Source organism: Artibeus jamaicensis, unplaced genomic scaffold (assembly GCF_021234435.1).
Source record: "Artibeus jamaicensis isolate MK-2021 breed Jamaican fruit bat unplaced genomic scaffold, CSHL_Jam_final contig_233, whole genome shotgun sequence".
NCBI classification, from domain to species: domain Eukaryota; kingdom Metazoa; phylum Chordata; class Mammalia; order Chiroptera; family Phyllostomidae; genus Artibeus; species Artibeus jamaicensis.
In genome coordinates this window covers 39,840,553-39,984,731 of record NW_026521486.1, presented here as the reverse complement: position 1 = coordinate 39,984,731, position 144,179 = coordinate 39,840,553, and the positions used below count along the sequence as shown (strand labels likewise).

At 37.0% G+C, this 144,179-nt stretch overlaps 1 protein-coding gene across 1 annotated transcript; it reads left to right on the top strand.

Moving 5' to 3' along the window:
- Window positions 1-63,992: 63,992 nt before the first annotated feature.
- SYT10 (synaptotagmin 10) lies at window positions 63,993-132,235 on the top strand. Its single transcript, XM_037139715.2, has 7 exons — window positions 63,993-64,756; window positions 82,400-82,757; window positions 92,736-93,303; window positions 114,598-114,718; window positions 118,557-118,728; window positions 123,464-123,593; window positions 126,280-132,235. The coding sequence occupies exons 1-7, from the start codon at window positions 64,606-64,608 to the stop codon at window positions 126,349-126,351; spliced, it is 1,572 nt and encodes a 523-aa protein (XP_036995610.2). The 5' UTR covers window positions 63,993-64,605; the 3' UTR covers window positions 126,352-132,235.
- The last annotated feature ends 11,944 nt before the right edge of the window (window positions 132,236-144,179 follow it).

Genomic DNA, 144,179 nt, shown 5'->3' with positions numbered 1-144,179 from the left:
TTGAATGATAAATTGTCAGTTCATGAAAAAGTTCCATATGAATATTAAATAAGGGTTTCCCTGGCCAGCTGGTTCAGTGGATTGGAGTGTTGACCTGTACACCAAAAAGGACACAGGTTAAATCCCAGTCAGGGCACACACCTAGGTTTCAGGTTCAATCCCTGGTCAAGGCATGGACAAGGAGGCAACCCACAGATGTTTCTTTTTCTCCTCTTTCTCTCTCTCCAAATCAATAAACATATATCCTTGGTGGGGAAAATATTAAATAATGATTAATTACATTCACAAAGTATATTTATATATATTCCTCAAGTAGTTTTACAGGTAGGTTAGGACAAGCACCGTTACCCTCAATGTCTTTGAATAATAAAACATTAGATTGCTAAAAATAGTCACTCACCCAAGATAAATATTTATAATAGATGAATTACATAATTTTACTTAGTTTGCAAGTTGGGTTCCTCTTAGAAGAAAGTGGGTGTGAACTATAGCACCCCCCTTGAAAGAATGAGATCACTGTACTTGCTAAGATCCCCCAAAGAAACCAAGGAGATGATAACCAGGAGATGATTGCAGTTGAAAGACACCTGGGTCTCTTGGCTACATTCCATCTCATTCTTTACTGCAAAGCAGAAAAAGGAAAGCTTATGCACATGTCTAAGTGTCCTTCCTGCCCTTTTAAGTAAATCAAGAGGAATAAGTCCACTTGGTTACAAATTTGTGAGCTCTTGAGGTTTTTTTTTTAAATCTGTTTAGATTATTGTGCTTTTAGAAAAGAGATATGTTCTGCCCTTTCTCAGGTCCATGTAAGTGCCAAAGAGTTCTTGTTAATCATCATTACAAAGTTTGCCCTGTCTTGCAGGGGAAAAATATTGAATTGCAAAACCTCAAAAGTGTCCAAAATAAATTGAAATTGTGATCGTGGTTCTTTCAAAGTTTCTGAATATTTTCTTTTGTATAAAAGCACCCTAAGGCCATCAGATTAAATGAATCAAAACCTTTGCAAAGCGTACTGATTTAGGAGCACAAGCAGAAGCAGGCTCCAGTGTTAATTCACAGGTCTCTAGGGGTCTGATGGGAACGAATGGAGCCCAATATAGTTAGATCTGCCTCCTGATGTTATTCCATGGCAAAGAGAGAGCAGGTGTTCTCTGTGTGTATCCTTTGCAGGGAGGGCCCATTAGTGATGGCAAAAAAGGAACATGGCTAGTGTAAGGTGGCGCATGAAAAACAGGAACTACGAAAATATTCACAGATCCCAATGGGATCTACTTAAAAAAGACTCCCCTATTTGAACACCAAATGCTCATTTTATCATAATGAATCATTTTACCATTTAGTCAGTATTGTCATACACTTGGTTGGCTTCCTGCTTCACACATTGTTACTTATCCATTCTCTGTGCTGGTTCATCCCCTTCTCCCCAGCTTTATGATTTGGAGCAGGTCCAAGCTCCTTCTCTGATTTCTTTTCTCTTTTTTATCTGTGCTCCCTCTCTGGGTGACCTCACTCAGTACCATGGTTTTAAACACCATTTTGTATTTCAAGTCCAGACCACAACCCAACACTTAAGATTTGTTTACTGAACTGACTAGTAGAATCTCCACTTGGATGTTTAACTATATCTCAAACTCAGCAAGTTCAAAATTAAACTCGTAACAGGCTCCTCTGCCTCACCCTGGCCCCTCACGACCTCCTCTCTCACTACTGATGCCACTCCATCCTTCCATTTGGTCAGGACAAAATTTTGAGTTCTTTTTTTCTTATGGCCTATATCCATCTTCTAGAAAACCCTGTTTCTCTTCTCTTTAAAATATATTCAGAGTCTGATTATTTCCCATAATTTTTACTCTCACCACATTTCTCTAATCCACTGTTATTTCTTATTTGGAAGATTCAACAGGCCTCCTAACTGGAGACTTACATGCCCAACCCCGCTAAAGAGTCAGAGCATAGCTGACAAAGGGTCCTTTTTCTATGTAGGTCAGATAAAGAACTTAGATCATGTCTTTATTGCTCTCAAAATTCTCCAGTGGCTCCTCACCTAAGGCCTACTGAGATCTACATCATATGTTCCCACTTCCATCTCTGAGTCCATCTGTCCCTCACTTCACCCCTCTAGCCAATTTCCCTTTGTTTTTTCTACTCTAGCCACAGGGCCATCTCTGCTGTTTCCCAAATGTTCAAGTAAACATGAACCATACAGCCTTTGCACCATTTCCCCGGCCTCGAACAGTCTTCCCCCAGACACCCCCATAGCTAATTCTTCACATCTTTCTCAGAGGTCACTTTCCTGATGAGGTGTACAATTGTTCTGTGGAAGAGGGTAGCCCACCACCCCTGGCCCACCACTCCTTCTCATTCCCAATAATAATTCCCTCTCATGCTGCTTTAGTTTCTTCCCCACAGTATTTACCATTTACCAGTTCCTAGCACGCAGTGCACTTTATTTTTTATTGTCTATCCCATTCTCAGAATACAAGCTCCATGAAAGAAAAGTTCTTTTTATTTTGGTAGCTGATATATTCCAGACACAAAAATAAAGCTTGATGCAGAGCAGGTACTTAATAAATATTTGCTGAGTTATTGAATAGAAATATTACATATTTACACATATAAATTATTTAGATTCAATTATGCCACTTGATATTTAATTCTCCCCTAAACAGCATACTCAGTAGAGGCCAGTAGTATGCCAATCTTCTTCATCATTTACCACTAATACTAAGTATTCTATCTGGCATATGGTAGGCAGTCAGAGAATATTTGTTGTATGAGTGATCACAAAATAGAGCAATGACAGATCCTTTATAAATTATTTAAAAACTATACATAGATAAGACTTACATGTGTTTTAAGTATGACTGATTCTGGATTCTGAACCCTCTCCACAAATGGCTCCTTTTTCTATGGCATGTTATATCATTCCCCAATAGGTCATCCAAGCAGCCAGCTGTTACATCTGTCCCACAGATTACACATTAGTCAGTAGATCCATCAGCCAGCCTCACTGAGAACTTTCAGCAGACCTTGTTAACTTTCACAGTCCCAGGTACCGATTTATAGAAATATCCAAAGGCCTGGTCCTTGCATCTAATTCCTATATCATTCATTTACCAATTAACCTGGGACATTTTAAAAATAATTCTAATAATCTTTCTAAATGTCTGTTGTAATTCAATTTGTGATGTTTTTACTTATGTGTTCATGTATTTGTCACATTTATCTCTAATCAGTTTATTGGCTGCTTGAGATCAGGGCCTATATCATGTTTTTTTTATCCTTATGATATATTTTTGCTGCTTGGGTGAGGAGTGAATGATCATAGCTTCAGCAGGAACTGAGATGTCTAAAAATTCTATCCCTAGCTGATCTTAAATATCCTGAAAACATTATGCCACTACTCAAGTTACCAAATATTCCAATGATCTCAGAGTAACCCTACGAAGAAGTAGATAAAATTGGTCGACATCACTATTGCCAGAGTTATGAAAGAGCCGAAGAGTCGTGTTAAAAACCAAATTCAACCAAGTAAGTGATTCATGAATCAGGCAGCATCCCATCTAGCAATTAAAAGGGCACTCTGAGGGGTTGTACAAAAGGGAAGGTTTTTATGGAAAAAAAGGTGGGGCAAGGGAGCTATTCGCAAAAGTCTTGAAAGAATTATTTTTACACATCTTGGGGGAAAAGAAACCAAAAATGGTGAGGTACAAGGTTTTGTTAGTACACAGATCGACTCTTCTTTCTATGGGCTCATATGACAGATTACTTTTCGGGGGCTGATCAGAAATTTCCAACTGCTTGCTTAAGGGGTTTTAGCACAAGTGACATCTTCTGGGGCCTATGGTTTTCTTCTTTAACAGTAGGCACAGTTTCCAGAGACCTCAGAATGGAGGGATAGCCTTGGATAAGGTTTGAATTAAGCTAAGATACACATATTCAGGCCAAAGGAAGCCCAAGTCTGACAAAAAGACCTGTGGTTTCACAAAATACAGTGATTAGGCTAAAGCAAGGGGGTCAGAGCAAGCCTTAGCCACACTAGCTTAACTACCTTGAAAAAATGAGTTTAAATATTAGAACTCTGAGGATATTCTTCCAAAGAGTCTGTTTTAAATTCAAATCTCCAAGAATCCTGCCAGAAAGGCTCAAACTCATTGAGGAAAAAGTGGTATGAAGATGTTTGTAAAATTCAGTGATGAACATCATTCATTCTCTTTTTTTTCTTCCTGAAGGAACTAAAAAGAAACATTAACACTGACAACAAACTGGAGCCTTGAACATATATTGGATGGAAAACTCATTTTATAAAGACCTGAATTGCCTGCAGGTTACTGCTGATCCAAATTGAAGTAATTATTTGAGTGAAAAACTATCTCATTATCTGTAACTTTTCATCAAATTATTCCTAAAAATGCTATAATTATTTTCTATTATGTACTTTCTAAATTAATGTTTAAGGACCACCAATGAAAGGGTGGTATTTCAGAGTGAAATTATACAAAATTTGTTTATCTTCTATTATCAACCTATAATAGAAATAATAGAATGTTCTCTTCTTCCAACTCTGAAGTAGTAGTATTAATGAACCACTCTTGAGTCAGTTTTATTTCTTGTTGCAGCAAAGAACAACTGTTCCACAGCCTAGGTACAGAAAGAGGACCAGAAAACTCTTCAGAGTAGGCTTGCTATTTGATTCTAAAATGTTCTGTAACAGTTAAGAATGGCAATACCTCCTCCTCTATTCCTCCAGGTCATTATCTGGGCTGTAAAGGAATATAAGGTCAAACAGTCATACACTGAAAGGGCTGTTTAGCTGGAGAGATATCCACACTGTTTGTCAGAAGTGGAAGGGAGTGGTGGAAATGACATTGCTGTTTTAGAAAATAAGATTTATTCCAGCCAAGAAAAGGTTGTCCCACACAGGCACGGGCATTTTTACTATGTGAATCCTCTTACTTTCTATCTTATTTCTAGCTCAACTACAGACTTTGTCACATGTACCCCCTTATATTATGACCGTTTTATTGCTAATGCGAGAAAATCATAAACTAGAATTTGACTGATTGAATCATAAAAGGTGTCTGTTGTCATACCAAGAATTTCCCCATTCCTTTATTTTAAAAAAACTATACATGCAAGTTAGTTCCCAATTTTGAAGCAGTAGGTAAAACAGATGACAATTTACACACAGATTCAGCCATCTTCATAAGACAAGAAGTCCCCATTCATTCACCTGTGCCACACTTTCCCACAATTATATGATAGTCGTTATTATATTACCAGCTTATGTTGGTGGGGCTTCAATATCCACAAAAGACCCATGTTAAAATAAAGGCAATTCTGGAAAAGGGTAAGTCATGATACTATTACCAATACATGTGTATAAACTGTATCGAATCATCTAATTGACCATCTTACAGCGCCCTGTGAGAATGAAAAATGAACTGGTGAGTGAGTTTTTCATGAGAGAGTCAGGTAAAAACATGTCCAATGATAAGGCCACCATCTGAGGAGACGAGGTCAGTTGTGCCAACACCAGGGCAGGGCCTTGCTCAAGCAGGAAGCAATTTGAAGTCACTTGGATACATGGTGCTGAGAGAAGAAGACAACAAACAAGAGAATATCCCCAAACAGGTGCTAGAAATATATTTAAGATAGATTCCACTTAGTTTTATTTGGCACTTGTGTTTACCTGAGAGTTTATAATGTGCTCTTATAGATAGTATTATTATATTCACAGCCATATTGTCAGAAATATAGACAATATCATCACCACAAACTGGGGAGGCATTCATGCTAAACTATTAATGAAGAAATTAAAGTCCAAAGAGTTTTTTCTTATTTTTAACTTATTCATTTATTTAAAAATCTTTTTTTTGAGCATATGGTACTGTGATGGGCTTGAAAATGAAGTACTCAGCAACACAAATAAAAGTCCTTATCTAATGGAAATGACATTCTAGTGGAAGATTCAGATAATGAGTGGAAGATTCATTACATACATAAATGCAATTATTTTCAATTGCAATACATGCCACACAGAAAACAAACATGTAATGGCAAGTAACTTCAGATATGGTTGTGTGGAAAAAACCCTTTAAAGAGCTGATGTATCACTGAGACCTGAAGGATAACATGTGACTAACTAGTCAAACTATGGTCAAAGATTGTTACAGGAAGGTGGAGAAAATAGGAGAAGGTTCTGTGACAACAGAGGGGTTAGGATGTAAAGGAGATAGAAACTATTGGGCCATGGGGATAAAATCCAGGCCCTTTCCAACTGCTCCTCCCAGCTTTATTATATTTTAATGTTGCCTGTAGGCAACTCTGAAGCAAATGACATATAATCCAAACATCCCCAGTGGGGAGGACGAGAGGTTTTACTAGTACTTGGAGGGCCTCTGTGGTTACTGTGGGTTAGGGGAACGATCAGTTTCTGGCTCAGCCAGCCATTAAAGTGGCTGAACTAATTTTACTGAAAATCCCACAGTCAGATTTTATAGCCAAAAGGTTTCAGTTAATGGGATTTTTCTGAAGCCCAGAAAAATAAGATGGCATAGTAAAATCAAAAGCACAGTGCTTGGAGATAGACCGTGGCTTGGACACCAGTTCTGTTACTTACCGGCCATCTCATCTGAGGAAAGTTACGTAGTCTCACTGAGCCTTAGTTTAATTTTCCATAAAACAGATCTATATTACTATCATGCAATGTTGACACTAAAATTAAATGAGAGACAGCATGTAATGTACCTTAATATAGAACTTGGTCAAAGAGAAAAGTCTCTGTCCAGTCTAGCGTGAATTCTCTCTTTCATTGAATGTGTCTGACCCTTTCCTGAATTTCCTAGACCAAACCGTCCTAACATGGCTGCTTGTGAGAAATTTACTTGTAATAAGAATCTTATTCTCAGTCTTAGAATATGCATGTTTGGTTTAATTCTTTTACCTGTTGTGCGCAGAACCACATGGGGGATTGGGTTGGTTACAGAGGTCCCTGGAGAATCAGTTTCAATTACTCACTGCATATATCTTCATCAATTTTGTTATTCTATGAAAGTTCACATACTGATAGTATATTAAGTAGGATTTTCGAAGGGTGTCTTGTTGAGAATGTATCATCAGCAAAGTATAACATATCATTGTTATCACTCTTAAAGTTCAGTTGTAGCTATAATTACATTTTACATTATTAGAGACAATTGTAATAATTGTTGTAGAAAATAAGAAATTCTAAATTTGTTTTTAAAAAAAGAATGAGAATTTGGAAAAGACAACAACTAGTTCCTTCGGCAGATTGGGGAAGTTTTCCTTCATTATTTGTTTAAATGAGTTTTCAATTTCTTGCTCTTCCTCTTCTCCTTATGGCATTCAAACACTGGAACATTTTAACTTGTGCCAGAGCTTCCTCACATTCTCCTCTTTTTTTTAATTCTTGTTTCTTCATTCTGTTCTGAATGGATGTTTATTTCTTCCTTTTGTCCCAAATTGTTGACTTGAGTCCCAGTTTCCTTCCTTTAATATTGTTTCCCAGTGTATTTTGCTTTATTTCACTTTGTATAAACCTTCATTTCTTCCTTTATTTTGTGACCATATTCAATAATTTCTCTGAGCATCCTGATTACCAGTGTCTTAAACTCTGCATCTGAGAGGTTGGCTATCTCCTCATTGCTTAGTTCCTTTTCTGGAGTTTTGATCTGTTTTTTTCATTTGGACCATATTTATTTGTCTTGGTGCACATGTTACTTTGTAAGTGACAGAGCCTTGGGCATTCTCCAGGGCAGGGTTGTGGTGCTGTATATGGGGGAGGGGTCAGAGAGGGAACTATGCTGCTTGCTCAGCTCTTGCTCCACTTTCTGTCACTTCTCTTATTTCCCAAAAGCAGATTGTGCACTTTCAGGTGCTGATTCCCTAGCGTGTAGACTTGTGTTCATTCTACAATGTTATCGGCCCCTCCACATGACTCTCCTATGAGACTGGGAGCTTCTCCTGACTGCCTCAACCCCCACAGATATTTACAGCCAGAGGTTTTGAGGCTTTAGTTTTCCACTCTGGACTCCTGGTTTGCATGGACTGTCTCAATCCCTAGTTGTTCCTCTGGATTCATCCACACATGAACATGGGACTGCCCGATCTCCCAGCTGCTGCCATGCTGCAGGTCCTCTCCATCCCAGCTGCCTGTCTCTGCCCCTCCTACCAATCTGGATGAACGTTCCTTGTTTAACTTCTTGGTTGTCAGACTTCCATACAGTTTGATTTTCTGGAAGTTCTGGTTGTTTTTTGTTTTTAAATTAGTGGCCCTTCTTTTGGTTGTGTGAGGAAGCAAAGCAGGTCAACCTATGCCTCTATCTTGGCCGAAACTCTGCAAACCACTTTTGACACACACAATCACTCACAGCACCTTCTCCATATACTGCACAATTTTTTTGTGTGTTTCAGTTGCGTTTTTACCTTTCTTGAAATAAAAAGTATAATGCTGAAAATGCTGCATATTTTCTTTCATCTTCAATATTAAAATGGCTACAAAAAATTCACCAGTTTTGATGTTTTTTAAAAAATTCACACTGATAGGGCAACTGTCATAAAACTATTAAAATTGTTTCAAATGAAGTTAAAGATGACTAAGCATTACTAGAGCCACCTTACAAAAAAACATGAATGGAACATTTGGCCAACTCAATATGGCAGTGCTCATACCATGTTTAAAGTTATTTCTCATTTGGGCAGTGAGGAGCTTAGCACTATTCAAAGATCTGTGCAATGCAATTTTATTTAAGGAAATTTATACATTATGTTAACATTGAACTTTAGTTCTGTTTTGATGTAATAAGTCACCTATCATCTGCTTTGTTTTCTACTTTGGTGAAGCTAATTTAAAAATATAAAATTCTTTTGAGTTTGTAATGTGTAAAGACTTCCTGCGGAAGCACTTCCTGTGAAATGAAGCACTTAATAATACCTTTGATAAACAGTTACAGGTAGGGGAAGACTTTTTAAAGGTGTTATATAAGAAATGTTTTGGTATCCATATATCTGTTCAATAAGAAAAGAGTTTAGTGCTAAAAACAAGAACTATAAAATACATCTGCTATCACCACACAGGTGTAAAAATCAACACACAAATGTAAGATCCAAGGTAGTCAGATTAAAGTGAAGAGTTGGGCATAGTCATGCCAGAAGAATAAGTAAAGCAGATAATAAGCATTTTACGGAAAATTGCAGAAAGTTTTCTTAGCTAGAAGAAAACTTGTAATTGCCCTGCATTTCTAATCACTTTCTCCTCCTTTAAACCAGAACTATTTACATAAACATATTTCATTGATTAGGCAGGTGAGGAAAAATGTAAATTTCTATTAATAAAAAGTTTATGCTTAATATTCAAAATGAGAACTGACATAAACATTATATATTTTGCTCAAGATTTTAGTTATGATATATGTATAAATGAAGAGATTTCATCATTCAAAATCACCATCATCTTTAGACGTTTTCTTACTCTCTATTTCTATAGCCTTTGTACATTATTCATGGGTTGGACAAAAGCCACCTATGTACTGACATGGATAAACAGAATAGGTTGGACTGACTGCCTTCAGAAAGTTTGTCCCAATACTAGAAGTGCAGTCAATTATTCAAATTGAATTAGAAATCTTACAGTCTACCAGCTGGCCAGAGGGCCACTTTGGAGACACTGTCAAACCATGTGTCTACTGATATATTTCTCATTTGGGGCTCCCCAACAATTATAAACAAAACTAATTAGCAGATTTGATCCTAGCCTCTGCCACATTAATCATAGTCACCAACAGAATGGCATATTTGGAAAATTTCCCAGAAGCCAAGGTAGTGTAGAAAACAAGTATGCACATTATTTGGAAACACTTCTCTATTTTTCTCTCCCATTGCTACATATCTCACTAGTGATGTACTAGCCTCTCCTTCTTTTTCTGAACAATCTTTTCAAGAATGATTAGAGAGGAAAAAAGGGGGTAGGGGGGGGAGGGGGGGGGAGGAGAGGAAGGGGAAGCTGGGAACAAAAATTAAAGAATGATTGTATCGTGAACAGCCTTGGAAGATAGGGCCACCCTATACAGAAAAGGGCAGATTTGCTTATAGCCTTTGAGTAGGCTTTGCTTATAGGAAAGAGTAGGCATGGTTACTCTCTAATATAATGAACATAATTTTTTTCCTCTGAGGTAAAGTGACAGGCCTTTGTACTGTGCATTATAAAAATTTTGGTTTTCCCGAACTCGGAGTTCCTTTCCTGTAACATAACCCATGGTTTGTTCAGCACTCACCTGGGTTCATGAGTGTTGGTCCTGTGGAACTTGGGACCGTGAGGGACTGATCAAAAACATGCTAAGGCTCATGCTGCCTGTTGGGTCAGAGTAATTTACTCCTTTCCCTCTGACCCCGGAGTTTCCTGTCTTCCATCAATATCAGTGAAATTGCGTCAGGCCAGAGTGTCAGTGTGAATGCAGGTTAACGCATAAGACATCTCACAGTTCTACAAACACTAAAAAAAAGAGGGGCTGTTTATTATCCTATAGAACATAATCCAGTTTTGTATCTAATTCAGAAATCTTATTTCGGCATTTCTTTTTCCATTTAGTTTATAATCCCAGTTTGTAAAATCCATTTCAATTGTGTGCTATTCTGCTGGTTATTGCATTATTAGAATAAAAATGTGATATGTACTCACTGTATATGTGAGAATTATATTTTTAACAATTTGAGGATTTTGCTTTTACAACAGTGTAAGCTCACTAAGGACAAGCACCATGGCTGCTACTTCTTCATCTCCCTCAAACACTATGAAAAACCTATTAGTATTTCATAGTTAAATTTTAGATGAATAAATGACATTTTATAGTTGACCTGAAGTTTTTTAATGTCCCAAGTCTTTCCAAAGAAATCTTATAGGTTTGTAACCAAAGAATACATTCATATAGATATAAAACATCAAGACCATGGAGAATATAAGAAGAGACCCAGGCAGTTTATAGAGTTATTGTTATTATTTTGTAAATGGATAAATGAATGATTGACTAATATATAAATCAGTGATTTAGTCTGTGGCATATTTAGCTGGAATTAGAGATTTAACCATTAGTTATTAAAATTTCTCATATGATTCTGTCTTTAGGGGAGTTGAAATCATGACTTTGTTTTTATATATCCAGTGTCGCTTTATTACAGTAAAACCAATAAAATTTCAAAATATACAAACTGGATAATAAAATATTGTTTTAAATATAACTAATGTCTTCCAGGATATCATAGATCATAACTGTATGTATTGTATCAGAGCATACAAAGAAGAAACTGCTCTTCTAAACATAGGAAAACATGTATGTAAATTTCTAAATATAGGCATATATACAGACACACAAAATATGCAAAGTAAAAAGTGAATGACTTTGTTTTTCTTTTATCTAGTAAAAGTCCATAGTCTTCCCATTTGTGTATCACAGGATTTTTGTATTCCAGTATTATTTTCAATCCATTTGAGAGAAAGACATCACTAAAATTCAATATGCAAACAGGCAATCATGCTATGTTCTTCTGAAACTAATTACCCAAATCTTCATTATTACAAGTAGAGTAGCACAAAGGGAGCAGAAGTATTCAATTAAAATAATTATGAAACCTAAAGCTCACCCTGATAGAGCACAAACAATTACATGTACAGGTTTTCTGTCTCATTAAAACAAATGTCCCTGTAGTAAACCCAAAATACATAATACACACTGCAGAAAGCTAAAGAATTGCAGGCATAATACCCAATCAACTCTGATGCAAGTAATGTTGATGCTCTGACCATTTTGGAACCCTTCTTGGCAGTGGTGGCTTGGTGGCATCTATCTTTCAGAAGCAAAGCAAGGAGATTGTGTTTGCCTAGAAATCTAAGTAATGTTGAAAATAGACTGTTGAGAAAGTAGCACTCACTCTCTCACTGCAAGCAACATTTTTTTGCCCACTACTCTTTTTTTCTTTTCCTAAAACTACAGATGAAAAACCTAAAAGCAGTTGATGCAAAAATGAATTTCATTGACTTCAACAATGTTTTCAGAAAGATCTGTTTTCCAACCAAGTTTATGCCCTAATAAATAATACACCTGACTCCCCTCTCCATCAGTGTTCAGAAAGTAGAATAAAAGGCTTCTGGTAGGAATAGAAGTACAAATAAAAATATAAAACAGTCTTTTCCTCATCTATTACCACATGTGTACCAGCTTTTCCAAAAATTTTTAATAGACCTACTGCTGCCATTTCTTCTGTGGTTCTCCTTAGGCCACGACAGTCCTGGACTGCCATAATCATCCACTGTGTTTCATTTGCAAAGAATTCCTGTTCTTCCTACTTACAAAATTAGCTGAAATGTCTAAAACTGTAAAGTTAGTTAAGACGATTTTTAATGAAACTTCTAAATTCTGAGTGACAATCTGTTTTTTAAAACTAAGTTCATTTTAAAAAATAGATTGGGCAACCATATAATTAAAGGCTGTAAACAATTTGCACAACTGACTGATTTTCCTGTGTAAAGTTCCCAGATAATTACATGATCTCCTTTTCTAACTTCTACTCTCTAGAGGATACACAGAGTAAAGAGGATTCAACAAGAAATTTTGCCACCATTGGCTCTACAGAAATCAGTCTGTACCTATACAAGTAGAAGTAGTCTAGTATACAACAAGTGTAAGGCGTAGAATGATAGGATTCTAAAATATATTTCAAAACCAAAGTAAGGGGGAAAATGTGAGTAGTCATCACCACTCACATAGTTATGAATTATGTAGGTTAATCAAGAGTTAAGAATCTAGTTAGAGAGATCTGCATTGAATTCCCTGCATTACCTCTTCCAAGCTGAATTATTTTTGACGAGTTAGTTCTCTTCACAAGACCTGTTATTTAGTCTGTAAAATGGGAGTAATACTAGCACTATTTCATCGTGCAGTGACAAAAACCTGAGTTTTGCAGAAGTGTGGTGCCTGACAGTGTTGAGTAACTAAACAGAAGAACTGACACTAATAATAATTCACTGTATTTTCATATTCATAATAAAATAATTAATTATTAAATTAATAAAAATAATCACTGTATTTTAATGCCTATTGAGGTCATATAACCATACTGTCATGACTAAAGTATGTTAGGGTTCTGGAAATAAAACCTGCATAAGCAACTTTAATAAGTAGGACTTTCAAAAATAAATTAGTTTTAATATAATGTGTTTTGTGTTCACTAATCAAAAGCTATTGCCTAAAATATTAGAAAATAGCTGTGAAATCATATCTGTTATAAATGGGGAAAAGGCTACATAGAAAAGTAGACTTGCTCTACATAAGATTTTAATATTGTTTGGATCAAAATTCCCCCTGGAGACCTTTCTAAAAATTTTCCATGAATAGAAACATAACCTGAGAAGGGGAACTGATTTATTAATCAGTTCTGGGCATTTTACATTGATCATTTGATTTAGTATTCACATCACCTACAAGGGCTTGTGATCTTCTCACATTTCAGATGAGAAAGGCAGTAACTTGGGGAAAGTTCCATACCTCCATCGGAAGTGTCAGAGAGGGGCTTTTCATGTAGGTCAGTCTCACAAGTTCATGCTCTTTCCACCGTACCCAAGCTTTCAAAATAACCATGCCCTTTCAGATACTAATTGATGCAACCCTGAGAATAAACCAAGCACACTGACAATGAAAGCTTCTGTCTCCTGAGGAATTCTTTAAATAGAAGGACATCAAAAAGGAAAATTAAATATCATCAAAACAATGCATGCTGCCTGAATTTTCTTTTCCAATTTTCAACTTTTGGTCTCAAACACAAACATTTTTAACTACAAAACCAGGTAGTCTCCAACAGTTAAATGGCACGTGTATGTATTATATGCTGCCGACTCAACTCCAACTCCTGCCAAGCCCATGAATGAGTGTTTTCACAATGTCTGGCCCTCCATAACCTCACTCAGCCCCTACAGACTCATCATACCTGTGGCTTCTTTTATGCAGTCAGTCCATCTTATATTTGGTCTCCTCTTTTCCTGATTCCTTTCATTTGTCCCAGTATTGTCTTTTCCAAGAACCCTGCCTGCCTTCAAATGATCTGCCCCAAGTAGAACAGCTTCAGGTTTCTTCTTTTCACTTTTGCCTCTACCAGTATTTGATCTAGGGTCCACTTGTTCATCTTTCTGGTGGTCCAGAGTATCTGTAGAGCTCTCTTCCAATGCCTTGTTTCCAATGAATTGGTTTTTTTCCCTGTCAGCCTTCTGCACTGCCAACTTTGCATTCATACATAGTAATTAGAAATAGTAAATAGTAATAGTAATTCATACATAGTAATTAGGAACACAAGAGTGTGGATGATCTTTGCCTTAGTCTCTAAGGATACATCTTTGTTCTTGGTGATCTTTCCTAATTCTTCTATTGCTGCCCTTCTGAGTCTCAGTCTTCTTGTGATTTCTTGGCATAGAAAGATCTGATAAAGAATTGACATTTCATTCCACTACGAGGCTAGTATGTTTGTTATTTCTTTACAGAACACTGTTGAAATAGTTGGTGACCTTGTAGTTGATATATGCAAGTAAGCAAACAATTTACTGGCTCTAATTTTTCTAATCAAAAGCTAAACTTATTCTACTCTCCTACTCTATAACTTTTCCTTGTTCAACACTACAGATCAGAGAAAATAGGTCTTTCTTTACATTCTCTCTACTGATTAGTAAACTTCTTCACTATAGCTAAGTATTGATTCTTTACATGAACTATAGATTCTTATTATACTATAGTACTTCACAAAAAGGACATAAACTAACAACCCCTTTCCTAATTATTACTAACACTTTTGTTTAACTAAGTTACCTCCTTTGGCTAACTACATTTAGCATCTAACCTACCCTGGTAGGGCCCCCAGAAGTCTGTGCAGCGCAGAACCATTAGCACTCTACAGTGGCATTCCTGAGGTTTGGATTTTCTTGGCAATGGCAGGATACATGCAGCACCGTCCCTGTTTATTTTCTAAGGCATCGCAAAATCTGACATATTCTGATGGGCGTAATTTTGTGCTTTTAATCAGTCACTTATGTAGGTACTGAAGCAGGTCCAGAGCTTTTCTGTGAAAAGAATCTTGTTTTCACCTTGCCTACATTCCCAGGTCCTGCACTGCCACAAACAGGTGAAATCTACCAGAAAACATGATCTAGGCTGCTCAGTGGTCACACTGGAGAATCAACTCTGCCCACGGCCATGTGGCTCTCAGGATATAATGATGTTTTCTAGATCAGCAACGCAGGTTGTAAAAACCAGAAGATGATATCCCATGTCTGCTTTGTAATGCCTAACAGAAGGTTAGCTAAAATAATAATATTAATAACTGTTATTGTTATTATTATTATTATTCAGGAATAAAATTTAGGAAGGCTGTAGTTTCAAAATAAGTTGATTCTCAAACTATCTGGAAAGCTTTTAAAAAGGCAAATCCCCAGGCCTCACTCACCATCTAAATATGAGAATCTGGCAATCCTTTCTTTTTAATGTTCCCCTGTGATGCTGAGAATCCAACAGTCCTTCTGGACACCCTGGTGGGTATCCTTCTATAGGTACAATCAACTCTTGATTTCCTTAGTCTTTGTACTTGAAACACAAGGCCCGAACTCCTCACATTATCATTTTTCCTGTTGTGTTGTGTCTTCCGTGAAATTATCACACAAGAACCAAAGTGAAATCTATGTTTACCTTCATACTAAAGCCACCCGTTGTGCCACTCGATGTCCATAATGTAAAATAGTGAGAAATTTTTTAGAAAATGATATCAAAAATAATTATCTTTCTCCTAACAGACTATCACATATCCACCTTTTGTATAATGAGAATGATTATAATGCATCTTGGTTCCTTTTTGTCTGAGTTATCAGGAATCTCACAGTTAATTTTTATTCTGCATGCAGCAACTATATGTATTTTTCTTAGGACTCATTTTTTGCTTCTCCCTTTTTCTTCATTCCTGAATTCCTCATTTTATATCTTAATTTATTAACCTTATTATAAAAATGATCAGCATAATAGCTGATCTTTAGAATCCTTCCAATCTTTAGAATCCTTATTATGCCAATTATTATGCTAAATGCTTTATATAAAATATTCCACGTCTATAATGTGTTTAGTCTGTTCAGTCTGCTATAACAAAATTCCATAGCCGGGTGCCTTACAGACAACTCAGATGTGTTTTCTCACAGTTTTGGAGGCTGAAGACTCTAACACCAAGGCACCCACAGATTCAGTGCCTGGTGAGAGCCAGTCTCCTGGCCACAGATGATCTGCACTGTGCCCTCATATAGTAAAAAGGGGCAAGGAAATACTCTGGGTTTCTTTTATAAGTGCGTTAATCTTATTTATGAAGGTTCCATCCTGTGACCTAATCACCACCCAAGGCCTCACACCCACCAAAGGCCCTGCCTCCAAATACCACCACATTGGGGATAGGTTTCAGGATGTGAATGGCTGGGAGGGGCATCAAACATTGTCTATAGCATATAGCAAACCTGGAAGTTGGAGGAATATTAACATTAACCCATTTTCCAAATGAAAGTACTGGCTTAGATAAAGAAATTACAATGGTACTTTGGTACTCATCTTTGTAAATCCATTCCAGAAGTCAGAACTCATACACAACAAGTCCTGAAACAGACGAATATCAAATGATGAAGTATTTTCTCTTGCTAAGCTGCATTGTTTCTCATACAAGTACTAGCAAGTGCAGTGAGTCCCTAGCAAGCACTGAGTGCGAAAACATTTTGTTTCTCATCAAAATGCGATAAGTACAGGGTTTAACGAGTTCTGAAGCTGATGAGTACTGAGCTATCATTGTTCGCATCTTCCCCAGAATCTCAGTTAGTGTAATTTCAATACAGAATCAATTCTTTTGCCTACTGTGCTATCTGCCCTTTAATTATTTTTTGTGCATTTAAGATAATTTTTGGATGGAGATGTAAAGAAAAAGATAAGGTAGAAAAAAGAGTAATTTAATAAGTAATGCTTTATGAGATTGTTAATGATTTTATTGTTAGACTCTTACTTAATTTAATTGATACTCCACTGACTGAAATACAAAATTGTACAAAATAAAGCAGTTGTTAGGGAGCAAAAACATTTCCTCTACCCTTCTAGGTTTTTAATTTCTGGTTAAAGAATTAAATTGACATGAGACAGATTAAGAGGAGAAAATCAAATTTAATTACGTGCATATGCGGAATCTACATAAATGTGAGATCCAAAACACATGCAAAGTGAGGCTTATATGCCATTGTGAGCTAAGGAGAAGGAAGGAAGGGTCTGGTACTTCAAAAGAAAGGAAGGCTACTCACAGAAAGATGAAAAGAACTAATGTTTGATAAACAAATACCAAAACAATGGGTCACAAAGTAAATCAATAGACTTTTCCAGGTTCCTCCCTGCCTACCACACCCAGTGCATATTGTACTATGGTTTTCTAGGGTGATCACTCCCTTTCTGGAGCAGATCTACTATATAAATTCTTTCACACAGTTAGGTGGAAGATCAAAGTTTGTTTCTGAGTCTTGTTTCTTAAAACTAACCAACTTCAAATAGTAAATATCCCCAGAAAGGCATATTTTGGAGTGGCAAACTCTGCTCTCCCACACTAGCTTGCTATAATTTAAGGGAAAAAATGCTACTCAAGCTACCAAACAAACTCCATGCATCCACCACTATTATTTCTAAGTACCACATTTCTATTGAAGTAGAGAGAGACTAGATTTTCTATAATAAAGTAGAAAATGAATAAGAAATATATATTCAAATGTTTATTGAAAGCCCCAATGGTTTATAACCTAAGCATCACTAATTATAAATTTACATCTAATATATCATTATTTTTGATGAGCATTGTTTAAATTATTTCTCAACAAAATTAAAGATAATCTGAACTGCCTAAATCTTGTTTCAAATTTGGGATAATTATATAACGATATGACCAACATAATGGCTTCAAATTAATATGATAAGCCAGGGGAGAGTCATTTTAGTCTGTCCTTCAATATTTTTTGTTTTTGACACTGCGGATGCTCAAACATCTGTACTCAGTACTAAACACATAACTGCCAAAGGATATTGCATTCGGCATTGTGCAGAAAGTGGGCCAAAAGAGAAAAAAATTTCCAAAAATAAAACCTATTCAAAGGGGGAAATAGAACAACTGTAATGGCATAATCAATAAAATATATTTTTTAAAAAACGTATTCACATTTTTTAATTTTTAATTTTGTTCTGTGACAAAAAAAAAACAAAGAAAACTCCTTATAGTCTCTCATTTTATGTTTTATTCTCTATTTCCCAAACAAACTGACTTTGTATATTGGATTTCTGAAGGGAATTCCCTTGCGAAGCACACACCACCCCAGTGTCTCGTAGTGTTTTGTCTGATGAATTTCACTTCTCATCACTTTGGACTCTGGTTTGTGTTTCATGCAGTATTCCACATGGATGTGAAAGAATGGCAAAACTTAACTAAGGAAAATAAGGTACAGGAACTTAAATGATCATGGGCATTTAAAGCTGGACCATCTTATGTAACAATCTGTTTCCTTTACTAAAACAGTATTAGTTCTGACTATATAAACTTCCACTGCAAAAGGCCAGTAAATATAGGTCCAGTATGAACAAAATTCCATGCAAAATTATGCCTGTTAAAATGTCCTGAAAATTATGAAGCAAGAGAATAAAACCTTTTTTATCACTATGTAATTACAATCTTTGTCAATTGTATAAAGACACTAGAATTCCTGTTATACTAATGCAATGATTTAGCTGCTCTTTCTCTAATAATCCATGAAATCACAGGTTTCTGAAATATAAGGCATCATCTAGTCCAATTTGAGACTTGTAATCATATACATCTCTTAAACATTTAAATACGGGTATTATTTATATACTTAAATTGTTCCTGTCTTACTGTGAGATTTTACAACATTTATTGTAGCAATCCATAAAATAGAGATCAGACTTTACCTTTTATTTTTAATATTCACCATTACAGGTTACTTGTATTCAAAGTAATCTTTAAATTTTATTTTATTAGTCTTTTTAGATAGGGCATACTAAAAAAATATAGTCTCTCCACTCTTGAACATACAACTCATCGTACAGCAACAGATCTTAAAATGTATCTGAATTAATTAACAGATTAGACAAGCACTAGCTCAAAACCAAGGAGTCTGCTTAAAACACAGAAACCAACCAAGGAAAACTTGACTCCTACCTAGGTCTTCTACATTGTAACACAATTTTAAAAATTATGTATGTAGAAGCTGGGTAGGAAAGAGCAATTACAGTTTGAAAAAAGTCAATATTTTCTCATATTGACTTTTTTAATCAAAATATTTTTGAAATATTTTTCTAAATATTTTACTTTTTTAATCAAAGTATTTTAGAAAATAAAATTTAAATTATACTAAAAGGAAATATAACATACATAAGTAATTGTAGCATATTCCAGAAATGCAAGATTGGTTCAATACTTAAATTAATTTATGTAATTCAGCATGGGAAGAAACTAAAAATAAAATTTACATAAATAGATGAAGAACTCAAATTCCAAAGTATTCAAATCTCCAAATAGCCATAAGCACCAAAATGCCTATCAAGAGCAGAACAATGGATCAACAGATGTTGGTACAACTCATTGCCTCAGTCAGTTCAGGCTGCTATAACAAAGTACCATAGACTTAGTGGCTTACAAACAACAGAATTTATTTCTCACAGTTCTGGAGGCTAGAAGTCCAAAATCAGGGTGCCAGCATGAACATGTTATGATGAAGGGCCTCTTCTGGATTTTAGAATGCTGTCCTTTCATTGTGTGGTGGAAGGTAGAGAGAGGAAGCAAGTTCCCTCCAAACTCTTATCAGAACATTAATCCAATCCATGAGGACTCTACCTCCATGGTCTCATCTGATTCTAATAACATCCCAAATTCCTCACCTTCTAATACCATCGAATGAGAGAATGGGGTAGTGTTTCAATGTATGAATTTAGGGGTTGGGGGCACATAAACATTCAATCCTCCACATTCACATGATGGAATATTATCCAGCTATAAAAAGGAACACACTACTGATACACACAACATGGATAAATTTCTAAATATACGTAGTGAAAAAAGGCAGACAACCAGAATATAAACTGCATGAGTCCATGTAATAAAATTCTATAAAATGCAAACCAATCCACAGTGATGAAAAGCAGACTCATATTCACCCAGAGTTGGGGTGAATGAATTAATGGTGAGGGGAATCACAGCAATATGAAGGAATATGACTCAGTGATTCCACTGCTGGGAATATATCCAAAGAATCCCCAAACACCAATTCATAAGAATCTATGTACCATGTTTATAGCAGTGCTATTTATAATAGCCATGATTTGGAAATAACCTAAGTGCCCATCAGTAGATGAGTGGATTAAAAAACTGTGGTATATTTATACAATGGAATACTATGCAACAGAAATAAAGAAGGAATTCCTACCTTTTGCAAAAGCATCGGTGGAACTGGAGAGCATTATACTAAATGAAATGTGCCAGTCAGTGAAAAACAAATACCATGATCTCGCTTATAAGAGGAATCCAATGAACAACATAAATTAATGAGTAAAACAGAACCAGAGGCATAGAATCATGAAACAGGCTGACAGCTCTAAAAGGGCAAGGAGGGGTAGGAACTGAATGAAAGAATGTGAAGGTATTAGTCAAAGAACATATATGAAAGACCCATGGACAACAGTGTATAGATTGACTGTGGAAGTGGGGGTGGGCTGGGTGAGAAGGCAAAGAGACAAAAATTGGGGCTACAATATCATAAACAATAAAAGTTTTTATTTTTTATTTAATCTTTATTGTATCTTTTCATTACCATTTAGTCCCCTTATACCACCCTCCCATCAGCAATTACCATACCATTGTCCATGTCCATGACACCTTTTTCCATTTTGTTCAGTCCTTCTACCCACAACCCCCTGCTAGCTGTACTCCTGCTCTCCATCTATGAGTCTGTCTCTGTTCTGTTAGTTTAGTTTGTTCATAGGTTGCACATATGAGTGAAATCATATACTATTTGTCTTTTTTCTGACTGGCTTATTTCACTTAGCATAATGTTCTCCAAGTCTATTCATCCTGTTGCAAAGGGTAAAATTTTCTTCTTTTCTATGGCCAAGTAGTATTCCATTATATAAATGCACCATAGCTGTTTCATCCACTCATCTACTGATGGACACATGGGCTGCTTCCATATTTTGTCAACTATAAATAATGCTGCAATGAACATAAGGATGCTTGTGTTCTTTTGAATTAGTATTTTGGGTTTCATCAGATATATTCCCAGAAGTGGGATTGCTGCTTTTTATGGTGTCTGCACCAGTCTGCATTCCCTCCAACAGTACACTAGGGCTCCCCTTTCTCCACATCCTCATCAGCACTTTTCATTTGTTGTTTCATTGATGATAGCTATTCTGATAGGTGTGAGATGATATCTCATTATGGTTTTAATTTGCATCTCCCTGATTATTAGTGACAATGAGCATTTTTTTATATGTGTGTTGGCCACCAATATGTCCTCTTTGAAGAAATATCTATGCAGGCCCTTTGCCATTTTTTAATTGGGTTGTGTTTTGTTTTTTTTTTGGTGTTGAGTTTTGTAAGTACTTTATTATAAAGTTTGGATATTAACACCTTATCAGATGTATCTGTGAACTTATTATCCCATTCTGTAGGTTTTCTTTTTATTTTATTGATGGTTTCCTTCACTTTCAAAAACTTTTTAGTTTGATGTAGTCCCATTGGTTTTTTTTCTTTTGTTTCTCTTGCCTGAGGAGACGTATCCAATAAAATATGCTATGAGCAATGTCCAAACTTTTCCTATGTTTTCTTCTATGACTTTTATGGTTTTGGGTCTCATATTTAAGTCTTTGGTCCACTTTTTATTTATTCTTGTGTGTGGTGTAAGGAGGTGGTCTAGTTCCATTTTTCTGCATATATGTGTCCAATGTTCCCAACACCATTTATTGAATAATAAACTGTCTTTAGCACATTGTATGTGTTTGCTTCCTTTGTGGAATATTTATTGACTATAAAGGTGTGGGTTTATTTCTGGGCTCTCTATTCTGTTCCATTGATCTATGTATGTGTCTGTTTTTATGCTAGTACCATGCCATTCTGATTACTATGGCCTTATAGTATAGTTTCATATTAGGTAGCATGATTCCTCCAACTTTGTTCTTCTTTCTCAGGATCGCTGTATGTGAGACCTTTTGTGGTTCCATATAAATTTGTTCTACCTCTGTGAAATACATCATTGAAATCTTGATAGGAATTGCTTTGAAACTATACTTTGGATAGTATGGATATTTTAATGATGTTAATTCTTCCTATCCATGAATATGATATGTATTTCCATATATTTGTATCTTGTTCTATTTATTTCTTCAGTGTCATAATTTTCCAAGTACAGGTCTTCAACATCCTTGCTTAGGTTTATTCCTAGGTATTTTATTCTTTTTGTAGTAATCATGAATGGGATTGTTTTCCTAATTTCCCTCTCTGTTAGTTCACTATTGGTATATAAAAATGCAACTCATTTCTGGGTATCACTTTTGCATGTTGCTACTTACTGAACTCATTTATTAGTACTAGTAGTTTTTTGTGGAATCTTTGGGGTTCTCTATGTACAATATCATGCCATCTGCAAATAAAGACAGTTTTATGTCTTCCTTTCAAATTTTGAGGCCTTTTATTTCTTCTTGTGTGATTGCTGTGGCTAAGTACTATGTTGAATGAGATGAAAGCAGACATCCCAGTCTTGTTCCCAATCTTAGGGGGAATGCTTGTAGTTTTTGCCCATTGGGTATGATGATATGGCCTTTATTATGTTTAGGTATGTCCCCTCTATTCCCACTATGCAGAGATTTTTTTTTAATATCACAAATGAGTGCTGAATTTTATCAAAAGCTTTTACTGCACCTATTGATGTGATCATGTGGCTTTTATTCTTATTTTTGTGGCTATTCATCTTATTTGGTACTTATTTGCAAATGTACCAAGCTTACATTTCCAGAAAAAAAATCCCACTTGATCATGGTATATGATCTTGATACATTGCTGTATTCAGTTTGCTAATATTTTTTGAGGATTTTAGCATCTATGTTTATCAGGGATATTGGGTTATAAGTTCATTTCTTTGTAGCGTCTTTATCTGGTTTTGCAGTCAAGATAATGCTTGTCTCATAATATGAGTTTTGAAGCTTTCCTTTCTCTTGAATTTTAAGAAATATTTTGAAAAAGAGAGATGTTAGTTCTTCTAGAAATGTTTTGTAAAATTCAACTCTGAAGCCATCCAGTCCAGGCATTTTGTGTGTTGGGAGTTTTTTTTTATTACTGTTTCAATTTCACTGGGTGTAAACTGTCTATTCAGATTCTCTGTTTCTTCCTGATTTAGTTTCAGAAGAATGTATGTTTCTAGGAATTTATCCATTTTGCCCAGGTTGTTCAATTTGTTGGCATATAGTTGTTCATCATATTTTCTTATAATCCTTTGTATTTCTTTGGTGTCAGTTATTATTTCTCCTCTTTCATTTCTGATTTTATTTGGGTCCTTTATCTTTTTTTCTTGATGAGTCTGGTTAAAGGTTTGTCAACCTTGCTTATCTTTTCAAAGAACCAGCTCTTGGATTCATTAATATTTGTATCATTTTGTAGACTCCATTTATTTCTGCTCTGATATTTATTATTTCTTCCCTTCCACTCACCTTGGTCCTTGTTTGTTCTTTTCAAAGCTCCTTCAAGTGTAAAGCTAGATTGTTTATTTGAGATTTTTCTTATTTTTTGAGATAGACCTATAACGCTATGAATATCCCTCTTAGGATTGCTTTCCCAGTGTCCCACAGATTTTGGGTTGGTGTGTTCTCATTTTCATTTGTTTCAAGATCTTTTTACTTCTTCTTTCACCTCATTGTTGACTATTCATTGTTTAATAACATTTTAACTTCTATGTCTTTACGTGTTTTTCAGTTTTTTTATTGATTTCTAGTTTCATAGCATTGTGATCAGAAAAAACACTTGTTATGATTTCAATCCTCTTAAATTTTTGAAAGTTGTTTTATGTCCTAATGTGTGGCCTATCCTAGAAAATATTCAATATGTACTTTAAAAGTATGTATGTATATTCTGCTGTTTTGGGTGAAGTGCTCTGAAGATATCAATTAAATCCATTCGATGTAATGTGTGTTTAGGGCTACTATTATCTTGTTGATTTTCTGTCTGTAAGATCTATTCACTGAAGTCAATGGTTTTTAAAATCCCCAGCTATAACTGTATTTCTGCTGATCTCTTCCTTTATGTCTATCAAGATTTGCTTCACATATTTAAGCGCTCTTGTACTGGGTCTGTAAATGTTTACTAGGGTTATATCCTCTTATTGGATTGTTCCCTTTATCTTTATGTACTGTCCTTCTTTGACTTTGACTATATAGCCTTGGTTTTAAAGTCTATTTTGTCAGATATATGGTAAGTACTGCTACCCCAGCTTTTTTCCCCTTCTATTTGCATGAAATATATTTTTCCACCCCTTTACTTTTATTCTGTGTATATCTTTCAATCTGACATGGGTCTCTTGAAGACAGCATATATATATATATGGGTCTTGTTTTTTTTAATATATTTTATTGATTATGCCATTACAGTTGTTCTATTCCCCCCTTCATTCCCCTCCACACTGAACACCCCTCCCCCACCATTCCCCCCTTTTAGTTTATGTCCACATGTCTCAAGTACTTTAGATTCTATATTTCCCCTACTATTCTTGCCCTTCCCCCTATTTTCTGCCTACCATTCACATTACTTATTCTCTGTACCTTCTCCCCCTTCTCCTCCTTCCACTCCCCTGTTGCTAACCCTCCATGTGCTCTTCATTTCTGTGGTCTGCTCCTGATCTAGCTGTCCTCTTAGTTTGCTTTTGTTTTAGGAGTGGTTGTTAATAACTGTGAGTATGCTGTCTTTTCACTGTTCATCTTTATCTTCCTTTTCTTAGATAAGTCCCTTTAACATTTCATATAATAAGGGCTTGGTGATGATGAACTCCTTGAATTTGACCTTATCTGAGAAGCACTTTATCTGTCCTTCCATTCTAAATGAAAGCTTTGCTGGATAGAACAATCTTGGTTGTATACAATCTTTGGATTTCATGACTTGGAATACCTCTTTCCAGCCCCTTCTTGCCTGTAAGGTCTCTTTTGAGAAATCCGTTGACAGTCTGATGGGAACTTTTTTGTAGGTTACTGTCTCTTTATCTCTTGCTGCTTCTAGGATTCTCTCCTTCATTTTAATCTTGGCTAATGTAATTATGATGTGCCTTGGTGTGTTCCTTCTTGGGCCCAACTCTGAGCTTCCTGAATTTCCTGAAAGTCTATTGCCTTTGCCAGATTGGGGAAGTTCTTCTTTATTATTTGTTCAAATAAGTTTTCCACTTGCTCTTTCTCTTCCCCTTCTGGTACCCCTATAATTCAGATGTTGGAGCGTTTAAAGATGTCCTGGAGGTTCCTAAGCCTCTCCTTATTTTTTTGAATTCTTGTTTCTTCATCCTTTTCTGTTTGGTCAATTTTTTCTTCCTTCTGGTCCACTCCCTTGATTTGACCCCCAGTTTCCTTTCCATTACTATTGGTTTCCTGTGCATTTCCCTTCATTTCAATTAGTTTAGCCTTCATATAGTCTTCTAATTTGTGACTAAAATCGACCAGTTCCGTGAGCATCCTGATCACCAGTGTTTTGAACTGTGCATCTGAAAGTTTGGCTATTTCTTCATTGCTTAGATTTATTGGCTCTGGGGCTTTGAGTTCTTCTCGAGCCATGTTTTGGTCTGTTTGTGCCTGTTACATATGAGGAGTGGAGCCTTAGGTGTTCACCAGGGCAGGATGACTCAGTCGCTGGGTTCTGACGCTGTATGTGGGGGTGGGGTCAGAGTGGGGCAATAGTGGTCCCCTGTCTTGCTTCCCGCAGCTGGGGCCTGCACGTTTGTCTCACTACTTGCTCCTTCGCTGGTTTATCTGTACGCAAATGTGTGACCATGGTCAGCCTGTCACCTTGCGCCCTCACTGGGTCCACCTGTTGCTATCCCATGCCTGGAATTCACCAACCGCTGCCGGTGCCTGGGTCATCCCAGGGGATCTTTCCTGCCTGACCCTGCTCTGTTGCCGGCTCTGCCTTTCTTACCGGTCTGGGTGAAAGGTTCACTGTTGTCGGACTTCTGTATAGTTCAATTTTCTGTGTTTTGGCTGCATTTTTGTTACTAAAACTTTGTTGTCTTTAAACATGGTTTTGGGAGGAGGCATAATGTTTCCAACTATGCTTCAATCTTGGCGGAAGTCTAGTGATCTTGTTTTCTTATCCATTCAGCAACCCTATGCCTTTTGGTTGGAGCATTTAAACCATTACATTTAAGGTGATTATTGATAGATATGTATGTGGTGCCAGTTTATTGTTATACTGTTTTATTTTGTTTTTTTCTCTTTTCTTCTTCTTCTTCTTCTTCTTCTTCTTCTTCTTCTTCTTCTTCTTCTTCTTCTCTTCTTCTTCTTTTTCTTCCTTCTTTCTCCTCCTCCTCCTCCTTCAAACAAGCCTTTTAACTGTTGTTGCAGTGCTAGTTTGGTGTTAATAAACTCCTTTAACTTTTTCTTTTCTGGGAAGCTCCTTGTTTCTCTTTTGATTTTAAATGATAGCCTTGCTGGGTAAAGTAGCCTTGGTTGAAGGTCCTTGCTTTTCATCACCTTGAATATTTCATGCCACTCCCTTCTGGCGTAAAATATTTCTGCTCAGTAATTAAGTAACAATCTAATTGGTGTTCCCTTGTAGGTAACTACTTGCTTTTCTCTTGCAGCTTTTAGGATTCTGTCCTTATCTTTAAGCCTTGTCATTTTAATTATGATGTGTCTCCATGTAGACCTCCTTGAGTCCAACTTGTTTGGGACCCTCTGAGCTTCCTGGACTTGTATATTTTTCCTTCACCAGATTAGGGAAGATTTTGGTTATTATTTCCTCAAATACATTCTCGACCTCTTGCTCACTCTCTTCTCCTTCTGTATGCCCATGATGTAGATGTTGTTATGCTGCATATTGTCAAAAATATTTCTTAAGCTCTCCTCATTTTTATAAACTCTTTTTCTTTTTGCTGCTCTGCCTAGGTATTTTTTTCTATCTTGTTTTCCAAATCACTGATTCTATTCTCTGCTTCATCTAAGCTACTCTTTACTTCTCCCAGTGTATTATTTATTTCAGATATCACATTCTTTATTGCTGACTGGTCCTTTTTAATGTTTCTGTGCCTTATTTCATGTTTTGGAGTATCCTTATAATCATTAGTCTAAACTCTCTATCTGATAAATTGCTTGCCTCTAATTCTTCTGGAGAATTCCCTTGTTCTTTCATTTGGGGTCTGTTTCTTTGTCTTCCCATTTTTGCTGCTTTGTATTTTCCACCTTAGTTGTTATACTAGTCACTGATCTAGCCTTGAGCTATAATCAGCAGCCTAGCTTAATCACCACAGTGTAAGGCAAAGTAATTCCTGCAAGTGGGGCTATTGCTTCCCCTCAGGCTGATGCCATTTGGAGAGGAGTGCTCTGCCTGAGAAAGATAGCTTATGCAGTATAGAGAATGATTCAGCACAGGGATGCTGGCAGCTATTTCATTAGTTCTCTTCCCAAAGCCTCTAACCCCAGGGTTTCCTCAAGGGTCTCTAGTCCACTCTGACCTCCCTCTTCAGGAGCCTAGAGTAAGTGGCTGCAAATGAAATCTCTTTGTATTGGCCCTTTCAGAGGTTCTCTCTGTCTTCAGCTATCTCTCTGGCAGAGAGAAATGCTGCTTTTAACAGATGAATATTATCTGGGTTCCTTTCCAGCTCTTGAGCTATAGACTAGAAAGCCCAGCTTGAGGTTTAGATTGCATACTTCTCAGAGGCAGTTGACTGCTGAAATATGCCTCCAGAACTTCAACTGCCACCCATGGGTGCCCAGCCAGCCCTCTTGTGCCTCCTCTGCACTCCTTACCCGTCTCATTGTGGTGAAGTGGTTTCTTCTGTCTGTCCTTTGTTATAAGATTTCTCTCCAGATAATGCTCAGTTGATTATTCAGGATGCTTTCTCTATAATTTAGTTGTAATTCCAGATTGGTCCTGGGAGGATGTTAGTGTAGCTTCCTCTTACTCCTTCACCATCTTGGATCTCCACAACAATAAAATAGCTTTAAAAATCATAATACATTGTATGCCTAGCCTTTCATAAGCCAATGTAAAAATATAACTTGGTCATTACATTATTGTTGTTTTAGGAAAACAGACTAAGGAGATGAGATAAAAACAATATTTTTGGTCATTTGTTGGGATTGGGAATGAGAATGATAATTGGGGAAAAAGAGAGGTGGAGCAAATCAACTAAAGTAAACTGGGACATTAAAGACATTAAATTATGGTACACAGGCCCCTAAGACTGAAAATCCAGGGCAATAGTTGAAGTAATTAAAGGACCAGAAAAAATTGCATGTCAAGATGACAAGGTAGAAAAAGAGACTGTACATGAATGAATAGAAGAGAAGAAACTAATTTAACCAAGATACATCATTTGGTATTTCTTCTAGGGTTGTCCCAAGATGGACTGACTTAATAATATTACTATGTATTACTTCACATAAAACTAATTGAAGATTTATTTCCAAAAAAACCCTTGACAACTTAAAATAGATTGTGTGCACACACTCATGAGCACACATGTAAGTACATGTATGTAGCCTTCTCTTTATTTAACTACTTCTTCCTCCACACATCTACCACTTGACCCAGATACGATTTTGTGGAAACTTGGCATTTTAAATGATAAGCAGTTTCAGATATAGTATGAAGACTTATAAATTGTAACAACATCAGGATTATTTTGTACATCTTTAAAAGTCCTAAATTTTACCCTGATACATACTATGCATAGAAACTACCCAAATTTTAACACACTTATAATTTATACACTGCAGATTTCCAAAATGAGGCAGAGGTAATTCACTTTAAACAATATGGTTTTAATTCAATAAGCTAGAAAAAACAAAATGAAGAAAACATTAGTAGACTGAATTATTGAATGTAAGATTACCTCTGTTATCTGACACTCTAATCATAAATTAAGACAATTTCATGCTCATTACATAATGAAAGTAAACATCAAATTTAGGAGAGAAATATTTCATCAGTACAAATTACTAACTTATTTAATCATATGTGAGTTCTCCATAAGTGACATTGGTAGTGTGAATATCTATTTTTAGCAGTGGTTTATGGGATATAAGCTTATAAATTATGTCTCTTTTAAGACCCCCAAATCTGGTTGTATCATGAATTCTTCCAAAGGGATTTTCTTAAACTCCTGGTAAATACACCATGTCTTGCTTCTTACTGGTAAAAGGTTTCACAAAATGGCTAGGACAATCATATGCCCTGATTTCCCCAGGACAGTCCCAATTTCTGCCTGCTGCCCCAGCTTACTGATTAATAGCAACCTTTCACTTTCAAGAGCATGTCAGTTAGAATGATAAATTATATGGTTAACCTATAAATGGCTCACTTGTAAGATTCGGCGGCAAATGTCATCAGACACATAAAAGTGCAATACATTCACAGTCCTTGCAATTGTTAAACATTAGGCTTTTTAAAAAATTAAGTTTATTTTCTCTTAACTAGTAACAATCAAGCAGATGAAAAAATGTTAATATGAACTAAACAGGCATATAAAAATACTGAAAAAATCCAAATTATGTTATTTGTATACCTTTTAAAAAAGTTCTTGTTCTGTTACTTCCTTTTCTCTCTCGACGCCCTATTTTCTTTAAAACATCTGTCATTGTTATAAGCAAATTTTCTTGTATTTAAAATATAAATATAGTTCTGCCACAGTGCCTACTGATAAGAATGTTAGCTGAAGTTTTCCATGTTGAAAATTCATCCATAACAACATCGAGAATAAATATGCACTTTTTTACATATATCAAGGCTATCATTTCATTGACTCATTTGGAGTTTTATTTTTAGTGGTAAAAAAGACTGGAAATCAGAACCATGGTGAGAGAGAGGTAACTGATGTGTGGGCATAGGACAGGAAGTCCATGTAGCACAGTAGGAAGGCTGTTGCCAACAGAAGACAGAGGGAGCTGCAAAATTCTCGCATCTATCAAAACTTATGAGATAAGCAAACAGTGGAACTCTTTTTGTTGACTTGACCTTTTATTTGTGTATGTGTGAGTAAAAAGGCAAAAATACTGATTCCTTTTCTGGAACTTCCATTGTGTAATAAGCACAATTTTCAATTTTCCACAGATGCAGTCTATCTACATATGAGGGCACACTTTAAAAGAATTTTTTAATTTCCTGGTTTAATACATGTGGGTAAACAAATATTGAAGTGTTTCCCTGTGCATGGGCAATGTTCTGATGCAGTACAAGGGTTTAGGCCTTGGAGGTAAGATATTCATTTAGGGCCACTATTGGTGGAAAGACCAAAGAAGGCCAATAAGGAAAGCTGGTACTGAATGCCAAGGCCAAATATGATTTCAAGATTCCAAGAGAAAAGTGTACCCCAGACAGGGAAAAATAAGAACTAAAATCACCATGTAAAGTAAGTAGAATATGATTATAAGTAAAATAGAAGCAATTTATTGACTTGAGCTAGAATGGTAGCATAGGAGATGGTAAGGAGTTATCAAAGTCCAGATATATATTAAAGCATACCTGAATTTTCTGATGTGAATGAGTGTAAATGAAATAGAGGAGTCAAGATAAATCCATGGTTTCTGGCCTGAAAATTAGAATTTCTATTAAATAGAATTGGGAAAACTTATGGATATAGAAATTTTATTAATGTATAACTAAATAAGAGTTTTATTAAGTTCTTTGCCAAATTTAAGTTTTCAACTTTCCCTAAAATAAACAAAGAAAGTAAAGTAATATCTTCCACCTCAAAAACATGAGATGATTCATATTACTAGCCAATGGCAAAATGATACTGGGGTGGGTAATTGTGTTGTAGTGACCTACTAAAGTTTGAGAAATTACAGATTTTGAATTAATAAATAGGATAATGTTCAATTTGCTAAATTTTTACTTTCAGGGCAATTAATTGAACCAAAACTTTAAAAATATATATTTGTATATATTTTTCTTGGTTCTATGGTTTAGAACTGCTTCTAGAAAAAGTTGAAACACACACTGGACCATGTCATATCTGTGCCTAAATGACCTCAAAGATTCTCCATCATGTACAAGATGTCCAGGTTCCATAGAATAACACTTGAAGCTATGACCTGGTCTCTATCTGGTTTTCTTCAATCCCTGCCTTACTCCTTTGAGCAAACAGAGTATGTTTTCATGTCTTTATGCACCAATTCTCTTCCTTCTGCCACCTTTATTCAGTTAAGGCTCCCTCTTCCTAGATACTACCTATAAACTCTACTCTAGGGGGCACTTCTCCTCCCACACGTCAAGGCTGAATGCCTTCCTCCGGACTTACATATCTACACACAAAGAAAAGAGAAAAGAAGTCAAATGCCAAAACTCCCTTGTCCCAAGGCCTAAATTTTTCTCTCAATTTCAGCTGGAATCTTAGTTAAATCACTCAGTTAACCTTAAGTTTCAGAATCCTCATTTGTATTTTAGAAAAATATAGTACCTACTTCATGAAGTTAAAAAGAATGAGTAAGATGAAGCCTCAAAGTTGCTATTATTATCATTGTTATAATTAATATGTATCCAAGTTTCCACTGTACTGTAATGTCCCATTGATATGAACATTTTTTTAGGCTTTCAATAAAGAGTTGTGGACTGGAACTCCTCTCTTTTGTGTATCTAACATTATTTTAGTTAGAATGCAAGAAACTAGACATGAAATAGATGCTGTGAGAGTACAGTTATAATTATGTACATTCTTGTTAAGATTTAATTTTCTCCAGGTATCAATCTAGTTAGTTTAAATATATTTACATATTTTCATTTAAATTGCCTTGAATAATAAATTTTAGAGGCAGAATACTGAAATTTATTATTGGTAGAATATTACTCTTCTCTAGTATAATTAAGCTGTAAATCTGTTATGTCTACAGGAAAATCTATTTGTTGTAAATCTTTAAACATTATCATGTTTCCATTTTATGTGAGCAAGAAGAAAAATTAAGGGTGTCTAAATTCACTTTACTTGCAAACACACAAAAATACATCCAAAAACTGAGATGTAGTCAGCTATTCTCTGCTAACATCTATGAGCAACTTATCTGAATATTTCTCTCTAATCTTTTTACCCATTGCTAGCTTCCTTCCTATTCTGTCCTGGTCACTCTCACCTTCTGAATGCCACCAACTCCAGCCCTCTCATACCCTTTTCACTCTCAGAAGATGATTTTACCTGAAGCTTAACTAAGGAATTAAATACCCTAATACTCCTCTAACTTCCCACCCAATCTTGACATTGCCAAATGGTCTCACCACCTGCTAAAGTGAGACTCTTTCTAAGCTGACCCTATTCCTCACCTCCTGACTCTATTCCTCACTTCTACCTCAAAGATTTTTCATGAATTATCCTTTCTTTCTTCTGCATCTTTAATCCTTCTCATTACAATTCTTAAATTCCATCTACAAAAGTGTTCAAGTTCATGCAGTCCATAAATACCCTTCCTTTGATCTGTTTTTCTTCTCCAGATCCAGCCCCACTTTTTCTACAATATTTTTAAAAAGACAAACATTCTTTATGTGGATTTTTAAACTCTCACTCATTCCTTAATCTTATTGCACATGTGGTTTCTATTCTCATCATGCCACTGAAATCATTTGTCTTGTTACACGTGGCATTCTGATCTGAATCTTTTCTTTGTAATGGTTGCTCTTTAGCTGACTGGTGTGGCTCAGTTGGTCAGGCATTTCTTCAATCTTTGCATTACTCCTTTGAGGAAACAGAGCATGTTTTCTAGTCTTTATGCCTTTATGCACCAATTCTCTTCCTTCTGCCACCTTTATTCAGTTAAAGCTCCCTCTTCCTAGATACTACTCATAACTTGTCTACTCTCGGGGGCACTTTTTCACCCACATATTAGGCTAAATGCCATGTGGTACACCACAAAGCAAAAGGTCACCTGTTTGATTCCCAGTTGGGGCACATGCCTGGGTTATGACTTTAGTGCCTTATCGGGGAGCATATTAGATACAACCAATTAATGTTTTTGTCTCTCTCTTTCTCCCTCTCTACCCCTCTCTCTAAAACTAAATAAATAAAATCTTTAATTAAAAAAAATAATGGTTTCTCTTCATCAAATAGTCTATTTCACCTCTTTGTAATATGTTGTTTTGTTTTTGGTTTTTTTGGTCATATCTTCTTCCAAACTTTTATTTCCCTATGTTCCATGACACTATTTTCTTCTAATTTTCCACTTATACCCATCCATTCTTTTCAGTCTCTTCCACTCTCTGACTACTAATGTTCCAAGTATCTATTTTCAAGTTCTCTCCTGCCTAATATCTACCTAGGCTAATTCATAACTTTAAATTTTATCTATTCACCACTACTTTGAAATCTGTAGCTCCAGTTGACTTTCTTCCAGCTTAGAATTTTCTTTAGAGCTAAAGATTCACATTACCGAGTACCTAGTGGCCATCTATAAATAGACCTTTTGCATGCATTATAAACATAACATTCTTAAAATAAAATTTACCTTCTTGAAACTTGCCTGTTCTCCAGGGTTGCTTAGTTCTTTTAAGGGCAACACCATCCTACCAATAAACAAGAGCTAAAATCCTGAGAGCCATGTTAGGTCCTCTTACATTCTAGTATAGTTGTTCAACAATTTCTGTGCATTCTCTGTATATAATATATATATATATATATATAATTATATGTATGTATTCTACCTAATTAGGATTACTCATAACTTTTAATAAATTATCTGAACATAGAATCACTATAAAGAACTATATTTATTTTTAATACAGGGGTAAATATAGCTAGAAAAATAACTTTAAATATAATATGCCTACAAATATCACAAAAGATGTTTAAATCTTTATAGATTTAATTATAAATTTAAAAAATTAAATCCTAAATAAATGGACATTTGTACTAGGCTCATACACAGGAAATTAATGTCATAAGGATGTGAGCTCCTTTGAACAAAGTCTTCATTCATCTTGTATTATCTCTAATCTATAGTTGAGTACATTATACCTAGTAGCTACTCTATAAATATTTATTGAGTAAAGTGGTTAGATATTAGAATGTCTTAATAATTAGTTACCTAATGTGTATAAAATTTCATTTATGCAAGACTAATAAGTCCCAGAAACCTGCTGTAGAATGTGTCTATAGTTAATGATACTGTATTATAGTTAAGATAAGGTAAATAAATCATACAATATACAGTCACTTCTTTAGTATGTTCTCAGCAATTGTCCCTATAATTTAAGCCTTAATGAACTTTAATTTTTTTAACTTGAAGTTATGCTGAGATTTAGACAAAAAGGAACAAAGAGAAACAAAGCAAAGGAAGAATAAGTTAGGATAGAATGTTCACTTAAACAAGAAGATCATCTGCCAGGTACGTCTGCAGGAACAGAGCAACGAAAGGCTTGGAAGTCATTAGGAAGAGCCTGCAACAGTAATGGAATTTGATGATGGACCAGCTTCTTTATTCAGGTATCTGTGCCTTTTGTTGCCTCACCTGGTGGCAAGCTTACTTTGATCCTGCAAGCATTAAGAGGAACTATACAGAACTAAGAACACTTCTTAACACTGTAGTCTACGACCATTTTTCAAACATTTCTCAGAGAACCAGCACTGTGCCACCTACAGTTATTTTGTGCTCAGCCATTAAGACACACAAGTAATCACAGAATTAAAAATTTTTCTTCTTCCAGAGGCATTTGAAAATAGAAATATTCCTCCTTTAGGTAGAATAATGAATGAGGAATCCATCACCATTGGGTAAAGAATGGTGGTAAGCAAGGGCAGGAGGTTAAGATGATTCTTCTTTAAATTACTGAATATATTTACTCTTCTTTGACTTGATGATGACCATCCAATTGACTGGAAAGTACAGTTTAATAGGTGAAGAAAATGAATAACATTGATGATTTGTTTTATACTATCTACTGAAACCTACACTTTGGAAATAAATAAATTTTCCTGAAGAGTGAAATAAATCTACTAAATCACTTGCTGAAGAAACCTATAGTTTAATTACAATCTCTTTTTGATATTTCAAATAAAATAAAGTCAGAATAAAAGAATGCATAATAAAATAATTCCTAGAAATTCGAACTATTTCTGGACCTCTTTTCCATTTTCCTTCATGTATGAATGTTTTTAATCACCAAAACCTTTAAAAACTGGTTAGAAAGTTCTATTAGGAACACAACATTAGCTGTAAAAATAAGCATGGGCCCACTTGTGCAGGGCTCAAAAGAAAATTACAGTGGCCTTATTAAGAATCAGAGGATAGTCTTAGTGAGAATGAATCAGCTGACCTAAAAAGAAACTTTAAAATGCCCCTTGCTCTCTTTTCCATCTCATTTTGGCTTAATATTTTGTGTTGCTCTATATTTTAAAGATAATTCAGAGTTTATGAGCCCTAAGCAAATTTTTAGTTTTCTGTATATTGAGCTGGGGGAAAAGAAAAGAGGATAGAAATGAAAAGACATAAAAGTTTTTTGGTTCAGGCATATGTATCGTCTTTTAAAGATACTGACATGGCTATCTGTACAGGCAAAATTATAGAAATATAGAAGATTTATATTCTATTAGCCTGAGATATAAACTTACTACAGAAATAACTTTATTTATTTCTAATATAAATCAATCACTGGCCAGGCTTTAAAATTTTTTAAGCAACAATAGCATTATCTAAGTTGTACATTATTGCACTTAAAATATTTCTATAGATAGAAATAACTTTTGTTTTGATTTATGTTGGTTTTGGTGTCATCAAGTATGGAAACAATGGATCTAACTAGTTCTAAATTTATTACTGACTTATTACAAATTTTCCTTTTTTTATGATTTTCATGCCTTAGTTTCTACTTTTATAAAAGTGAAAAAGTGGATGTGATTTCATTGTGCAAGAATATTGTCAAACTATCTACAATGTTCTGAACTAAATAAAGAATCTGAGCAAATAGAAAAATGAACATAAATAATAATTCTAGCAATTATTCACACTCAATATCATTTGAAAACATGACTTATATGAGGAAGGAAAATTGTAACTGCACTTAGCTGACATTGGTCAAAATTGTCAGGTCAAAATTTTTGGGGGTCAAAAAATTGCCAGGGTCAAAATTTTGGACATATTTTGGGTCAAAATATATCCAAAGAAGGGTCAAAATTGCCAGGATATAATTATGATTGACCCCAACATTTCTGATGCAATTTTGAATTTTAAGAATATATTTCATGATCTGAGGCCAAAAATTACCCTAAGAACAAAACCAGACAAAGACATTGTAAGAATCGAAAACTAAATATCAGTATCTGTCATGAACATAAATGTAAAATTCCTCAACAAGATACCAGAAAATCGAATCCCACAATCTACAAAAAGATTTATAAATCATGACCAAGTGGAATTTGTCTCAGGTATGAAAGACTGGTTCAACTTGCAAATCAATTAATGTAATCCATCATATGAGCAGACTAAAAAAACAATCATATGATCATATCAACAAATGGCAGAAAAAGCCTTTGACAAAATCCAATACTCATTAATGGTAAAAACTCTCAGTGACCTAGGAATAGAAAGAAACTTCCTCAATTTGGTAAAGAATATCTACAAAAAACCTACAGCTGACATCATACTTAATGATAAGAAACTTGAAGCTTTTCCACCAAGGTCAGGTACAAGAAAATGATGTCCCCTTTAACCATTCTTTTTCAATATTCCTTTTCATAGTAGAAATTTTTGCTAATTCAATAAAGCAAGAGAAGGAAATAAAAGATGTATGAATGTGGAAGACAGACGTAATTTTTCCTTCAGAAGTGACATGATCATCTATGTAGAAAATGTGAAAGAGTAAACAACAAAAATCTCCTGCAACTAATAAGCAATTAGATCAAGGTTGTAGAATACAAGGTTAATACACAAAAGTCAATGTCTTTCCTATGTTCTAACAGTGAACTAGCAGAATTTGAAATTTAAAATGCAATACTATTCATATTAGCACCCCAAAATTTAAATACTTAGATATACATCTGACTCAGGTATAAATCTAAAATTATGTGTGAACATCTGTATGGAAAACTATATAAACCTGATGAATAAAATCAAAGAAGAACTAAGTAAATAGAGAAATATCCCATGTCCATGGATAGGAAGACTCAACATTTTTAACATGTTATTTCCTCCCAACTTAATTGTAGACTCAATGCAACCTCATAAAATCCTAGCAAGTTATTTCATCAATGTTAAAATCTGATTCTAAAGTTTATATGGAAAGGCAAGAGACCCAGAATAGCCAAAAACATATTATAGTAGAAAAATAAAGTAGAACTGCCACTATCTGACTTCAAAGATTACAGTAAATGTACAGTAATCAAGAGAGTGTGGTATTGGGGGAAAATAGACAAAGACCAATGGAACAAAATAGAGAGCCCATAAATATGCCCTCATACATACAGTGAATTGATCTTTAACAAAGGAGCAAAGACAATACAATGGAACAAAGGTCGTCTTTTCAATAAATGATGCTGGAAAAACTGGACATCCACATGGAAAAAAAGAAAATGAATATAAAAACAGTTCTTACACCCTTCACAAAACCTGACTCAACTGAATCAATAAAACACAAAACCATAAAATTCCTAGAAGATAACATAGGGGAAAACCTGGATGAACTTAGGTATGATGATTATTTTTAGATACAACACCAAAGACATGATTATCAAAGAAATAACTCATAAGCTGAAGTTTATTAAAATTTTTTTAAATCTCCTCTGTGAAAGACATTATCAAGAAAATTAGAAAACAAGCCACAGACTGGGATAAAATGTTTTCAAAAGATACATCTCATGAAAGATTGTTACCCAAAATATATAAAAACTCTTGAAACTCAACAATAAGAAACAAGCAACCCAATTATAAAATAGGCCAATGACTTTAACAGACACCTCACCAAAGAAGATACACTGATGGCAAATTAGCATATAAAAATGCTCCACACATACACCCGGTCATCAGGATAATGAAATGAGATACCATTCACTACACACCTATTAAAATGGCCCAAATCTGAAACGTTGACATTTAATGATGTTGAGAATGTGAAGCAACGGAAATTCTTATACAATACAGTGGAGCTGTAAAATAGTAAAGCACTCAAAACGGTGCATTTGGAAGACAGTACGGTGATGTCTTACATAACTATACATACTCTTACCGTAAATTCCAGCAATTGTGCTCCTGGATATTTACTCAAAGGAGTTCAAAGCTTATGTCCACACACACAGAGATGTTTATAATAGCCTTATTCATAATTTACTCAAAACTTGAAAGCAACTTAGATGCCCTTCAGTAGGTGAATAAATAAATAACTGGTAAATCCAAACAATGGAATATTATTCAGCACTAAGAAGAAAAGAGCTCTTGAGCCATGAAAAAAACACGGAGGAAGAACCTTAAACGCATTTCATTAAGTGAAAGAAGCCAGTCTGGAAAGCCTGCATACTGTATAATTCCAACTATGTAACATTCTGGACAAGGAAAAACCGTGGAGACGATAAAAAGATCAGTGGTTGCTGTGTGTTGGGGAGATGAATAGGCAGAGGTCAGATGATTTTTAGGGCAGTAAAAACACTCCGTATAATACTAGAATGATGGATCATTATAAATTTGTTCAAACTCATATAATGTACAACACCAAGAGTTAACCCTAAGGCACACACTATAGCTTTCAAGTAACTATGATGCGTCAGTGTAGGTTCACCCTTGGTTCAAAAGAGAATGTACCATTCTGGTGAGTGATGTTAATAATGGAGGAGGTTATGCATGTGTAGGGGAAAAGGATATATCAGAAATCTCTGTACCTCCCTTTCAATTTTGTGGTAAATATAAACTATTCTAAAAAAGTGAAGTCATTTAAAAAAGAATAGCTTTGATTCTTTAGTTCCAAATAACTTAAAGTGCCAGAAAACATCTTCAGTCTTATTAGATTATGATTATGAATTTTTATCTTCTGTAATCGTTGTTTATTATGAGTTGATGTTAGCTGGTAACTTTTTTTTTAGCTGTTCTGTTCTGGATCTTCTATTGCCCTCCAGACAGCAATTTGTTCCCATGGAATAAAGTAAAAAACATTTGGGCATCCCAGCTTGGTATTGGGTTTTGCTCTATTTTGATCATAGTATGTCCATTAGGCAAGGCAAAAATAACATTTAAAATTTGTTGCTGCACATTTTTTCCTGCTTTACATTTTTCATAAAATGAGTCATTCCTTCAATAAAGAAATTTTTCTATTTCAGTTTAAAATATATTTAAAAACTCTGATTTAATTAAATGTGACTCATAATTCTTTATTTGTAAGTACCACCTTTTTAAACACTGACAGCATCAAGAGTTACTTTCCCCTGTTGGAAACAGTATATTGTGAAATGTACACTGATACTACAACATAAGTAAAAATTAGAATTCAAGCATCAGCTCATCCATGGAATCCTGAAAAACGATAGGAAACTACACAAAAATTTCTACTGTAAATTATAATTTCCCCAAATCACTAATTCCTTCTTATATCTAGTACAAATTGATACAAAAAATAAGTAATTATTTAAGTTTGCATTCATTTAAAACATTTTCACTAGAAAGATAAGAAAGTTACAATAAATATTCAGTATTCTTACTTTCATTTTTTATATTTATGCCTCTTGTCTTAATTTGAAGTTGAAGTTGTCAAAAGAACTTTAGTTTCAATTTTATAATACTATGGAACAGCCGGGCTGAAATGAAAAGGTACCTCTGTATTAAATACTTGTAAGAATTTGTTAAAAGCCATTAGGCCCTGGCTGGTGTGGCGCAGTAGACTGAGTGCCAGCCTGTGAACCAAAGGGTCGCAGGTTTGATTCCCAATCAGGACACCTGCCTGGGTTGCAGGGTGTGCAAGAGGCAACTACACACTGATGTCTCTCTCCTTCTCTTTCTCCCTTCCTTACCCTCTATCTAAAAATAAATAAATAAAATCTTTTTTAAAAAGCCATTAAAAGTCTTGTTATCCATACTAAATGTGATGGTATAAATGAGCTTTACATTTATCATCTGGTTTATGTCACTAACAAAGCTAAAATGCTTCCATACCGGACATATTTTAATGAACTTACACAGAACAAAAAACATGGTCAATTTCTGAGGCCTGGCAAATCCATTTATTATGTGTAAGAGACAGAATGACTTAGTTTATTAAAGAGCTGTTAAATTTTTTATCATATCTAGATACCTAATCCATATAAATGAGCTACATTGTCACCGAATTATAATAGGTTGCTTGTATCATGCAGTGAAAGAACAAAGTAGGTATTTTTAGGATTGCAACAGAAATAAGAGTTTCCAGAAATTTCTTACAGTGCAAAATACTGAATTAAAAAACTCAATAAGTTTATCAGTTGTCCATTGATAACTGTCTTATTTAAAATGCAGGACATTTTAAAAACTGTTTTCCATTGTTGATTACTTCTTTCATTACATTTTGTTCCATCATGTGATCCAGTGCACTCTGACACAAACTAAGGTGAAGGTGCTACCTACTTAATATAAAATGGTAAAAAAGCATTCAAAATATAATGAATCGTAACTCCTCTAAGCAATGGTTATTCCAAGATCTAGTTGTACGGGTAATAACACAAGTAATGTTGGTGCCCTAACAACATACCAACATAAATAGTGCATAACAGAGACAGATTTGAATACCTGAAGATTATTTTTTAACCACTCTGTATGATCATAGTGTCTCTAGAAATCTTACTAATTAAGGTTTGTACATTTTCCAGACTCATCAATGAGGAAAGAAAGAGCAATCATACCACTGGTAAGAGCCAGCGTAAACAGCACACTAGGCTCAAAATTGGTGGTGGCAAAGATAATTAACAGATAATGTCAATGCAATGAAGTGTTGTCACAAGTTAATGGCTTCCTGCTGCTACATAAATATTGAAGTGAGGCCCATTTATCACAAACAAACATCAGAGCTGAGATAAAAATTCCTACCCCATAAAACAATAACATTTAAACATTCTATTGCAATAACTTACTTCTGATAGGTTATAACTTGCTATTAAAATACTAGAACAATTAATTATTTTATAACCAGGATGCTATAATGGTGTCTTAACAGTTATTTGTTATAATATTCAATGTTATGGTTATTCAAGTAGATCATGATTGGGCTTTAAAATTTTTTTAACAGTTTAGAAGTATTTATTTTACTGTACATTCCAGTACAGCTAATTATTATCTTACTTGTTATACAGCTACCTCATATAAGCTCTACTTGAAATAATGACAGGCATCTGAGTGTCTAAATGGCAGATCGTGCCCTTTAGTATCAAGGAGCATGTCTTAATTGATGATGTTTTTAAATTCATTGTTACCATTTTTGGCTAATACCTTCAATCAAACATTATAGTTTAATACATCTGTTTTTAAATACAAACTTATATTTTCCCTTCTAAGGAATATATCTTTTGAACTTCCAGATGATTAGAGGTAATATCACAAACCCAGAAGACAACTAAGTAATCAAGTAATGACTACTACATGCCTCATGAATCAATGTTGGAGACCATTGCCCAAGTTGCAGGCCTTTGTGTAACATTTTATCTAAATTTACTTTGTAAAAATAATTCTGTGCCAGTTATCGATTGTTTCTCAGCTAAAGACGTTCTTTTATTTCTTGCTGGGCAATAATGGAAATCATGATGTAACCTTGTAAACATTTCTCCTTAGCCCATTGGCACAATGTTGAGCTTTGTTAGTGCAGAGTGCTGGAGGAAGAGTTTTCCTGCTGGTTTCGGGGTGCTCCTCTCAGTAAACTCCTGTAGTGTACAGCAACACTTTACCTTGGCTAGTTCCCCCAAGAAGGCAGCTTCCCAGTGTATTGCCCTTGCAAGAGATTTTCAGTGATTTCACAGAGCAGCACCTTAGCAAACATTTCCACCCTCTTATGGGCCACGGGCACACCATCTCTAATAAGGTCTGGGTCTCAGCATCAGAAGGACGTTCTCCCATTTGTTCCACCCTTGGGTGTTTTGTTTCAGCCTAAAAGACATGGCCTATCCCTTATATCTGCTCTTGTATTCTCCAAGGCTCTCTTTCCCATAAGTACATAATCCATTATAATTAATAATTCTTCATATTAAACACTCACTTTGTTAAATTACTCTGTCATTTCTGTCTCTTGATTGGATCCTGGTTAGTAAACTTTCAGTTTCATTCCATCTGTTTTTTTAAGTTACTGGAATGTAGTGTATTCCTTATTTTCTTATTTGGGTGGAATTTACTTAATATAACATTAACTGCTTTAAAGTGTATAATTCAGTGCATTTATACATTTAAATGTTGTTCCACCAACACCTACCTCCAGGCAGTTCCAAGACATTTTCATCACCTCAAAAGAACACCCTGTTCTCATTACGTGGTCACTTCCCATTTCGCCTTTGCCTCAGTTCTTGGCAATCACCAATCTGCTTTTTGTTATTTACAGGTTTACCTATTCTGATCATTTCGTATAAATGGAACTTATCATTTTTTGTGTCTGCCTTCATTCATATAATGTTTTCAAGCTTCATCTATATTGTAGCATGTATCAGTTCTTCATTATTTTTCTCTTTTTTAATGTATTACCAACTGATGCATCGTATAAACCTGACTGTTTATTATCTGTCTCCCTACAATTAAAATGAGAGAGCCACATGGGGCAAGAATGTTATCTTGTTCACTGCTGCCACCCTGACATAACATGCAGTGTCTGATCGTAGCAGTCATCCAGTAGGTATTTGTCCATAGATTGAAAAAATAAACTTTTATGGATGTTTTCATTACACAGTGCTGTGGATTCAGAGCTTTACAAAAGTAGAGAAAAATTGTGTGAATATCCATGTGTCCATAGGTTTGGCACTAAATATGCTTTTCTTATTCTCTCCACTAAAGAACTGCTATTAAAATACAACAATGACTGGTTCAACCAGAGGTATCCATTAGCAACATGAATTAATTAAAGTATGAGTCATCAGCAAAGGACAGGAAGGTTATCCCTCCAAGATTATTGTTTTTCTGTTTTTTTAATTATACTCTAAAAGTAATATAGTAAAAAACATGAACTAGAGTCATTGAATTTTCAAAACACACTATGTACTTCTATGAAAAGATTTCCAAGAGACATTTAAAAAAAAACAAGACGATGAGTAATGTTCATGAGGGGCTTCTGGACAACATGTAGGCGTAGGTAGCTAGGCTTTGCTTCCTCACACAACCAAAAGAAGGTAACAACCAATTTGAAAACAAACAAACAAACGACAATGAAAAAAACCAGAACTGCCTGAAAATTGAACTGTATGAAAGTCCAACAACCAAGGAGTTAAAGAAGAAACATTTGTCCACTCTGGTAGAAGTGGTAAATATGGGCAGCTGGGGTGGAGAGAAGCTGAGGCAAGGTGGCAGCTGGCAGAGCAGGTGGTCCCACATTAGCATACAGATAAGCTGGGAGGAAAAACTGGGGATAGAGACAGACCAAGCCACCCAGGGTTCCAGCACAGGCAAAGAAAGCTTCAAAAACCTCTGGCTGTAAAAACCTGTGGGGGTTGTGGTGGCAGGAGAAACACCAGTCTTACAGGACTATGCATCAGAGGGGCCCACAGGGGTCCTAGAACATACAGAACCCACCCACCCAGGAACTAGCACCGGAAGGGTGCAATTCACTTATGGGTAGTGGGGAAAATGACTAAAAGTGGGGTGAGAGACAAGCAACAGTCATTGTTCCCTCTCTAACACCTGCCCCACATACAGCACCACAACCCAGCAAAGTGGGTTGCCCTGCCCTGGTGAATACCTAAGGCTCCACCCCTTGCAATATAGCAGGTGCTCTGAGACAAAGAAATATGACCCAAATGAAAGAACAGATCAAAACTCCAGAAAAAGAACTATGGGATGAGGAGATAGACAACCTATCAAATGCAGAGTTCAAAACACTGCTAATTGGATTGCTCAGAGAAATGATTAAATATGGACACAAAATTAAGGAAAAAGTGAAGGCTATACAAAGTGATGTAAAGTAAAATACGAAAAGAACCAACAGTGAAGGGAAGGAAACCAGAACTCAAATCAATGATTTGGAACAAAAGGATGAAATAAATATTCAACCAGAACAGAATGAAGAAATAGAATTTTAAAAAATGAGGAGAGGCTTAGAACTTCTGGGACAACTTCAAACGTTCTGACATATGAATCATAGGACTTCCAGAAGGAAAAGAGGAACAGCAAGAAATTGAAAACATATTGAAAAAATAATGAAGGAAAACTTCCAAAATCTGATGAAGGAAATAGACATAAAAGTCTAGGAAGCTCACAGAGTCCCAAAGAAGTTAGACCCAAAGAGAAACAGAACAAGACACATCATAATCAGAGTAACCAAGATTAAAGATAAGGATCAAATCTTAAAAGCAGCAAGAGAAAAAGAGAGAGTTACCTACAAAAGAGTTCCCATAAAACTATCTGCTGACTTAGCAAAAGAAGCCTTACAAGCAAGAAGGGACTGGAAAGAAGTATTCCAAGTCAGAAAGGGCAAGGACCTACATCCAAGATTGCTCTAGCCAGCAAAGCAGATAAAGTGCTTCCCAGATAACATAAAGTTAAAGGTTGTCATCATCACCAAACTCTTATTATATGAAATGTTAAAGGGACTTATCTAAGAAAAAGAAGATCAAAACTATGAACAGTAAAATGACAACAAACCCACAACTATCGACAACCAAACCTAAAAAAAACCAAAACAAAAACAAACTAAGCAAACAATTAGAACAGGAACCAGGAACAGAATCACAGAAATGAAGGCCACATGGAAGGTTGTCAGGGGAGAGAAGAGAGTAGGGGAAAAGGTACAGAAAATAAGAAGCATAACTGGTATAAAATAGAGAGGGGGAGGTTAAGAATAGTATGGGAAATGGAGAAACCAAAGAACTTATATGTATGACCCATGGACATGAACTGAGGGTAGGGGGAATGCTGGAGGGAAGGGGGATAAAGGGGAGAAAGAAATGGGACACCTGTAATAGCATAATCAATAAAATACACTTATAAAATAAATTAAAAAGAAAAGTAAAAAAAAGGAATAGTGTCCATGATATTTTTATCCCAGTGGATAATAACAGAATGGATACTGAGAGCTTTCTATGTGCTAAGCACTGTATTGTATATATGCTAAATGAATTATTTCATATAATCATTTCAACAACACCATGCTGTAAGTACAATACTTCCACCTTTCCCCAATTACATATATTTTACTTTCTTCTCTTTTCTTTATTTTTTATTTTATTTTGTTTTATTTATTGTTGTTCAAGTACTATTATCTCCATTTCCCCCCACCCCAGCCATCCCCACCTCTCTTCTCTGGTCCCACCCTACCCAACCCTTGGTTTTGTCCATGTGCCCAAGGTTTTCTATAGATAATGTCATGTAACCTACAGTAGTAACATTTTTACTTCTTTCTTTCCATTTGGTCAGTTGCCTTTTACTTCTTTTCTTGGCCTAATTTCTTTGACTAGGACTCCCACTGCCATGTAGAATAAAAGTGGCAAGAGTCATCCATTGTTTTCTTGTAAGAGTTTCATAGCTTTAGTCTGTATATTTAGGTTATTGATCCATTTTGAGTTAATTTTTATATACAGTGTAAGATAAGAATCATTTTATTCTTTTTCGTGTGGCTATCCAATTGTGTCACCACCATTTTTTGAAGAGGCCATTACTTCTCTATTGATTGGACTCAACGTTCTTGTTAAAAATCAATGGACAGATATGTATGGGTTTATTTCTGGACTTTCAGTTGTATTCCATCTTTCTGTACATCTGTTCTTATGTTAGTACCACGCTATTTTGATTAACTGTGGTTTTGTATTAAGTTTGAACAAAGAAAATGTGAGTTCTCCACCTTTTTTTTCTTTTTCATTATTTTTTTTCTATTCAGGGCTCCTTGAAATTACATATGAATTTGAGAATTGGCACCTCTAAATATGTGCTAAAGGATGTTAGACTTTTGATTGGAATTGCATTAAAACTCAAGATCAATTAGGGTAATACTACCATCTTCACAAAATTATGTCTTCCAACCCATTAACACAGGATCTCTTATACTTATTTAGGTATATTTAAAATTCTTTCAGCAAAGTTTTGTGATTTTTAGTGTATAAGTTTTTCACTTTATTGGTTAAATTTATTTGTAGGTGTTTTATTCTTGGGTAATATAAATGGAATTTTTTCTCAATTATTTTTTCAGACTGTTAATTGATCTTGTATAGAAACACAACTAACTTTTATGTACTTAATTTTTCTTTTTTAGCTATTTTCATTTTTTTCTTTCAATTTTATTTTGTATTGGTTTCAGGTGTGTATATGATTGTTGAAGCACAGCTGCACAATGCAATTTTGCTGAATTAATTTACTCTATTAAAAGTTTGGGGAGAATTTTTTATTTCTGTGTATGTCTTTAAGTTACTGTCTAATATCTTTTCATCACACCATAAAGGAATCTCTTTTTTTTAACATTATTCATTTGTAAACTTAGCTATTCAGATTAATTTATTTTGGGAATTCTTTTTTAAAAGATTTTATTCATTTATATTTAGAAGAGAAGGAAAGAAGAGAGGGAGAGAAATATCAATGTATGGTTGCCTCTTGTGTGTCCCCTGCTGGGAACAGGCCTGCAACCCAGGCATGTGCCCTGACTGAACCTCGATACTCTGGTTCGCAGGCCCGCGCTCAATCCACTGAGTTACACCAGCCAGAGTTTCATAAAGGACTCTCTTTAACATTCCTTGTAGGTCAGTTCCATAACTTTTGTTTCTCTCTGAATGTCTTAATTACTTTCATTTTCGAAGGATAGTTTCCCCCGATATTTAATTTGGGGTTGATAACTTTTTCTTTCCACTGTCTTCTGGCCTATATGATTTCTTTTTTTTTAATTAATTTTATTTAGTTATTTTTCAAGTACAGTTTTTTGTCTATTTCTCCCTGGCCTATATGATTTCTAATGGGAAATCAGTTATTAATCTTATTGAGAATCATTTGTAGGTGGTGAGTCACTCCTTTCTTGCTACTTTCAGGATTCTCTCTGTTTTGACTTTCAGCAGTTTAATTGTAACATGTTTTAGTGTGAATCTCTTTGACTTTACCCTGTTGTAGCTCGATGAACTTCTTGGATTTGTAGATTCATGTATTTCATCAAATTTGAAATGTTTTTCCAGCCATATTTCTTCATATTTTCTTTCTTTCTCTTTAACTCTCCTTTTTCTGAGGCTCCCTTAATTCTGTGTTAGTACAATTGCTAGTGCCCAAAATTTCCTTAGGATCTGTTTATTTTAGTTCATTTTTTCTTCCCTATTACTCAAAGTGGATATTTTCAATTGTCCTATATTTCCATCTATTAATATTTTTTCTTCTGTCTACTTAAATATACATTTTATCCCCTTTAGTAACTCTTTCATTTTAGCTGATTGTATTTTTTAAGTTCTAATTTTTCTATTTTGATTCTATGCCCTTATTTCTATAATTTCTGTGCCCTTATTTGTATTTTCTACTTCATGAGATATTAGTCTCCTGATTTCATTTAGTTCTTTGTCAATTATTTCTTTTTATATATGTATGATTGTGGGTTTTTTGTTTTATTTTTGTCACATCTACTTATTTATTTTTATGAAAAATTAACTGCATTTTAATTGAATTTGTTGAGATTATATTAGTTAATAAGATCATATGGGCTTCAAGTGTACATTTCTTTTTTTATTGTTATTCTATTACAGTTGTCCCAATTTCTCCCACTTTTTCCCACCCCCTGCTCCCACATTAAATCTGCACACCATTGTCCATGTTCATGGGTTATTCATATCTCAAAGAATGAGCCAATTTAAGAAGCTGATTTAAAGTTTTGTCTAATAAGTCCAAAGTCTGAATGTCTTCAGTTATGGTTTCTATCCCTTTCTAATAAAAATTTTTAAAAGTTTTGTACAGTAGCTGAATTCTCTTATTTCATTATCTCAGTAGTCAGCCAGTGCCCTGACAGAGATTTCCTTAAGTACTTAAAATTAGCAGCCTTTGCACCAGCTGGTGTAGCTCTGTGGATTAAGCATCAGACTGTAAACCAAAGGGCTGTGAGATCGATTCCCAGTCAGGGCACATGCCTGGGTTGTGGACTAGGTCTTCAGTACAGGGGTGTGTGAGAGGCAACCACACACACTGATCTTTCTTTCTTTCTTTCTTCTTCCCTTCTCCTCTCTCTGAAAATAGACAAATAAAAATCTTTTCGAAAAATTAGTAGCCTTTTTCTTCCTTAACTACTTCCCTGATTGCTATAAGTTTTTCAGTAGATTCTAGAGTTCAGAAAAAGTTCATTCTGTCAGTTTTTTTTTCAGCTTAATGATTGTTTCAAAGGGGTGAACTCCCTACTCTGCTATTTTCTCTTATAATTCTTGAAGTATACATTTTAAGTGTTTTTATACAAAAATGTGTGACACACTATTAAAACTGAATTCGTGAATTACAAGTAAAATTCTTATTTTCATTCACAACTTAGTTATGAAATATAGCTCCTATAAGATCTAGATGATTGACAAGTTTTACTAAAATTTTAAATACTACAAAATAATCCCATCATTTTCCACACTTATCCTTTTCACTATGACCATTATGTTTTCTGAAAAATCTATTCAGTAGAATTTAAAAGTAGTAAAATGTCTTAATCAAATGTCTGGTAAAGGAATATTATTCTATCTATTCTAGTACATTTTATTGGAATTCAAGGGCATGATATTCTCTAAACATTGAAGAAAATTTTAAAAGAATTTGCATTTTATATGAATACAATTTTTTTTAAATTTTACAAGATTATACCAAGGTTGAATATCTTGAAATTCTTGAGCTGCAGTGATTGTGAACATCTAAGTTATTTTCTAAAGAATCACGCTGCTCCCAGAAGATGTGAAAAACCTATCTGAGGAGTAGTACTGCCATATTGCACAGACTATCATCCAAATAATTCTTCTCCTCCACATTTCATTTCAATTCAAATGAAATAAACTCAATAATGCTTTAAAATGTTAATTTCATTTTGTTTATACTGTTATTCAAATGTTAATTAGAAATTTATACTATAACAAACATAATTTTGTCTATTTACCAACATTCACATTGCCAAAAAAAGAGACATGTTCCCCTTGTTTGAATTTTGTTATCCATAACAAACAAAAATACAATGCAAAAATAATTATATACATGTTTAAAATGAGGACATTCAGAATGGGTGTACTTATTTAATTTGATGGCTCTGTGCAACTGATTTCTGATGCTCTTTCAGGATTCAGCTAATGGAAAATAAGCCATTCGTATTTGTCTTCAAAATGCTTTTTTTTTTCCCTCCAAGGAAGCAAACAAACAAATTAACTCAAGGAAACAATCTGGGCTAACCCATTTGTAAACTCAATATATATATGAGTTTAAAAATCAATTTAAAAATAGATTCACTAAACCAGAACTGATAGCTATATGCCAGTGTTTTACAAAGTCCTTAAGAAAAACAAAAAAACAGATTTAAAGAACATGTTCCTCCTGCCAGCCAGGGAGAGCGGGTAGTTAAACAGGCAGTCCAAAATTAACATTGTGGCAATAGTGAATCTAAAAAAAATTACCAGGAATATATGTGTGAAATGTGGAGAATCTGGCTCATAAAAGAAGACCAGGTTAGAAAGATTAAGCAATTCAATTAACTGATGCAAATTTTAAAGTATCTCTTACTTCTGTATCTCTTACTTTTCTACCCTGGCCATGAATTTAAAACCAACCGTGACACTTTGTTACAATGTAGGTTTCTGGAATCTCCCCTTGGAAAATCTGATTCTTGTGTCTGTGGCATGATTTAGGTATAACATTGTAGAAAGCCTGCAGATAACTCTGACAAATGTCCAGGGGTACATCCTGCTAATTCAAGTATGGATGTTTAATGTAAACATATAACTGTATTTTTCTATATGTGTATTCATTTTATTAGGAAAAATTGTAATCTCTACTCTCTTTCAGAATTCCACATGGAAATAGATATGTGAATTTAAATAAATTTATTTCATGGGATACTTGAATTTTTATTTAATGATCAAATAATAAGTAGAAAGCTTGCAAATATATTATAGCTTTGAAGAATAGTAAATGCATCTCTTCAAGCCCTAAAATCCAGTAATACTCAATGTAAACTATGAAGTTTGTGTGGTCCCAACCTCAGAGTTAATGCCAAAAATATCTATTTAAACTTGATGTGCATCTAGTTAATTCATTTCCTATTATTTCTGACAGGGAAGAAAAATGCTTGCTATGTCCTTTCTTATGGCTTGCTCCTGATAACAAATAAGAGTATAAATATGAAAGAATACATTGAGTTTTGACTCTGTTAACAGCTTGAGTATGGCCACTCTGGGAATGGAAGGACAACTTAAGTACAGAAAGTTTGGAAAGGCATCAAGGCAATGATGAAGTAAGAGTCACCCTCTGAGTAGACTGTAGCAGTGACTCAGGCTTTCTCAACCAAGAAAAGCAGATTTCCCAAGAAAGGTTACAAGTATCTATTGCTCTTAGAAGACTGAACTATGGTTCCTACAGTGAAAATTTCACAAGCTTTAGAGTCTGAATAAATTACATTTATATTCTAGCCCCAGTACTTCTTGCTCAGTAACGTTGAGCAAAGGGCAAGTTGCATAACCTCTGTGTGCCTCTATTTATGATTCTATAATTTGATAATAACTATAAATATATTTCAGCACTATAGTGAGAATTAGAGATATGTAATTATCTCTAATACATACACATACGCACACTAGCTACATCTGCTTCCTTCTGCACAGACCAGATAGGTGAATGGGGATATGGTAGCAATCACCACCCTGGAATCTTTCGAGTCCTCAGTGGTGCCAGTAAGTTCTTTGATTTTTCCAGGAATGTAATATTGCTTTTGGTTTGCTCTTTTCTCAGGTAGAAGCAGTTCTAGCGGCCTCCACTTGGCCCTTCCTACCATAATAGGGAAATAATATGGGATTCTACCAGTTGCTAGGTACTTCTATACCAATTATACACTCTAGAACTGGGAAAATAAGCACAGGATGGGTTAAAAGTCTCACTGCAAGACAGACCTGAGCTAAAATGCAATTGAACGCCTGAACTCCATAAGCTGCTACTCTGACTTGGAACACGATGACATTGGGTTCTCCTGGAATTGGAGTCAGTCTAGTAATTTCCAAAAGTCTGATTACTTCCTTTCCCCCAATGCACAGTTATCCTGGTAAAAGTTTATAGGTCCCTATAGGGAATGCTGAGATAAAGTAACAGAAGGAATTTTTTTAGTATCGTAAAGAAGTGCTTACTCACAAGTCCCAAGCTGTTCCTTCATTCAAGGGGTCTGGTTCTGTAAACTCACTCAACTTTGGTAATTGACTGAAGAGTCGGGATGCTCTGTATGATGATTCAAGTTTATTTTCTGTTCACTCTACTCAGAATTCTTCCATTTATACATGTTAACTCAGAATTTAGTACGGTCCATCTATTTCTTTTCTAAGAACATCATGATAGTGTATCTAACACTATAGGTGTCCGGCAGTCAGACTATTATGATTAGTAATTTGACTCTGCTCTTTATTACAGTAACTACATTCACCTTGTCTTTGGTGATTAATCGCCATCACTTGGCCCAGACCCCTGGATCCAATGATCTCCACTGCACTTAAGGATCCCTGTTCAATGCCAACAATTCCCACTCTGGACTACAGATGATAACAAACATAGAGCTTTTCAAGGACACTGAAGCTCTTTACACAAATTTGTTTCTCATAGTCATGGTGAAGGGCGTGTCCTCCCACCTCCCTGGGACATCTCACATGATAATCTACTCACGCTTTCGAATCTCCCTAAGTTTTTTGGATACCCTCCTCTACAATATAATGAGATGGTTCTGGCATTTTTTATCTCATTTAGTGTATACCATATTTTGGTTCATATTTCAACCAGTCAAATAAACTCTTAGAGTGAATTTCTAACCCCTTAAACTAAAACATTAAATCCAGAATCTCTGCTTTGTGGACCCTTATCAATAAATTCAGCCTGGTCAAAGTTACATTCCTTCTATCACTATCCTGCACACTTGGAAATATTCATTTCAACACATACTATCTAGGTTCTTTCCATATAAATTTAAAAAATCATGCAGTTCTTTTGGTGTCTAAGTGCATCTGTATAGGTTCTGGCTCTACAGATTTCTGTGCTCTGGACATTTCATATCAGAGGAATCATATAACGTGTGGTCTTTTGTGACTAGCTCCTTTCTCTTAGAACAATGTTACAAGGCTTATCCATGGTGTAATATGTATCAATACTTGATTTTTATTGCCAAATGTATTCCAGTATAAGGCTATACCATATTTGTTTATCCATTCATTAGTTAATAGTGTTATTAAATATCTAAAAACAATGATGACTGAATTAGTGTGCAATTTTTTGTGAACATATGTTTTCAACTCTTTTGAGTTGATTCCTAAGAGTTAAAGTTCTGGTCATATGGTAACCTTATGTTAAACATTTTGAGGAACGTCCAAACTATTTTCCAAAGTGGCTATACAATTTATACTCCTTGCTTATTTTGTTCACTGCTGTATCTGTAGCACTTAGAACACTGCTTAGTAAATCTCAATAAATATAAGTTGAATGAATGAATGAATGAACATAGGTCTAGTACAATTAACAAGTTCTCATTTAAACAAATTAGTGCCAAGCACTTATTTATAAGCAGAGTAAATGAGGAAGGGAGGGAGGGAGGGAGGGAGGGAGGGAGGGAGGGAGGGAGGGAGGGAGGGAGGGAGGGAGGAAAGCACCCCTAATCTCATTCTCATTACTTAAAGCAGAAAGGAATTTCGAATAGTAACCTACAACTCAGGAGTACATGTCTCTAGGAATAATCTTCACGAATATTACTTTCCTCAAGAATAGAGGAATTATACATTCAAAGTTACTAATAGTAGCATGTCATGACTTATTTATAATACTTAACAGATCAGTTCAGTTTAGTGTATATGCCAGTAAAACCAAGATGATAAGATGAAACCCCATTAAAATGGTTTTGTATTTGTTGATAAAGGAGCCAAATATTGCTTGCTCTTCCTAGGCACTCTAACAATGCAAAAGAACAATGTGACTGCAACTGCATCTGTACAAACCATTACCTGTACTAAACAAGGCGCTCCGAGTTCATTGACAGTTTCTGAGATCTACCTGTAATCACAGGATATTCAAGTGTGTGTGTATATTTAAGGGTAACATTTACTCTGTGTACTCTGGTTACTTGAGGTAAAAACAGTTCAAAAGCATATTCTTATTTTAAATTTCCAGGGAACTCATTGTGTGCCCTCATTCGCTATTTACTCTGCTAAGAGTTAGGATGTACGTCTCTGGAAGCACAGGCTCCTTAATGATCAGACACTGATGTGTTGCTGTATTTTGAACACCAGGCTGGTGGTTCTTGTTGCAATGTGAAAAAAGTCAGTGCCCTGAAAGAATCCTAAAGTCACTTGAATCCAAAGGAGCATTTGTTTTCTTCTGTTATGACAAAGATAATGAAATATGAGCTCACATGGAGAAATATTTTCTCTTAATATTTTTGTGTTCCTGGCATTGAATTTCAATGAGATTAGGACATTTATCTAGGTTTATATTGATGCAGTATAACAAAATGCAATTCAGAGAAAAGCACTGAAGGAAGCTATGCATGGATGTTCTTATGATCTTGACAGAGAGATGCCACCTCTGTGAAAGTTAAGGGAGACTGCAAGGCTGCCACCATTTATTGGATTCCTGTAAAATATTAGGCATTGAGATCCCTGCTTTACATAACTATCTCATTGAACCTTCACACCATAAATTGTCACATCCTCAGTTTACAGAAAATGAATGAAATTTTAGAAGGGTTATTGCTTAAGAATGCTTAGGGAAGAAGTGGCAGTGTGGGGATTTAAACCTATAGTGTTTCCAGTGCCCAAACACTTACTTATTAAACTCTAACACCTTATTCCAATAGCCTTGAAGCCTATATAATCTTATTCATCAATTTCACCCCAATAAATTTAATTTAAAAATTTTAAATTATAATCTTAAAAGCCTCTTTGTAAACTTTAGAGTTATTTCAAATATTATTACTATTCTCATTACTATTATTATATAGTTTCATAACAATAATACATGATCATTATAGAAAGTCTAGATAATGCATATAAGCTAAAGGATGACAATAAAATTATCCAGTTGTATCAGTGTTCAATGTTCATTTGAAAAAGACAGAATCCTTTCTGCCAGTGCAAAGCAAAGGAGATGTTACTAAGTACTAAAAGGCTTATAGTACTTTTATAAAAGGTGAAGACATAGACTCTAGGATGTGCTTTCAGAAATAAACCCCACAGCCATATAACCAGATACTACTGATTCTTCACAGATTAGAAGTTAGGATTCAAAATCATGGCATCACTGCCAGGACAAGACACTGCTCAACACCCAACCGTGTGCCTGTTGTACACACAAGAGCAAAATGGATGTTTCATGTGCAGCTTCGTGACAACCACCCTGCAAGTGGCTTGACACTGGGACCCCTGATGATGCGGCAGCAAAAAGTCAAGTGCTTCTGTGACTATCCTGGGCAGCAGCAATGGCAGGAGTAACAAAAATATAGCTGCTACCTCACTTGCACCTTTCAAATCTTCCACAATGACATGGGGTTAGTGGATGTTAATTAGTTACAAAGCCCAAGCAGCAATGGAGTCTGAGAACTGGCATTTCTAACTTTCTGGTCTCCACAGTGCAGGAAAGCAGTGGAGATGAGCATGAAAGAGATGTTCAGCACCAGTCACATGGTCACAGATCCCAACTTCTAACATAACCATTGTGAACATTTTATTGCTTTTTCTAACTATGTATAAATCAGTCAGTTTGTACCTACTTCTCTATAATCTGATTATTTTTATTAAACAGCTGAATGATGTTTGATATTATGATATATCACAACTGATCTAATAAATCCCTCATTTTGAAAATGCAGATGATCCTAACATTTTTAATATTACAAATAATGTTTCAAAAAGTATTTTTGTTGCTAAATCAATGAACGTATTTATGATATTCTGATATTCTCCTTAGGATAAATTGTTAGAACTGGATTTTGAAATATGTGAAACTGTACTTCTGCTAAAAAGTTTAAAGAAATAGTATATCAATTTATTTTCTAACCAGCAGGGTACACAATTACCCAGTTTTCCCAAAATCTGGCCTGCACTAGGTCTTATTATTATTTTCATAATTGTGTTGGTGCCCTTATTAAAACTCAGCTGTCTGTAAGTGGAAGAGTTTATGTCTGGGTCCTCCATTCTGTTCCATTGATCTGTATGTCTATCCTTATCCAGTACCTCAGTCTGAGTTACTGTAAAGTCCTCCAGTTTTCTTCATCTTTTCAAGATTACTTAGTTATTCTGAGTACCTTACATTTCCATATGAATTAAAGAATTATTCCATCAATTTCTGCAAAACAAGTAGCTGGGACTTTTATGAGAATGGCATTATATCTGAATATCAATTTTTGACTCATGAACATGGGATACTTTTCATTTATTACAGTCTTCCTTAAATTATTTCAACAATGTTTTGCAGTTCTCAGAGTTCTAGTCTTATACTTCTTTCATTAACTATATTCTTATTTTATTCTTTTCTTGCTATTATAAATAAAACTTTACTTAATTTCACTTTGAATTATTAATTGCTAATATATAGTAACACCATTTTAAAAATATCAGTTTTATGTCCTGTTGCAGTAATTTATTAGCTGTAGTAATAAATGGATCCTTTAGTATCTTCAAGATCATATCCTTTGCAAAAAGAGATAGTTTTACTTCTTCCTTTCCAATATGGACACTTTTTATTTCATTTTCTTGCCTAATTTCCCTGGCTAGAACTCCCAGTACAACACTGACCAGAAACAGCAAGTAGGAGTGGACATGCTTACATTTCCCTGTTCTTAGAAAAGTTTTCTGTCTTTCCCCATTATTATGTGAAGTAGGGTTTTTCATAGATGCCCCTTATCAGGTTGAGGAAGTTACACTCTATTACTAGCTTATTGAATGTTTTTATCGTGAAAGGTTTTTTTAAATCTATTTGTTATTAAAGTCAGTACAGGGGTAGGCAAAAGTAGGATTACAGTTGTGAAACAAATAAACTATAAGAATAAATAATATAAGAATAAACCATGTTTCACATACAACCTACTTTTGCCCACTCCTGTATTTATCAACCAGTTTTCAAGATGGATAAATAAAATATTTAATCAAATTATACTACTTCCATTTAGGTTCAAAAATATTGGTGTATCCTGAAGTTCTCTGGGTTTTCCTGATAGCATGTGAATTGACTTTGAAGTCAATTCCAAAAGAAGTAATCCCCAAAATATTTTTGTAATGTATCACTATGGAAATTAGTGGCAACACTATAAAAACAATCATTCAGAAAAACAATATATTGCTTATTTTATAGGAGCATTTTATGTTCTAGTACTTACTCTTTCATGTTTGGAGCAAAGAATATTACAAACACTTTTGCAGAAAACTTATTCAACAAATTAAAATTAAAATACTGTAAGAACAATAATGCTCAGACAGTAATTTCTCCTATTAAGCCAAGCTGTCTTCCTGGAACTTATACCATTTACCCTGCTTCTGCTCTCAAGAGTAGAACAATCTCATCATCTTTTCTGATGGGAAGTGCACTGGGTATTGGGAGAATTGGCTGTAGTCCACCAAGTTAGAATTACTTTTTTTCTAATCGAGCTTTCTTGCAAGTACTGGACTTGGAATTCAAAATTTGCTGAAAATTGACATACTGTTTATTTTTATCATGTATAAATTTCATAAATATTTGTTCAAGAAACAAATAAATTGTAATAATAGTGATTTACAAAGCATTCTATCAATATATCCTCCCAATGGAACTTCTTAGAATAAAGTAGTAATGTTGACATTTTCTCATGTTTAAAAATTGGCATAGCACATCTAAGCTCCTATTTCAAACTTCTCAGTCCCAGATACAACTTACTTACAAGATATTGTACAGTTTCATTTAGTCATTAAAAAACTAAATTGTTTATTTCCTACTCTGCCCATTATTGTTCTGTCCTGGGGATGCAGTGGGTGAAAAATTGGAGATCCGGCTTTCATGGAGTTTGAACTTTAGTATGGGGAAGAGAGACCATAAACACATAAACAAACAACAGGTACAAACTTCCAGTTATAAAATACTAAGTCATGGGGATGTAATGACAATATAGGGCACATAATGAATAATACTGTAATGCCTTTATATGGTGACGGATGGTAACTAGATTTACCACAGAGATAACTTTTAATGTATATAAATATCAAATCATGTGGTGCACACCTGAAATAGGATGCTGTATCTTAATTATCCATCCATTTTAAAAATCACTTTTTCAGAGAGGAGCTGTGCCTCTGGTGGCATTCCAATACGACTTAACACAACTGGGACCTCCTCGATGAGTAGAAACTGCAGACCATTGTCTCAAGAATTTTAGAGAGATCAGTGGTGTGCTGCATGAGCTTATTCATCACTTCTTGCCTCTTGAGAAAGGTGTATTGTTACTTTTTAAGGATTTTGCGAGTGTCGATTGTTTTACTTTTATTATTGTCGTCAAGTACAGGTGTCTCCATTTTCACCCCACCTCACCTCCCCACCCCACCCATCCCTGCCTCCCTTCCTTGAACCTGCCCCCTTTGGCTTTGCCCATGTGTCCCTTATACATGTTTCTTGATGGCCCTTCACCTATTTTCCTCCATTACCCCTCTCCCCTCCTCCCCTCTGGTTACTGTCAGTTTGTTCTTTATTTCATTGTCTCTGGTTAGATTTTTCCGGCTTGTGTTTTATTGATTGCTGGGATTATACCCTAAGAACCCTGAAACACCAATCCGAAAGAACCTATGTACCCTAATGTTTATAGCAGCACAATTTACAATAGCCAAGTGCTGGAAGCAACCTAAGTGCCCATCAGTAAATGAATGGATCAAAAAACTATGGTACATTTACACAATGGAATTCCATGCAGCAGAAAGAGAAGTAGCTCCTACCCTTTGCAACAGCATGGATGGGACTGGAGAGCATTACGCTGAGTGAAATAAGCCAGGTGGTAAAAGACAACTACCACGTGATCTACCTATAAGTGGAACCTGATCAATTGTTTTCCTCCAGAATGAAATGCCAATCTGAGAAAAGCCTTGGCATGAAGTACTAAGGCTGAGTTGTAACTAGTTCATATATCAACTAATCCTAATCCAGAGAATGATGATGATGATTTGTATTTGTATAGTGTTTGCTAGGTTTTTGTGCACTTTCAAATTCACTGTCTTTTTTGAGCCTCAGGACAATCTTTTGATAAAACTAAAACAATATTATTCTAATATTCAAAAAGCAAAACTAAATTCAAAGAGCCTGAGTAACTTATATGTCACACAGCAGGCCAATGACAGAACTGAGACCATGAGTAAGGTTTTCTACCTAATTTGACTGATACCCTCAACTTTTTGTTACTTCAGACTGGCTATTTGAATTAGCCAGTTATCAATGCTGGGGAACTGACTTCTGGTGTAAATTCTCAGGAGTAATTTTTGGTTTCAAGGAGGCCACATAGAAGAGGGATTCTCTGAGTGAGATCTTTGGGCCAGCAGCATCAGCACCTGGGTATGCAAATTCTCAGACCACACCTTCCAGCTTATTGGATCAGAAACTCAAAAGTAGACCCAGAATTTTTATTTTAACGAGAACTCCATGTAATTCTGGTACATAACTCAGGTTTGAAATCACTAATTTAAGAGATCAGTAATGGCTACTTCTACATCCTTGTTTTTTAATAAAAAATAAATATGTTCTCAACTTTAATTTTAACTTCATTTATACACACACATATTATATAGATTAGAATTTACAAATATGTATAAATATGACTATATCATTCACAGCTTTTTTTAGTGCAGCCTTGGGGAAAAATGTACTCAAAATAATGGCATGAATTTAAAAGTAGTAGCATCTAGTTTTGTAAGCAGGGAATGCAAACAAAATTACGTTCTTACATATTTCTGATAGAAATGCAAATTTACATGTTATTTCATGTAGCAGAATTCTCTCCCTTGGGAATAAGACTGTATCAGTGAAATCTCAGTATGTAAATAAATGTGTCAAGGAGGTTAATATGAAATGTGCTATGCACTACTACAGCGTGTGCTAATGTATGAGAGAGGATCCATAGTGGTGAATAATGAAAAATAAAGTGAATTCCCATGAGTAAGGAAACAGCTGAAGAAATTATGGTATATCATCACATTGGAAAACTTATTTTTATTTAAAATAACTAGTTAAAGGTACCCAGGTGAACTGAAGTAATTTCATTAATTATAGTTGGGTAAGAACTGCACCCTTTAAGAAAATAGAAAATGTCAGAAAAACACCTATTTATCTACATATCTTTCTAAATGTTTATTTAATGACATGAGAGGAGGAGAATTTGACAAGATGCATGCAAAGTTCTTAAATGGCATAATTATTGGGGCAAGAATTAGTTGCTAATGTCAATGGAAAATTAGGGAAAGGCCATACTTTTTCTGACTTGTTTTTGTCAAGTACAGCTGCCAGGCTGAGGAGCCCTTAAATCTCATCCCACCCACTATATAAGCATCACATGAGGTTAGATGAGAAGAAACAGCATTGCTACAAAAGTTAAGGACTAAATTCCATAACCTTAAGGCCTTCTTTCAAATCCACACTCTACTACTAATGGCTATATGACCTGAGAAAGACTACTTCAGCTTTCTGTGGCTCAGTTTTCAAACCTATAAAACGGGAAAATAATAGCACCTATCTCACAGGTGCTATTGTTGTGAGAATTAAGTGGGTTAATGTATGTAAAATGCTTACAATTATGCCTGTCACTGCTCTAAAGGAGTTATTACCTGAGTTACTATAACAATTACCTTAAAAATTACTTAGTTTTTTACAAGTTATGTCAGGAAAAAAATGCAGCCATTGTTAATATAACAAGAACAGTTTGCACAATATCAGTATAACCTGGCAGCCAAGGAAAGTGAACTGCAATGCACATGTGTGAGCAGTGATGACTTCACTGTACTAGTCAGTGGGGGTGGTAGATGCCATTGAGTGAGCATGTGAACTGTGTGGCCGTCACATTCAAAATGACTGAGTAGAGCAACAGATTTGCATCAAATTTTGCATTAAGCTTGAACATTCCTCCACGGAAACTACTCAGATGATTCAGAAGGTCACAGCTATGGGCAACTGGTGATTGGCAGCTTTACCACAACAAACTCACTCATGCATCATGTCTCATGCAGAGTGTTTTGGCAAAACCTCAAATCACCCATGTGATTCAGCCCCCAAGCCCCTGACAGCCCAGATTTGGTGCCCTGCAACTTCTGGCTTTTCCCAAAACCAAAATCACTTCTGAAAGGAAAGAAATTTCAGACCATCACTGAGATTCAGGAATATACAACAGGGCAGCTGGGGACTGAGAAGTCATTGTCCTATGTACAATGTTTCTTATATCTTATCAAGTACAACTGTCAGGCTGAAGAGTCCTTAAATCTCATCCCACCCTAATGGGATATATAATTATAAGCATCATCTTCTTCAATAAATGTCTCTATTTTTCATAGTGCGTGGCTTGGCTGGATACTTTCTGGACAGACCTCATATAGCAAATATAAATGATCATTATGAAATCATATGTATAAAATATATAACATATCTTACACAAAGCTGGTGCTCAAAAGTTAGTGTATGTTTCTAAGATACAAATGACCTGTTTCAGGAGTAGAAACAGCTGAGCAGAAGGAGCTAAATTCTAGAGCAATGGTCCCCAACCTTTTTGGCACGAGGGACTGGTTTTGTGAAAGACATTTTTTCTGCAGACCAGGGCAGGAACTAACTATAGAATACAGACAAGGAAGGTAGGGATTTTTTAGCTAAAAATATTTTTGTTAATGTTAGAATATTAATTAAATGCTATTATATTTTGTTATATTAATAAATAAAATATAGCTGTATATTTGATTGAAATAATATTTTGTTATAATACATTATTATATTATAATTTTGTGTATTATAATAATATATTTGATTATAGTAATTTTTTCATTGATATTTTAATGTCCCTAATATTAAAAGTTAATATTGGTCTTCATCCTAACCAAGCTCAGATGTTTTGAGATTTCCTTATTTACCCACCCTATTAGTTCTTGACTTGGGGTTAATATTGATAATTATAGTCTCAGAAATGACTCCCAAATTCCCCTTACTCTAGAGATTATCTCTGCTTAAGGAGATAAATCCCACCCCTCCCGAAGCTGCAAGGGGCAGGAGCACTGGAAGGAGAGAAAGTAAGAATTAGAAGAGGACTAAGCAAGCAAGGAAATGAGTGTTCAAAGTTATCACTCAAGAGACCAGGTTTGATCACAAGAGAATTCTCTTAGGTTCTTCCCCTCCAATCCAATTCTTCCTCTACTTAACCCAGAGGTCATCAGAAGGAAGTTGTGACAGAAACTTCATGGCTTATATTTTTTGACTATCAATGCCTCACATAGCACTTCGCACAGCAAATGGTGCTCAGTAAACATAAGTCTAACATGCTTTCCCTTTCTTTACTGTTTAAGCAATTTCAAAGTGTGGGTGGGGAGGTATATGCAAATCTGTGTGGCTTACTTGTTAGGCTCTTGCTAGTTGAAATAACTGGCTTTTTTCCCCCCAAAGATTATGGATTGAAATTCTTGTCATCTCATTCTTCATTACCAAAAAAAAAAAAAAAAATGACCTTGAATGCAGTTTCAATTTTTCCTAAAACTCTTACTGAGCTGTTAATAAGTAGTAAAAAGAACTGGTTTGAGTCACCAGCTAATGAGCTATGAGATGGTCTAAAGAACAAAGGAAAAACTCAAAACCTCACAGTATTAACTTTAGATGAGAGCCAAAATATTTCAAATAAAATCAGAAAAAAATGAATGACTATCCCCATGCCATTAAGTCTGCTTGTTGTGGAAACAGTAGTTAGAGTAGCAACAGGCCAAGAACAGCATAAGCAAATACCAGGAAAGTTACTTTCAGAATGTGTTTACTTAATATTTAATACTGAAATCAAACATGAGAGGGTCATATCAGACAGAACTTCTGCATTACTCCACTTGCACAATTAGAGTCTGTAAGGAGTAGAGGGGACTCATTGGGTCCTCGCACACAACAATTTGTTCGTGCAGTAAACACAGAGCACAGCACGCAGGTTGCTGTCTGTGGGACGGTCCCGGCTGTGGAGGACCAGAGAGCCAGGACAGTTGAAAAGAGCCTTATGAAGGTGTGTTACTTCACTGCCAACATACGGCAGATATTTAATGTTTTTAATTGACAGTGGAATTATTTCTTTAGTCAATCTGATCTAAAAAACACCCAAGACAATGTGCAGAAAAACAAAAGCAAATGAAGCCTGCAGATTTTAGTGTGTTTTAATTCACGATAAAAATAGTCCTAGTTACCAATTGTCCTATGAATCAGGTCAAAATGATTCAACTAATGAATGCTTACCTACTGAGATGCTATGTCTAATATTTATAGTTAGCTTTGCCCCAGTGTCCTTACAGAGGAAATAATTTATCGTAAACTCCCAGGCAGTTTAAAATAAGTCTACCTATTTTACAGGTTTTGGCTTTTTATAATAAAAAATATGCTAACAAGTTCGGGATATTCCATATCAAAAATAAAGAATCCTCATCTAGTTAAAGGTTAAATCAAACCCCAGGTTATATAATATGGTGTCAAACTCTGCCTGAAACTAATTTTAAAACAATGTACACGCATTTACTGTAACTTTGTGGTACATGTTCTTTGTAGTAACATCATTTTGTAGCTTTAGCTCCATAAATAATTTGCACCCATTTATATTTAAAAATTATAAGAACAGGAAAGTCCAAGAGCTCATTTTACAGACGGAGATAAAGACCTGAAAGTAATTCCTGCAAGGTTAGGCAGAAGTGGGTGTGATAGAAGGTAACTTAACCCTGCGCCCCTTTCCTGCCCACACCTGACCTGTTCAGCATTGAACTCACTTGCAAAAGTGAAAAAGGGAGTCAAGTGGTGCATTCTCTGTCGCCAGTTACGGATTAATCGACAGAATTCAGACTATTACTACAAATAACGCATTTTGTTTTGTGACCTCTTAAGAGGGTTAACAAAATCAAAAGCAATCAATTAAAATTTGCCTATTCACTGCATTTATGCATAAAGAAAAACTGGTGAATTTCACTACTAGTAACATAAAGACCTCTCGGGTTAAATACTGTGTCTAAACCATTATCGTTAGAAATCATTTAAAAATAGTTTCCGGGACGTCTTTCTTCTTTCTGTGGACGTCTGCTTTGGTTGTTCATCCATACCTTTTTAAATTTTAACTTTTTCCATTTGTCTTCCGTTGGGATGACTTTTCATTAAAGTAGATGGGGAGTGATCACCCATCTGCTGTGAAGTCGAAGGGACTCGGGGGTTGGGCAGGGGGTGGGCTGAGTCTGGGAAAAGTTCAAAGAAAACCAAGGTCTCTCCGCCCAGCTTGGAACTGAGAGAAGCGCTGCGGGCCTCCGCAGGGAGACCTCGCACAGGTACCCGGCCACCCCCACCGCGCCCGCCGCACGGAGCTGGTGTCCTGCTGACTGCGGAAAGGGCGCCGAGCGTTCTGCCGCGAGCGGTCCGGGCCCGCGCCGAGCTGCGATTGGATGCGCTGCGTCAGGCACCCGCCAGAAACACAAAAGCACTGGCACGGGGAGGGGGCCGTTCTTGCCAGGCGAGGGCTTTGGCTTTAGTCTGTCTCCCCCGTCTCCTTCGCACTCCATGCCGGGGTTGTCTCGGCAGCTCGCCTCGACTCACACGCGCGGCCGGGAGTTGGCACGAGCCTCACCGCCGCCTCGCGTGGGCCCCTGCCCGGCCTCTCCGCCTTCCCCTGCGCCCTTGGCTCCCGCCATGGGGCCAACTCGGGGCTCCTAAGAGTTGCTGCCTCTGGGCCGCACGTTCTCCGGCCAAAGTCCTGGAGAGCGTGATATGGCTTAGGGCGCTAGAGGGGGCAGCCTAGAACTAAAGGAAAGAGGAGGGGAAGGCCAATTGAGGAAAAAGAAGCCAAACCATGAGTTACCAAAAGAAGGACCGGGTGAACACCCTGTGCCAGAAGGCGCTGCAAGTCGTCAACGAGCTGTGTTTCGCCGGCCAGGTGGAGCGGGAGAAGTGCTCGGGCATCATCTCCTCGGAGAGGAGCAGCCAGGGCGCTGGCAGCACAGGTAAGTGGGGGAGAGCTCCGCTCGCGTCCCCGAGCTCCGCCCGGACCCCGCGCGCTCCCCTCCAAGCGCCGGGGTCCGGCGCCTCCCGCGCGGTGCTGGAGGTGCCTTTAGCGTGCCGCGCCTTCCTACCTCGCTCCTTCCTCCCACTCAGCAGCTGGCTACTTGGAGCGCAGACTGTTCAAGTGTTGTCTCCGCATCTCTATCCGCCGGCTCCTTCCACTTCTCCGGTCTGCTCCGTGCCCGCCGTCTCGCTCCCTGGCTTCCGCACCCCGTCGCCGCGCACTCCCACGCCTCGCGTCTCCCCCTGGAGTGGAGCGGCGAGCGCTGGCGGCGGGCGGGAACCGCTCGCCCGTGGGATTCGGGCTGCCCTACCTTGTCCCGTGGGTCGCGGGCCGCGGGCTTGGGGAAGGATCCGCGCGGGACATCCGTGCCTGGTTGCGAAGAACTACCTTGCACATAGAACTGCCTTGGCCTTAGAAGCGAGGAACCCGCGAAGGGATAAATAGCAGCTGCAACCTGTTGAGCACTTAGCAGTTTCCAAAACCCTTTAATATATATATGATTTTCTAGGGCTTCGTGACAACGTGGGCAAAACAGCAGGGATTATTGATCATCCTTTAGGTGACAACTGAGGCTCAGAACAAATATAGAGTGAGTGGAAGAGAAGGGAAATGTTATAAATCCTTTCCACACACCCCGACATACGGGCAAATTCCTACCCTTTTAGGAAACTTGGAAAGAAATGGGTGGGATGGAAGAGGACAGCGGCTGTCAGAAATCTGGAGAACGAAAGAAATCTCGGTGGCTGGTTTCTCTCAAGAGAAAGGGAGGGAGGAAGGGGCCATCTCAGAATCTCTGTTTTGGTCACACTTGGGGGCATGGGTATCAACCACCTACGCAATGGTTTGGGCAGCCCGTTGTGCCTTTCACACAGGAGAGGCGGACTCTGGGTTTGTGGTCCTCGTGGTATCATGAGTCCCCTGTGAGAGTCACTTGTTTTGAGAGAGAAACATAGGTTGTGGGAATTTGTGGCATTGTATTGAAAGGGTTCCGTTGCTCTTGGAGGGTCTTGTTTCTTCCCCTTTGCATTCCTGTCATTTTGGTTTCCTGGCGGGGCTTTCTGCGTTGCAAGTAGCCAGGGCAACAAGTAAGAGCTGGACTGCTAAGCTCAGGGCGAGAGCGACTGCAGAGATCCCTGTGTGCTGGGAAGGAGGCCAGGAGCGCACACTTTAGGGACCGGCCTCCCACACACACCCACCACCACCACCACCAAAAACAAAGGGAGAGGAGACGGAAGTGGGCGGAGGTTTGGTTTAGCGCTTCCACGTACCACGATTTAAGTGGAATGCCTGCAAGATTTTCAACTTCCCTGATCCCAGGTAACAAGAACCAAGAGAGGCTTCAGTGTGCACTTCGCAGAAGCTGGAGAGACGCTTCTCCTTGGCTCCAGAGCAGAGTGATGCGTAATTGCTGCTGCCCGAGTGCTGGAAACTTAGACATTTTGTGAATGTGTCATAACCACAACCAAAGTCTTTTCCATTTGTTCAGTAGGTATTAAATTCCTAGGAATATATGAACCTCAGCCATGAGAGGAAGAAACTGGTCGAACATCTCCTATGTGCATGTCGTGTGTGTGGTTGCTAAGCGTGAGAGAAACGGTCAAAATAATGCGACAGTGAAGTCCTCTGTGGTGATATCAGATAAGCTCTTCCGAACTGTTTTAGTGGTGCACATGCTGAAGATCAGACTCAGAGAAGGGGATACAGTGAAAGAAATGAAACTATTTAAGTTTAAAGACCAGTTTTCTTGGTCATTTAACAGTTGATGCTATGCAGAGATATACTAACTTCTCCCTGTCCTCCACTCTTTGCCATCTACACCAAGTAGTGGTTTCTTGGGTCTTGACTGCTGGTCATGCAGAAAATTTGTGAAGATTAGAAACCGAATAGTTCTGGCTCCTAAATCTTTGTAAAGGCACAACTCTGTCAGCATTAGGTAAAACACAATACTGTATGTGAATCATAGAAAGGGTTCTGAGCGTCCCCTAAGCACTACAAAAAGTAGTTGTCATCCTAATTCCCTTTGGACTTTCCCTTGGGAACGAAAAGGGAAGGGGGTTAGTCTAAAACAAATACGTGGGCATTTTTCCCCTTATATATGAAGGGGGAGGGGAAATATATACTATTCAGATGTGGTATTTGATTTAATATATGAATATATATATTGAATGGCTATCACTTGACAAGACATTCTACTAGGCTGTATATGAGATATAAAGATGCACAAGACTTCATTACACTTTCCATTTGTAAATCTGCAACAGAAGTGAAATACTTTGATTGGCAAATAAACTTCCAATATCTATAAAGTGGATTCTAATATTGTTTGCCACATCTTTGTATGAACTAGCCACTAGCTTCATGTATTTTAATTTACACACTCATGCCCTTCATTATAGGTCCCCAGATACACTTTCGGTAGGTGATCCTTCTACTCACTGTTTGTTTAATGGGAAGCACATTACAGGTAGGAGGAGGATGTGGTAGTGAATGGCACAGTGGTTGTTTACTTTGAATGTTAATCAGTGTGGGGGTGGCTTTGCCCTCAGGTCCCCCTGTCCACCACGGATGAAAGTAAACACTACTAAGACATGATCTGCTTGGGGAGGAGAGGTGGCCAGTTTCTCAGAGGAAAAAGACCAGGAGCCCCTTCCTCCAGGGGCTTTTACTGGGTTGTAATACACAGGAATACAGGGCAGCAAAGATCAAAGAGTAGATAACATTTCAAAGAAATCTGAGGGCTTAGTCTGAGTCAGTGTCTGTCAGGAAAGGGGGTTGCAGAAACTTTGGGAGACCTACTCATTTCCTGCTTGGACCCTTAACATATGAATGAAAGCACTCTTAGCAAAGCAGGTTTCACAGGACTCTTAGAAATTCTTTCTTATGCCTGATTTCCCCATACCTCTAGCAAGGCGAGGAGCTGCACCCCTCCCCATCAGGTTTTCAGGCTTAAGTGGATTAGAGCCAGAAAGCGCTTCTCCCAGAGGACATGGGGACTCAGACTATGTCAGATAGCTTGGGGGCGGGGGGCAAAGGTCTATTGCTCTCTCTTTGTCGCAGCCCCCCGAAGTCCTTCCATGATGGCCTCCCAAGTGATTGAGTCTGGCTTAGGTTGCCCCTTGCCGTGAGGAGTCTTACCTGTCATCAACATCGACCATGCTTTTGGGGGCAGGGGAGGAAACTGAGGCCCCGTTTGCTACCAGACACAAGCTTTGTTTCCTGTGGCTCGAATTCCGTAGATCTCTCACTCATCCTTACCCATGTGGGGTAGTTACAACTCCTGAAACCAGGCAGAGCAGTTCACAACAAGTCACCACTGACCGGATGATGTCAGTTACTCTAAGGTTGCAGTGACAATTGCAGGCTTCCGGCTGTGTATATTTTTAGATTCCTTTGCATCAGGGTACAGGAGGGATACTGAGGTAATCACGAGTAAAGTCAATCTACATTGAAGAAGTTATGAATCACATATATAAATAAGACATTATTCTACTGGTTTTTAAAATGCCAATAAGGTGCATTGTTCACCATCCTCTTGACCATAGTGGCAGACGGCGGCAGTGATATTGACATTGAGGAGCTACCAGTTAAGTCGACCAATCCCATATTGCAGCAAAATTTGTGAAGACTTAGATTGCCATGCAGCTGCCAACACTAGCTAATTCACTCATCTGTAGTAGTTTGGTAAAGATGTTATTGATGTCAACATCATTAGTACACTAGAAAGCTTTTGCAATCTTTTTACCACCAATTCTCTCCCTCCCCTTAAAGACATCACTCACTAAATAATCTAATGCACAATATGATTTAATACTAGGTTACCTGGGAAAAGATGCAAAACAATATATTGGTCTCAAATGTTATTTCTTAGATATACTGTGACTAAATATATCTAATAGTTTTTAGACTGGATTTGGGTTTATTTCCCACCAGTCTTTAATTGCTGCTCCATAGCCAAATGATAGTGAGGTTTTAAGAGACATATTGTAAGGAGAAGGGGAAGGGGAAACAAAGGAACATGAATAGAGGACTCATGGGCATGGACAGTGGGAGGGGTTGATCGTGGGATTTGAGGGGCGGGGCAGGGGAGAACAATGGGGAAAAAGACGGGAAACTGTACCTGAACAACAGTAAAAAAAAGAGAGACTATGTTGTTTGAAAGGCAGCCTTCATTAATCATAGCTAATCAAACCCACTTAACCTCATAGTCATATCGCAGTTATATGCATATAATTTAAATATTTTAAATAAATATCTGATACATGAGTGTTTTAATTTTTGCATTTTACACTTTTAATTTGAAGCTAAACATTCTAAAATAAATGTTTAAACAAATTCTTTTAAATTCATACATGTTTTTCAGTTTCTTAGATGTGGGGCTGAGTAGGTAAATGGCAAAGAATTTCACTGAAGTTACTTAATTATTAAGAAAAGAGGTGGCTTCAGGGGGAAGGGGGAAGGGTTTGCAGGAACAAGTATAAAGGGCGCATGGACAAAAACAAAGCAGGTGGAAATGGGAGGGAGGTGAGGACGGCTGGGGGCATGGGCTGGGATGGGAGTAAAAGGAAGAAAACTACCTGAACAACAATTAAAATAAATAAAAATAATTAAAAAAGAAAAAAGGTAGCTACGTAAAAACTTTCTAATTTCATCATGACTTTTCTCTGTGATTAAGACATTTTAAGTCTTTTCATAAGGGCTTAAAATGAGTAAGGGGACTCCATAAGTTTTCTCTACAAAGCAATGAATACTCCATTTATTTATAATTTTTGTATCACAGTACTGCTGAGTTTTACACATTCTAATTATTTTAGAAATAATTATAGTTTAAAAACACAGTGGAAATTTTCCCCTGAGCCTTGTAGGTTTGGAAAACAGTAACTAAACCACAGTAAATTCATAAGTATAGACCCTTTGGAAGAAGGATGTATAAGGAGATTTTTCCCTTCCTCCCCATGGTCACCCCACTGAAGAATGATCAGGGTCTACTCTTTCTGGTCCCATTTTTGCTAGCTCATCAGTACACGTTGTGCTTGGACTCATTTTGTCTAGACAAGTGGACAACTAGCTTCAAAAGCCAAACAGATCCCAGCGAGCTTCTAATATTCTGAATTCTGAAACATCAATATTTTGTCAGTATTAGCAGGATATATTCTCTTGTAATAAATTAAGATCTACATTTCCTCTTTATATGAGCAGTTAATCTCTGAAATCTGATTTTTACAGGAATGATTTTATATAATATAAAAGTATATAGCTGTGCATTTTATATGCATTTTCTTTGAAACCTCATCATCATTCTAATTTTGTTTTATCAGAAAAAATATTCACTTTGTGGGTATATCTTCATTCATTACAAGTTTTTGTTGCATAAAATGCTGGTGGAAAACAAATATTATCATAAATGTTTAATAAAATGTCCAATGTTGATTAAAATGATTTAGATTTAAAAATATAGTTGTGTTCTTCTTGATTTACATTTTATTCTACTGATGATATACACATGAAGTCAATAGAATATAAGCTCTTTGAGGTCAATCATTTGTTTACTGTTTCATTCTCAGTGCTTAGAAAAATCTGTGGCTCCTAATAGAATCTCAACAAATATTTATTGAATTAATAAAAGAATGAGTAATTGAATCAGAGAATTACCCTCAAGAAACCTCAGATTTTCTTATTTATAAAATTTTGGGTGTTATGTAATAATCTCCAAATCCATTCTGTAAATAAATTGTATATAATTGTATCTTTGTGTCTCCAGCTTTTAATATAGTATCCAATGTAGAAAAGCATCAAAATATTTAGTTGGTGACAATGACAGAAATTAGAGTACTTGAGGCATTTAAAGGCTAGAATATAAAGAGCAACATACTCATGAAAAAGCAGTGAACACCATGACTAAATATGATTTGTGCAATAAGTGTATTAAGTTTATTGAAGTTCTAGTAAAGTGGAAATGTCTGTTTAATGTGTCATTTACAATGGTAAAAGGAAAGCCTGTTAGTTTGCTCAAGTAGAAAGTGGGAAAAATATCATTACTCAAATTTATGTTAGTAATTCCAGTTAGAACTAGAAATTATTGTTTTGCAGTTGTGAAACTAATGTAGGAAAAATTAACAATTTCTCACATCATAACTAGTTAGTGATAGACCTGGGATAAGAACAAACCCAGGGCTCTCTAGGTTCAACAAAAAGTAGGAATAAGAAGAGACCCTGAGGGCATTCCTGGTTCTAAAGGGCACTGGAACAAATGTTTGAAAAGATAGTCTCTTAACTATTATACTGTTGACTCTAATTAGTGGTATATCCTAAAATATCAATAAGATTTTCCAATGTGTAATATGACCCAAACCCCACACTTTATTAATTAGATTTGCTACCATCTAAATGTAAGATATAATGGTTTTCATTCTTTTGTTTGATTATATGTATGGTATATGCACTTAAGTGTACACAACTGTTTATTCATATTTTTGCCAAATATGATTGATTTATTTCAACAGTAAAATCTCATGTATGATTTTAGTTTGTTTTAAATGCACAGCTTTGAACTCATATAACTCCTTTTATGTGTTCATAAAAAAAGCCTATAATGAAAGCAGATATTAAATTACTTGTTAAATTGTTTTTGTTAATTTAAAACAAACATTTTATCCTCACCCAAGGATGTTTCTTACTGCTTTCAAAGAGAGAAGAATGGAGAGTTAGGGAGAGAGAAAAGCATCAGTGCAAGAGAGAAGCATTGATTGGTTGCCTCCTGTTGCCCTAGACCGGAGATTGGTTGCCCCTAGACCGGAGATTCAAACCTGCAACCTTCTAGTTATGGGACGACACTCCAACCAACAGAGGCACACTGGCCATGGCTGTTTTTGTTCATTTTTAATTAGAAGAATAATACCTTAAAATTTCATTTGTTTTATTTTCCTACCATATTTTGGCTATCTAATCTAAGTAATTGACAGTCTATACTATTATTAAAATTTAGAATTATGAGCATTAAAGACAGGCAATTATAGTAGAAAGAGCTGAGAACCATCTATTTGAAGGCTCCAAAGTATAATTATTATGAATGTGTCAAAGAAACCTAGATCTCTTGACAGGGAGTGTTATTATGAAAGGTCAATAATTTATTTTACTTGTTTCTAATTTGTGCAATACAAATTTCCTCTATTGGTTGATTACCCAACACTGGCCAGGTACAGAAACAGAATCCCTGACTGGAGAGATGGCTTCTTGTTACTACCTTGTGCCATAGCTTTTCTCTTTCTCATAGCATTCAGTGTCCTGAGTGGCCACTGAACCTGCAAGAGCTGACATTAACATGACTTATGTAGACTATTAGAAAAAAACCCACTACATAAAATCGGAATTGTGATTTAATGGGCTCAGAGCTAGAAAGGTAGAATCATCCTGGGCTGGTTGGGACAAGAGGTGGGGAGCAACTGATAATAATAAGTTTTTTTTTCTCTCAGGTAGATCTTGAAGTGTGTTATGATCTACTGTCTAATTTAACATTCCATTATTGAACAGAAAAAACTACAGTCAGTTTTTTAAATCTTATAAGTGTCCATTTGTTCATATAGCAGAATTATTTTAATTGAACAGCAGGATTATTATTTTCTCCTCAGCCTTCATCATTACCATAATTCTGTTTCAAAAGTCATATACTTACAGAAATAATCAATATAACTATTAAAGAGCTTACTATCATCTCTAATGTGTTTCCATATGAGTTGTTAATGTATATGAGAGGTGGATTTGGCTTCATGCCTTTATTCAACAACTATCAAGGACTTACTATGTGAAAGCCATCATTCCAGATAGTAAAATGTACTGGTGCCATTAATTAAATGCTGTGCATAGTTGATTGAGTTAATTTAAATATACAATTAGTATACAAGCACAGATTAGAAATCATTTATTCAGTCTAAAGACTTTTGCCATAAATTTGGATATTTGAATACCATAATGGGATTCCCCATTTGATTGACTCTAAGATGCTGTTGATTGTGAGATGCACCATTATGTTATACAGTACCAAGGAAAAACGGGGTGTTGCCAACGAAAGACTTGACACTTTTTAATGGCATGGAATTTTTATTTTATACATATGGAAAGACCACTTTTAAAACTTAATTAGCCATATGACTTTTTAAAATTATATATCACTCTTGTCCAAACATAAAAAAACAACATAAATAAATGGCTTGAAGTAACTTTAAAGTTCTGAGTCTAATTCTTCTGAATGGCATTTCGATTCAGAACTGGTGGTACCTTTGTTATTCTTCTCGTTATTGGACTGTATGCCATTAAGAGTGCTGTGATGAAGATTAATAATGGATTTTTTTCCTTAAAAGAATTCATGAAAGCTAAAAAGTCTATTGGTGCTGTGCTCCAAAGCTAGCTGGACAATTACATGGAACGTGGGTAATGTTGCCAAACTCATCTGACACACTCTTTCCCCACCCAATCCCAACAACCGTCTGGCTCAAAGTGTTAAGGGTTTGCTTCATTCTCCTCTCCAGTTAGTTTCTTCAAAGCCACTGATTCATTCTATGGGTTTCAGTGGTAATGACTTTCCTCTGATGCATACACAGAGAAAGCTGATGCCACTACTTCCTGGCTATTCATGATTGTAACAAGTCATTGATACTGATTCATTCTAATTTCAGAAAATTTAAATGTTTAAAATATGGGTTTTATAATCAAATACCAAATTCATATAGTTTTTATCATTTGCTAAAATTCGAAAGAAATGCAAAAGTCAGTACAATTAAAATGGAAACTGTAAAAGGCACTGTTTCAAGGATAAGTCCATTGAATGACAATATATTGGACTTGAAGATGAAGAAGAGACTGCTAGTGGTTTCCCAGTATTCACTTTCCCCTGCTGTTCCACAGACTGGACTTCTTCCTTTTCAAGTGGTATGTGGCAGAGTTCATTGTTATAAAAAACTTAAAAAGGACAACTTTTCTCAGCCTCCCTTGCGGTTTGGCGCATCCAGATGGCTGAGTTCCGTCCGTTGTAATGTTAGTTGCAGTGATGTGCACTTCTTCCAGGTTGGGTCTTTAAAATAAAAGGGCAGTCTTTCATAGTGCCTTTTCCCTTGTTATTCTTCCTCCATACAGTTGCCTGGAATGTGGACATGATGACTTGCAATCTTGGACTTTTAGGAGACAGTGAAACCCTTCAAATAGCAAAAGTATAGCAGAAATTAGGATTTCAGACACCTTCATATTAATGTACATGCCCTGGCCTGCTTATGTTGGGACAGTTAGTTACATGGGCAAGAAAGAAACTTCTGTCTTGTTTAATTCACTATTAATTCGGTCCCTTATTACAGAAATCAAAATTATGCCCTATTATAATAATAATACGGAGGTCTGTCCAGAAAACGTTCTGCCATTGTTAATATAACAAAAATGGGATCTTCCGGCCAAAATGGAAGCATAGGTAGATATACTTCACTTCCTTGCACAACCAAAAGAAGTATAACAACCAATATAAAAACAAAAAACAACCAGAGCTGCCATACAATTGAACTGTATGGAAGTCCAATAACCAAGGAGTTAAAGAAACATTCATCCAGACTGGCAGGAGGAGCAGAAATGGGAAGCTGGGATAAAAGACTCTCAACAAAGTGGTGGCTGGCAGACCAGGAGATGCCACATTCATGTGCAGATAAGCTGGGAGGAACAACTGGGGAGTGAGACAGACCATACAATCCAGGGTTCCAGTGCAGGAAACTAAAGCCTCAAAATCTCTGGCTCTAAAAATGTGTTGGGGGTTATGGAGGCAGGAGAAACTCCCAGTCTCACGAGAGAGTCTCTTGGAGGGGCCCATGGGATCCTAGAAAGTACACTAGCCCACCCACCTGGGACTCAGCACCTGAAAGGACACAATCTGTTTGTGGAAAGCGAGGGAAGTGACTGAGAGAGGGGTGAGAGACAAGCAACAGTCCTTGTTCCCCCTGAGACCCTTCCTCCACATACAGCTCCACACTGCAGTGAAGTGGGTTGCCCTGCCCCAGTGAACACCTAAGGTTAGGTCCCTTACAATGTGACAGGTGCACCAACACAAAGAAATATGGCCCAAATGAAAGAATAGATCAAAACTCCAGAAAAAAGAACTAAGTGATGAGGAGGTAGATGATCTATCAGATACAGAGTTCAAAACACTGGTAACTGAGATGCTCACAGAAATGATTGAATGTGGTCACAAAATAAAAGAAGTAAAGGCTATACAAAGTGAAATAAAGAAAAATGCACAGGGAACTGAGGGAACAGTGAAAGGAAGAAAACTGGAACTCAAATCAACAGTTTTGAACAGAAGGAAGATATAAACATTCAACCAGAATGTTCATTCAACAAAATGGAGAAACAAGAATTCAGAAAAGTGAAGAGAGGCTTAGGAACCTCTGGGACAAGTTTAAGTGTTCCAACATCTGAATTATAGGGGTGCCAGAAGAAGAAGAACAGCAAGAAATTGAAAACTTATTTGAAAAAAAATAATGAAGGAAAACTTTCCCAATCTGGCAAAGCAACCAGACATGCAAGTCCAGGAAGCTCAGAGAGTCCCAGAGAAGTTGCATCCAAGGAGAAACACTCCAAGACACATTATGATTATTTCACAAGCTCAAAGATAAGAAGAGAATCTTACCTACAAAGGAGTGCCCATAAGACTACCAGGTGATTTCTCCAAAGAAAATTTACAGGCAAGAAGGGGTTGGAAAGAAGTATCCCAAGTCATGAAAGACAAGGACATCCAAGATTGCTCTACATCCAAGATTGCTCTATCCAGCAAAGCTTTCATTTAGAATGGAAGGGCAGATAAAGTGCTTCCCAGATAAGGTCAAGTTAAAGGAGCTCATCATCACCAAACCCTTATTATATGAAATGTTAATGGGATTTATCTAAGAAAAAGAAGATCAAAACTATGAACAGTAAAATGACAACACATTCAAAACTGTCAATAACTGAACCTTTAAAAAAGGCAGAAACAGAAACGAACTGAGCAAACAACAAGAACAGGAATGAAATCACAGAAATGAAGATCACATGGACGGTTCTCAGTAAGGAGGGGGGAATGAGGGAAAAGGTACAGGGAATAAGAAGCATAAATGATAGGTCCAAAATAGACAGAGGGAGGTTAAGAATAGCTTCTCCATTTCCTAACAATAGGAAATGGAGAAGCCAAAGAACTTCTCATGGTTTCTCATATGTACAACCCATGGACATGAACTAAGCATGGCAGGAGTGGGGGGGTGGCAGGGGAGGGAGGGATGCTGGAAGGAGGAGAGGTGCAGGGCAAAGGAGGATAAAGGAGAAAAATGGGGCAACTGTAATAGCATAATCAATAAAAACATACAAAAAGAAGAAAATTTAAAATATATAACGAGAACAGTTTGCATGACAGCAATGTAACCTGGCAGCCAAGGAAAGTGGACTGGAATTCTCATGCATGAACAGTGACAACTTCATTGTACTAGTCACCGGGGGCAGTATACGCCATTGAGTGAGCATGAGTACTGTGTGGCCATTGCATTCAAAATGACTGAGTGAGTAGAGCAACAGATCTGCATCAAATTTTGTGTTAGGCTTGAACATTCCTCCACAGAAATTATCCAGATGGTTCAGAAGGCTTTCAGGGATGATACAATAAGCGCAGCCCAAATAAAAGTGTGGAACAAATGCTTCAAAGATAGTGGAGAATCTGTTGAAAGTGACCCACATTCTGGAAGGTCTGCTACAAGCAAAACATCTGATAATGTTGAATGTGTACAGGCTGCGATCAACAAATATCGGCAGCTGACGGTGCAAGAACCAGAAACTGATCTGGGGATTCCAAAAACTACTGTGTCCAGGATTCTGACACAGGATCTTGGCATGAAATGTGTTGTGGCAAAATCTATTCCACAGCTTCTGCTACCAGAGCAGAAGGAACATTGTGCTGCAGTTGCTAATGAGTTGATTGAAACTACTACCAGTGAACCAGATTTCCTCAAGAAGGTCATAACTGGAGATGAATGCTGGGTCTATGGCTGTGATCCAGAGATCAAGGCCCAGTCATTCCAATGGAAATTGGATTCTCCACACCTGAAGAACACATGGTAAAGTCGCAGCAAGATCAAGAGCATGTTAACTGTTTTGCGATTGGGAAAATGCTGTCCATCACAAGCATGCTCCTTCAGGCCAAACAATTAGTAAGGAGTACTACCTCAATATTCTTCATCAGTTGAGATACTCAGTATGAAGAAGATGGCTGTGCAGTGAGCAACTGGTGGCTGTGGGTGACTGTTTTCATCTGTTAATCAGTTCCTCCTCTTCTAGTCTGGCTCCCAGGCTTATCTTCTCCCTAGCCAGAGCATTAATTCTAAAATATACACCAAACCATTTCAGTAATTGACTTAAAATGTTATTGGGGCTAATTGTTTTTTTTTCTGCACTAAGTCCAAACTTATAACATTCTTTATGTCATGGTTAAATGTTGAATCACAATTGTAAAAGAATCACTAAAAATATGCTGATAATTTCGTAAATCCTTCCATAATCTCTTGATAGCCAGATTCACTTTTTTTGACAAATTTTGTTGAAAAAAAGTCATAAAGATCTAAGTATTAAATAGTGGATTTTGTTTTTTAATAGTTTTAGTGATTAGTTGTAACTATGAGCAATGTAAAATGTATAAAATACAAGAAGCTTGTTTTTATCATCTTAGTTATATTTTTAAAATAAAATTATATTTAATCCATCTTCTTTCACTTGGAATATTCATGGCATCTTGGTCCACTCCCATCCCTGAGAAATGACTTAGCTGTTTCCCTTTCTTTGAGGTGTATGCTACATATCCTCAGGGAACAAATTTTCTGTGCTCCTTCATGTAGTGAATTTCACAGAGTCGAGTCTTAATGGAGAAGAGCTGTGGTTGTCCAGCCGGGCCTGTACCTGTACAGGTAAGTTTAATTCATTTAAGGTGCTATATTAGCAAGTCTACTTTCTCACAGACCTAAGGTGATATTCCCAATTATTTTAACTGCTACCAGCTTGAATACTGTTTCTGTCTCTCAGCTGTGCTGTGCCAAAAAAAAAAAGCAGGAAAAAAGTTATTCATTAGCTTCCTGAATATTAACATTTACTTAAAAATGTTGGTCTCCATTATAAACAAATTCACTCTTCAGTACCAAATATTAACAGAAGGTGAGTCTCTCCTTTTATTACTAATTTGTGACCCACCTTTCAATTCATACCAACCCACCCCTTTGCATCTTTTCCCCTCAGTACTCCTGTTTAAAGAAAGATAGTTAATAATAATAGCAACCCATTGTAGTACATATTATTCATATGACAATGTTAAGTACTTTCTATATATTTTCTTATTTTAACCTCACAGCATTCCTATGAAATAAATATCCCTAATTTAATGAAGTTGTTAAAATCTAAATGACTTGCCCAAAGTCACACAATAGTGGCTCTGACTTTTGAATCCATGTCTAAATTGCTCCAGAGTACAAGATGTTACACCACCTTCCTAGTAGAAGGGTTTCTACTAGTAGAAGGCCAAATCAGTCAACTTCAATTCATTCGGCCATCTTGGAACCCACAGACGTTGAATGTCTTTTCAGACAACTCAAAAAACACTTACTGATAGCAAAATGTACACTTTCAGAAGTGACTTGGTTGAAATGTTTTATGGTTCCCCAAATGACAGAACCAGATACTGATTTTAGAAAGAAAATTGTCAGCAATAAGGAAGATGGAACTGGGGTGAGTGATTTCTCAAGGGCTTTTTCTTAAGATGAGAACAGCCTTATGAGTGCCAAAGCCCATCACTAAGGAACAGTGTCATAAACGAATTTTATAAAATCTTTGCGGATGGAGTAATAAAAGCCCTCTAATGTCTGACTTCATTAGTAAGAAGGGAGGAGGTTTTGGTTGTTGCTGAAAACTACTTCCCTTCTTTTGCCTACTTCATATTGCCCCACAGTTTTCTTATGTCTTGGCTTTTGGCTCCAACTGGGTAGAAGCTACCCAGTAACTTCTGGGTAGAATGAAACTAAAAAGAAAGATTAGGAAGCCATAATTGTCATGTTTATTCCTCCACTTTAAAAACATAGGTAATGTACATAGTTAAATGCCCATTAAAACCACAACAAGATACCATCTCATACCTGTCAGAATGACTATGATCAATAAATCAACAAACAACAATTGCTGGCAAGGATGAGGGGAAAGAGGAACCCTTTGCATTGTTGGTGGGTATGCAGATTGGTGCAGCCACTGTGGAAAGCAATATGGAGATACCTCAAAAAATTAAAAATGGATCTGCCTTTTGACCCAGTGATTCCACTTCTGAAAATATAGCCAAAGGAACCCACAACACTAATTTGAAAGAATGTAAGCACCCTTATGTTCATAGCTGCATTATTTACAATTGCCAAGATATGGAATCAGCCCAAGTGTCCATCAATAGATGAAGGGATAAAACAACTATGGAATATTTACACAATGGAATACTACTCAGCTGTAAAAAGGAACAAAATTTTACCCTTTGCAACAATATGGATGGACCCGGAGAACATTATGCTAAGTGAAATAAGCCAGTCAGAGAAAGTCAAATACCATATGATTTTACTCATGTGTGGAATCTAATGAACAAACTCAATGAACAAGCAAAATAGAGATGACTCATAGATGGAGAGCAGATAACAGCTGTTTGGGGGGTGGTAATTAGGGGGTGGAAGGATTGAACAAAAGGAAAAAGGACTCATGGACATGGACAACAGTGTGGTGGTTGCTGGGCAAAGGGGGGTAACGAGACAAAATGGTAATGGAAAAATATAATAAAGATTAAATTTTAAAGAAAACATAATATTCAGAAGCACATTAATCTCATACTTTTACCCTTTTCCACAAGTATGATGCTAATGAAAATAAAAAGTAAAAATAAAGTGAATTAAAAATATAAAAAGTAGTCACACATTCCTTACCAGTGGAATATAAAAGGGAAATATATTCAATGGGGATTTTTTGAGTAAGCAACTGAGAAGTGAGGAAAATATTAATGCCTCTGTATCACAGCATGTCAAAATTAAGTTTTAGCCTTATAATTGGGCAGCAATAAAAACTAGGAATTATTTCAATTTCTGAATAGATTTCCATTAGCTATGAATTAGGAGTTTAAACAGAACCATTTTATTTTACCAATCAGGAAAATGTAAATTTAAACAAGGTATCATTTCCCTATCAGATCAGTGAAAATTAAAGTACAACAATATTTCTCTGAGATTGTAGGAGCTGGCAAACTCATGTAATGTTTTTATTACAGCCACTCCAGGGTGCATTTTAGAAATATTTAGTAAAACTAAGTAAGTGCATAAGCTGTGACCCTGCAATTTTATTCATAGATATTTACCTTAGAGAAACATTCATGAACATGCATAAGAAATAGGGTATAAGGATGCTCATTATAGTTATGTTGTAAAAGCAAAACATCGTGCATAAGCTAAATGCTCATCATGATGAAGTGAGACCTCAAATGACATGAAGTTAGATTTCAAGTATTGCTGAACAAAAGTACAAAGCAAATCAAAGAAATACACAGTAAACCATTTGTGTAAAGTATATTAAACAATTCTACATTTTTATATATTTGTATATTTTTGTGTATTGGTGCTTGGACTAGAAAGATCCACACTCAACTTGTATCAGTGGTTATTTCCGGGAAAGGGAAGAACCTGCTGAATTTATGGGGGTGGTTAAAGGAAATTATATGTATTCTGTGTTAGTTTGCTAAGGCTGCCATGACAAAGTTCCACAGACTGAGAGGTGTAAGCAACAGAAACTTCTGTCCTCAAGTTGTGGAAGCTACAAGTTTGAGATCAAAGTGTCAGGAGATTTGATTTTTTTCTGCAACCTCCCAAACCATTGGTTTGTAGAGGGCTGCCTTCTCCCAGTGTCTTCACGTGATTTCCCCCTGTGAGGGCCTCTTTCCTCATCTGGTCTTCTTAGAAAGACACCGGTCTTATTGGATTAGGGCCCACCCATATGACCTAGTTTTGCCTTAATTATTAATTCCAAGGCCCTATCTCTAAATGTAGTCACATTCTGAGGTACTGAGTGTCAAGACTTCAACATCTGAATTTGGATGGGGTAGAGGAACAGACATAACTCAGCCTATAACATATTCTTAACAATTTTATTTAAAACAAACAAAAGAAATTAGATTTATATTTGACACTGAGCCTAAGGAAAGTTGTAAAAAATATTACAAAATTATTTGAATCTAGAAAAGAATTCTCTTTACAGGAAATCTCTTTGGTCTTCAGAACTTTAAGAGTGGTAGAACAAACACCTGATCACTAGTATTGGTAATCTTAGGGATATGAAAATTGAAGCATTTAGGGGAATACTTACTTTTACAAAATTGACTTTACCTTTTAGAGTGGTTTAAGATGTATTGGGAAGGTAGTGCAAATTTTCTTGTATTAGTTGTCACATATATTTAGTCTTGGCTGTGACAGTTTTCTCAGACTTGATTGTCTTTTTGATGGCCTTGAGAGTTGTGAAGGGTACTCATCACGTATTTTGTAGAATGCTCTTCTATTGCAATTTGTCTTATATTTTTCTCACAGTGAGATTCAGGTTATAGGTTTTGGGGAAGAAGACCACAGAGGTAAAGTGTCATTTCCATCACATTATATCTATCAAGGGTGCATACAATCAATACGATGCCTCACTCATGAAACCTGGGTGAGGCTTCACTGTAAAGGTACCCCCGCCATACCTTATACTGTGGAAGGAAGTTACTCTGTGTAACACACACCAGAATAAGGATACGTGCTTCACCTCCTTGAGAACAAAATATCAACATAAATTGTTTGCAGTTCTGCAAAATAGATATGTCACTTCTCTCTATTTATTTACTCAATCTTATTAACTTTTTGCTATATTCCTTTGAGCCTCTTTATATAGTGTATATTAATTTTGTAACTTGGGTAACAAGTCTAATTCTGAACTTAGAAAAATTAAGAGCATGCAGTTATCAAACTATGGAGTTTGAAAACACAACAAATAGTGTACACATTCTCTCTTAGTAATATGTTATTCTCATTTACACTATATAAAGTAGTTTATGCAAATATGTAACATTATACCCTGCTCAGAAAGTGAGAAGGCTGCATCTTTAGATTGTAGATGAAGCAAACAGAAGCTCTTCTGCATATGCAGTGCCTGAGTTTCTTAAGCTTCATGACTTCATGGCAACTTGCCGGTTGCTGGCCTTCATTCTGCAAGTTCTTGGACCCCTTCTCATGTCCTTGGAAATACTAGGCATGATATGCCTATATTATGCTTTTCTGGTATACAACTGGAAACTTTCCCTGGCATGAGATTTTTCAAATATCTCCTTGGAGAACTTTCTGACATAGTTACTGATTTTTTCCCCCTACACAGATAACAATATTAAATTTTTGAAATTCTCAATGAGGAATCTATTAATAATTACAAATATAAAATTACCTCACCATTTCTGCTCTTTTATGTACATATCAATCAACTAATATTGCTTTACATTTTTATTCTACAGATGTTTCCGTCAGCTTGTTAGCAGTTGTTGTCAGCTTTTGTGGCCTGGCTCTGCTGGTTGTCTCCCTTTTTGTCTTCTGGAAGCTGTGCTGGCCGTGCTGGAAGAGCAAACCCATGACTTCCAACCTCAGTACTCTCCCCCAGAGCACCGCCAGTGGTCCTACTGAAGTGTTTGAGACCGAAGAGAAAAAGGAGGTCAAAGAAAATGGGAAGCCAGCACTAAAAGCTATTGAGCCTGCAATAAAAATCAGTCACACTTCCCCCGATATCCCAGCAGAAGTCCAGACTGCTTTAAAAGAACATTTAATTAAACATGCACGTGTACAAAGACAAACGACGGAGCCTACATCTTCTTCCCGGTAAGGAAAGATGCAGCACATAAAACTGAGTGTGTGTTGTGTGATTTCATGAGAGAGAAAAACTGTAGTGGGAAAGGAGTAACTGTAAATAGAAGAAATGAGCAACGCATAGGAAACGTAATTGAATAAAGAGGGAATGGGTAGGACACATTGTTATTATTGACTCTTTCCCTTGAAATATCATTAGCTGATAATTGCTGCTGACAATCTTTCCATTGAGTTTAATTTAACCAATAAATATCTAGAAAAGAGACATATCATGAAATCATCTAGAAGTTCACAGTCAAAGCCTAGTAATAGAGATTGATGTTTATAGTTGTTCAGCACTGACACCACAAACCTGGAACCGCTGAAGAATTTCAGAACTCACACAGACCAAACTCATGTATTAGGCAGAGTCTGGCAAGTTCCACCAGAGCTTTGTCGAGTATCAGGAACATACCAAGGAATATACAAGAGGAAGGAAGAGAGAGAGTTCCATAAGGAGATACATTTTTTTTGTTGTTTTTAAAGATTTTATTTATTTATTTTTAGAGAGGAGAAGGGAAATGAGAAAAAGAGGGAGAGAAACATCATTATGTGGTTGCCTCTCACGCCCCCTACTGGGGACCTGGCCCACAACCCAGGCCTGTTTGTGCCTGACTGGGAATCAAATAAGCAACCCCTTGGTTTGCAGATGGCACACAATCCACTGAGCCACACAGGGCAAGAGATGCATTTTAACTCAGCCTAGACAAATCAGCAAAAATTTCCTCGAATGAAAATAATTTGCTATGGTGTATTTCAGATTGTGCTAACTGTAAAGGAAAAAAAGAGATTCTTGTGAGGAATCATTTTTTTTCTACTTAATAGAGTCTTTAAAATGAACAACAGCATGACAGTAGCAGTTTTTATTTTCCAGAAGTATCCATTAATTTTAAACTAGAGCAGGGTAATCAATGTTATTGGGAGGTAAGTTGCTAACTATCAATCTGGTCTTACATTCCTACCTGTCTAAGGTGCATCCAGGCTTTCTGACATGGCATATTTTTTTGTATTTAGAAATCTATCAAATTGAAAAATGGGGCATGTTTGCTACTAGAATTGAAAGAATATACTGTATTTTGCCATGTACTGTGTGCTCCCATATAGAGTGCACACCCATGTTTTTGACCCAAACATTTAGCTAAAAATATTTCATTTTATTTTTTAAAAGGCAAAAGATTATACAATCTGCAGAGAAACCAGACTATTTAATTTTTAATTCAACTTTTTATTTATTTATATTTAGAAACAAAACTGATTATGGTATTCTAAAGTATTATTTTACACACAGATATCATTATTGCTTTCTAGAGTTACACTTTTAATATATAAGCATAAATAAAAGAATTAAAAACATTTATATAGATATGGAATTAGTATTACCCATGTATAATGTGCATCCTTATTTTTCCCCCAAAAATTGAAGCAAAAAAAGTGAGCATTATACACGGAAAAATATGGTGTTCAATATATCTTTCATGAAGTTAAAGAAGATTGTATCTATTATAAATTCTCTTCTTCCTGAAATAAATTGTAAAAGTAGAAGTAAAAATATTATTTGTGGGATAAGAAACTTTGGGATAAGGAGGTTAGATAGGGGTATCTTTTTTTGTGTTATACTTTTCTGTTTAAATTCTAAAACCAAGGTGTGCCTCACATTTAGTTATTATTTTGACAAGTTTTCCTGAGAAGTGGCCCTTAGGTTTATTTTTAAATTTTTATGATTTTTATGTAACATGACCCCAATATATGTTCATTAAATTCATTTATTATAGGTATTTAATTGCAAAACAATTATCCTGTGTGACGCTCTTTTAGTGTATACAGGAAAAACTGCTTTAAAATTGTCTCACGTTGGTACTTGATTATCACTACTATCATTGCTGCCCATTGTGGCCAAATATTCTATGTAATAAAGTACTGAGACACTCAGGAATTTCAGGGTTAAACAGTCAATTAAACTATAAAACACTTTAAAAATATTAACAATAGCTATGAATATGAGTCACCTTATTAGCATTCAGTTGGTAAGTGCACTCCATATAAGGATTCAATCATGAAGCCAAGCTGAGGTAAGCTATGAAAATTGCCTGACTTTCTCTGCCCAGATGTTTTCTGGAAACCTCAGAAAAACAAAATACTATTTCTGATGTATTGTCTGCTGAATGTAAAGAGACAGTTTACCTGCTTATTTCTAGTTAGGGGAGAACGAAAGAGTGTGTACTAAGAACACATGTGGAGACTTGGTCTTGGATACAGAATTTCTGCCCTTGGTTTCTAGAAACAGTACAATAGGGGTGAAGACACATCATTCTAGCCCTGAATTCTCAATAATTATGTCAAATTTAATAAATCAGAGAAAGACTTTTTCTTTCAATCTTAAAAAACATAACAATTGGATTGTACATATCTCATATTTTCTAAGAGAAAAAGTGAAATAAAAATTCATTGTTTCGATAGAACTATGGTATCATTTCATCTGCATCTTTGAATTTTCTTGTTTATTTTTAGATTTCTTTATTTTTTTTATAGAGGGGAAGGGAGAGAGGAAGAGAAGAAGAGAAAAATTTCAATGTGTGGTTGCCTCTCACGTGCCCCTACCTGAATTTTCTTGTTTATGTGAGTGGTTGGTAAAGAAAGAAATAATGTTATTTCTTATTGCTTGAAATTTAGTCACTTTGCCAAGCATCCTCCCTGCAAATCCTCCACCAGTGGGCATGAAGTAAGGGTTGTTAATTATCCCCATTGCTTGTTAACTGAAGCACAGAGAGATTTAAAATTTTGCCCAAAGTCATGCAGCTGTTGAAGAGTTAGAATTTAGATTCACCCAGATTGATGAAATACATTTTAAGCAATAAAGCCAAGCACATATAGTTTTTTCACAAAAATGGTGGTTGCAAGTCTGCTAAGGACAGGAAGTTTGTAGGTTGGAGGATGGGGGTATCATGCTGCTCATTCTACTCAGAAATACAGAATTATATGTGGTTATCACAAATGACTAAAGTCACGATTACAATCTGGTTGGCCTTGGGATGCATTCCTGACAGAAATCTTGATTATGTCTAGTTCTCAAAAATTTTCATCTACACTAATTACTTTATCATTCTAGAAATTACCTTCTGTGGAGAGGAAGAGGAAACTGCTGGGCTCATTACGCAGTCCACTTAGAGATTGATGGTGCATTTTTATAGATCAGAGTATTCTGCTCAAATGCTAACTTTTCGCTGGGTTGTATGTAGTGAGATCAAACCACACATACATACACAATGAATTTAACTTCAATGCTTGGTTTCCTCCCCTTATTAGGCTTCTCCAGTCTCAGTTGGCTGTTGAGACTCTGCTTTATTTGCCTCAGCAATAGATGACAAATGTCATAGTCTTTCAAGTTTCGTCTCTATACTTAACACCTTAATCTGTTCAGAAGTTAACAACATTGCTATAAGCTTCCTTTTACAAGTTCTCATCTCCCTTTTCAAATGGGCATTTGGCCCCATTAGCCTGCCAGCCAACCAAAGGACCCAGGAGACATTTGTGTATTTCTTCATCACATATTCTTCTTGATTGATTGTTCAGTCCTCCAATGGGCTTAGTCAGTATATATTTACTCCTGGGAATAGTCAGTGTATTCTTCACACTCTTTCCACTCTGTGTGCTCGAGGGAGCTGGGAAAAATTGGCAACATAACGCAGAGATAAGATACTTATACCAACTTCAATATAAGGAAGTAAGTGCAAACTGTGTAGTGGAGAATGCAGAATTCAGAGAACAGGAATATCATTTCCAGCTGAGGCACAGAGGAGGGCCAGCCAGTAAGCAGAGGCTAAAGGAAACTAGGAGTTTACATAGCTGGCAATTGTGGGGGGGTGTATCCCAAATAGAAACAATTTATGTGAAAATACATACAAGAAGAAGTCTCCCTAAGAAAGCAGTAGGTAAATTTCCTTAACCAGAATATGGAGTTCTATGGAGGAATAATAGAAAAGTCAGCTGGAATTGAAGTACGAGAAGGCCTTGAAATCATAGCCAAGATGTTCCAAGTCTGTTCTGTCATAAATATTTGCAGCACAATACTGCCTTCAACAAAGAAGTATGTTTTAGGAAAATTAATTTGGCAAAAGTTCATGAGACAGACTGTAGGAGAAGACATCTATTTTGTAACTAATATACTATTTAAAGCATGATAAAAATCAGGAATCAGAAAGTAACAACAAAAAAGACAGAAACCTAAGAAAAGATGTAAAGGAAGAATCCAAGATCCCTTATAAAAAAAACAACTGTAACGGGCCAGTCTTTTCAAGTGTAGTCCAAGCCTCTTACAAGCCTGACATTCAAGCTGGTACAACCTGATAATATCAAACTACCATAATAACATTTTTGGAGGCTCCAAAACCTCCACACAGATAGCTGCACACTGCTTTCCTGGGCAGAAAATCCACCGAATTCTTTTCTGTATTGCTCTTGACACCTAGAAAAAGCACTATAGGAACTCAGGGTGTAGAAGGTATGGCAAAAGTAGGTTTACAGCTGTTCATATGATAAATAATGCAATAATTAATAGTACAAGGGTAAACTGTTTTACCTACTCACAACTCTAAGCCTACTTTCCCCCCACCCTGTATTTGTTGAATAAAAAAAACAACAACAAATGAATGCCGTGACTTCATCTTATCCATTCAAATGAATCTTTCATGGTTGCCAGCAGGAATGGTGCCTGGTCTTTTCATCACCCTTCTGTAGACCTCAACTCTCCACCTCTGCATTTTGCATATGCTGATTCCTTGGTCTAGAATGATGACCTCATTTTTTATTTACTGTAAGAGCTTTAAAGAAAATGCAGCTAAGAGTCTACTGTAAGCTATTATCCTTTATTATTTAAAGCCAAAGATACAACATAGCAATTAATTGTGTATTGTCTTAATATTGAGCCCTCGCTGTTTGCCGAACTAGATGCTAAAGTCTTAGAGACCGAGGTTGTGCAACCTAATTTCTGTCACTGCACAGGTACACAATGAGCATCAAGTGAATGCTTGTGATTGATGGATATCTCTCCACTTCACTTTGCTTTTTTAAAAGCAGCATCAGGTGTTGATATGCACTGTGCTCATATTAGAAAGAGGTTGAAGAGGTTATACTCTGAGGCATAAATATGAGGACCAATTTCCTGGGCATTCATTAGTTGTGTAAAGGTGAGGTGAATAATAAGTGGCAAAGTAATTTGTTGAGGATGAGGAATTATATAGGTTAGCCACTGTTAGGATTCTAAGTGCCTATTGAAAATAATTAGGAAACCTAATGGCATATCCGCTGAACAAAGGCAGGAAAATGCACATGGAAAAGAATTATTGACTCGTGTGCTGATAGATTTAGAATTAATTAGCTTTGGCTGTTTAAAAAAGTAGTTCTTAAAATCATCACACACAGTCTCAGAAAAAACAATTGACATATACTTTTAAAAGAGAAGTAAAGAATTATATAAAAGTACGTAAAACTGGATTGAAATTTCTCACAAAAAGTACTAAAAATAACTGGATGGCAGTCATCCAACCCAGGACACTGTAAGGAATGGAAAGCAAGATGTTACACCAAGGGAGAATTGAAAAAGTATGTAGTTACCTAGGGTATCAGGAAGCAGTACTTGTCCAGGACAATGTGGGAAACTGAGATTTCCTTGAAATAAAATGTTATGAATCATGCTGTGCTAGTGCTTGAAGTGATTGAATATGCCCCTTTATGAAACATGCATTTGGCGTATGCACTAACTTTTCTGAAGTAGGATGGCTGTTTGAACCAAGGTTAGAGACAAAACCTTACAAAATAGATTCAGACTTGGAGAGTTTGTTTCCTGGCACTGATAAACATTATCTCCTCGTGAAAAGCAGTGCAGTACACAGAGAGTGGGGTGAATGGACAGTTTCTTTAAGTCAGGAGAAATAAGTATATGCTGTTGTGCTGATGGTCATGATCCAGTAAAGAGGAAGAACTAATAATGCAAGAATCAGAGAGGAGCATTCTTGAAAGTTACATGAGAAAAAATGGGAATTAGACAACAAATGGAGGAATTGGCTTTACACAGAAGCATGGGTAGTTAATTTAATATCAACCAGAAGGCAAAGTGTATGGGTACAGATTCTAATAGGAGGGGTGATGAGGTGTCATGAGTCTGTGGGAGGTTCCTGCTCCTTCGGTGTTCTCAGTGAGGGGAAGTATGGTCATTAATTGAGGCTGGGAATGAGGAAGAAGTCAATAAAGGTGTGAAGAAAGGTGAAAAGATATGAAATAGTCCTCTTGCAAATTCAAATTTGAGCAAGAGAATGAATTGCTGTGCAGCATTAGTGCCTACACAAGAAATGTGGTCTTGAAGTTAAAGTGAAACCATGAGAGTTGTTTTACATTTTGCTCAGGTCCTATTCACTCGTACAGGTGCAGGTGTAGCAACAATGAAGAATGGAATTCAACCAGTGCTGTGGTTTTGCTCTGGAACAAAGGAAGTAGAGAGCAACCAAGGGGGTTGGGGATGTACACGTAAGAGTATCTCTAATGATTAATCACGCAATTGGAACTGGGAAAAGAAGAAAAAAATATTAAGAAATTAGTGATTATGAAATGGTAATAAATTTGTGGATTAGAGATTCTGTTGAGTTGGGAAAGTTGTCTAAGATGGCACATAAGGTCTGAGCTAGAAGGATGAGGTGTTGATCAGAGAGAGGCATGCATCAAGTAGTGTTGATTATGGCTAGCTACTCTCTGATATTCTAGATAAGGTGGGGAAATTTCTCCTTCACCATCTGGAAGAGTACTTGGGTGGTACTTTCCTGGTTTGAAGGGTAAGAATGGGATAAGAAATAATCAAGTGGCATGTACATGGATTGGTTAGATATTTGGTGAGGCTAAATAGTCACTTATCACTGCCATTCCAAAAGAGAAAAAGAAGAAAGAGATATGTGTTGTCATGGTAATTGTTTAACATTGTAATAATTATAGCTTCTCTTAGCTGACTAGCTAAACTGTGACTTAGAATATGCACTATTTACCCTATAATTAGGGCACTGGCTTACTAGAACAAAAACATTACAACTCAGATTCCTGTTAAAAGGGGCTCTTTCCAGCTGCATAATTATATTCAGTCATAAAAAATAAATTACTGATTTTTAGGGAAAGGATAGAAGATTATAAAATTCCATTATATTGAAAAGTATAAGTCAGTGTGAAGTAAAGAGTCAATCTAAAAAATGAGGAATTAACTTTTGGGGATTTTTGCTCACAAAAATAAAAAAAAGTATTGCATAAGTATCAGTAATTTTGATAGTAATGTGATTATTTAGTAAAATATTCTAAATCTCTTTGAACTGGATTATACTAGTCCACTTTAAAAATTCACAACAATATATACTACCTGAATTCCTTTTTAAATTCTTCCTGTATGAAAATTTTTTTAATTTTTCATACATGCTCTCTGATGATTCCCTGACTACAGTTTAACCTCTTACATCTGGGAAAAATGCAAGGTCAAAATATATTTAATAGCACGCTTAATGCATTTAAATGAGATCAATCTTTAAAAAGATCATTTCAACCTCTAAGTAAATAAAGACATATATATTTACTTAGATACAGAAACTAAAATATTGGGTCTTAAATTTAGTGTGGTTTTAATTAGGAGCTAATTGCTGCATATGAGATGGAGTAGTCCTACTATGTTTCTTTACATCGGCATAATTTTTTATTATTACTTCTTAATCTGTTTTGAATGCATAATAGGGCATAAATTACAGATTTCGATTTTCTACTTAGTATTTTCAAAACATGTTTCTTATCAAATAAAAACTACAACTGTGGAACTAATAAGAATTTTGTACATGTCTCATAACATAAATTAAACATCTTTGCTTCTTTCAATTTATCATAACGAGCCAAAAAAGCTGCTTCTTTCAAAGCAAACATCAACAGGATTTAGAAATTGAGTAAATCCCATGGATAAAGGAAAAGCAATTCAAAGCATGCTGCAACTGTCCTAACACGAGTGACTGATAAAAATGTTAGCACTATTGTTAGAGACTAGAAGAAATAACTAGTTCGAGGGCAATGAGCAGAAAATAATGCGTTTGCTTGAGATTCAGGCAAAATTAGGACATCCATTTAGAAATCTCCCTGGGAAATAATAGAGACATAGGACTAGAAATTTATGTATCTGAGGTATACCTGGGAACTGTGGGGCAATTTTGCCCACAAAGTCCCCCCATCTGCCATGGATGAAAGTGAAACTACCAAGACATGATCTGTTTGGGGAGGAGAGGTGGCCAATCTCTCAGAGGAGAAAGGCCAAGAGCCCCTTCCTCAACGGCTTTTATTGGGTTGTAATACACAGGAATACAGGTAAAGCTCATCAGTCAATGTCAGGTGGCAAGGATCAAACAGTAAATAACATTTCAAAGAAATCTGAGGGCTTAGTCTGAGTCAGTGTTTGTCAGGTAAGAGGGTTGCAAAAACTTTGGGAGACATACTCATTTCCTGCTCAGACCCTTATCATATGAATGAAAGCACTCTTAGCAAAGCAGGCTTCACAGAACTTTGTGAATTCTTTCTTATGCCTGATCACCCCGGATCCTGCTCTAGCTGACAAAGGGATGCACCACCTTCCCCATCATAGGTTTTAGACTTAAGTGGATTAGAGCCAGGAAGTGCTTCTCCCAGATGGAAATGGGGACTCAGGCTATGTCAGAATAGCTGGGGGGCAAGGGTCCATCACTCCCTCTTTGTTGCAGCCCCCCAATCCCTTCCATGATGGCCTCCCAATTGATCGTGTCTGGCTTAGGTTGCCCCCCCTCTGAGGGTTCTTATCCGTCATAGACTAACGGACCAAGCATTGGGGCCAGAGGATAAAGCAGAAGCAGTGTTGCTGCCAGAGACAAGCTTTGTTGCCTTAGTGGCTCGCATTCCAGAGGTCACTCACTAAGCCTTAGCCATGGGGGCCAGTTACAACTCCTGAAACCAGGCAGAGTGGTTTCCAACAGGGAACTATCAGATTCAAAATAATAATTATAGTCCAAGAACTGATGATTAGTGTAATGGACAAAATGAGGAAAGGAAAAAACAAAAGACCTGGGACTAAATTTTGAGAAGATACATAGTTGACATAGCTTATGCCAGAAATCATGGAAGAAGTATAAGAGAAGCAGATCTTAATGTGAGTCACATTTACAGGACAGTAGTGAGGAGAGATGTAGGTGATGGATGTCAATATATATGGTTAACGTTCTGGAAATGTTGACTAGATGAATAGTAACAGTAACTATAGGAAAGTCTGCTGGAATTTTTAAAACTTTTTGTTGGTCTCAAATTCTCAGGCTACGGTTTTTTAATCCTTAAAACTTCTGAAACCCACTCAATGTTGAAAAAAGGAAAATGTGATCATTTGGGCTGTCACAACTCTATATTCTTTTTTAAAGTAAATAGTCATTTAGTTATCTTAAGTATCAGAAATAATTAACACACTATAATAAAATGAGGACTTGTTTATTTTAATGCAGTCACTAAAACATGAAACATAAAGATTCAGATGAAAGAAAACCAGCCATTCATATGATTTCTCTACATATTTCTTACATCTGGATATACCCAGATTATTGATGATTCATAGTATTTTGTGAAATGTTGAACTTTGTTGGTAATTGTGTCTCTTTACAACTATATTTAATTAGTGTTTATGACTGAGAGTACAAAATTTCAAAAGCTCATAGACATTTATCTAGGTGGTTTCAAGTGTTTCTATAATTTTAGGAGACTTTTTTTTGAATATTGCATTTTTGGTTTTTCAAAAATGTGTGTGTGTGTATCTTTTACTGACATGTTTTCCTTGTCCTGGGGGTGGAGGACAGCATGTATACCACTGTTTACAATTGTCTCCAATAGTCTGCCTAAATTATTTTGTGTTTGTGTGTTTGTGTGTGTGTGCAGCCACAATTCCTTCAGGAGACACCTGCCAAGGCAAATGCAGGTTTCCAGCGTTGACTTTAGCATGGGCACAGAACCCGTCTTACAGAGAGGAGAAACCACCACCAGCATTGGGAGGATCAAACCAGAGCTCTACAAGCAGAAATCAGTTGACTCAGAGGGCAACAGGAAGGAAGATGTCAAAACCTGTGGGAAACTTAACTTTACCCTCCAGTATGATTACGAAAATGAACTTCTGGTTGTTAAAATGATCAAAGCCTTAGATCTCCCTGCTAAAGACTTCACAGGAACTTCTGACCCTTATGTGAAGATGTATCTTCTTCCGGATAGGAAAAAGAAATTTCAGACCCGCGTGCACAGAAAGACTTTGAACCCTGTGTTTGATGAAACATTTCAGTTTCCTGTAGCGTATGATCAACTAAGCAACCGAAAACTACATTTCAGTGTATATGACTTCGACAGGTTTTCTAGACATGACATGATTGGAGAAGTGATTCTGGAGAATTTGTTCGACGTCTCTGATCTCTCCAGGGAAGCCGTGGTATGGAAAGACATTCATTGTGCTACCACAGTAAGTAATAGTTCCACCAATGTATTGCTTTTTATCTGACCTGCAGTCATACATAAAACAACATATTACTCAGCTTATTGAAACAAGCTTACAAAGTTACGGAATTTATGTTTTAAGAACCTGCAAAGGTAGGACTTGGTTACATACATAGTGATACTTCAGGTACTTAACTATATAGGCAACATTAGTGATTGGATAAATTAAAAACAGCTCTTGTAAATTCCTGAAAATAGTAGGTGTTTCTCTTGTAAAATATTTATTTGTCACCTATTCCCAGCACTCAACCCCTTTAATTAATATTGACTTATATTATTTAAGATGATTGTGTTCCTCAGATCAAACCTAAAATGTACTTTGATGCTATTTTGAAAAGTCTTTGGTTTGATCTAATACAGCCCATTCCTTGAGAAGCTTTTGTGGAATAGACACAATTATAGCATTTTAAATGCTGAAAGTAATTGCATATGGTAGAATTTTTCTTTTAATTACAAAATGCTTTTTCAGATTATAAAATAGCTTTAATATTAAAAACTTAGAAACGAGTATACAATTAAAATACTCTAATGCCATTAATGATACATAATATCTTGGTGCATTGCTTTCCTTTTTTTTCTCTGCATAACTTAAAATTATTAAGTTCAAACTAAGTTTGAAATTTTTCTGCTTATTTTGTTTATGTTATATTTGATTTAGTGCATAATGTTTAAATACATGATCCATTTACCTAACCATTCTTTTATTCTTAAACATTTGAGTTAGGCATAAATTTTATTATACTAAAAACTCTTGTGTTCTTTTTCATATAAACCTGTTTTTTTTTATTTGAGATTATTTGCCCAGGATAGAATTATAGAAGTGGAATTAGAAAACTGGTTCCTTAGGTTAGATTGCTGAATTGTTTTAATTTGTTGGTTTTTAAATGGAGTCATTTAATTTTTTACCACTACTATTTCTTTATGTATTTACCATCTTTTGTCTGAGTCTAATCATAATTTATAAGCTTAGAATATCGAAATTATGGATACAAACAAGGCATTATTTTTAAAAATAAGAAAATTCAAAATAGTTCTTTTTGTAATTCCCCCTACCAATATTTTACTAATTACAGTTTGGGGGGTCATTATATTTTCACTATAAATGATATGGGTAAGTTAATTTTCAAATTTATACTGCCAGTTTATTGCATTACATGATCATACATTTACATTTGTTGTGTTTTTATTTTATGGTTTCCACTGTGATATATGTTAGTCAACAAAAAAAATTTTGAAATTAGAACATATTTCAAAGGTATTGGGTTTTTTTTATTTCATATTGTTTTTATCTTATTACTTATATTCCTACAGGGGAAAGTAATTATCAGCAGTGATTTTTGAAATTTTAAAAAATGTTATGTTTTCTAGAATTCTTCAAATGCAAATAATTGTGAGGTTATTTCTCTTGATTCCTCAATCTTTTTTATTGTTGTTCTATTACAGTTGTCCCGATTTCTTCCCCCCCAAGTTGCTCTCCCCTGCCCCACCCAACACCCTTCACTGCCCCCCTGCCTCATTCTTCAATCTTATAGTTTCCTTTATTCATTCAACAAATATTTTGAGTGCCTACTATGTGTTTGGTCTGGTCTGATTACTAGGAATGTTAAAAATTTACTTGAAGCTTGTTCTATTCCTATATTTAGGGTCAAAGGTAAGTAACCTCCAAATGAAGTCTAAAAATTAGTATAATCTTCTAAGAGATTGACAGTGGAATTTTCTTTACATTTGTAAGTTTTGTATTTCAAACTGGTCCTTAGACAAAAAGTAGGGATTCTTTGTGGAAATTTCAGTTTTGACATGGGTAAATATTAGTAACTTTTTAAATTTTATTTTCAACTCTCCCTTACGCCTGATTTATTAATTTTCTATTTCTGCTGTAAAAGTTACCAAATTTTAAATTATTTAATTTTAAATACTTTTATATAGAAATTATAGATTTTTTTACAGAAAAGAAAAGAAAGAAATATAATCATATGCCCTCAGTCATCCAAGTCTTGTGGAAACCTGTGTGCAAACATAGATGTAAAAAAATATATAAAACATATATTTGAGTTAAAATATTACATATCTTTTTATTAGGAGACACTGATGATAGTATAAGTAACTGCTAATGAAACATAGATCTTGAAAAAAACATTCTTATAATTTAATGTTTTTTTAAGTAATCATTTATGAGTTTTTAAAGAATGCTTTTATATAACTGCAAATCTCGATCTTAATCAAAATTTAGCAGGAAAATTGTTATTAATTTGTTATTAATTATTATTAACTTGTTATTAAAATTGTTATTAATTAATTATTGAGAAATAATGGATACATATTCAATTTCTAATGAGTCTCTTTAGCATCAAGTTCTACTTTAGTACCATATTGATATCAATGCCATGGACCTCTTTTTATTCTTCACACCATTGGTGTTTTATAATTGTTGAAAATAGAACTTTGGTACCAATCAAATCTCAGATGGAAATAGTATTTAAGATCACCTTTAAATGATAATAGAATCCTTAAAAAAAAAAAAAAAGGAGATGGACATTCCCTGAAAAGAAAACAGCATGAAGAATGTTTTCAGGGGAAAAATAGACTTGTGAGTAGGGATGAAGAAGGGACTAAAGAGAGCCTAAAGCAGTATGTGATATTTAAACTACAATCAGTGGGACCTCCAGTGCCATAGGGGTTTGTATTTGTTTTGTTTTTATCAGGGGAGTGAAACTACTGGAGCTATTATCGCATGTGGATAGGAGTGGTAGGCAATCAGGTAGGAGTCTGACACAGCAGCATGTGAGAGGAAATAAAGGCCCACTGAGGCTGCCAGCAGTGGAAATGGAAAGAAGCTAATACACCTAATGGAAGCATTATCTATTGCACTTATTCCAACATTCAAGAAGTATGGGGACTTCCAGCCAAGATGGAGGTGTAGGGAGACACACTGTGCCTCCTCCCACAACCAAAATAAGTATGACAATTTAGAAACAACCAGAACTGACAGAAAATTGAACAAGGAGCTAAAATAGACACATTCATTCAGACTAGTAGGTAGGGTGGAATCAGGCAGCCAGACAGAGAGGGGTTGAGACACAGGAAGTGGTAACACAGGGTGCACAAGGCACCCTGGACATGCGAGATGGCAGCTGGCAGAACCCAGGCATGGGCAGACCCAGCAAGGAATCAATTGTGAAGCAAAGCACATCACTCAATGGAGCTGGCTGACCCAGCAGTCGCAAATTCATGCACGGATAAACCAGGTGAAATTGGGGAGCGAGACAGATGGCACAAACCAGGGTTCCAACACTGGCAAATAAAGCCTCAAAACATTGATTGAAAACACCTGTGGGGGTTGAGGTACAGGGAGAGACATCCAGCCTCACAGGAGAGTTCATCAGAGAGACCCACAGGGTTCTAGAACATACACAAACCCACCCAGATGGGAACCAGCACCATAAGGGCCCAATTTGCTTGGAGGAAGTAGCGGAAAGGACTGAAATCCAACAGAGAGTGGAGCAAGCGCCATTTTTCCTTCTCAGATCCCTCCCCCACATTCAGCATCACAACCCAGTGATGTGGGTTGCCCCACCCTGGTGAACACCTAAGGCTCTGCCCCTCACTACATAATAGGCGACAAGACAACAACAAAAAAAATGGCCCAAATGAAAGAAGAGATCATAGCTCCACAGCAAATACAACTAAGTGATGAAGAGATAGCCAACCTATCAGATGCACAGTTCAAAACACTGGTGATCAGGATGCTCACAGAACTGGTTGAATTTGGTCTCAAATTAGATGAACAAATGAAGGCTATGCTAGGTGAAATAAAGGAAAATGCACAGGGAACCAATAGTGATGAAAAGAAAACTGGGATTCAAATCAAGGAGTGAACCAAAGGAAGAAAGAAACAACCAAACAGAAAAGAAGAAACAAACAAGAATTCAAAAAAATGAGGAGAGGCTTAGGAACCTCCAGGACATCTTTAAACATTCCAACATCTGAATTATAGGGGTACCAGAAGGGGGAAGAGGAAGAGCAATGAGTGGAAAACTTATTTGAATAAATAATAAAGGAGAACTTCCCCAATCTGGCAAAGGAAATAGACTTCCAGGAAATCCAGGAAGCTCAGAGAGTCCCAAAGAAGTTGGACCTAAGGAGGAACACACCAAGGCACATCATCATTACATTAGCCAAGATTAAAATGAAGGAGAGAATTCTAGAAGCAGCAAGAGATAAGGGGACAGTCACCTACAAAGGAGTTCCCATCAGACTGTCAGTGGATTTCTCAAAAGAAACCTTATAGGCAAGAAGGGACTGGAAAAAAGTATTCCAAGTCATGAAATCCAAAGACCTACATCCAAGATCGCTCCTTCCAGCAAAGCTTTCATTTAGAATGGAAGGACAGATAAAGTGCTTCTCAGACAAGATCAAATTCAAGGAGTTCATCATCACCAAGCCCTCATTATATGAAATGTTAAAGGGACTTATCTAAGAAAAAGAAGATAAAAAAGATAAACAGTGAAAGGACAGCAAACTCACAGTTATTAAGAACCACACCTAAAACAAAAACAAACTAAGCAAACAACTAGAACAGGAACAGAACTACAGAAATGGAGATCACATGGAGGGCTAGCAACACAGGAGTGGGAGGAGGAGAGAGGGGGAAAAGATAACTAGAATAAGTAGCATAGACGGTAGGTAGAAAATACATGGGGGTGGGGCAAGAGTAGTGTGGGAAATGTAGAAGCTAAAGAACTTATGACACATGGACATGAACTGAAGGAGAGGATGTGGGTGGGAGGGGGTGTGCAGGGTGGAGGGGAATGAAGGGGAAAAATGGGACAACTGTAATGGCATAATCAATAAAATATATTTTTAAAAAATATTTAAAAGAAATATGGGTGTTACATCTGCCACTTGCTTTTGAATTTCAAGAAGAAGCAGTTATATATGCATTTCTTCATCTCGCATGGCATATATAAGCACTTACTGGTTAATCAATAAATACTTTTTAAATAAATTAACAGTGACTTTTCATAATATGTCAAGTGTAAGAATATATGTAAGTAAAAATCTACTACTGCCAGGCAGAAGAAAAATAATTCAGTGATGTGCCCTACTGATTCCAAATTAATAAACAAATGCCTAGTTATATTTGTTAACATTTACTAATTTTTATACACTAAATCACTAATTTTTTTAAAATTATTCATGTATGGTACAAATTGTATGTAAAATAAACCAAGAATACTTTAAATTTATTTTCAAAAAGTCTATCAAGTTGAACAAGTCACATATTTTATATTCATAGTTTCATTAATAATAAATTCATTCTATATAAGGACATATTTTTATCAGGAATTAACAGGCATTTTTAATTTTAAATTGAATGACAAAGGAAATAAAAAAGGTGTGTCTTTATTCTGTCGAAAACTGTACTTTTTTACTTTAGGATTATCTTACTCTACATATATCACAAATATGGCAAGCCAATCACCTCTTGCACTAACAGAAATATTTCCAATGTAGGGAAAAATCACTTTGAAGAGCAGTGTGTACCTACAATACTAGGTCTATACTGGGAAGAAATATTTATTTATATTGAGTTATATATACGAAAAAATCTATGTAAAGACACATAAGAATTTGCCCTGGCTGGTGTAGCTCAGTGGATTGAGCGCAGGCCTTCGAACCAAAAGATTGCAGTTCAATTCCCCATCAGGGCACATGCCTGGGTTGCAGGCCAGTTCCTAGCAGGGGCCAGTTCCCAGCAGGAGATGCACCAGAAACAACCACACATTGATATTTCTCTCCTTCCCTTCTCTTCTTCTCTCCTTCCCTTCCCTTCTAAAGATAAATAAATTAAATTTAAAAAATTGTTGGAGCTATTTCAAAATATTTTTAAAAAGACACAAGAATTTAATAATATTGGTTACTTATTGGCAAGTGGTAAAAATGGAGTGAATATAGGAAAGGAATGATTTTCAACACACTGCTTTACATACATTTTACTTTAAAACTGAGTATAACATTTAAATTTCTAATCAAGTTTTTTAAATGAATCATTATAAAGAATAATGTATTTTAAATATTTAAATGTAGTTTTCTCATGCACTCAAGAAGCCATTGAAAGTATGGGTAGATAAGGAAAAGTTTTTTTTTAACAGAACTAACTGCATTTTTCTTGTTGATTTATTTACTCATCTATACAATGAACATTTTTCGGCACCAGCTATGTTCTAGACATTTAGGAATTCTTGCAAGATAGAAAGGTCTGCAGCTATAAAGTGCCTGAATCTGTTACCTTCTAATTAAAATCTGTCCAATATTGTTTGAGAGTGTAGGCCTTGGTGACAAAATACAAAAGGAACTCTTGTGTCCCTTGTACCAGCCACTCAGAGTACTGAGTGTACCAGCTGAGCTTCAGTTTAAAGTGATGTGTTTTATTATCCATTACTAAAATTTCTTTCAAAGTTAAAATTTTAATTTGTTTTCTTATTTCTGTGAATATTTTTCATTCTTCCTCCATCCTGGATATATCATAAGATTAGAATAACACTGTATATTCTTGCATGTAATATCAGTGAACTCTCTTTAAAGTTTGTTAACTACTGAATAATGTGTTAGCCAGTAACCTTCTAAAGAGGGCCAAAATACCAACCTCATGCTAAGGGAAAAGCGTGGTGGGAGGCAGGGCAGTGGGGAATAAACCTGAATGACATCAGGGGCTGTTCCACTGAATCTCCCGGCGCAGCAGGGAGTGTTGGCACCAGGCCTGCAGGTTGGCCACATCTGCCCCTCTCTGAGCGCTCCTAAATTTGTGTTTGGTCTCCACTGTAAACCGGACCCTGGAGTGTCACGATTTCACTTCTGTTAATGGGCCACCACTAATTATTAATTCAAATAAGGCAAATAACCTCCATGAACCTACCTGTAAGGTCTTTCGGTCATTTTGCAAGAATTGATAGAAAGCATCTATATTGCAATATAAAATTAAATTTAAATGATGTTTAAAATAACAACAGTCTACTATAGACTATCACAATATTGTGACAGTTTCCAAGGCCTGACTGCTTTTGATGTTAACACCTGCTCAACTCTGGCCAGCTGTTAAAGAGAACTTTGTCTTGTGAATCTCTGCTGTTCAGTAAGTCACCATAATTATTTTTAAAATTGAAGCACATCTCTGTACATTTACAGTACAAGCCTAAGTGTTAGTTCAGTCCATTTTGACTATATTTTTGCATTTCAATCAATGGATTGAAGATAAATTGGCTTTAAAAGAACCCCACAACACCTCTGGCTGGTGTAGCTCAGTGGATTGAGTTCAGCCTGTGCACTAAAGGGTCGCTGGTTCGATTCCCAGTCTGCGCCCGTGCCTTGATTGCGAGCTAGGACCCCAGTGGGGGCGCACGACAGGCAACCGCACACTGATGTTTCTCTCCCTCTCTTTCTCCTTCCCTTCCCCTCTCTCTAGAAATAAATAAATAAAATCTTTTTTTAAATAAGAGCCCACAACAATGTTGCCTTTGCCCTTTTAATATCAGTTTCACCAGATTTCTTTAACACTGATTACAGTGTTATTTCACTAAAAAAAAAATGAATCAAAAGTAAGCATATCTAAAACTTAAATTTGTGCCACCAGTTTCAGACTCAGTTCAACACTGGTGCCACACTTTTTAAACAAACAAAGACTGGCTGGATAAACACAGTGGGATATTTCAATTCCTTGAAAGACCATCATTAAAAAACTGGTAGTCAAAGCTAAGCATATTTTAGTCATATTGGTGGTTGTTTAAAAAGGAAAATGATTTTTTCTAAATTCTTTGCATCAACATAACTGACCATCCAAATTTCATTGTTCAACCTATAAAGATTATAAACACCATCTAGTCTCCCTCTCCTTCCCTCCCTCACCCCCTCCACACCCCCTCCACAGTATAGCTTAAGTACTGAAGAACCTAGCATCTGGAACTAACTGAACAGCCTTTGTAGCCCTACTGTGTCGCTTATCTGTGTGGCTTTGGGTAGGTTACTACATTTCTCTAAGCCTTATTTTATCTGTTGATGGGGATCATGAGATGGCAAGAAGGCCAACTACACTTTGTTGCGTAAACTAAATAAGATAACTAACTGCTCAGCACAGAGCCAGGCATTTGAAAATACTGTGTGTTAACTGCACAGTATTCGCTGAATGGTATCATTAGATACGGTTTTGGTTGTTGATGTAGCTCACATATTAAATTGGAATAAAGTTCTTCATTGTCTCATCACTATGGTAGGAACTACTCTAGGTTGTGTTTAGGTCACAAAGTTTTCTGTGAGAAGTAATTTCAATCTTTTTAGTCACTATATGCTGTGATTGTGAGTAGACACTGGTTTTGATGTACATATTTGTCACCTAGCATGTCCTAATCTCCCACTTGATTTGACTCTTCCTTCTCCATGGGGCACTTTCTTCTCTGTTCCTTCACCAGCCTGTACATGCATCTTTACAAACCTCAGTAGCTAAGGATGCTTCCTATCTTCTCTGTGTCACTGTAGGCTGGCCCACTCTCCACTCTTCTCTTACCCCACTCTTTGCCTCAGGCTGCCTCATCTGACACAAAGGCTCTGTCCCCTGAGTTCTCCCTGCTAGAGGTGTCAGGGCGGACAGAAGAATGACGTCTGGATATGTATTCTCTTCTAGGGAAATGCCTCTGTCTGATTTGTTTTTCACCCGAGGCAGCTCATCTCAGAGTAGCCTCTTCTTCTGAATCTAGGTCATGGTCACCTCCCTTGCCCTTTCAGACTTTGGGGTCCTCAGTGCCTCTGCTGTCACCTGCCTTGGGGCACTTGCACCACTGTCCTGTAGTTTCCTGCTCCCTGTCCCTTTGTCAAGCCCTGGAATTACTGTAATTCCTGTGTGCCATCTGTTCCCTTGACCCCTAATCCCCTGAAGAAAGAAAAAGAGTCCTGATTACAACCAGGGTCGTCTCCTTTATCCACCTTGGACCATGCCATGTGTCAGAGATGCTCTGTGTGTGTTTATTACCTTTGGAAGAGCCAAATTAATTCTTTAAGGTATTGATATAGGACAAGGCCTTTCTTCCACCACAGAGAGTGAGAAGGAACCATGACTATTGATAAATTCTCTAATCTTTATTACACAGAGAATTGCAAAAAAACTCCTTAAATTGGAATTTAACATTTCATCACGGTTTTAGAAAGTTAGAATTCCTGTCACTTAAAGATTCCAGTCAAGAATAATACATCATTTATTCAGAACAATTTGGAAAAATAAGTCTTTGTATTAATTTTACAGGTTTCAAACCATACTCACATTTATGTGTTCAATTTTTTACTTTAGAAATTAAAGATAAAAATGTTTCCAAAATGTCATACCTGTCCTTGCTTTTTAAGTAGGATCTACTGAATAGTTTAACCTTTTCTCTATAGTAGCGATCTTTTTGACTGTTATCTATCAAAATAAACTTTTTTTAAGTTTATAAACATCTATATTTGAATTTTTTTAAATTTTTAAATATATTTTATTGATTATGCCATTATGGTTGTTCTATTCCCCCCTTCATTCCCCTCCACACTGCACACCCCCTCCCCCAACATTCCCCCCTTTAGTTTATGACCACGTGTCTCAAGTTCTTTAGATTCTATGTTTCCCATACTAATCTTGCCCTCCCCCTATCTATTTTCTATCTACCATCTATGCTACTTATTTTCTGTACCTTCTCCCCCCTTCTCCTCCCACTCCCCTGTTGCTAACCCTCCATGTGATCTTCATTTCTATGGTTCTGCTCCTGATCTAGCTGACCTCTTAGTTTGCTTTTGTTTTAGGTGTGGTTCTTAATAACTGTGAGTTTGCTGTCCTTTCACTGTTTATCTTTTTTATCTTCCTTTTCTTAGGTAAGTCCCTTTAACATTTCATATAATAAGGGCTTGGTGATGATGAACTCCTTGAATTTGATCTTATCTGAGAAGCACTTTATCTGTCCTTCCATTCTAAATGAAAGCTTTGCTGGATAGAGCAATCTTGGATGTAGGTCTTTGGATTTCATGACTTGGAATACCTCTTTCCAGCCCCTTCTTGCCTGTAAGGTCTCTTTTGAGAAATCCGCTGACAGTCTGATGGGAACTCCTTTGTAGGTGACTGTCCCCTTATCTCTTGCTGCTTCTAGAATTCTCTCCTTCATTTTAATCTTGGCTAATGTAATGATGATGTGCCTTGGTGTATTTCTCCTTGGGTCCAACTTCTTTGGGACTCTCTGAGCTTCCTAGATTTCCTGGAAGTCTATTTTCTTTGCCAGAATGGGAAAATTCTCCTTTATTATTTGTTCAGATATGTTTTCCACTTGTTGCCCTTCCTCTTCCCCTTCTGGTACCCCTATAATTCGGATGTTGGAACATTTAAAGATGACCTGAGGGTTCCTAAGCCTCTCCTCATTTTTTTGAATTCTTGTTTCTTCATCCTTTTCTGTTTGGTCATTTTTTCCTCTTTCTGGTCCACTCCTTTGATTTAAGTCCCAGTTTCCTTTCCATTACTATTGGTTTCCCGTGCACTTCCCTTCATTTCAATTAGTTTAGCCTTCATATGTTCCTCTAATTTGTGACTAAAATCAACCAGTTCTGTGAGCATCCTGATCACCAGTGTTTTGAACTGTGCATCTGAAAGTTTGGCTGTTTCTTCATTGCTTAGATTTATTGGCTCTGGGGCTCTGAGTTGTTCTTGGGCCATGTTTTAATCTGTTCATGCCTGTTAGGTATGAGGAGTGGAGCCTTAGATGTTCACTAGGGCAGAGCCACCCAGGTTGCTGGTTTGTGACGCTGAATGTGGGGGCGGGTCAGAGCAATGAACCCTTCAGCCAAACCAGTAATAGGGGCAGTGCCAGCAGCAGAGCGGGGTCGGGCAAGAAAGATCCAGGCACGCCAGCAGCCGTGGGTGGATCCCAGGTGTGGAATAGCAGACGGACTCACTGTGGGTGCACGGCGGTGGACTCACTGAGGGCTGACCACTGTCACACATTCACACGCAGATACACCGGTGAAGGAGCGAGCAGTGAGACAGACCATGCAGGCCCCAGCGGCAAAAAGCGACAGAGGGGACCGATATTGTCCCTCTCTGACCCCGCCCTCACATACCGCATCACAAACCAGCGGCCTGGGTGGCCTCTCTCTGACCAGCCCCCACAATAAACTTTAAAAGCAGGTCCTTATTTTTGTCCATTGCTCTTCTCCTACACCATCTGATCTCCAATATACTGTCCGTGCTTCCTGCATTTTGTACATCTCTAATTTGTTGCTTTTAGGTTGTGTAATAAAATGCCTAATTTAGGAGACTTGTGTATAAATTCATGGGTGTGATCTGAGTATAACTGTGTGAAGTCTGATGTCTACACTGTATTGTTACCAGACAGAGGGCCTGGCCCTGAGTGAGTCTCCCTGGGGCCAGCCGGCAGTGTGCCGGCTCTCGACTTCGTGCAGGAAAGATTTCATAACATTAGCCCAGGTTACCATGAGGGTGCATTTATTAAAGCTGGGGGCAGTGAAACAAAGAAGGGCTTAGCATAGAAGAAACAAGAGGGCCTAGGTGGGGCTGCCTTAGCTCACTGGAAACTCACTGGGGACAGTTTCAGGGGACTAGCCTGGGACAAACTGCTGCTGCCTGTCTCCCTAGACTGCTAGTCTCCGGGTCCCTTAGAGGTTAGGAGATGCCTGTGTGTAGGGGTTAGGGGAGAAGGAAGAAAGTAGAGCAAGCTGCTTCTCAGAGGGGGAGCACAACCACTGGATCCTTTGTCTTAAGAGTCCTCTCTTGCAGGCAGGAATCTTAAGAGAAGTCTCAGGGACGGGGGGTTCAGTGGAATAATTCATCAGTTTTCCTGGTGCGCTCTTTCAGGGTCATGGTCTCTACTGATTGGTCAGCACCAGGGCAGGGAGTCATTGGTCATTGCAGCTGGTCCTGGTGTCACCCAGGACCAAGTTTTGCTGCTTTTCTGGGCCTGGAGCTGGAATACAGCTGAGGCCTAGATGCAATTTCCAGGGAGGTGACCTTCTGTGTCTGGCTGTAAATTGTTCAGCCATTGTGTTCAGCTGTCTGTCTCAGTTGCCCTACTCCATTTGCCAAGGAATTTTCCTAGCTTCTTACTATCCTGCTTCATTCTGAGCATATTATTTTTAGAATTGTAGAGAGTTCGAGCAACTCCTAAGACTACTGATGGCTCTTGATCAGAAGTGAACCATGGTCTCAGTATCAATAAGATCTCTTGGCGACTATATGAAGAATATACTTTGGGGAGCAGGTATCCAACCATATGAAATAATTTAAGGTAGACTTGAGACTATAAAGCCAAGTTCTTTCAGTCTGAGTGTATTCCTTTAATTAGGGATTTTGTAAAGATATTTAAAAGCATCAAACACTCTAAGGAGAGCTGTGTACAGTTTTTATACCAGTCTCTATGCCCCTGTATAAATAGTTGATTAAGTTTTGTGAATAAGCCTCCAGTTCCTCTCACCAAGAAGCTTACAATATCTTTTTTTAAAGATTTTATTTATTCAATTTTAGAGAGGAGAAGAGAGTGAAGAAGAGAGGGAGAGAAACATCAATGTGTGGTTGCCTCTTGCGTACCCCCTACTGGGGATCTTGCCTGCAACCCAGGTGTGTGCCCTAGACTGGGAATGGAGCTGGCAACCCCTTTGGTTTGCAGGCCAGCACTCAATCCACTGAGCCACACCAGCCAGGCCAGTTTAAGATATCTTTTATCCAGTATGATAGAGGAAAGAGTTCTATCAAGTTTGTATCTTCCTCTCATGTCCTGGGTTGCTCTTGGATGGGGCTATCCCTTCTTCACTTCAGGCTCCTATTACACAGGTAGTTATGAGACTTGATTTATTAAATGCAGGAAAGGTAGTTTCAGGCCTCAGCTCTATCTCTACAACCTGAGCACGTCATGGCTCCTGTAGCTAAGTCTATGGCTGTGTAGGATAGAATAAGAACTACACGGTTTTGTCAGGCAGAGATATTCCCCACTTGCATTGGAGCTGAAAATGGTTCTCCCACTGAGCAGCCACACGGCACTATTAAATAGTATCCTTGGCAATAATGGCTCTGAGTTGTGACTGTTAATCACTTAACGCTAAATGGGATTTGTAATTACCCCATCTCTAACACTGCCATGTTCTCTGCCCTTTTCTGCCCTGACTGCAGCAAAATTTCACCTGAACCACAATTCTTAATATTATGTGCTTAGTACAAGTGCATTTCTTCCTTCTCGCAGAAATTCAAGCAAGTCCTACTGAAGGGGACCTGGTGAGCATTTTCTCTGTCTTCAGGTGGAAATGGCAGGAACAAATCAATAATGGCAAATGTGATATAAAAATCCAGGACTCTAACTAGGCTTGGTGGTAGAACCCTTCTTTGCCTGTTCCTGCCCCCACCCTCATTGAACATGAAATCTGATTTAGTTAGAATCACTAGGAAGATAAAGGGCAGGGTGCAAGTGCGGTGTGAAAATTGTAGTTCTTTGAAAGAAAAGGAGGGAAGCCGGCTAGAAACTGCGGAAGGGTTACAATTTATTACAGTTCTTAATTGTATTCCTTCAGACAGCCTCCTCCTTCTTCTTGTGTGCCTCCCAGAGTCACTAGGCTGCTCGTGCTGGTGGTTGGAGGAGATGGCCAGGTATGCAAAGAAGAGAAAGCAATTTATACACCTTAGAGATACATTTGACTCTGCGATTCCAATGTGCTATAGAATTATAGCACAGTATCCCAGGTCAGACTAGACTAGAGGGGTCTGCAGAGAAATAAAGTTCAACAAAACTAATAGATAATTATCCTCTAACTGTAGCTCCCCAAACCCTAAGTATGTCTTTAAATGGCTGAAAACTCTTATGACTCTCAGCTTATTGTACTCTCAGGGCCACCATACATGGACATGCCTTTGCACAGGTCTGGGGGGTTGAGTCTACTTGCAAAGCACAGGACACCACTAACGGTGCTGCAATTTGCTCACCTGTTCCCTGCCTACTGAGTAGTCTTCACTCCTTCAAACAGTTATCCCTGCTGCCCCTGCAGCAATGACCAGGATTTTATTATTTATTCATTGACTTATTCACTCAATAAATGTTTTACTGAGCATCAACCTTATGCCAGTAAGTGACCTCAGAAAAATTGTTTTAAATTAAAAAGAAATGGTATTTTTTGAGTAGCCACAATGTGTCAGGCTGCAAACTGGACCCAAGACATAATTATATTTTTATACTATTTCTTTTCAATCTAAATGCAGCCTCTCCAGGAAAGTGTTATTAGCTATGAAAATGGATCTCATCCTGACTGCAGAGAAAATCAGGATTGATCTGAATGAGCGTGATGAGGAGGGGTCATCAGAATACGGTCGGCATGTTGCCATTTAAATTATACTCTGGCAACGCCAGAGCCAGTTGCTCTTGCCGCTCTCAGCCTCAGAGCCTCTTTGTGTGCATCTCCCTCTGTTTTTCATTCCTTCCACCTTTGCTCATTCTTTAAGGTTCAGATTGAATGTTGTGCCCCTCTGAAGTCCCCCTAGATCTTCAGGGGACAAATCAGGTACTTTTCATCTCTGTTCCTATAATTAAAACCCAAGAATTTTCTTTAAAAAGCACTTACAACACTGGATCAAAAAAAAAAACCTGTACTGTAAAATTATATAGACTTAAGTTTGTCTTCTAGTCTGTCCCTTAGTTCATTGTGTGATGGTCTGAGAGATTACATGACTTACCTAAAATCACATGTAAACTCTATAAGGAGAAACGTTTTTGTCTGGGTTACCAGTGTTACCCCAGTGATTAGAACATTGCCTGGCATTTTGGGTGCTCTCAATAAGCGCAGGCATGCTAATGAAAGGACACACATTTTGAGATTCACAAGGCATTTGATATAACTAGAGTGCAGCATTCTGGAGTTGTGGGAGCATCATGAGAAATGCGTAAGCTGAAGGCAGAACAAAACTTAGACACCAGGTTCTTAGGAAGCACATGTGTAGAGGAGTGTGAACTCTATGTATTTTAGGCCCTGTGTGTCCAACACACATCAGAGAGTTGAAAACAACCCCCTTGAGATTTTTTGCAAAGCCAGGAGACAATATAAATGACAACACACATTCATTCTCCTCTGAGGTCTTCCTGATCCCCAATCAGATCAACCCTGATGCTCTCTGCCTGAAGGATGACCTCTTTCCTCATTTAGGACATTGTCGGGAAATCAAGGTCATAGCCAATTTTTATGAACATTTGCTCTGGAACTTGAAATCGGATTATTAGCACTAATTGATCCTTTGGGGTCCTTCCAACAAGGCTCCACCAGATCTTGCAAACAAGGCCTAAAAGGACCTGGCCTTGCATTCCTGACTATGCCTGAACTATGTATGCTAATTATCATTCATTTTACCAGCACTTAAAATTACAAACTTTTAGAGCAAAAAAATAGATTAGTTCATCCCTTTAGACACCCTCTTGTTACACCAGAAACAAAGCAAAACAAAGCAAAACAAAACACTGAGATTAAGTGAGGTTAAGTGATTGCTCAAGGTTAAATTCCATGATTTTTTTTTTAGGTGAATGGGAGGAGCACATTAAAGAGAAATGAAAATGTTATGGTAGCTTGAATTCAGTAAACCCTTCTGGGTCTGCATTTCCCCGCAGCTTCATTTTGTGAGCAGATGGACGAAGGTAACTTAATGAAGAAGCTCATTTGATCTAGTAACACATTGTTTAACAACCTGGAAAACCATCCGTTTTTCTTACCAACCAGGAAATGCAGACGGCGGGCTGCATTTAGGGTGCTCAGTGGATGAGAGGGCTGCCGTCACCATGGCAACCAACTGTTTGTTTAAAGGTTTTTTCAATAAGTCTTAATGATTCTTTCTAATATATCACTAAATTCAAACCGTTCTCCAGCCAGCACCTCCCCACACCTGTGTACGTCAACGGCTCTCTCTTCTTTTTCCATCCTAATCTAGCCTTCTCAACGTAAAGAAATGTTTTTCAAATTGTATTTTTGTTACCCTCATAGCACTCACGTATGACACTGTTCCTATTCTTCACGCTAAATCCCATCCATTTAATTTCTCAAACCCCAGTGTCACCATTCTTTCCCTATAGAAAGGCTTCCCTTTGTTGTCACACTCCCGGGTATAGAGCTTTCAGGGAACATCCTTCTCTAGGTCTCTTACTCTCAGTTGCTATAGTTTGATCTTACTTGTTAGTTCGGTTAGTCCTGAAACAAGGTGTGCAGTGCAACTATTTGTATATCAACTTATCTTTCCAGTGGCCTTTACTTTTATTTTGGAGAGACAGTACGTGAAAAAAATTATAACTATGACTATATTGGCGAGGTTGACTATTGCCAACCACCAGGTAACGGCACCCAGCTCTGCCCGCGGAGCCAAGAGAAAGAGATCAAAGGCACCGTCCGGCCCAGCCAGAGGACTCTCACTGCGAGTGTTCGACCAAATACACTAGTGTGGATGAGAATGAAATGAAGGTCTTCTCGCCTGAAAGAAATTGCATAGCACATCATACCCTACACCTTATTGCCAGCTTTTAAATGATTATTTGACCAAAGATAGCAGTGTTTTAAAGGTTAATAGGGGACTTTCATATTTATATAGAATTGCAGTAAGTGAGATCACCCATAAATACAATTTTCAGAAATTCAAAATCAAAGCCTTTCTCATTTTAGGCCAAAATTACCACTTCAGACATTTTAAGGATTTTGGATAAAAATAACTTAAAAAATTATGTGCACATCTCTACATTCTTAAACAGAACGTAAAGGATATTTTCACTTAGCTCGATGACCCAGAGTCATCACTTTGATATTAATTGCTTTTCAAGTCTGTAACAAACTGTCATTACAGACTTGTAACTTATACAGACTTGGCAAAGTCAGTTGACAAGGCATTAGCGTTCCCCTTGATACAAAATGATCTAGACTGGTCTCCTTTTTAGAATACTCACTTTTCTTCTGTATGTATGGTGTCTGCAGCTATCATTCTTTTCTGCCCTCACTTGAGCTACTGCTATTAGTTTCCCCATCTCCACATAACACGGGGGTTTGACCTGATGTCAATTGATATACTAAGTAAGCATTCTTCTTAAAATTTTTTCTAAAGTAATAATAGCACATGGGTGTTGAATAGTGATCTAGTCTCATGAAATAAGAGGACTTTACTGCATATCTTTATGTTTATGCTAACTGTTCAGAGACCGTTCAGCATATTTCCCAGTTCTTTGCTGGGCACCAGAGAGTTCAAAGTATTGAGACAGAGTGTGGCCTCTTTGAACTGCCGTGGTCTGGAGCAGGCAGAGAAGGAGGTAGCAGTTAGAACTTTCCCCATGCCCTGGGGTGAGCAGGGCCGTGGACACAGGGCAGGCTGGGTGGTGGGTGCTGAGGATCAGTGCTCACTGCAGCTCAGGGCATGGTAGCCAGAATCTCACGTGCTGCCGTTCCATCTGCTGGAGGACCTTCTTTAGGGCTCTATACTGTTTTCCTTCATTAAGTTCATCTTTCATGATTATCTCTTAGATCACTTCCAGATTTTAAAAGTCAAAGAATAATGGAATTTGTCTTAGAGAATATTCTGCCCTTTTTGGTATGTGAGCACTTTTAGTTCTTAAATCTATACTTCCTGAAATAAAAATTCAGTCTAATGAAGAATGAAACTTTTCTACAGTTATTATGGATGCATACTATAAATTAATTTTTATCACCCAGTTTATTCCATTAAAAAAAACCATGACTATATGTAGTATAAGTATCTAAGCAGACTTCTTACTACTACTGTAGCAGGCAAAAAAAAGCCTACTAGCTTGTTATATAGACCCTCTCAGAGACAACCTTTAATCAGCTTTTTGTTTTCCATTTGTTTGGGCTAGTATTTTGGTCATCTCCTCACGTTTGCCTCTTTCTATTTATCAATGCCTGTTAATAACACATAGTCACAATTATGTTGCACCCCGAGCCATAGAAGGGATCTTTGAGAGACAGGACCAAACATGATGAGCTTTCTTTGTTCCAGCTAGTAAGCATGTAATATATCTAGAGAAGTACACAAATTACTCTCAGTGATTATTTGAAATGTAAAAGTAAAACCACGTCAGCCAGACACACGAAAGTGTTGTATTTACTAATCCCTTTAGATGTCTCTGCTTGGGAACTTTTTCCGGTTTGCATGTGGTGCGCTTCCCATTTGACTCCAAGCATCTCATCCCTGGGTTCATGTCTCCTATTTTGTTCCCAGCTCCTCCTTCAGCATGCCCAGGATACTTCTTGGTGGAACTTGGTTTCTCGCTCCACATTCATCATTTTTACCTCCTGATAACAAAATATGCTTACTCTGATTGATAGTTCCTGGGAGAACTGCCCTGTCCAGGAAGCAGGGAGGGCTGCCAGAAAGAACACTCAGCCCACTGACTAAGCCTGAAGAAACATGTGGAAAAAAGAGACAGAAAGTGAAACAAGGAGAGAACCACCAGATAAAGATACAATTCAGACCCATTTTCTTTTTTAAATATGTAATATTTATTGTATTTCTCTTTACCATTTAGTCTCCTGATACTCACCTCCGCCCCCACCCCCCACAATCACCACACTGTTGTCCATGTCCATGAGTCCTTTTTCCTTTTTGCTCAATCCTCCCACTCCCTGACCCCCACCCTCTCCTGCTGCCACTAGCTATCATCTACTCTCTATCTATGACTCTATCTCTGTTTTGCTTATTCAGTTTGTTCGTGAGATTCTACATATGAGTGAGATCTATACTATTTGTCTTTCTCTGACTGGGTTTTTTCACTTAGCATAATGTTCTCCAAGTCCATCTATGCTGTCGCAAAAGATAAAGTTTTCTTTTTTATGGCTGAGTAGTATTGCATTGTGTAAATATTCCATAGTTGTTTTACCCCCTCCTCTACTGATGGACACTTGTGCTGCTTCAATATCTTGGCTATTGTAAATAATGCTGCAATGAACATGGGGGTGCTTATGTTCTTTCGAATTAGTGTTTTGGGTTCCATAAGATATATTCCCAGAAGTGGAATTGCTGGGTCAAAAGGCAGATGCAGTTTTTCTGAGCCCTTTACAGACTACTCTTCCTTTTCAGCTGAGATCTTCAAGTGTAGAATCATGCCACGCCTATGTTGGCATCTTCGGCACCTGCCCGTAGGCCCAGCTGGAGGCCGAACTTGGCAGGAGGCTCCAGTCTTCCTGTTTCCCATCAGGCCTCTGCCGTCAGGTCTCGCTCACTGTCTTAGGTCTGCAGCAGTCAAACAGCACAGAGGAGACCCAGTGGATATCCCTTTCTTATAAAATATTCATTTTTACTAATTTTCTCAAAAATAATAATTGTTTCACTTGATTATTTTTTTATTTATGCAGTACTTACTGAGCACCATACTGTTCCATGTGATAGCAATACAGCGATGCATAGTGTCTCTTATCATATGACTGTTATTTAATGATTAAAACTCTCGTGGTGTGGGTATTTTCCTCAGTTTAAAAATGAAGTTTCAGAGATTCAAAGCTTAATTAATTTTCTTAGGATCTTGCAGCTATGAAGCAGAAAACAGGAGTCAAAACCCAAGTTTAACTGACTCAAAGTTTATGCTCTTAATTACTAGGCTTTACTACTTCTAGACCACCAATGAAGAAATGGGAATATGTAAATCAGAGCTGTAAGAATATGTCCAATGAATGTTAATTGCTTGTCATGAAGAATTTTTAAGAACCTAGTTCTTTGGCCTGACCACATAGCAACTCTATTTCCCCCAAAATTAAATCTATCACATTGTTTACCAGGAATGATTTAATCAAACCCTACAAACAACTTTCTGATTTGTTGCTTCATAAGTATGCATTGTTCACATGCATTTTCATTCATCCACAATCTATGTGCCAGTGACAGCAAATAATATCTATATCAGGGCACTGTAGACGGTTTGTAAATGAAGCAAAGTAAGTCATTTTTTATCCAAGTTGGTTAATAATCTTTTCATTCCTTCAAGACAAATGCACTAAGAGTTAGCTGTGCACCAGCCTCTTCAGCAGGAGGCAAAAATAAGAACACGAGAACCCTGCTCTCCCAGACCTTATATATGGGAACCAGGGAAACAAAAAGTGAATTTAAAAGGTGATTTCTGATGATGGCAACTGCTATGGAAAAATGTGAGGGGTCTGTGAGTAGGGTGAGTACAGAACAGGAAGGGGAAACGCATCACTGGGGAGATGCTGTCGGAGCTGAGTCCTGTGTGATGAGAAAGAGTCAGCCATGTTCACAGGAAACAAGAAACAGAGAAAATGCCAGCACAAACTTCATTGGTTTGAATGACAGACTAAAGGCCTTTGTGTGTGCATCAGAGTGAGCAAAGAGAAAAGGCAAGGGATAGAGTTAGAGAGATAGGTATAGCCCAGATCACTTGGGGGCCTCATATGTACAATCTTGTAAAGTGTTGTCCAACAAAGACATATTTAAGAATTAAAGGGGATGTTACTAATAATTACACCAGAAAATGTATATAAGCTTGAAATTTCCCAGATACACCAGGATTTATAGTTATCCCATTTACATGTCAGAGTAAATAATTTTAATTTTATTACATATAGTTGTGAGCCCTTAGATGGTTTTAAGCAGGAGAGTGAAATAATTTGATTTGCACTTATAAATAACTACTGTGGCTGCTGTATGAGTATTAACTCTTGAAATAGAACATCAATTTTAGAGATGAATGAAATAATCCTGATAAGAGGCGATAGTGGCTGCAATGGTAGTCATACAGTTGAAGAGAAACTCAATACTTTGGGATAAATTTTGTAGAGAGTGTAGCTAAGACATGGGTTGGATGTAGGCATGCATGAGGGAAAGATAATAATAAAAGTGACTGCTAGGCCTTGGGCCCCAGCCTCTGGATGTATTATGATATCATTTGCCAATCTGAGATAAACTGGCAGAGGTGTTGGTTTCAGAAGGTGTGGGGGAATCCGTGGAATCAGCAGTCTGGTTTTGGCTGCATTAAGTTTGAGATTCCTGTTAGAACTGCAAGTAGAGATGTCAAGTAAGCTGCTGGGATAGAGTCTCTTTTCTTTTCTCTGCTTGGAACAGCTTTCTCACAATGTTATTTATATCCTCAATAAAACAATTTAAAATGGCACTTAAATATTCTCTTCAAGTGATTTTTCACTCAACATCTTCATTTATATTTTGTTTTCAGTCTCTGGTGTTTGAAATGGCTAACATCACCAATTGCCTTTCTAGGAAAGTGTAGACCTGGGTGAAATCATGTTTTCCCTTTGTTATTTGCCAACTGCTGGGCGTATGACATTGACGGTCATCAAGTGCAGAAATCTGAAGGCTATGGACATTACTGGCGCATCAGGTATGCACACAGTTGGATAGTGATCTGAGGATACACTCCAGATAACATAATCCATGTACCCAAAACTATCTGTAGCAATTGAATTGAATTCATTTGTCTATTTAGGGGTACTAAAATTATAGAAAAAGAGCCACTAAAGGGCTGCAAGTCACCTCTTTTATTTACATTATCATTAGAAACATTTTAAAAGGTGTTACCAAGTAAATTGACTTTGAACTTGGGTTTTTATTTTTATTTGTTTCTCTACTAATTTAGTTCTTTCTGAAAAGTTTGTAATTTACCATCCACTTCCCTACTTTCAGTTAATCACTTACTTATAAAAGAAGATTCTTGGACTTTAAGTCATGCATTTGAAACTTGCATTAGTCTAAGAATGAGGACCATTTGAAGGCATATTTAGACTGAATTTATTTCCTTCACCTGATCTGCAGAGAAATTACCAGGTTCCAAGATTTGCATTTGCATTCTTACCACCTTTCTAACTAAAAATTTGGGCAACTATAGAGATTGAAATGCTAAGAAATAATAAAATAATTAAATGCTTCTTGAAGCTTCTTAAAGACATTCTTGAAGGAAATTACTTTTGTGCTAAATTTGTTAGTATTAAAGCCACACCAGACTCTTTTGTTCACTTATTTAAATCTACGGTTCTAGAGGATTATTTATAACTGAATACGTGAACTCTGGCATAGTTTGTTAAAGAAAAATAATGAGGGTAGAGTAGGGAGATCAGTAAGCATTTGTTTAATTAAACAGAAATAAATAGCAATGGAGATATAGTAAAGGATGACACGGGGGCAATCTATAACTTTGTGGTTCTTAAAAACAAATATGCCCCCTAAATTTGCCTTATAAAGAGCATGATGAACTCTAAATGGTAGTGTGGAAATGTTCCAGAACCCCGCCTATGCTGTTCTGGAAAGCTGTGGGGTTCAATTACCCACTGCAGGAAGCATGACTCCCAATGTAAGAGTTCAGTGAAAAAGGAAAGGGGTTGTTTATTTAAAGGTGATACCAATTCCAAATAATGGTGGATTTCTGCTGTTAAGTCTCACTCCCTTTAAAACACCCAGAAACACATAGTCCTGCTCCACTTTGCCAAACCAGGCCAGTTTCAGAATCCCCCAGTCAGAGGTACCATCTTACATAAAAGGGGAAGTCTGGAGTTCAGCATTCCAGGTGTCTCCCAGCGATCTGTGCTCGGTTAGGCAGGTCTCCACAATTCCCAACTCCATCAGCTCTGCCACTGTGCTCTCCAGGTGGGTTTTCCAGCAGGTCTCCTCTTTCTTACTCCAGCTCTTAACCCAAAACCACGTGGCACCTCCTACTCCAAACTGCATGGCACCTCCTTACCCACCAGACCTTGCGGCAGGCAGGGGGGCCCTTCCACACCCTTTCAAACTGCATGGCTGCTACCTACTCTCTCAGCCCTCATGGAAGACCAGTCCCTTGTCTTTCAGCCTGCCCTGATTTTAAAGGTTGACCCAGAACTTCCTACATGTCCTCCTATTTGGCCCCTCCTACAATATGCTACTTTTGCCGGTTCCCTCATATATTTTACCTTCTTTTAGCTGCCATCTTTAGTAAGGGCAAGAGTACCTCATGAAATGGGAGCCTTCACCTCCCTGCCTCTGTGCAGGCACTATATAAGTACTCCCTCTCTTCCTCCCTGGCCCCCAGCCTGACTATATCAACTTACTATCAACTCGTCATTGTTATAAAAAGTATCCTAACCATGCATCAGCCCCTTCCCCCACCTCCCAACCATGGGCTGTGAGGAATATGCTTTGGTATTTTCAGGGACCCCCCCTTTGCACCCTGTCAGAAAGAGGTGCAGTATTTACTAAATTAATTTTAAAATGAGGTACAAATATAAATATGGATAATATCCTCCCTTCGGTATAAGAATGGGAATTTTCAGGATATATATATTCATGTTGCTAATATTTGCATAAATAAATACTGGAATGATCCACAAAAACTAAGGAAAGGTATGGAGACAAATGGGAGGGAGACTCCTCATTGTACATCTTTCTCTAGGCTCTTGATTCTTAAACAATGTCCTGATTTACTATTTATTTTTTAATTTCTAATACATAATTGATAAATAAAGGTAGAAAGAAAGTAAATTTCACCTTTATCTTGAAATACCCCAACAGAAATTCTTGGGTCAATAAAGGTTGAAGAACTTAAGACAAACAGTGTACTCTGCAAATTATTGTTTTTCTATTCTTTCTACCATGTATAAAAAGAGACCAAATTTTGAGACAAAAAAAAAACAACACAGCACCAAAGTTATAATTAAGTACAAGATCACTTTTTATTTACATGAAGCTTTTTATGGGAGGAGTGCATGCTTTGAGAATACCAGCTCATTAATTCTCACAAAAGGCTTGTGAATCAACCAAGGAGCCAGTAAATTACCCTTGTCATGAGTAGAAGGATATAGTCAGAGACGTGATGGGGGCATCGAAGGATAAAGCAGGCTTGTTCGCGTTGTTAATGAGAGGCCTGGGCCTCGGGGCTCCTACACAAATGTAGATCCCCAAAAATGAGCTTCCTCTTTAGAATGTACTTCCTATTATTGCAAAATAAAAATAAATGAAAAACAGCCATTTAACATTGCCCTTTCACCTTGTTTTCTTCTAAATACCCTATTTCTAGCTGCAAAATATGGTTCTGCCCCTTGGAAGAGATGCTTATAAAATACACAGGTAGATTTTTCTAGAGCTCAAAAAACTCTCATTTGCTCAACTAAATTAATATTTCCATCACTTTTGGCTTGTTCTAAGGAAATAAGATTTATTACTACATTGACGGGGGAAAAACTTGGAGGATGACCAGAAAATAAAAAATTAAGATAGAACCTGACACTGGTTGTTCGAACCATCTACCATGCTCACCCCAGTGACGACAATCTCTCCCAAAGCCATGCCCCCTTTTTATAAAGTATGGCTTTTATGGAAAATTTTAGAATACTGTATTACCGTATTTCCTATAGTACTGTAGCAGTTGTTCTGCTTAAGGTGGCAGAGTAAGAAAGCAGAGAGCGAGGTGGGCGGAAATGTTAACAATCATTGGATTCCTGGGCCCACGGAAATATAGCCCAGCTAAATTTTTCTCATTCCAGTTGACATTATACAGACAATGTCATAACAGAAACCTTCCCTGTGGCCCTCTCTATAAGGCACATAGTGACCTTTTTTGCTTGTTGTTGAGTATTAATTATTTGTAGTGATCACACCTCCAATCTGAGTTTCTTATAAGGTACAAATGCTATAACTGTAAAATGGGACCTCTAACCCTAGTACCTTTTCCAATGATTGAAGGAAATTCGAACTAATATAGTTTGGCTATATTAGCTGCTTTCTAATTTCTACTCATTGTGATTATATTATATATGTATATATAATAGTGCTCTTTCACAGGTTTTAGTATTCTGATTCTAAACTATTTTGAAAGGTTAGCTTTCAAATTATTCTTACTTGTTAGGATTAAATTCCCTAGAATTCATTTCTAACAAAAATATGTCTTCAAATAGTCGAGACCAAAAAAAGTATAGCTCTGGACTGGCTCTTGATAAACTCACGAGTGTTGTCAGTTATATTAAAAATAGTGAGATCAAGTTAATTATTTTCTAGTTCATTCAAAATAAATGTTTTCATTTAACTAATAAGTCTTAGAGAGTCTACTGCCCCCAAATAAGTCATTTGAATTTAAAACTGGTAGTATTATAAAGTATTATACCACTTTTCTTACTTAGTCACAATTAGCTACAGTTTTACTTATGCTTTGCACTGATACTTATACTTCAACAAAATTACCTTCTCACTCCTAGATCCTTATGTCAAAGTATCTCTGATGTGTGAGGGTCGCAGATTAAAAAAGAGGAAAACAACTACGAAGAAAAACACTCTGAACCCGGTGTACAACGAGGCCATTATTTTCGACATCCCCCCGGAGAATGTGGAGCAGGTCAGCCTGTCCATCGCAGTCATGGACTACGACAGGTATGTGTCCATCTCCTCCATGAAGGACAGCCATGTCCAGTCAAGTGCGAACCAAGTTCCACTACAGCAGTTTTCATGTAAATTGGAAGAGGGAAAAATTATTTATTTTAAATTATTTATTTAAATGTATTGTTTCCATGTTATAGTATTTTTTCTTCTCCAAGAGAAGTTACTCCCAGGTTGGAGGAGGGACACCTGGGCTGGTGACAGAGTGGGTGTGGAAGCTCTATGGGACACATGATAGAAAGCACTGTTGTGAAGCCTTTTTCACAGTTAACACAGAAACTAAAATCAATGGAGTTTGTTTTGCTAACTGGGCTGAAATGTGAATATTATGATTCTTATCAGAGCTCTGTCATTACCTAGTCGAGTGAAATGGGAAGTTTTGTAATCTCTTGGGGATTCACTTTCCCCGTTTGTAAAACATTAACATGATGTGGAACTGTGAGCAGTGAGTGCTGAGGGGAGGAGGTGAGCAGTGGCCCTGGGAATTCAGCCTTGATGCTTTCGCAGCAGCCTCAACACACTGCTTTGTGGGTCGCTCTGCCAGCTCCCACACTTGGACTCACTTTTCCTTTCATGCACTGAATTGCACACTCCCAGGTACAGCTCTGAAGGTTCTTCCTGCTGCAGTCCCTACCTTCACCTCCCCACCCTTCCCTTGCTTGAAATACCACCCTGCTGTTTTCCATAATGGTTGTACCAGTCTGCAATCCCACCAACAGTGAACTAAGGTCCGCTTTGCCCCACAACCTCTCCAACATTTGTTGTTTGTTGCTTTGTCTATTATATTCATCCTGACTGGTGTAAAGTGGTATCTCATTGTGGTTTTAATTTGCATCTCTCTGATAGCTAACGATATTGAGCATCTCTTCATGTGTCTCTGGATATTCTGTATGTCCTCTTTAGAGAAGTGTCTGTTCAAGTCCTTTTCCCATTTTTTAACCATTATGGAAAACAGTATGGAATTTTCTCAGAAAAATAAAAATTGACCTGCCTTTTTGATCCAGCAATTCCACTGCTAGGATTATACCCCAAGAATCCTAAACATCAATTTCAAAGAACCTATGCACCACAATGTTCATAGCAGCACAATTTACAATAGCCGAGAGTTGGAAGCAACCTAGGTGCCCATCGGTAAACGAATGGATCAAAAAATTGTGGTACATATACACAATGGAATTCTATGCAGCAGAGAGAAAGAAGGAGCTACTACCCTTTGCAACAATGTGGATGGAACTGGAAAGCATTATGCTGAGTGAAATAGGCCAGGCATTGAAGGACAAATACCATATGATCTCACCTTTGACAGGAAGCTAAAGAATAAAACAAACAAGCAAACAGAATAAAAACAAAGACACTGAAATAGAGAACAAGTGGGCAGCGACCAGAGGGGAGAGGGAAGGGAATTTAAGGGGAAAAAGGGGGAGGGATTTTGAGGAACAAGTATGAAAGACACAGGGATGAGGACTGGGGGGGGGGGGGAATGGGAGGGAGGGGGGAGATGAGGCGGGGGGTGGGATGGGAGAAATAGATTTAAAAAATGTACTTGAAAAATAAAAAAAATTAAAAAATGAACAAACAAACAAAAAAAAAGAAATACCACCCTGCTTGGTGCATGTCACCCCACACGTGCCTTACAGCCGTGCTCAAGCCACCAACTCTTCCTCCCCTGAGCTCTTATCCCACCTTAAAGGTTCATCATACCTCTTCTTTGGCCCTTGATCTATACTTCTTTTTACTGTTTCACTTTTTATTTTTATAAGCCTTTTGGAAAGGAATACTGTGTATTTAACCTACAAAATTATCAGCTCAGAGACCGTGTCTCACTACATTAATTTTGTTCTAATGATAGCACAAGAACACACATATATTTTCAAAGAATGTCCATTTTATATTATCATGAAAATGGTAGTCACCAGGACTCTATAACCTAAAGAAATTAATATGCTATCCTCTGGCTCACAGCTAGCAAAATGAAGCAGTGAACAATGAAATGATATGCATCTTCTATTTCTAATTAAATTATATCACAATATTTTTTAAAGCTATCAGAGAGAGAGAGAGAGAAAGATCTTGAATTAGTTGAAATTTCAACTCTAAAAATGGTGTACTATTTTCATTAGGAGCCCTTGTTCAGTTTTACCAAAAAATATCTCCTATTGATTTGTCACAGCAGTGCTCGCAGGTAGGTTCAACTGAGTACTCAGGACCCGGACAACTTCGGAGAAATGGATTCTCACAATATACAAAACAGAAAGATTAAAAAAGCTTATTTTTAAAAATGGGCTTATTTGGGAAATAATATTGAGGAAAAGGATAGTAAACATACAAATCTGTATCAATGACAGGAAGAAAATCATGAAATGTCCTAAAATCATCTCAAAGTCTCCTTAAAGATGTCTGTCAAAATAACCCTTAGAGATGCGTTTAAATTACACTCTATGCTTGAAGAGCAACTTAACCACTAGCTCACTTGAGTCAACTGTCTCAATTCAAATCCTGCCTCTGCCTCTTACTGGGTGTATGAAGGCAGGCGGGTGGGTCCCTGGACTTCTGGGCATTTCACTTCTGTCTCTGCAGAATGGAATGATGATAGTGATACTCATTGCTATGGTGTGAGGATTAAGTGAGCCAGTGCATTTCAATTACTTAGAACAGTGTCTGGTACATAACAAACTCCAAAAGTATTAACTGCCACTATTATTTTGATTTCCTGCTGTAAACACAAGACATGAATGCAAAATAGGCATGTTGTTGAGTATGCTCTGGTGCTACATACAGTCATAAATCATCTGTGGCAATGGTTATAGCCCTGCCCTGTTTGATTATAGTACAAGCATAACATTCATTGACATATCATTTAGAGTTAATTAAATATCGTCATTTATACAAGAAAGTGGGTATTAAGCTCTTGGTGAGAAATATAAGCATCATTATAAAACATTAAGCCTTGTGGAAAGAATGAGACTTTGATTTACATCACTTAAAAGTTAATGGGATTGCTTCCAAGAAAGAAACTCCTCACATATGTAAGGACCAGCTGGCATTTCTCATTTCACACCATTGATATTGTGAAATGTGTTCAAGTTACGAGGCACTGAAGTGGTTTGTGTCTGTCCTTTTGAAAACTCACTATTGAATGCTGATCTAGTTTAGAAATTTTAGTTCTCTTAAGATTTTCGAGTGCAGATAAACCGGTGAAGAAGCGAGCAGTGAGACGGACCTCAAAGGCCCCAGCGGCAGGAAGCGGCAGAGGAAACCACCATTGTCCCTCTCTGACGCCACCCCCACATACAGGGTCACAAACCAGCGACCTGGGTAGCCCCACCCTGGTGAACAACCAACAGATCAAAACATGGCTCAAGAACAACTCAGAGCCCCAGAGCCAATAAATCTAAGCGATGAAGAAATAGACAGTCTTTCAGATGCACAGTTCAAAACACTGGTGATCAGGATGCTCACAGAACTGGTTGATTTTAGTCACAAATTAGAGGAACATATGAAGGCTAAACTAATTGAAATGAATGGAAATGCACAGGAAACCAATAGTAATGGAAGGAAACTGGGACTCAAATCAAAAGAGTGGACCAGAAAGAGGAAAAAAGGACCAAACAGAAAAGGATGAAGAAACAAGAATTTTTTAAAAAGGAGGAGAGGCTTAGGAACCTTCAGGACATCTTTAAATGTTCCAACATCCGAATTATAGGGGTACCAGAAGGGGAAGAGAAACAGCCACAAATGGAAAACTTATTTGAAAAAATAATAAAGGAGAACTTCCCCATTCTGGCAAAGGAAATAGACTTCCAGGAAATCCAGGAAGCTCAGAGAGTCTCAAAGAAGTTGGACCCAAGAAGGAACACACCGAGGTACATCATAATTACATTAGCCAAGATTAAAATGAAGGAGAGAATTCTAGAAGCAGGAAGAGATAAGGGGACAGTCCTTATCTCCTACAAAGGAGTTCCCATCAGACCGTCAGTGGATTTCTCAAAAGAGACCTTACAGGCAAGAAGGGGCTGGAAAGAAGTACTCCAAGTCATGAAATCCAAAGACCTACAACCAAGATTGCTCTATCCAGCAAAGCTTTCATTTAGAATGGAAGGGCAGATAAAGTGCTTCTCAGATAAGACCAAATTCAAGGAGTTCATCATCACCAAGCTTATTATATGAAATGTCAAAGGGACTTACCTAAGTAAAGGAAGATAAAAAAGATGAACAGTGAAAGGACAACAAACTCACAGTTATTAACAACCACACCTAAAACAAAAGCAAACTAAGAGGACAGCTAGATCAGGAGCAGAACCATAGAAATGAAGATCACATGAAGGCTTAGCAACAGGGGAGTGGGAGAAGGAGAAGGGGGGAGAAGGTACAGAAAATAAGTAGCGTAGATGGTAGGTAGAAAATAGGGGGGCAAGAATAGTAGGGGAAATATAGAATCTAAAGAACTTGAGACACGTGGTCATAAACTAAAGGTGGGAATGGTGGGGGAGGGGGTGTGCAGGGTGGAGGGGAATGAAGGGGGGAAATAGAACAACTGTAATGGCATAATCAATAAAATATATTTTTAAAAAAGATTCTTAATTTGACTTGAAGTAGTTTGATCTGCAAATCATTTAGAACCTGCAGCAAAATCTAGTGTTCTAATCATATGTTTAAAATTCTGCTAAGATGTGTGAAACTGTTCATCTTCAAATGTTGGGATAGAAGTGTAATGGTCTCTGAATTGCAGGGTTGGACACAATGAGGTCATTGGAGTGTGCAGAACAGGACTGGACGCTGAGGGTCTTGGGAGAGACCACTGGAATGAAATGCTGGCCTATCACCGGAAACCTATAACACACTGGCACCCCTTGCAGGAGGTGAGCCTGTGACTTCCTGGCACCCACTTTCTTTTGTATCTTTTTTGCTTAACTATTATTTGTCAACTGGTGATTCTCTGATGTTTTAGACAGTCACCTATTTTTTTAAAAAAAAGAATAGATGTTGCTCTTGCTCTTGCCCCACACACTTAATCTTCAAGGACTCAAAGTTCTGTGTGCCTTGTTAGAGTTCAAAAATCACTAAACTCTCTGGTTTTGATGTTATTTTGGACAGTAGGCCCATAGAAACTGTGAGTCTATTATTTTCTTTGCATGTCCTAAAAGGTGATATCAGTGAATGGTGGAAAAAACAAGTAAATTCATTACTAACTGGAAGCTGAATATTGGTTCCTCTCTTTTGTGAAAACAGCTGCCTCACCTAAATTTTCCAGAATTCCTCAGTAGAAGTAGTAACCACTAGTACAACTCATCTATGTAGGAAGACAGGGATATCTACCCATACTCTGGCCAGGAAGTAAGAGTGCTCATGGATTTTTTAAATATTGAGGTGTCAGCTTGCCTGAGATCAAAACCTGGCTTTTCCGTGAGACCACATGTTGGAGAACCTTGGGGCAAGTTATTTTAACCTAAGTTCTGCTATCACTCTGTAATAGTAAACTCATACAGTAAAACTAAATTAAATGCTGAATATTGAGTTCTTAGCACTGTGACACAATGTTAGCTCTGATTATAACACGAAGTTGTATTAACCAGAAGAGATATCAATACCAGCTTCTATGAACCTACTCAAAATTGTCAGTGTCATCGAAACACTGAATGCTGCTAGATGAAATGACAGTTGCCAGGGACTCTTGAAGAGTCACAAGGTAAGTCATTTATGTGACCTGATTAATTGAGAGGTAATGCATACTGACAAAAGGATTTGTGGTAAATGATAGAATTGGGATTCTGCAATTCATTAAAAAGAATGGCCAAGATAACCATACAATATGTGAAGATATATGGCCATCTCTCCATGGATAAGGTTCTGCTTCCTGTTCTGGCACTAGGCACTGGGTTGAATGGGACTTGTTCTAGCCCTAGGCCCACTGAATAACTAATGAAAGTCAGTGGGCCTGGGCCGTAATCTCAGGAGTAACACTTGTCTGTGTTACTCAGGACTTTACAGAGAAAACCAGATGAATGTGGCAGAACACGGCACACTCAGACACCAGAGGTGAACTCTCATCATAGATATCTGTTACTGTAGATAACATACATACATGTGTGTTTCCGATGTTTGCCACACTTCATCATTGACAAGACAGACACACACACAAATGTCCATTTGCACAGTACTTTCCCCTAGAGTGGTTCAGACATATAGACAGCTATATTCTTCTCTAAATAGCTCAAGTCAGCAATGTGTATTGTCTAAAATATGAAGTATACTGTAGTGCCTATTATACATTTATGATCCTTTTCCTGGTTCTCATATTTGTTTTTATTGAAGGTATGAAGAGTGAATATTAATTTTAAGATTCTAGACATAAGAATAAAATTTGCTGGGCGGGGGAACTATGTTCTAATCCTTGCCCCTCTGGCTGGATAACCCTGGGCAGACCAAGTGAACTTACCCTGGCAACAGCTTCATTTCTCCATATTTAATGCAAATGGAAATGCACTCACCTCAGATTTTATAGGAACTTTGTAGGGAGAAATGAGATCATGGGAGCAGGAACTTGTAATGAATGAAAGGGTGTATGTTGTACAACCCAAGATATATTATAATTACATATGATTCTGAGAAGTAGTTACACATTTATCTGATGAAGGGAAGCCATGGACTAGGCATGCATTTGTGTCAGTCGCTGTAGGACATACAGGGAGAAACCAGGAAGAATAAGCTACAATATGGACATCAGAAAATGCCAGATATTTTTCTAGCAGAAGACAAGTCGATGAAAAGATTATATAAATATACTTTCTCCAGCAAACAGCTTTTTTTCCAACTCCTGCACTACATTCAAGGGTCAAACAGACTAAGGACTGGCTGGATTTTGCACTGTGGGGAGGTGATGAGTGTGCAGTCATATGTTCTGTTGGTAGAGAAAGGTTTAAAATGAAAAGGGAACAATTCGAGAGCCGGGTAAGTTGGTGGGACTGAGAAACTAAAGCATCATTTAGAAAACCTACCTAGACTATCAAGAGTTTATTCTGTTGTAACTAAACTTTTTAAATACGCATAATATTTAGGAACTGTGAGAAACTGTTTTTCATCTTGTGTGGTTCCTGTTTACCAAACTTAGTCCCTGTCATCTTATTAATTGTTCCTCTAAAAGTACTTCCTGCTTTAGAGCAAGAGAAACGCAGTCTCTTGTGTCTAGAACCTCTTACTGCATTTACCTAGTGTTCGCCCCCTGCTACAGTAAACCAATAATTATTTTACAATAAGAACTAAAAGCCTGTCACAGAATGTGAAGTGGATCTGCAGTGATGAACAGTTGTCTATACATTGCTGCTCTGCATAGCATCCAGGTACCATGCCCTGCCCACATCTCTGTGGAATACTTATGTCCTCTTACACCACCTGAGAAGGTGAGTTCTAAAGGGCAGGCGGAGTTATGTGTATTTTCTTTCAGACTTATATGTCATGAGTGATCATTCACTTTTAATAGGTAGCAGTAATTACCCACTTTTCTATTTTTTATACCGGACTATAAAGTATGAAATTGTTGTCTTTCAGTTACCTGGCCGGGCAACCAGTTTTGATAGTCAAGGATCCTGTTCCTCTCCCAAACCACCTTCCACACCGTAATGCCTCCAGAACGAGACCGTTGTAGTAAAGACCTGGGACCATGTGCTCATCAGATTAAAAAAAAAAGTAGAAGGTTTGACTTCCAGATTTAGAATATGTCCAGGTAATGAACAAATTGATGTGCAATTTTGCATTTACTTTTTTGGACATCTTGATGTATTTTCCTTGAAAACCGATAGTCCTTTACTTCCATAAGGTGTTTTATTCTTCTTAGCTAATACCTATTGGCACAGAATGTTTTATTAAGTTGTAATTCTTTGCATAAGCAAGGAAATACCTTTTTAAAAAGAATCCATACTTATCTAAAATTTAGTATAGTTTATGTTGACATTGTATAAAGTAGCATATGTCACATATGTGTGGTTTTGGTTTTGTTACAACTATGTTCATTTCTCATTATGTACATGTTTCTATATAAACCTTAATGGAAATTTTGAATTTAATTTGCACAGCATTAAATCTTTGTGCAATCAAACTAATGTTACTTTTCCAATAACATATTCTTTCATTCTCAGCAAACTGTTTTCTTAATGAGGTTTGGCTCTGCTAACCTCAAAACTTTGTGTCTTGAGCTTGTTGCTTAAAACATAGAGATAAAGCTATACTTTAAAGAACCATTTTGACTATAAATTTAAGAAGTAATGTTAGTAGCTGGGAAATGGAAGTTGAGCCATTTGGGCTACCATTTTATACTGTCTTAGTGTTACATTAGTTCACACATCTGTTGCACTGTTTAACTGATGTTTTTAAAATTCTAATGATCTTAATCTCAAATGTAGCATTAGTATTCCTAAATGAATATAATTAGAAGTTATTCACTTTTTGTGTTTGTAAGGTTTTCAAGTACTGTGATGTGTATTTTGTGACATGAAGCTGTCACTGTGTTTCGATCCTGTGTTTCCAACAGATGTCACTAGCAGACACCAGAGGCACAGTGAACGTCTGTGCTCACTGAGCACAACCAGAACATCCACAGTTCAGGTTGTGCACAGTGACAGTGACTGTCCTACCCAGTCACAAGCGAGTTGTTAACACTGAGTATTTTCTTCAAGAAAGGATCACTTACTTTTCAGCAAAATATAGAAATATACCATAAATAATACAATTTCAACATTTAATAAAAATAAACCAATAATTCTGAAGGCCCAGACCCACAGTCCTTCGATGAGAGGCATTTGCCTTAAATGAGGATCAGGGGTCAGGCTGCTGATGGTAGAAACTATGCAAAAGTTTGTTCGCGACAGAGCTTTCTTTTGAATCAGGTCGCCTTTCTATTGTATGATTTCTGGGCCCTGTTAGAAAGTATCCATGTTGAACAACCCCAACCTTACTTTTGAGATTTGTACTGTGCATAGTGCATATTTCAAGTTTATCCCAAAATAACAGGTTAAAAGAAGAAAGCAAAACAAAAAGGCAAGAAAAATCTGTACTTAGAATATAAAAACACCATCACTATGAGAAATTGTCATCAGCAAGTATAAAAATTTTCTCTTAGTAAAATCCCATATTTCTAAATATTAAAATATAAAAAATTTTCAAAGCCTTGAAATTTTGTTTTTGGCATCTCCCATAATGATGGCATTACAGCTCATTAAGATGTAATTTACACATTTAACATTATAAAGATAAACACAATTCCCTAAAATTGTTCAAATGCCCGTGACCATCCTGATAAAAACTAGTATTCCTAGCTAAACTTTCTAATTAAAAATAATAAAAGGCAGCCAGGTACGAAAATACCTGGCTACCTTATCTAGCCTCAAAGAACCATTGCTGTAGACAGAATCACTGAATATGATGCCTCCATTTTGGAATATTTTCTTTTTACTGAAAAATAATTAAATTGTCAAGTGGGAGGACAAAGTTATACTTTTAATAAAATGACATTTTTGCAGGCAGTTGTTTTAACAGTAGATATACCTGCAGTTTACAATTAATAGTAAATATATGCGTATTTCCTGAGTGTGTGTAATGATTATTTTCATCTGTAAACATATTTGTAGGACTTTATATTTATTCTTAAAGCTCATGTTTTTCTTTGTATAGTACAGAGAAAAAGCCAGTGTTTGTGATGGAAAAAAATGCAGTCAGCCAACCAGGAGACTTTAATATGGGGATTGTAAATTAAAATAAGTTTTTAAGGTTTTTTAAAAATGTTTTCTAGGTAGTATAATAAATTTAGCATGCCAGAGCACTTGTTAATCCTGTGAGAGAGACTAAGGAGAGAAAAACCATGTCAAACAAGTCACCTTCTCATGCCATACATGAGGGGTTCACACTCATTGATAAAGCATGATCATTTCAAATGCTAGTTCACATTATAAAAATGCAATTCCGCCACTTTTCAATACAACACATCCCCATTCTGCACAGCCACACATTCATGCAAACATAACTCACCCTCTTTCTACTCGTGATTGAAGATGGAGTGTGTTTAATTTCAATATTTAAAATAAGTTTTGATATTACAGATTTCCTCCACTAATTTGTGGGGGACAGCACATTTTAATGACAGCTCTGACACAATATGAAGTTGCAGCTTAGATATATAATGAATACCTAATTTCAGGGATTTATTCAGGGACTCGCCAAACATAGGTCTAGGAACAAGGAGCCAATGTTGATCCATTAGCATACCAACAGCGATGTTCTTTTCCGGTTATGTACGAATGTATGAATGAATGTATGTGTGTATGTATTCTACCCGATTCACTAAGTAATCGGGAGGATGAGGAAATTGAATATGAAAGAAGCATTAGTGTTTGTGGAGTACTCGTCTCATAAAAGTCTGAACACTTGATACTTCGTGTTGTACACTGGTTTCTTAAAATTATTTTTCTTGACAATTTAAAATTGCTTATTTGGGGGGCATCAGGCCAGCCCTGTTTCTGGTACTTTTCACATGTAAAACTCATGATACTCCTATATTCACTGTTGAGTAAAAATTCCACAAGGACATTGCCAGGGAACAAGACGCAGGAAGGAGTAGCCAAGCGCCCACTTTCCTATGCAGCTTTGGGAGTGTGTGCCTGTTCTAGTTACTGCAGGGAGATCACAACTGATCAATACTGACTCAGGTTTTAGAAAAAAGCAAATACATTTGAACTTACTCGGTTGTGATATTTAATTGACATTTTCACCTGTGCTTATTCTCCTGTAATGTTTATTACTTTAAATTTTTGTATGCTTGGTAAAGAACTATCAGTGTCATAAGGTTTTCATTTGATGATTGTTTCAAAAATGAAAAAGCCAAGCTCCCACTCCTTTTTCCACTTTTACTACCCATAAAATGAAACACAAGTTATTTCACAGTGAGTTACCAAAGAGCCAAAGACTATTACAAATGAAGGGACACAAAATCTTAATATTGAACACATGGTCATTTCTTTGCTTCTTTCAAAAGAGTACTTGATATTATCTCAGAATGAATATTTTTATAGAATGGAGCCCCATCCAACATTTTTTTGCTACCTTAGTTGTGATTATGACCACTTGATAAGGATTTAAGAAAGTCATTCAATCTCTACTAAATCTAAGTAAAAATGTGGAGATCCGTTTTCTTCACAACTTGTTCTTGAAGCAACTCTGGTTGTTCCAAGGTACTTTAATTGGTCTACACTTTTATAGTTTTTAGGCTAAAAATTTATTGCTGCCAATAAGGAATAATACAAAAGCATAGAATATAAAATAATTTAGAGTAACAGTCTACATAAATAAATGATAGACAGATGTGTTAAAGCATATGGAAATAAACATTTGAATGTAAAACCAAAACTCCTTTTTGTTTTAACTTTTAGTGAAAAGTGAATCCTCTAATAGTGTTAAAAACAAACCCAGTGACACAGTATTTAAATAGTTAGTGATATGGCTCAGGATATGATTCATCTGAACCTACTATGGTCCATTATGTAAAAGAAAATAGTGAGTTTGTATTTCACGTGTGAAACGGCGCTAATTAAACCAAATGCTGTTTCTAATACTTTATTCAGTGATACTCTTTTTAGTAAGAATTTTCTGCTTCATTAAAAGACTTTTCCTACATTTACTCAATCTTATGTTATTTAAATGAATAGTAAATAAAAGACACATCGGTAATACTTGTCTTCTGCCATTAACAGTTTACCAAAAATATGTATATTTGAACAGTGGCATTTAACTAATATTCAGTTCAAGTGTTTTTTTCATGAAAGTAAAAACTTTTTATTTCTGCCCTTTTCATCATGAAGATACGTAGGTAACCAGGGTTGAATTTGCTGAGATGACAGGATCATGCTATAGAAACTAAAAAAAGAAATCACTAAAGTTTGAGATGGGATTTAAGGATTTATTGAATGCCAACATTTTGAATACTAGAAATGATGATTGAAAAAAAAGTAGAAGATATTTAAAAGGAAAAATAGGCATCTTCATGCCTGAAGTAATTTAAATATAGCCTACAAGGAGACATTGATTGGAATAATTCTGTTTTTATCCATACTGACACTGAAGTAATTCTTGCTACTGATAGATCTAGAGATGCAGATATTTATGTGGAAACAGTTTCATCTCAAACTGACAATCACTTCTAGTCTCACCTGGATCATGAGTATCCTCTCCAAAGAACAAATATGCCTGACCTTGTCATAAAAGGTAAAAATAGACCATTTTCTTTGAAAATTATGTTGCATATTGCATCTGCTATGCACAGAATCCCTACTTACTGTATAGGGTAGTGATTTCAATTATTCAATTTCATCTGGTTGTTTCCTCAAAAGCAGTGTTTTGGAAAACAATGCATGTTACAGAAATGAGTCAAAATTATTATGAGAAATAAGTCTCAATGTTGGAAAGTTAATGAATTGGATTTTTGTCTTTGGTCTTTCAAAAAACATTTCCCCATCTGAACATCAATACATGAAATTATGTTTGACCGTGATTTTGCTGTAGAATAAAGTTTGTGAACCAAAAAAGGAAAACTCCTATATCCCTAAGGCTATATACAAACTGGCCACAGAATCATTCTCTATAGAATGTGCATGGTTTATTCTGTTTATGTAGATAATTCTGTGGGTTTTATTATATACTTTTTGTTTTTTCTTTAAAAAGACCATCTGAGCTTTTCATTTAAAAAACACAGTAATCCCCAGTGTGAATAGCTCCATTATTTCTATTATTGTATAAGAAAGAATCAGGTAGACCAACTTTAAGATACAAAATATTTTCATTTATAATGTTTTATAAACAAAAAGTTCAACCCAACTTCATATGATTCACATTTTCATCGACCCTTCCAACTGAAAGATGTGATTGAGTTAATCTGCAAAATTTGGGTAAATTATGGGACTCACTGACGTGAGGCCTTTATTTTATCATGAAGAAAAGAACTGCCTCACATTGTAAATGTGATGATTTCAATAATAAACAGTCTACGATATTTCCAGTTATTCTAAACTGATAGCAACCATAAAAATTCTTCATTTTTTACATGCCATTGAATAATTTGGATCCATCATATTTAATTAACCTGCTTTGTATCCTTCAGTTATTGCTCATAAGGTGACTTTTTAACTGAACTTTGGGATGTAATATGTAGCCATTGTTCAAATAAGTATCTTTGACTTCCGTGTTATAGAACAGAAATTTTAAAATCTTTTGCAATTTGTGTGTCTGGCTTTTGTACTTGGTAACCAGCCATTTGTGAAACTTGACAGCATATAATTGTATTACTGAGAACAAATGTTTTGCAACCACCTTTAAAAGATGTTACACATTTCAGTATTTTTACAGTGTCTTCTTTAGAATGTGTGAATATCCCTGTCAGGTTCAGATGAATTATGTAACAATGAAACCTCAAAGCTGTTATGAAGTGTACAGTTTATGATTACTTTTGTAAAAGAAAATGGAAAAGCACTTGAAATATAATTTTATGGTTTCATATGTATTTTGAAAAATTAATAAAGTGATTATAAATTATTTTTGTTTTTCTTTGAAGAAAATGCCTTTTCCATATTTAATTATGAGACTGCTATGTGTCTATGTGTTTCTTTAATAGTCATCCTTTTTGCATTCATTAGAAAGCAGTGTAATTCATTTATCAGTATTTCAACAATTCAAGCAGCTACATGCATCTTAAAAACTTCACTTAATACATGCCATTTTTTTCACAAAAATAGTCATTTCATGTCCTGGATAAGTTCCATTCAGGAGTGATTAAACTATCATTAGTCAAGTATTAAAAGAGATAAATGCCATGTATACATGTTAGCTACATTTGTCTCACCTGGAAAATGTCCCTATATATTATATACCTTAGTAAGCGATCAAGTAGTTGGAGCATACCAGTTATTTTTGTTTGTTTCTGTTTTGCCTCAAATTTTCAACAATATTTTCATAAGGAATGTTTGTAACAACTAGTTTTAGGCAGTCAATGCTGCCTCAAAAGAAATTACAGTCGTTGAAAAACCAGATCGATGTTCTTTACCTAGAGTCATTGTTTTAAAAGAAATAACCATGTAAAGAAGCAAGTGCACAGGTCTATACAGAATGCAGGGTGAGGACAAGTCACTGATCTGACTCGTCTGTCTGTGCTTACATCCTTACATCCAAAAAGCGTGAAGAGCCTGACTGAAATCTACATTTCTTTGGAAAACAAATGGCCCCTTCTTGTTCGTACTCTATTTTTCTTTCTAATTCAGACAAATTCTTTGTATCACCACACTTCAAGCTGTTCTCCATTCTGTAACACAAAAGGCATAATATGAGGTTATACTCTGTGAAGACAATTTATCTAACATACATGAATATATAGAGAGAAAATGTGAAAAATATAAAGCAAAATGTAATTAAAAGTTAACCAACTCTTGAAAAGTATTAGTTGTTATCTTGACAATTTTCTAGGTAATTTTGGACTGTAACCATTGGTATATCTGAATTTGAAAGCATCCAATTAATGGATAAGTTGTTATCTATGCTATTGCTTAAAATTCCTCTTTGTGCTATATTTGAGTGTTTGTCCTAGTCACTCTCATAAAATAATACAGAACAAAAGGAAGTCATGTCCATCGATGTCTACAGAGAATAAAACTGGAAGTTTGAACAGTAACCATAAATAGGACACTTGATGGTTTTTGTTTTTTAAACCCACTTTTCCTCCAAATAAAAAAAAAGAACCCAAAGTTCCACATGTGAGTATAACTTATGTGAACAGAATCAATAGTTTAGCTTGTGTGTATTTTTACGATCAAGTTTTTTTTCTTTGATAAGTTTCTAGACATATATGACTGAAAATTTTACCTTAAATGAGAAGCAAGACCTGAGTCAGTGATGGAAACTCCAACCAGAAAGTAAAAGAACTCACAGTGAGGATCATATTGAGAACGCGAGACACAAACAAGCCACCAAATTACTCAGCTCCTGGAGGCATCGATCACACCGTAGCCCATGTCAGCAGTACCTCCCGGAGTACACACCTCCTACCCCTCACCTCAGTGAGGAGCAGGGCAGACACAGCCCTGACAGCTACAGAGGTATCTCAACCTGAAGTTGTAACTGAAAGTTAGAATCAAGAACAGTCCACCACAAAAACCTCTGTGATGTACTATTATGGCTATTTTAAGAAGGAGAAATTGAGGCTCAGGTGAATTAAGAGAATATAAATGTAGTTAATAGTAGAGCACAGCTTTGATCACATGATGAACTCATTCCAAAGTCTCTGGTCTCTACAGGTCATGAAATATGAAAACTAATATTTATACCACTTTAAAATACTCTCACATATGCTGTTGCTTAATTCTTAACCAGGGCATGTGCGTTTTATCACGCCCATTTTATAGAGACGGTGTTTGTGGTTAAATGAAAGCGCAACATCATGTAAGTAGATGGCAGGACTGGGCCTCAAACCTATGTCCCTGGACCTCACATGATATTCACAACTTATTACCTGATGTTTTTTCAGTAGAACATACTAAATATGCTACGAAACAAGGAAGAACTTACTGGCTTTTGTGCTTCTTGAGATAAGTCACCCAGATGAAAGATATGTGAACTTCATCAACCTTCACTCATCTATAAATTGAAATCAGTCCTATCTGCCTGATCTATCAATTAGTTAATGTATGTTTCATTTATATAATATATAAACAACTATGCCAATAGTAGTTACTAGTTTCTTGGGGGGGTTGTCTTAACCAACATGATTCCCATCATTAACATCTGAAATCCATGGATGGAATAAGCATCTTTAAAAGCCATAAGATAGGTGTATGTACAAGTTGCTAAGAAGGTATTAAGATACCAAATTGATTCTGACCTAACCAAAGAAAAACAGTAAGGCAAATTATATCTCATTTTCGAATTATTTTTCCACTGCCACTATTCTAGTTTTGGCCACGAAACTTCTTTGCATTTTATAAATCTTGCCAATTGATTTAAAAATCTCCTAATTCTTCTCGTTGAAGTCACTCTCAATTTAGGCTGCTTCCATATCTTGGCTGTTGTAAATAATGCTGCAGTGATTATAGGGGTGCCTGTGTCTCTTCAAATTAGGGTTTTTGTTTTCTCCAAATAAACACCCAGAAGCGACAATGCTGGATCACATGGTGGACTGCAACAATTTGTATTCCCACCAATGTGTCTAAAGTTCCCCTTTCTCCTCCTCCTCACAAACTCTTATTATTTATTCTTGTTAGAATAGCCATGCTAACAAGCAAGAGGCGATGTCTGTTTGTGGTTTGGATTTGCATTCCCTTAATATTGGTGAGTGAAAATGTCTTGTTTTACTGATCTTTTCCTTTGGGTTTTTCTATATCAGTCTCAACATAAAAATTGAAAGCTGAATTCTCTTGCAAAGTTAAGAAGAGTTTGAACTTAACAGGAGGTAAGTGATGGATTGGAGCCAACAAAACAGGGAACTCGAAGGAAAGGTGTCAAAAGAGAAACTTCTGGTGACCACGAAGCCTAGAAGGGGCATCAGAGAACTCAATGCCCAATGAGATTTTACGATTCTGCTGTGACCACTCCCTAACATTACTTCTTCTATAAAGCCTCCATTGTTCACACGGACATTTGTGCCAGCAAACAGATCCTTTAGGGGGCTTTGGAAAGGTGCTAGGTTCCACGTGAGGGTGATGGGCGGGGAGAAGACAGAGCACCCAGTGATGTAGGGGAGGAGAGGTAGCGGGATCTCATTGCCATTTCCATAACATTTTGATGCATAGAAAGTTTAAGAGTAGATAAAACTGTTTCAGGACAGTGTGTTATGGTGTGATTGATTTCTTCTTTATATGTATTGTAAGTACATTTCACATACATTTCACATACACAGAGAGAGAATGCATGTTACAATACGTGCCAATGATCTTCTAATTCGGAAAAATAAAAGACAAATCCTTTAGTCATTAGTTCATTCAATAAAAGTCTACTGAGCAGCTCCTCTGTCAGCTATTTTTCTTGAGATGTAAATTTTATCAATGATCAAAAATACAAAAACAGACCGTGGCGGAGTAGTTCCGCTGGTTGGAGCTGTTACATTCCGCTCTCACAAGCAAGAAGGGTCGGAGACAGTCGGGCAGTCAAAGATGTTTTATTGGCCAAAGTTTCAAAGTTTTACCTGTGCAGGGGCGAACTCTCGGGGTGTCCGGAGACACGGTGCCAAAATGGCTGCAAATGAGAGTCGCGCCTAGCGCTTACAGCCTGGGGTTCTTATAGAAGCGGGCAAGCAAGCGGGTTTCCAGAAGCAAAGGTGGCAGTTAGCCATAAACGAGCTCAGGTGTGAAGCACTTAACAACAACTCCTGACACATGGAAGCCCTCTGTACGTTTTGACCAATTCCTAACTCTCTGGAACACCTGCCTGGGGGTGGGTGCAGTTTCTACTCAGGCTTGAGTGAGCCAACAGCTTAGCACAAACAACTTATTTCCTCCTCGACTTTAACAAAGCATCCTCCCCATATGCCAACGTTGCAGGTTTGATTACCCAGTCGGGGCACATACAAGAGTCAGCCAATGAATGCAAAAGCAGGTAGAGCAAAGAATCAATGTTTCTCTCTATCTCTCTTTCTCCATATATACCTATCTCCTTTTCTTTCTCTGTAAAATCAGTAGTGGAAATTTTTTTAAATACAAAAATAATCAAAATCTGTGATCTTATGGTGATTAAATTCTAGTCAAAGTCAGACAATGGAAGGGTGGGGGCAGCGCTGCGGGGAGAGGCTAAGAGATAAATTAGAAGTGAGGGATTTAAGGCAGAACACAAGGGCTGTAAAAGCGGAAGAATGGAACTGTATTTGGTGAAGAAGGTAAAAATCAAGAAAAATTTTAATTTCTTTCAGTTGGAAAAAATAACATTGTACTTTTGTGTTATTGGAAATCACAATATAAATTATAAAAATATAATACAAAAAAGGTGATGCAGATTTTGGGAGCGATGTCTTCACCTGAGTGAGAGGAGCTGCAGTCAAAGACACCAGGAGAAAGATCCATTTGAATCAGGTGCACGGGCGGTTCATGCATCCACGTGTTGTCAGAGTTTGTAGCTGCAGGTGTTACTAGCTTGATAGATGTGCTGGTGGAACCTGGGGAAGTTCTCCTTTGAATACTTCAGTGTTCTCAGTGGATAAGGAAGTAAGGAAGTGAGCTGAGAGGGAAGGCCAGAGGGGAAGTATGCAAAGTCAGAGAAAGGAAGAAATGAGGAAATCTTCCAGCAGAGTGGAGGGTGAGTAGCCTGGGGGAAATGTACTGATTGCTGGGCAGAATGAATCTATTTTGAGGTTTGCATTTATTTTGAGGTCTGAATTTAAAGTAGGAATTGGCAGTGTGGTTGTTTATTTTTCTCTAATCATGCTCAACTTCAGAAGTACAGGCACAAAATTTTGATGGAGCAGGAGTAACAGAGGCAGTAAGCTGGAACTAGTGACCCAAGAACAGGGCATGAAATTGAGAAAATAGAAGGGTTGAAGTTATGGTCCTGGCTGGTGTAGCTCAGTGGATTGAGCGCGGGCTGCAAACCAAAGGGTTGCCAGTTTGATTCCAAGTCAGGGCACATGCCTGGGTTGCAGGCCAGGTCCCCAGTGGGGGGCATGTGAGAGGCAACCATGCATGGATGTTTCTCTCTCTCTCTCTCTCCCCCTCCCTTACCCTCTCTCTAAAATAAATAAATAAATAAGTAAAATCTTTTTAAAAAGAAGGGTTGCAGTTATGTATGTCCTCTGTGAGGAAATAAAATTGTAAGTCACAATAAAAATGAAATAACTGCAGTTTTTATTAAATTTATTGAGATGACATTGATTAATAAAATTATATCAGTTTCAAGTGTACAATTCTATGATACATCCTCTGTGCATTGCACTGCGGGTTCACCACCCAAATTCAAATATCCTCCTACTTCCATATAGTTGACCCCTTTACGATTTACTACCCCTTCACCCCTCCTTCTCTCTGGTAACCACCATATTGTCGTCTGTGTCTATGAGTTTTATATGTTTATTTACCTGTCTTGTTTGTTCATTTGTTACTGTCAGTTTTATATCCCACACGGTGAAATCAAATGGTTCTTGACTTTTTTGTCTGACTTATTTTGCTTAGCATGATGGTCTCAAGATTTATCCATGTTGTTGCAAATGGTAGTATTTCATCTTTTCTTCTGGTCGAGTAGTATTCCATTGTATGTATGTACCACATCTTCTTTACCCAGTCATCTACTGAATGTCTCGGTCACAGTGAATAATGCTGCGGTGAGCCTAGGGGTGCATATATCTTTGTGAATAAATGTTTTCAAATTTTCCAGGTAGGTTCCCAGAAGAGAGGTTGCTGGGTCATATGGTAACGCTATTCTTAATTTTTGAGGTACCTCCATACCCTTTTCCACAGCGGCTGTACCAGATTACATTCCCATAAGCAGTGAATTAGGGTTACTTTTTCTCCACAACCTCTCCAACACTTGTTATTATTTTTCTTATTGATAATAGACAAGAAAGTGGAATCTCATTGTAGTTTAGATTTGTACTTCCCTAACAGCTAGTGAAGTTGAGCATCTTTTCATATGTATCTGTTGGCGATTTTGTATGTGTTCTTGGGAGAGGTGTCTGTTCATGTCCTCTGCCCATTTTTTAATTGGATTGTTTGATTTTTCATTGTTCAGTTGTATGACTTCCTTATATACTTTGCAGTTTTTAAAGTGTAGTAAACAGGCTGATTTAAAGACATCTATTCACTTTTTTTTCATGGATGTTTTTGAGACTCTGTTCAAGTAAACTGAATTTAGACCCCACCATTATGAAGCTTAAATTGTGGGTAGGAAGAGATTTGAATCAATAATTCTAACTGAGACATGACACTTGTTTAAACTGAGCAACAGTTAGACCTGACTCAGTCTGCCGGAGCTTGGTCAATGGACATTTCATTGGAAGAAGGAATATTTTAATTGAGACAGGAAGAATGAGATGGTGTAAGGTGGGTGTGTGGAAACAGAGAATACTGCCTGTGTGAAGACCCTGAGTACATTAGGAGAAATGAAAGATGCTGACTGTATATGAGACAAAAAGATTGGCAGAGTGAGGAGCAGGACAAGATGAGGCTGGAGAGATGGCTGGGCAGGAACCTGATGTAGTAGGATGAGCACTGATGCCATGGACTTTCTAATAGGAGAATGGGATGCCTGTAGACAGGAGAGTTTCTGGTTTACATTTTTTTAAATATTGAGAGAACTGGTGGGAAGGGTATAAGAGGAAAACTGAGAAAACCCTGAAGAGGGGTCATTTTGATGCAGGAAGGGAGATTCAAAAATATTTTCCACATACCCAGTTGGAGGTGACTGAAACATCTAAGTTACTGAAACATCAATGGTAAGCAGTCCAAATTATTTGCTGAGAATAGAAAGGAAGTAAGATCTTTAAGGGTAGAGGGGGAAAATTCTGAAACAGTTAATTCTGAAAAACACAAGAAACTACATTAGTTAATGTTGATGCTGATGGGCTAAAGCATAAAAATCAAACAATTATGCCACAACATGAATGGATCTTCAGGGCACTATGCTAAATGAAATAAGTCAGAGGAAGAGAAATACTGTAGTATCTCACTTATATGTGGAGTCTAAAAACATTGAGCTCATAGAAGCAGATAGCAGAATGGTGGTTGCCAGGGCCAGGGTCGAGGGTGGAGAGAGTGGGGAGATGTTGGAGAATGGATACGAACTTCCACTTATAGGATGGCTGAGTTCCAGGGATCTAATGGACAATACAATGACTATAGTTAACAACACTGTATTGCAAACCTAAAAGTTGCTATGAAACTAGAGCTTTAATGTTCTCACATGAAACAATAATAAAATGGTAGTTATGTAAGGTGAATGATGGTTAACTAGCCTTTTTGTAGTAAATATTTTCTAATATCTACATGTGTCAAATTGGTACAGTACACATCTCAGACTTGTACAACATTCTGTCAGTTATATCTCAATAAAATGTGTGGGGTGGAGACTATACTAACAGGTTATATAAGCTCATAAGGAGTATAAGAATTGTGGCTTTATAGTGGAATCTGTGAATTGGAAATTTTAAGGCGGAACAGTTTGGGATGGAAAAAGGTGAAGGATGCACACACAGAGGTGAGAATCTCAGGTGGATGAGATAATACCACTTTAGGCCAGTGGCCAAAGCAAAGTAGCCTAAGTGTTTCATAGGATCTGACCTAGAACCGAATGTGAGCAAGTGAGCAACCTCTGCTTGAGATGCACCAGAAGGAGGTCAGGTTAAGGCAAACTTGTGAAAGATGCTGAGACCACACACTAGTTTGCAGATCATGCATCAGGAATAGCAAATGGCCCACACAGTGGAGGAATTTAGGGGAGTGTAAAAGGTGGGAGAGGCTGGATCAGCGAAGAAGCCCAGGAGTGTTTTGAGAATGTGCACTTGGGAGTGGTTGAAAATGACTAGAGTGTCTAAAAGCCACAAGAAAGCCAATCAGCAGATTTCACTTCAGTAGTTCCTGGAAGGAGATGGGCTGCTCCCAGCTTCCCAGGTTTGCTGAAGTCTGGAAAAGATGCCCCATGTTTTGTGATGGGGCAGGTGGCAAGCCTCCTTTGGCTCTTCAGGTGACAGCGGTGGGAAGTTCCTAGGGAATGTTTCTTTTATTAAATTGTATTATCCAACAGCTCAACTGCACTTCAATCCACTGAAAAAGTTAACCATTTATTCCCCCCAAAAAAGACAGATTAATAGCTTTTGGGGGGAGCGTGAGTCACTTCATCCCCAAGGACCACCCCCATGCCCTGTGGGCTGACCTAGAAAGCATGCTCTCTGCTGTCAAGTATGTATTTTCATTTTCTGCTGCTTGATGACACTCAACTTTGAATAAAGTGGTACATTTTTCTCTATAAATGGAGACTTTTTAGCTGAGGTATCATACAGTCTCGAACTGATTAATTCTCCTATTCTGAGTTGTGTTTGATAAAAGTCAACTTATGCCACCCATTTGGCTAAATGAATCATCCCCATACTCTCAGAAGTCATGTCTCTATCGTGAGAACAGTGACCAAGCCCTTGAGAATCTCCCCATGTCACCTGACTTGTTCCGTCTGTCCATTAACCGCCATGTGTGCAGAAGGCGGCCGTGTGCAGGCTCTGTTCTGAGCTCCTTGGTGGGGGAGGCACCGAGAGAAAGTTTCATGTGACAGAAGAAAAAAGTTTCTTCCTGACTTTTTTATTTAAAAAACCAATACTCACTGGGTCACAGAGATGAGTTAGTCAAATTAAGGTAGCGCTTTCCTCCACTTCAACTCCCATTAGATGAGAACATATTTTCATCATCTGGGTGGTGGCGAGCTGAGCCAGGAGGAGCAGTCCTGACATGAATGAATTGTATGGACAGGAATGAGGATTTTTAAATCAAAGGATCATTCTCAGGCAGCAGTTTATTTAAGGACCTGGCATCCATAAAAAAAATAAATAAAAGCTGACCTTCACAGTCACAGTGGAGGGAGCACCACCCACCACTCAACCCCAATGGCTAAGCTTCCTACTGATGACAAGACTTCTCTCTGGCTGCAGCCAGCTCTAAACTGAGTGCGCCAAGCAGGGAGTGATGTCTGCAGTGCTGTTGGGACCCGTACAGGTATAATCTAACTGCTACTGACTCACGTGGACCCACTGGCAATATCCCGGGATGGGAGAAGAGGTGGAGATTGAATTTGTAATAGAACTGAGTTTAGAGAAAGTCACCATAACTCATTTGGGTGGAGCTATAGCTCAAGATCTCTCAAAGCTGATCAATGGCCTAATACATATTTACCAGGCTAGCAGAATAGAAGCTAACTCTTCTATTGTGGTGGGGTCACCTCAACTTAAAAACTAATGAAGATGCTCAGCTCATTTCTTCAAATAAGAAAGAAAGTGGTCTGGCTATTCAAGAATGACATTTTTGTTTTGTTTGTTTGCCTATTTGTTTGGTGTGAGGAGGCAATGCATACGAGAAGTCGTGACTGGGTTTTTTGTTTTGATTTTCTATTTGTCGTTTTAGTTTGGTGTTAGAAGTACACAAATATTGATGGCAGATGGCTCAGCTGCTTTCTGTGAATCTGGGTGCTCCATAGGGTCTTCCCTGCATGTGCGACCCTATGCAAAACCGAGCTCCTATTGACTATGGAACCCTCACCCTACAAAGGACAATGGACTGGACATGGGCACATGTGGCTGTTTCACTTCATCCATATTTCTCCTCACCTCCCTTCACTCCCCCTCTTGCTCCCTTTCTCTTCTTTCCCAGTCTCCATCTTGGCAACTTCCTTACATTTTAGAAGTACAAAATCAGAAGTTGCTGCTGTGGTTCTTGTTCCATAATGAACTTGCTTTGACATAATTTGCCAATAGAAATCCTGCCCCCAAACACAGCAGTCTGAGTGCCTCACAAGGTCCTCAAAGTGCCCCCATCAGAACATATGGGTCATATGCTGAATGAACCACTTGCTCATGAAGAGATTCTGAAAGCAACTGGTATTACATTGGGCAACTGGATTATGTGTGTTTACAGAACAAGGCTGGAATAAATATATATTGAGGTAATTTTTATTAATAATTATGTTTTAAACTTAAAGGTATTTTAAGACTTGGTTGTACTGGCCTGTCTAATGCAATGACAGTATCATGTTAAGAAAGAAAACATAATTTTTCTAGGCATATCAATGCTTGGGGGCTAGAAAGCCTGGCTGCTGGCCCCAGTGCTGCTGGTCTCCCACCCCAGTGGATGCCAGTGCCGTCTGAACTCAGGTTAGTACCATGTTCTTTGTGTTTTTCAGCCTCAGAACTCATACAGAACAGGCCCACGGAAGCCAGGATTCACAGTCATGTGTACATATTCACACAGAGTTTGGTTTGAGGTTTTGTTTTGGGGAGAGAGGCAGAATGTTGTTTTGTGTTTGAGTTTTATGCTCACCCAGCAGGTTGAAGCAAAAGTGTGCACATGTAATAAAGAAGGCACCTGCCAGGTCCTTCCAGTCTTTGCTTCCCAGATTGAAACTCTGGAGTATGCCTGCTGCATATGGTATAGGGAACAGAAAAAGATTGTAGCTGCCAATCTCCGAGTGATGCCCCCATCCTCTCTTCCTAACTACTTGACACCACAACCATTTCTGCAAAGCATACTATTTCTTTACTGGCATACTGAGAGTTTTAGGTCTGCTCAGGTTGCCATAACAAAATACCACAGACTGGGTGGCTTAAGCAACAAAGTTTTGTTTTCTTATATCTCTAAAGGATAGAAGTCCAAGACTAAGGTGCCAGCTGAGTTAGTTTCTGGTTAGGCTTTTCCTGACTTGCAGATGGCCACCTTCTCACTGTGTTCTTATATGACCTTTCCTTCGTGGACACAGAAACAGAGAGAAAGAGAAAAAGATTTCTGGTATCTCTTCCTCTTCTTATAAAGACACTAGTCCTACTGGATTAAAGACCTCCCCCATTACCTTATTTAATGTTAATTACCTTCTTAAAGGGTCCATATCCATCTACATATAGCAACATTAGGGGTTAAGATTTCAACATATGAATTGGGGTGGTGGGATGTAGGGAACCATTTTGAGTGGCGTGGAAATGTATCTCAGCCTCCACATGGAAAAACAGGGGGGAGTGAGTCAGCACACAGGACCACACCTACAGAGAGGTTTTCCCGTGGGGAATCAGGCCTGCATTGTACCTAGACTGTATGAGACTTGCTTTTCCTAAAACTCCGTCACCCTGAATTGAGGCAGCAAGGGCTTACTTACTGTAACTTCCTAAAGTCTGTGCTAAACCTCCCAAGTATGGAGTGTGACCAGTTCAACTACTTTTCCCCTTGGTCTGCAACATCCTTCTCTTTGAAGTAATTAGCAGCATTCTTTCCTTTGTTATCTGTAAAAGGTAATCACATGCAGTGAAGCTGTGCATAGTAAATGAGGTCCGTCCTCCATGTAATGTACCCAGAAAAGCAATAAAAGCCCGTCCAGGCAGGGGCTGGGGCTCTCTCACTCTCTCTTTTAGAGAGCAGCCATGCCGTCCCTTTTTCTCCACAGGACTTCTGTTGTCCACGTGTGTTTGTTCACTAGCAGCCACAGCATACACGGATCCTGCAGGCCAGGATCCACCTCAGTGGGAGGACATAATTCAGTCCATGGCAGTAAATATGGGGTTAAAGCACTGATCTTCAACCTTTTTCATCTCATGGCATACACAAACTAATTACTAAAATTTTGTGGTATGCCAAAAATATACTTCTTTTTTGCTCATCTGACAGAACAAAAAACAGGTATGGTTTTGATTCATTCACCCTGGATGGCTATTGTTGTATTGGCTTTTATCCTTTTTTGCATCTGATGAACTAAGGAAAAAA

Coding starts and splice junctions, on each gene's coding strand:
- SYT10 (XM_037139715.2), top strand. CDS start 64,606: ATGAGTTACCAAAAGAAGGACCGGGTGAACACCCTGTGCCAGAAGGCG. Junction 82,758..92,735: donor GAGCCTACATCTTCTTCCCG/GTAAGGAAAGAT, acceptor GTGTGTGTGCAG/CCACAATTCCTTCAGGAGAC. Junction 114,719..118,556: donor GGACATTACTGGCGCATCAG/GTATGCACACAG, acceptor TCTCACTCCTAG/ATCCTTATGTCAAAGTATCT.